At 45.5% G+C, this 121896-nt stretch overlaps 2 protein-coding genes and 1 long non-coding RNA gene across 4 annotated transcripts in view; all 3 read left to right on the forward strand.

Annotated features, from left to right (window-relative positions):
* Positions 1-6382, forward strand: part of LOC127478027 (uncharacterized) — a 15218-nt gene extending 8836 nt beyond the window's left edge. The window contains exons 2-4 of the long non-coding RNA XR_007907106.1: positions 2430-2506; positions 2772-2888; positions 6193-6382. This is a non-coding gene — a long non-coding RNA (uncharacterized LOC127478027). The remainder of the gene's footprint in view (positions 1-2429; positions 2507-2771; positions 2889-6192) is intronic.
* Positions 6383-10553: 4171 nt separating this feature from the next.
* SLCO4A1 (solute carrier organic anion transporter family member 4A1) lies at positions 10554-36963 on the forward strand. Of its 2 annotated transcripts, XM_051803127.1 has the most exons (12): positions 10554-10614; positions 22852-23832; positions 25141-25231; positions 26161-26282; positions 26591-26702; positions 31194-31348; positions 32031-32226; positions 32793-32958; positions 33562-33734; positions 34096-34160; positions 34692-34840; positions 35587-36963. In XM_051803127.1, exons 2-12 carry the CDS (start codon positions 23007-23009, stop codon positions 35734-35736), a joined length of 2205 nt encoding a protein of 734 aa, XP_051659087.1. In that variant the 5' UTR covers positions 10554-10614; positions 22852-23006; the 3' UTR covers positions 35737-36963. The 2 variants fall into 2 exon arrangements, with proteins under 2 accessions (XP_051659087.1, XP_051659086.1); XM_051803126.1 differs by lacking the exon at positions 10554-10614 and having other exon boundaries at positions 22753-23832.
* A 27591-nt stretch (positions 36964-64554) lies between these two features.
* NTSR1 (neurotensin receptor 1) lies at positions 64555-120836 on the forward strand. Its single transcript, XM_051803142.1, has 4 exons — positions 64555-65281; positions 102913-103114; positions 113435-113525; positions 115889-120836. Exons 1-4 carry the CDS (start codon positions 64613-64615, stop codon positions 116136-116138), a joined length of 1212 nt encoding a protein of 403 aa, XP_051659102.1. The 5' UTR covers positions 64555-64612; the 3' UTR covers positions 116139-120836.
* The last annotated feature ends 1060 nt before the right edge of the window (positions 120837-121896 follow it).

Genomic DNA, 121896 nt, shown 5'->3' on the forward strand with positions numbered 1-121896 from the left:
CAGATGATTGTCCTGAAAAAATAGAGTGTGACACCAAGTTGGCAGCAAGTTGAAAAGAAGAAACAATGTGATGCCATTTAGAGAAAGAAGGAATCATTTTCCCCTGTGACTTCTCTGGTGGGAGGCAGAACTTTATCTTCTCTTTGCAGCTCAAATGAAGCATCACAGCAGTAGCATTAACTGTGCTTTCACGCTCCCAGCTTGTCTTTTCATTAACCTTATGAGATTTTTTATTGCTGTAGCAGGGAACACGCTTTCCAGGGAGGGTTTGCAGGGGAGTCACTGGAGTTGCAAGCCTGGGATGTCCCAGGCAGGTCCCCAGGGTGCACATGTGATGTTATTGCAGCCAAGGGGATGAGCTGGTGGTCTGTGCTGCTGTACGTGAGCTTGCAGTGAAGAAGGGAAACCTGACGGGTGTCTACAAGTCTGCTGGAGAGGGGGTTTTGGAGCAGCAGGTCATGGTGAGCCTTGCTCCAGGTGCACTTTTGTCCTGCCAGCTCAGCCGTGTGAATCACATCCTGGGACATCCTCGAGGATGCAGACGGGTCAGTCCTTAGCCCTTGGCAGAACCAGCGGCTTCTTGAGAGAAAGGTGCCTCTCATCTGCACAACCCCTTTTTCCACACTGGGCATTACTTAAATGTTCTCATTTAAGCATTTTCTAAAAGCCGTGTTCCCGCGGTGCTGGGCCGGTTGGGTGCGGATCCTCTCGCCCTCCCGGCCGCATCCGCCTGTGGCGAAGGCTGCCCTCTCCCGACACGCCGAGTATCCGAGGGATGCGGTGCCTGAGCCGGGGCCCAGCACCCTCTGCCAGCACCAGCCCTGTCCCCGCTGCACCGTGCACAGAGCAGCGATGTCCCGTCCCAGTGGGCACAGGTGATCCCCCGAGGTGGCCTGGCCCCATCACCAGCTGCCTCTGATGCTGGATCCAACCTGCATCCCCCTCGGGCAGCAGGAGAGTCCTTCTTGAGGAACCACCCAGAGCACTGCACTCCTGCAGATTTCCATTTTACCAGACCAATCCCTGCCCTTCCAAACCTGCCCAGTACCTTTTTCTTCACGTTTTGTTTTTTATGATCTGGTAGTGTAGGCGCAAGTACCGTACTCCTCTGAGTTGTCTTTTCCCAGCTGAGTCTATTTGTGCTGCAGACTGTGTGGGTGCCACCCTAGGAAAGCCACACTTCGCAGCGTGTTGCTCCAGGAAAGCACTTTTATATGAACAGGGATGTGAGACAACCACTTGCACCTCTGGGCTTGGCAAACAGCTGATCCATGAGAGATTACTTTTTTTTTCCCCCCTTGTGATTTTGACCTTATTTGCTGAAAGTGGAACATCATTCAGCCTTCCAGGAAATACCACAAGTCTTCAATCTGACATGAGAACATAAATCTTCTGTAAGAGTTCATCCATTCTGCATCTCGGGTCTCTGGAACTGGGCTGTGGACATGGGAGTGGGAATCTCAGCATCCTGAATCCAGGGCTGCAGAACCTGAGCCCCTGCACTTCCCCAGCCTAGGGAAAAACATTCCCATAGGGTCAGGCCCTTACTGAGCTGGTTCTACAGCAGTTCCTCATGGAAAAATTGGGATTTTTTTGGCCTGAATCACCTTGACTGTGTTAATTTTTTGTAGGACAGGTGAAACCCTTCCCCTCCAGTTCTGTGGATCTGGCTGAAATAAAACACAGCTTTACAGCTCAGAGTAACCCAGCTCTCCGTGCTTCAGACTCCCCTAATCCCCTCCTAGAAGAGAGCTCAAAGGCTGTAGCATTGCTGAAGTCTCAGGCTCTGCACACCACGCTCAGCAGTGCAGCCCCAGCTCACACCTCTGACAGCACGTTTCCTGAGCACAGTGCCTGCACGTCCCTGACCTTACTGTGCAACCAACTTTTGTGGGTTATGCCTCCCCCTGCTATTTTGGGGGACCACAGAGGCCTTTCCGGGAAGGCTGTAGGGCAGCCGTGGGGCTCCTGTGCAGTTCATTGAAGGTAAGAGGTTATTTGTGGGACAATGTGGCTCTGCATCTTTCCACCTCCCACCCACCACGAGGGGTTTAACAGACATCATTTTGCTCGTGAAGTTCATGCTTTTACATCCACACTGTTCCGCCTGGGGTGTATTCATCAGTGCAAACCTCTTTACTTTGCAGGTCATTCCCAGGGCAGGGCCCCTCAAGCCTCACTGGACCCAGGGAAGGACTCACCCTCCTTTGCACTGTGCTGTGTTTCCCTCGGGATCAGTTCAGTGACATTCCCAATCCCCATTGTACTGGGGATTATGCATTTAACTGAACCCACAAAGACACCTCTTCAAAAGCCCCAGAAAACTTAAATTTCCATTTTTTTCTGCCTGGACCACCTTTCCTTGTTTTACCACTAGATGGGAGAGTGAGACTGAGCTAACCGAGGTGCTCCCATCCTTATCCCGGTAGGAATTCCGAGGGGAGAAGACTACTGAAAGATGCCTGTGGGTCATCCTGCAAATCCTCTGACCTCGGGAAGGGAGCAGGTAGCCCTCAAAATGCCTGGTTGTTTCCTAATCCTAAAAGTGCGTGGTTAGGGGGGACTAATGCTTGCCTGGTGCTTTCACAAAATACCAGGATGCCAGTGGATCCCACTCTGGAAGGGGGATTCACTTACACAAAGACTGGGTATATTCTCGGGATGAAATATTTCATATTTTTTCTCCTATCCACCTGTCCTGGAGCAGAGGGAGATAGGGGAAACACTTGCAATTCATTCCTCTCATCCACACCCCAAATTCTGTTTCCCAGGAATCTGAGTGATCCCAAAAATTGTCTGGGGAGGTAAAGAATCACAGAAACACAGAATCACAAAATGGTTAGTGTTGGAAGGGACCTCTGGAGATCATCTAACCCAACACCCAACAGGTAAATGTAAATAAAGCAGCATTTTCTCCTCCTTTCCTTCTACAGGATTTTCTTTCTCCTATAGGATTGTTGTCTAATGATACTCCCAGTGAGAAAATAAAACTGGTCTATTGCAATGATTGTACTTGCAGGAGGAGAATTCATGCCCTGGTCCAACACCACTCACCTCAGGAGCTGCTTTGGGTGAGGAAGGGGATGGCACCCAGTTCATTAATATCTTAATAAATTTACTTTCACTGCAGCACTTCCCATCCCCTGAGACCTCCCAAGGTTTTGATGAAACTGGGTATATTCAGGAATTATATAGCTGTAGAAGCAGTTTCTCAGCCAAATCCAATTGTCTAGTTTGACTATTTTTACTATTACCAGGTTTGGGACTTTAAAGAGGAACATTTCTACTTGCTTCCTGAGATTTCACAGATTCCGGAAGAAATTTCACAGGAGAAAAATTTTCTGACTGCCTGTGTGACTACATCAGAACATGTCATCCCTGTAGAGTGGAAATAATCTTTTGTGGGGGTTTTGCTTTTTGCCCAAACTTCCTAATTTGCAAACTCTTTAGAGAAGTGACTCAACTGATTTTCCCAATGCCTGGCACAGTTTGGTAATGAGATGAAATAATTCTAATAACTTCCCTAACTGCAGTGCCCTTGTTGCCTCTGTTGTGGTCTCTTGGCTTTGCCTGCACAGAAAATATCTGTCATTATCCTGCTAGACATAAATAACAGCTTCTTTGGAAGACAGAGATTGTATTTTTTACTGGACCTATCTACTCTTATTTTCCATAAGCAACAGCCACCCCACCCTGTGTGTGCAATGAGGCCACTGAGTCACCAGCATGAAGCAGTGTCCAGCTCATACATCTCACCAGGGAGGACCCAAAATCCCCTCCAAAGAAGAGAAGAGACATCTTTCTTCAGATGATAATTAGAGGTGAAAAAATGTAGCCTGGAAGCAATCAAAAAAAAAAAAAAAATAGACATTCCAGACCTGGCAGGTCCAGGGCACATCTCCTTGTGCAAAGGTTTGCATGGGCCACCCAGGGCAGAGGAGTCCCATCCCTGGAGGGATTTAAAAGACATGTGTCACTTGGGGAAATGGTTTAGTGTGGGCTTGGCAGTGCTGGGGGAATGGTTGGACTTGATGATCTTAAGTGGCTTTTCCAGCCTATGGTTCTAAATGATTCTGTGATTCTGCCTCCTCCTGAGGGGCATTTTGAGCTCCCAGCTGAGCTCAGAGTGGGGCAGGTGCTGGTGAAGTACATGGGAAGTGCTCCATGGGGCTGAGACATCTTTGGAGGGGCAAGAGGCAGCTGTGTGATGGTAAGCACAGAGCACAGATTAACAAAAAACTATTACCAGGGTGAACATCAGCCCCAGGACACCAAGGCATCCCCAGACAGAGGGCTCTGCACAGCAGGAGATGTTGACACTCTCCCTGATGGTACCCATGGTGAAATCCAGCCCTGATGAAATCCAGCAGGCCAGCCTCTCCTGTAGACCTTGATCCTGCAAGAGGAACTACAGGGATGGATTTTCAAAGTCAGCCAGAACCAGCTGGATTGAGGCCTTATCTGAGATAGCAATAAAATTAGCCACGTGATTTCTTTTCCATGTTTACAGTGGCAATATTTTTCCAAAGTTCAAAGTCTTCCTCTGCAGGAAGCATGTGATATGCTTTGCAGTCACACCATATTTTGGTGCTATGAACAATTAAAAAAATCAATTTCCGGAGCAATATTTTCTATGTTTGTAATCTCTGAACTAATTACAGGGCTGGAAAATCAATAGCTATCTGGAAATCTTTCCAATACAGCTAACTAAGCATGCTGCATATCATGGTGGAATATATTCTTCACAAACACATGCTGCTCATGACCATCTCCCAGATCACACAGGCAGATGATATCACTGTTAATAAGCCCCTGTGCTTCACTGCACTGCAATGGCAGCATTTACCAAAATCTGCAGGGGGGATTGGGCAGAGCAAATAGCACAGTACATGAGAGCTGGAGCAATGCTTCTGCCAGCATTTTAAGCCAATGACAAAAACAGTTGAAAGACTCATTTAGTTCAACAGGAACCTACAAAAAGATTATGAAATAAAGTCATTAAAAGTTCATGCCTTAGTTATAATGTTGGGGTTTTTTGTCATGCTGTATTAAAATAAGAAGTAAAACCTTTGGTGACTGAAAATAACCTCTTTGTGTAGTTTCCTAGTAAGAGAGAAGTGGTGTTAAATGGGTAGTTTGATGGTGATTATACATCAAAAACACACGTGAAGAGGAAGGGTGTTGCTCTGATGGATGGATCTCCTCTTGCTGTACAAACACACTCTGTTGACCATGGCAGCTCAGTTGGAGCCAAAGCTCAAACCCTTGTGCTGATGCTCTTCACTGCTTCCCACACACACTGCAGGCATTGCTGGGATCTTCTCCAAGATGCTGCCGCCTCCCTCGTGCCCTGCAAGAGCTCAGTGTGCTCTTCCTTGGTATGCTGGATTTTGTGCTGCTGCTAAATGAAGAGGAAATATTCCCATTGGACACGGTGCCAGCAGCACAGCAAGTGGATAAGAAGCACAGACCACAGTACAGGGGATTTTCCCCAGGCTCCCATTTGGACTCCTGCTTGGTACAAGAAAGCAATGAATTCTGAGCTGTCACCAAGCCACAAAATATTTGCTCTGATTTTATATGTTTTTCTCTGATTATTCTTCATAGCTGTTTTCCCCCCAATGAATTGAAATCTCTGCCCTCACTCCCTCCCCAAGTTGGGAGATTCCTGCAGTTCTCCAAGTTGGTGATCCTCATCCTGGAGTGGAACTTTGGGTCTAGCAGCCCATGAGTTAAGGTGCAGCATGTACCTTGTCCCAGCCCTCATCTCAGGAGACAGGCTGTGATGTATAGTCCCTCCTAAATAATTTGGCAGGTTAGTTATACCCAAAGAATTTAAATTTTGGAGCTGGACAGGATGCATGTAGTGATCTGGATTGGAACTATTGTCATTATTAATTTCTGTTTGCATTTCTGTAGCACTCCCATGTGCAGATGAGGATCTCCTGTGCCTGGTGCAGCACACTGGCACAGAGAAAGGAGCCCTTTCTGTCAGCTCCAGGCTGACAGCCTGCCTGGAACAGCAAGCCCAAACCTGAGAGGGGCTGGGGGTGTTGATGGCAACAGCACCCAAAACACACACTCCAGTGGTGTGGCTCTGCTAATCTGGGCTGTTTCCTGCCAAGAAGCAACAACTACGAAAATATTGTGCTTATCATTACCACAGTAAAAGTTTCTCTTTTAACTTCCTAGGCTGAAATGACCCTGATGGTGATGCAGAGCTGTGGGTGCCACGCATTGCTCAGACTCTGCAGGACCAGACCTACAGCTGCTGCACTAAATTTCAATGTCTTCTCTTCAGATGATGATGTCTGTGGACTTTCCTATTTTTCTTGCCAATCTAATGTCATATTTCCTTCAAATAAAACTCGGTGTGTGAGAACTCACTTCTGTTTGTCTCTTAGGAAAGGAAGGCTGCGCTGTCTGTGCATCACCTAACAGGAAAGACCTCAGGACAAAGAGCTCAGACACTCCAGAAATCTTTCAGAGAGAAGCTCCAGCTCTCCCTTATCTCTTTTAAAGTTAACACATCACACTTTGTACATGCTCAGCAACAAAGTTCCTAATGTTGTTTCCCGATAACCCAGAGGCCCGGGACAGCAATGCTGTTGCTGTTTCATAGAGGGCGAGAGCGGGACACTTGCTCCCCAGGCTGCTGACAATCAGCACTTTGGGAACATCCCACACTAGAGGTTTGCACAGAGATTATTGGGTTTCACAGCCACCAAAGCATGTGTCACCCATGAATTTGTATAATTATTCCTCAAATACAGTTACACTTTTGGCTCTGCAATGCCTCCAGTATCAGTTGTTGCTGTTTAATCAGGAGCTGCTTTAAACCTCCTACCTCATCCTTTCATTTACAGGATCCTTTGCTCTAGTAATAATAAAGGTAGCTCAGAGTTGAGCAGAATGGATTCTGATGCTCCAGCTTGCAAAGCCAAAGGGTCTTACAGAGGCAGGATAACACAAAGTCTGGTAAAAACCCAGGGAGGTACTTTCAGAAGTTCATTTCCCACTGCAAGCCAGCAACCAGCCACCACTCTTGAAAAATCCCATCTTTGTTTGTTGTTTACTGCATTTCCTGTGAATGAATTTCTGGCTCAAATTAGAGTTGTAATAAAACTCTAAAAAAACATTATTTTAGAAAAAAAACTTAGATCTGTCCTTCCGTCCTGGGGATTTGTTGCTTGTTCTGCAACAGGAGATGTGAATCATGGAAGTAACTATAACAGCAATATTAGGAAATGACCATTCAGGCACCAGAGATCTGTATCAGACATTATGCCTTTAAATAAATTGTCTGTTACTATGTTAATCTAATCTTGTAAATACATGCACACTTAACTATATTAAAAATGTAAATGCTCCCAGAACTGGACTTCACATGATGAACGTGAACTCCCCTTTTTTCCTTGCCAGCTCTGCAGATCTTGGAAAAACAAGGATTGTTCAATTTGATGGGCATTAATAAGGTTGATGTCTGCACAGATTTAGCCAAAAGATTGTCACGATCATCTCAGGCCCCACGTGGTTTACAGGCCTGAACTTGAAGAAACATCTTTCAACAGCCGCTGGTGACGGAGCGATTCCAGCTCTGGGAGCACCTCCAGCCAACTGACTTCCCTTCTGTGGCACTGAATTTGCATCCATTAAAACCAGAGTTTTAATGAGTCATGGAGATTTATAAAAAATGGCAGCCCAGAGCTGCTGACACTCCCAAAGCTTCTGACAGAAGTACAACACACCATAAACCCTGGTGTGAAATATTGAATGAAAACCAGTGCAGGTATATCTGCAAGTGTTAACATGACTCATAAAATCAGGGATTTAGGGAAACTAAAATTATTGGTGCACTCCAAACTTGAGGAGATAGTAATACATATAATGAGAATAATATAAGAATGTTAGTAATAACACTGCCAATATGATTAGCAGTCTCCTTGTCATTGTTTATTACCATCACTGCCCTGATAATTCTCAGCTCTAAGAATGGACAGAGGCAGAGATTCCCTCACGCTTTCAGAAACAATCTCTGTGCTTTGGGAAACAAATTCCAGCTTCTCTTATTCCTTAGAACAGCTACCAAGATCCTTAGGGTGAGGCCAGTCTGGGAAGACTCTGGTGGAGCCTTCTGCCACTCAAACAGCAAGGCGTGCATTGGCTCACACTGAGTGCCAGGGGCTGTGAAACCTGAGTTTAAAACAAACTTCCCCCTGGGATAGGCTCCTTTTCATTTACAAGTGAATCAGCAGAGATGGCAAGGCTGATTTGCCATGCCACTGCCCAGCATCTTTTAAAGATTTTGTAGGAGACAGCTTGCTTCCAGGCGACCTCTGTGCTGCCTTGCCACACCTTCTTCCTTGGATACCTTATCACAGTTGTTATTAGCTCATGCAAATCCACAGCACGACCTCTTTATCTTTACATCTCTCTCACCCAAGAGGTCACCTATTTAGAGATGCTGTACGAGGAATCACCAATAACTAAGTAAAAAAACTGCTCTGCACCTCTGAGGACAACTTCACCCAAGGCAGGGTGGACCAAAACATATGTGGAGAAGTGAGCTGAGCTGAGGAGCAGGGATGCATCCCCCTACAGCCAGAGCAAATGATGACTGCACCTCTGCACAGCTGAACAGGAAATGTGGGGGGATTCCCCAGCTTGGACACTTTTGATGCATTGTTTCACCTTTCTGCATTTGTTTTCCTTTCCACTCTGTTTATTTAAAATATAAATGGTTTGAAACAGGGCCTTACTCATCAGTGATTATACAGCACCAGCCAAAACAGCGCCCTACCCTTATTGTGGAGGAAATGATCTGTATATAATAAAGCAACATGAGTGTGTGTACATGGAGCAAATGCTTCCTGGTTTTCCTGACCACACCACGCAAACAGCGGACTCTCCTACACTTCATTTTGCAGCTCTCAATTTAACCCAAACAAGCAAGAATCCCATTCACTCTCAGCTCCAAGGGGCACAACAAGGATGGGACAAAAAGGCAGCACCTTTCAGCTCTATCCTGAAGCCACTGCTTCAGAGGAGGAGGAGGAGGCAGTGATGTGAGCAGCATCACCACAGCCCTGGATGAGCCTTGGTGAGCTGCTGAGTCTGCTTCTGCTTCGGCTCCTGCCCCAGCTCTCAGTTCCTTGTGTGTCCCTGAGCTCCAGCAGCAGCTGTGGGAAAGGTACAACACTGCTGCCCCTGCACTGAGCAGAGAGGGGACTGCAGGGCTCAGCACGGTGGCTGGATGTCAGATGTCTGCCCACGCCTTTGCCCTCCTCCAAAGGGCTGGGCTTTTCCATTACCCAGGTTATCCTGCGCACTCCGGGAAATGGAGCACTGATTGCACTTTAAAAGCTAAACATGCAGTGCCTGAATTATTTATCTCTGAACATGCAGAAACGGGCCAAATTCCCAAGTGATGCGGAACAGCTCCTGTAAAAAATGCAAAGGGGGCTGCAAAGGCTTCACGGGTGGGCAATGCAGGAGCTGCACGGTCAAACCTCACACGTGCACGTGTCACATCTGCTGAGATTCTTCCTGACAAGGTGGTTTGTGTGCTGGAGGGGGTGGAGTGCTCAGTTGCAGGTGCTGGTCTGGAGACTCATCTGTGGAACTGTGCAAGGGCCCTCTCTGTACCTCAAACCAACCACTGTGACAGTAGGTCCCCAAAGAGCAAACAAAAAGGCTCAAGCAAACGCGTTAATGCAAATATAAGGGGTTCAGGGTGTCCCACAACGTTCCTGCTCAGCCCCCTCAGCTCTGGAGGGGTTGTGCCTCCTCTGCAATCATTAACTGAGCCATGCCCAGCCTGACAGTGCCTGGCACGATACCGTAACCACACAGATAGCGCCGTGATAGCCGTGTTTGTGCTCCAGGTTCAATAATGCCCCTGCATCTGTCCCTGCACTTTCCCTTCCTTTTACTCTAGCTCAGCTCCAGCAATACCTGGAGGAAAGATGAAAATCCTGCCTTTGCTCTCTGTCACCACAGACACAGATGCAGCTCTTTCAGCACTGTTGCATGGATGCACCCCAGAATTTCTCCATGAGCATCCCGGGGGTGCAGGGAGGCTGGTATAGCACCGGGACGAGGATGGGCAGCCCGAGCCCTGTCCGGGGGCTGCATGTGCCGGGGGAAATCGGGTGGGTTTGATATGATGCAGAAGCCCTTAGCAGGGCTAAGGGTACCTGCTTCTACCCCTGCTCCTACCTTACCCTTACCCCTACCCATAACCCTACCCCTAACCCCAATCCTATCACTGTTCCCTTCTTACCCATCTTCCTCTCGCTCCCCCATCCCTCTCCCCATCCACCTCTTGCTATCCCTCTGCCCCTTTACTCCCCTCCCGCGCAGGACCCTCTCCTTGCCCTTCCTCTCCCATACCCGTCCCTCTCCCCCCATCCCCTCCCGTCCCCCCTCCTCTCTCTCACCCCCTGCCTTATCCCCACTTTCGCTTCGGCCTCAGTTTCCCCACCATTGGCCCGGTCGCCGCCCGCGTCCGTCGCCGATTGGAGAAGGTGCCCGTCCGTCAGGATCGAGGTGCCCGCCCCGGGGATCGCGGGGGCGGCGGAGCGAGAGCGGCGGCGGCGGGAGCGGCAGCGGCAGGTACCGGGCACCGCACCGGGCACCGCACCGGGCACCGCACCGGGCACCGCACCGCGCGGGGGGCGCGGGGAGGGATGAGGGGCGGGGGGCTGCCCGGGAGACCCTCCCCGCCACGGCAGGACCTGCCGGGAGGTGCCACACGCGTCTGCGGGAGCGGCGCGGGGGAGCCCCGAGGAGACGGGGATGGGCGCGGGGCATCCTTGGGGCCGTGAGAAGCCCCGCGGGGGGATGAGAAGCCCCGCGGGGGGATGAGGAGCCCCGCGGTGGGGCAGGGGGGGGCTCGGGGCTGGGATGAGCTGTGCGGGGAGGCAGCTCTTATCCCAGGCGTGCGGGCTTTTGTGTGCGCTCGGTGGGTCGGGGAGCAGAGCTCGGGGTCTGTGCCGGCAACAGCCCGGTTGATGCCATGGAGGGGGGAGAGAGTCACCGAAATGGCCCAACTCATTGAGATTTTCCGCTTGCGATGGTCCCCGAGGATGCTTCAAGCCTGTAACTGAAATTTGTTCGAACTGATTCACTGCGGTTTGGGCTTTTCCTTTTAGCGAAACCGTGTCTTTCTATGGTAAATTAAAAAGATGCCGAGAAAAGGCGGAAAGTAAAGGAAAGGTAGTAAAGTGGCATGGCAAAAGAATCCTTGCAACAAGAAAAAAATGTTATGTTAATGATAAAATAATCCCTGTTTCACAGGGGCAGTAACTGAAGTTAGAGAAGGAAGTACCAAGCAGGATGCTGAGCAGAACTGGAGCACTTTAGTCACTTGCCCTATATTACTTTTATAACCCATTTGTTCAGATGATGATAATCAAAAGCTGTTATAATAAAACCATGGTTTTCAGTTCTGAGAGCTTAAAAGGCGCAAGTGGACCTTAATCACGTGTTTGTTGCATTAACATTTTATTACCATTTTATAGGCTGTTTGGTTTTACTAGGCAACATGCTACAAAACTGAAGTTATCCTAGTCTGGCACCTCTTTTTTTAATATATATATTTCTGGGCTCCTACTTTCTGTAGTGCCACTTGGTTGTAAAAGCACACATTAAAATAGCATTTGAGGCAGAATGAACACAAAGGAGATCTTTAGAAAAGTATGTCAGGGCTCTTGTAAACGTGCGAGAAAGGATGAAACCGCGGGGAGAGAGGGTTAGTCAAATAATGAAAAGGGAAAAAAATAGTAGCTATTTATATGCAAAGAGGTCTGGCCTGCAAGCTGCCAAAAATGATCAGAAACTGAAGCAGCAGCCCTGTGCACTGGGTGGGCTGCGAGGGACAGACCACAGCCACCTGCCTGGACACGACTCTGCTGGAGCTCTGCAGTGTGAGGTGAGCATGGTCAGGTGTGACAAGTGCCACCTGAAGCCCTGGGAAGTAGCCACTCCACTGACATTGCCTTAATTTGTCCTGCACACGGGGGAAACCCACTAAGTGGCAGTGGCAGAAACATAAAATGTGACCGTGGGGTGAGAGGTGAGGCAGGAAGCAGCAAATCCTGTCAGGGTTGGATATTCTTGGCCAGTGAAACCAAGAACTACCTGAGCAAGTACTCGCTAGAAGTCTTTACAGAGATTAGAGATTTGCAGGCAAGGGGGAAGATGGGATCAGCCTCTAACAAAAGAAATACCCAGAGGCTTAGGGAGATCAGCATCCAGCTGCTCAGTGCCTCATGATTTCCAACTCCAAACTCCTCCAGGCAGCTTTAATCTTTTTTTTGTGTGTGTCTTTGCAGCACAGAGTATGCTGGGGAGGATTCCACCCTGTGATTTGGGGCTTTACATCCCGTGGTAGCACAAAAAGTGAATCGTGGCTCTTTTTTACGCTGCTCATTTTGCTCAATCCACCCCAAAAAGCATCACTGAGTGCTTGTTTTACTTTCCTTTATTTTGAGTGTACCAAACCCAGAAACCTGCCTTTGCTGATGAGCTTGGTCACATCTTGCTCGTATGCAAGATTACCATACACTTTGCTTTACCATTTGGGTTTTTTGTCCTCCTCATATGTTTCCTTGAGCTGCTGCCCACAAGTTGATTATTCAGAGCCTGGGACGTTCACACCTTGCAGAATCCCATTAATGCAACAGCGAATGGTGGAAAAGCTCTGCACGACTCTGCACCCATGGCTGGTTGCTGGTGGGTTAGTGAGGTAAGGAGTATGATTTCAGGGGAAAGGTTCCCCCTTTGGATTTTGTGCTTAATGAGTTGAGGTCACTGTATTAAGGAAATGTGTAGGAGTTACTAACCACAGGCTGCTACGGATGCAAGCAGCCCTGAAATGCGTCGGTCTGGATTTCAGTAGCCACCCTGAAGTGCCCTGTGCTTCCCAAGGACTCTTAAAAAACACATCATCTTGGTCTGATGAGGGGCTGATCCTTGTGCAGAGGAGCAGAATTTGGAAGCTGTAGTAGTCCAGAGCACCCCACAGGCAGAACTGGGGGCTTTGACTGTGGGGTTGGTGGCAACATGGCTCTCCCTGCACATGTCCCTTATCAGGTTTCCAGCTATCCCAGCCTCTATAGCTGCGGGATCTCCAGATGCAAGAGCTGTTCCTCTTCTGGAGCCACTCTCCTTTCCCTTTTCAAAACTGATTTATTGCTAGACCTCCCTGTGATATAATTAGTTTTGTTCCATCTTGGCCTTGAGTGACCTCCTGGCGTGCGAGTGGGGATGCTGAGCGGCAGGATTTGAGAACAAAGAGTTTCTGCAAACACGTTCTGGGAAAAATGCTCTGAGAGAGGTCAAGGACTCAACTGGTTTATGAATCCCAGACAAAAGCATCCATCCTACTTCAGTAGCTGGGACGAGTGATTGTAGACAAGCACTCAGAGTGGGCCACTAACTTTAGCAGATTTTGTGTAAGACCTCTCGTTAGTACGGTAGAGAGCATGTGATGAGGCAGCAGTCTTTAATATTAACAGGGTAGAGTTATTCTGACCTTAAATCTCTCCTCAGCCAGAAGTACCTCTAAATCTGGGATTCTACAATGTTGCTACTGCCAAAAATAATGTCATCCCACCTCTGTTTGTAAATGAGCTTGAGCAATGGGAATATGTTAGTGCTGGGAAATACTCTGTTTATTCTGGTTCATCTTGTTCAGCAAAGTGCGGAGCCTTTCCAGCAGTTCTTGAAATTCTTGGAGCAGTGAAGACACTGGTCCCATTTCTTCCCTTGTGCTATTTCACTGACATATGTAAAGTTACACTAAAAGTAAATTTAATTGCTATTGTTAATGGATATAATCTATTGCTGTGTGGCATCTATGATCTTCAGTTGTTTGAATTCCCAGAGCTTGGCTTGATTTCTTCAAGAAAGAAAATGAAATGCTGCCAAGCTTTGTTTAACCGTGGCTGCTGATTTGAAGGAAGTCGTTTTCATGTTGAGAAGGCAAGATCAAACACTTTTTTTTCCTAAGAAATACTTTGACTTTGCAATGTTCTGACTGAAAAAAAAAATCTAAGAAAAAGTACTTTTTGACATTTTTATGGCTTCATATTTGTGGATTCAAGTACTTTGGGTATGATGTGTGATAGAAGTTTATTTTTCTAAATGGAATTAAGAGATAAAAAAATATGTAAAGATTCTATACTTTTGATAAATGGTACCAACCCATGACACAGAAATAAAAAGTCCCCAAAACATCAGAAGGACATGGGCTCTTTTAGATTTTTCTGTTCTCTCAGAGCCTCCCCTTGAAAAACTGCATCAGTCTTTTTAGCCTGCCAGACTCCAAATAAATGAGATTTGAACATTTAATTCAAGATTTCTTTTGCTTTAAAAGCCCCATAGGGAACAGAATCTCAGCCCTTGCTGCAAGCTGGAGCAACAGCAAAGCTGCTGTACCTTGCCTTGGCTGGAAGGGTTTTGCCCAGGCCTTCCCTCCGTGACTGACCTGATCCTGCACTACTTCAGCATAATCAAGACAGGGCAGATGCCATGGGGCTTTGTGTTAGCATAAGAATTCCCAGAAAAAAGGGATTTCCTTGCAGTGCTTTCAAAGTAACTTTAAGGTCTCCTTTGTATTTCTGGAGCAGATTCAGTCTCATGGAGGATTTAAATCTTTGAGCCAGATGTGGGTCTTGGTTACAGCAGAATCAGCCTTTTCTGGAGTCCCCATATAACCCTGACATATAACCTGTGATCCTGTTAGTGTCGCATATTCCCTCTGTTTGGCAAAAAACCTTGGAAAGGATATTTTAACATAGGAGTGAAAAGTAGGTAACCAGGCTGTGATACACTGATTACGTCTCCAATATTTTAAAATGATTTAAAATTTGAAATATTGCCACCACAAACCAGCCAATTTTTATTCCCTTGAATTCCCTTTTACTGTCTTTGAGTGATCTCGAGGACCCTGCTTGGATGCCTTGTGTGAACAAACACCACCATGGGTAAGCAGCAATGGCAGGATCAAACCCATCACTTCTGATTAAAGTCAGTCTTCAGTGACCCCCTTCAAGCTGATGACCAAGGGCAAGGTTGTGTCCATTTCTCTTGGCACTTCAGTAGGGAGTGTAGGTTGGGAGCAGGTCCCTACCAAGGAAAATAAAAAATTCCTGACCCAGAAATGGAAACCTCACTACGTTGCTTCGTGGAAGCAGGAATCCCTTGAAGGCAGTTTCCAGATTTCCAAGTAAATCCATCTTCCAACAGCTGCTTGTCTAAGGCTGTGATTCCTCATGTGTGAGAAAAGGGAGGGTACAAGGTAGGACATGTCTCCACACTGTGCATGGACAGCAAACCCCTCTGAATCCCAGCAGATGTTTTGGGTTGATAATGGGAACATTATATGCCTCTTTATTCCTTTATCTCAGGAAGAAACACCATTTAGCACCAGTTTCTCCCTGGCAGTCTGAAGGAATTAGTGACCTGGTTGAGCATTGTCAGATGAAGGACATGCCAGCCTGCAGGAGGGGAGGCTTGCAGGGCCTGTGGTGCTTGCAGAGAGTGTGCACTCACCTCTGTGCACCTCCTTCTCCATATATTAGATGTGTATTGGTGTATGTGTCTGTGGAATTGCTGTTTCATACTGAGCTGTGGCTCTTAGAGAGGCCTGTTCATGCTGAACCTCTTCTCACCCTTTCTGATCAGGGGTGATTTTTGTTTATTTATTTAGAGGCAGCCAGCCATGGAAGACACCTGCAGCCAAGGACAGCACAGCCAGGGTTTACCTGCCCCTTTGCAACTTGTGCTTTGTGGCCATGCTTGAGGCTTTCAGTGCTTCCTACAGTAGATGTTTGCTGTAGTCACTGTAGGAACTTGCAGCGCAAGGAATCGCCTTTGGAATGTATCTGAGGTTTCTAAGGAAAGCATCATTTCAGGTTGGCTTCTTCTTACCATCCTTGGTGGCAGTGGTCAGCAGCCCTGCACGCTGCCAGCATGCTGATCTCATGCTCTGTCCTACTCCCCTGTGGGTTCCTGCCCTTCATCTCATAGTTGCTGTAGTTTGTGGTTATGGTACTGGTTTGGGATTTTAAATCAGGGAATGAAGAGAGGTCATCCCTTTGAAAGTGGTCATCACTTCCTCTCAATTACACAAGGATCTGCCCTCTTGCAAGAAATCCCCCAATATACCACAGTGTGTCAAGATCTAGGGTACTGCATGATCAAATGAAAATTTCCTGCAAGCTGACACTGTGTTTATTTAAGTGGATGAAATATGATGAGGTATAATACTTGTTTAGCTCATCTTTGCCGGGTGGATGGGGAGTATTTGGTGTCAGGAAACTTAGAGGCTGCAGATGCCGTGTCAGAAGTCATACAGACCTATGAGCCTGTGCACTGATCTGGACCAAATTCCCTGTGCCACGCCAGATTTGTGCTGAAGGGGTTAATTTTGCACCATCTGGCTTTATGCTAGATCAAATATTGTTTGTGTTGTGGTAGCCAACATGAGGCCAGAATAAGCTCAGGGTAATATGCTTGGCTAATCCAACAGAAATATGATTATCTGCCTGTTCCTACTCCAGATCATATCTGCAGTAATGGGTGATTTAGCAACACAAAATAGTGATTGTGGAAACAGGGGAGAGGGCTGAGGGCTGGAGCACCTCTGCTGTGAACACAGGCTGAGAGAGCTGGGGTTGTTCAGCCTAAAGAAAAGAAGGCTCCAGGGGGATCTTGGAGCCCCTTGCAGCACCTAAAGGAAGATGGAGAAGGACTTTTTATGAGGGCATGTAGTGATAGGACAACTGGGAATGGTTTCAAACTGAAAGAGAGTATGTTTAGGTTAGGTATGAGGAAGAAATTCTTCCCTATGAGGGTGGTGAGGCATTGGAACAAATTGCCCAGAGAAGCTGTGGCTGCCCCATCCCTGGAACTGTTCAAGGCCAGGTTGGATGGGCTTTGGGCAACCTGGTCTAGTGGAAGCTGTCCCTGCCCATGGCAGGGGTGTTGAAAGTAGATGGTCTTTAAGTGGTCTTCCAACCCAAACCATTCTGTGATTCTCTGGTGTGAGGGCTGTAGATGTGATGATCTCCTTGCAGCGGGCAACAGAGAGACAATAGGAATGTCTAACTCAGATTAGGTACTTAGCTTTAAACAAGTCATTAAGGGAGAAAAATTGCAGTCCTAGAGCAGAATGACTTCCTAGGGAGTTACCTGAGAGGCAGAAATCGAGGTGATTTAATTTTGCATTTTTCATGCCAGAGTGACTTCCCAGGTGCTAATCTGAGGTTAACCAAAACGGAACAGCTGGAGTTCTACTGTATTTTGAAGTATTGTACATTTCAAGCAGTGAGTTCATTTAAGTGCTGTCTGGGAGGCTCTGCTGTTCCTGTGCTTGGCAGGAATCTCAAGACTAATACCTAAGAGGATTAGAGAGCATCTCTGAATGTTAAACAAGATCCAGGCTAAGCGGTGTGCACCAGTGAGCTTGTGCTCCAGGGGCTGTTTGGGGAAGCTATTACTTGCTGAAATGGAAAAAAAAAAAGTGGACTTGTGTGGGAAATACTCTTCCCTCAGCTGAATCCTTCCTGTAGATTCTGTGTCTCCACGTGCCCATGTCATGGACTCCTGTGCTCACTGCCAGTGTGAGTGTTGCAGGGGATCAGATGATCAGCAAGTTTCTTTTTCTGTGATGCTTTTAGTTCTTCTCATGTGCTCCCTTCAGCTCTGTGTTGTCTGGCTTGAGTGAAGAATGGGTGGGCATCCAGCCCACCAGCATAGGGTTGAGCAGGAGAACTTGTCATAGGAAGCTCAAGATAAAGACTGTCTTTGCCTGGAAGAGCAATATGACTTTGTGGTACATGATTTTCCCTGTAAAGTCCACTTAGTACAAAGGAGGGTTGGAAGGCGATCATGTCTTAGGAAAAAATGAGTTCTAGGTAGTTTCATGGTATCATTTCATCTGGTTTTCCCTTTTTTTTTCTTTTTCTTTACCTTCATACTGATCAAGCCATAAGGATGAACAAGAGTAAGTTTATGTAAACCATGGTAGTTGACAAAATTATTCAAATATATCTATTCTGAACACAGCATCCTTGTGTTGTGTCACACAGGATGTTGCATTTTTTTGCATTTTTATTGCTTCTATCTTTAGAAGCACCGAAGAATCACGTGTCTCACATTCTTCATTTGGGTTTGGCTCATTTTGTTTAATTTCTTGTATCGTAAAGGATTTGCCTGAATCTGCATCTTCTGCATGGAAACAAAGAAGGGACAGGTATAGGAACTCCTGGTAAGAGCTGACTAATTGCTCATGCAGGAACAATATCCTGAATATTGAACATTCTTAAATGGGTTGTAAGAATCTAAATGATGGAAAATAACACCATGCAGTGGGCAGGGCTAGTGGTGGATGTGGAGACACCCAGCTCCATGGACTGTGACGGTGGTGGACAGTGCAGGGCTGTGCCAGCATGAAAACTTTTTCAGCATTGGTCAAACTTATGGGTAGGAAAAAGATATTAAAGCAAGAGTGACATTAGGGAGAGGGAGTTAAGTGTTATAGCATAAAAGACCTTTTTGTCTAGCTAATCTTTGCTATGGCAAAACGTAGTGTCCCAGTTAAATCTCCTTCGTATGTTGGCACTGCAAGTTTTTAAAGATGGTCTGAGGCAGCTGCCTCCAATTGTACTTGCACAGATAAGCTGGAACAAATAAGTAGGCTCAGAAAATCTGGCTAGATTTATCTTCAAAGCATTTTTGAGTGGCTAATTGAAAATTATCCAAGCCACCTTCTTGGTTTCTTATGTATTATTGTATTAATTTGCCAGCGAATGGAAAGCGCTTGGAAACATGCGAAGGATTTGTGAGTGCTAAGCTTTACTATTTGGAATTTATTTAATTATAAATGTATCCTTGGTCATGTGATAATTGAAAGCCAGTTTCAACTGCTCTCTTCCATGCTTCAGACTCCGGCAGGAGTTTTACTCATGTAAAAACACATCTCTGACATGAGGGGTGGGCCAGGGTATTCCTATTGTCCTCTGCCTCTAGGAGCTTTGTCCCCCGTCCTCCAGCTGTCCCTGCAGCACTGATGGTGAGCACAGCATTGGGTATACAGTCAGCTGGCTGCTCTCTAGGTGTGTTTCTCACTCCTGAAACTTTCCCATGTGTGAATGGCCACGCTGTTCCCATAGGAATTGCTTACAAAAGGCTCCAGGCTGGTCCCCATCCTGCTCCCGGCAGTAGCAGCATCCTCTGTATTGCTGAACCAAAGGGATGATTTTTGAAAGCGTGCTAAAAAATGTAAGGTTCACACTTGGTGTGAGCTGGGTAAAGTTCCTCAGCTGCCAGGAAAACAATTCAGTGTTGCATGGGAACAACTCACTCATCTCATGCTTACTTTTATCTCCTTTTAACTGAAGCAGTGCCCTATTCACAGAACTGAGATGTGGATTTATCTCACTTCTGGGAGGCTTCCCCATTCCTAAAGCAGTCAGTGGATTACACTTGATCCATATGGTGTTTATCAGCCATGAGAGAATAACACTGCTAATCCTCTGAGGCCAAACTATCTGAGAAGAATTCAGTGTGTGTTACCAAGAGAAGTTAAATGTACAAACCCAGATGACTTTGTCCCTTTCTGAAGTAACATGAGCTTGGTACTTGGGTGTGGACTTTCCCAAATTCAAAGTACTTGTTCAGTAAGGTCAGTCTCTCTCACAAATTGAGGAAAATAAAGGAAACCCGTGGCAGCCACCGAGCATCACCTGGGGCTGCTCCTACCCAGTTTCCAGTACACTTTCTAATAATTTTTAATTCCCTATACCTGTTTCTTAGGAAATATCTCAATGTATGCCATAGAATTGAAAAAATTATTAAGTCTGCTCATAAACTGTGCTCAGCTATGGAAAGCTGGAGTTATGAATAGATGTTATTTGCCACAATAATACCATATAAAAGTCGAAAACCATAGCGTGAGAGGGAAGATTAACTATTATTGGGCATGTTTCAGCAAATGGGATTATTTTGCATGTCAGTTATGAGTTAATTTGTAACATTAATCTAATAGCAGTCTTTGGCAGAAATGCAAAATGTTTTTAATTGGTCCTGTGACTTTTTAAATGATCACCTGATGAAAAGCTTGTAAATTTTACTATTGATTTAATGCTAAATATTAGGGGGGAGGCTTTACAGATTTCATCAGGAAATACAAATCATATGCTTTCATTGCCTTGCTACTTGTGCTGCGTTGACTCGGCAATGTTGGCACTCTGGAACCAGCTGTACAGTGAGAAAAAAAGAGAGAGTTGAAATCTTGCAGCAAAATGAGGAAATCTATGGCGGGGAGATAATAGCATTGGGACTGATTCAATGTAAGCAAGAAATCACAAGCTGAGTCATTAAAAACAGAAATGAATGGGAGGCAATAAATGGATGGCTTGGATGAATAAGAATGATTAGGAAGTGCGTGGAGTTGCTTGGTTTTTTTTTTCCCTAAAGATTATATTTTGTCCTTTAAAGTGGCATATGGCTCCTGTGAAAGCCAATACCCACAGTGAATGTGTCACAGCCAGTTTATAAATACTTTAAGAGATGACAAGCAGCTCGGCGGACAGCACAGAGCAAGAGTGGGCTCCCTGCCCACAGCACCTGGGCACAAGTCATTAGCCTCAGACCCATAAGGAGGTATCCAGGAGGTGGGTGTTGGGGCTGAGAAGGGTTTTGGGTGGGGGGAAACATCTGCTGCTTGGAAGTGTTTCACCCTGTTTGCTTTTAATTAAGACTAGCAGTGACTGAAGTTGAAAGGGAGGGTGATGTGGTCACCTGGGTCAGGTGGCCCAAACTCCTGCCACCAAGGGAATAAACCTTTACTCTTCCCTGACTCATGAAATATCAAAATACCAACATAAATTCATGAAGTATAAAAGGACATATCCCAGTGCTGGTGAAGAGACGGTAAGAGTGTTTCCTCCAGAAGGAAGGGGGGCCAGTTTGAGAACTCATGGCTCCTGGTTGCATCTGGTAATAACAGAGATGTGCTTTATCTGTCTACCGAAATTGGTGAGAGTACAATCAGTCCCCAGCCAGGAAACCTCCTTTACAAGTGCAGTCAAATGTAACATCAGACATGAGTCTGATACACATTTGATAGGGGCAGTGTGCAGCTGCAGTCAGTGGCTGCTGTGCAGGAGGCACGCTTGATTTACATGAACACAAGCTGTTCCTCCCCTTAGAGCCTGATTCAGCACCTCATAATCACTCCTGACTTTAACAGAGTGCTAAAGCAGTCTTATTTATTGCTTCCAATATTGCATCCAAAGATGAGAAACAGATTTAGAGCTGTAAGAGTCATAAGAACATTGGAGAGGCAAAAAAAAGTGAAAAAATAGAGCCTTGCACCAAGGCATTATCTTTTTGTGCCAACATGTTACAACAATCTGTCTCTGCAGCAGGATTTCAATGCCTGCAGTTAGTTTTTGCATTTAAATGTTGCACATCAAAGTTACCTGCACTGCACTCAGCCAACTAAGGCAGGAGTTACCTGGAGGAGTCCAGCATGGAGCTGCAAAGCCGTGCCTTTCTTTCTGCCAGGCTCACCCGCTCTGCATCAAATTCATGCTGAAATCTGAACCCTGAAACAGTCCATGCACTCTGCTCCTCAGACTGGGTAATTAAGATAAAATTTTGCAAATGAAAGGTGGATCTCATTTGTTTAACTTACCTTAAGGACCAGACCTGTTGTAGCACTACTGACCTGAATGTTTAATATTTGGTAGCACATGTGATCTGCCCTTCTGGGGTGGGAACAGGACCTTGGTACTGTTCTGAGCATCACCTTCTGCCAAATCCTCTTGTTCCAGTGCCTGCAAGACCTACCAGTACAGGAAAGCACATCAATGCTTGTGCACACTATTATCTACTCAGCAAATGCCAGTATTTTTTCCAGCAACCTACAGATAAGTACTAACATCTTCACCAAAGGCTGCAATATTCCCAGGTTACAGCCATCTGAATGTGGGACATTTTGTCAGGGAAACCTTTCCCCCATTCCCTGCTGATGAGGCTGATTACCATCTCAGGGGAAGCGTTTTTATAGGAACATCTCAAACAGATGCTGGCAAAAAATATTGGAAAATACAGGATGCTTTGAAGATGCTCTCTAACAAAACACCTTCCACAGTATTCAAGGGAGAACCTTATTAATTTCATCATTTATAGTTCAGCCAAGGTATTTAAGGAGAAATACTCTTGGTTGCTGGCACAGTCAGGTGCTGCAATGCACAGGAACTGGTTGAAAGAAGGCAGTCTGCATCAGTAATCAGGTTAGAGTCAGCTGCCTCTGCCCTCCAGCTCCCTCTGAAATGGCATGTAGTCTAATTAGTTGTAGAAAGGATTTTACTGAACAGTTGTAAACAGATCTGAGGGCTTGGAATAAAATCAATCTGACTGTGGAAACTTTTCAGGATAATTATAAACTGTTATTGGCAGAGTGTGAGAGAGACCAAAGGACTTTAAGCAGTGGGAAACGTGTAGCTGTGTGGGCTGCTCTCTGCAGGGGGAAGGAGAGGGATGGAGGTTGTGGGGGTCTAACCAGGCCTTTACCAGAGGAGAGATGGGGGGCTTAAGCTGCTGGGGAGACTTCCTCAGAGGTGCTTTTTTTTTAATGTTCCTGAATGTTTTGTTCTTTTCTGTAATGTTAATGACACCTGAGGTACCAACACACCTCATGGTGGAGAGTACACGAGCGGGTGAACTGCACAGGGAAGTGCTTATACTTAATAAAAAAAAAAAAGGAAGAAGAGGAAAAATATTAGGGGTTTAAGCATGGTTTTATATGAAGGTATGTAAAAATTCTCTTTCCAGAGATCAGAATGCTCTTGGCTCTGACCTTCACCATTTCCCTACTGATGTAAGCTCTGAAAATTGCATCTCCTGGACAGGCCAGTCCTCGCTGCCCTGTGAAGTTGCCCTGGCCACCAGCCCACCTTGACCTGCTGCTCAACTCTGTGTTCCTGTTCATGGCAATGCCCCAGAATTCCACCAGAGAAAATGGCTTTTGTTTCACTCAGACTCTTGACTTCTCCCACCCGTCTCCTCGTCCTGGCGATGCCGGCCGGACTTTCAGTGCTGTGAGCGGGCTGGATGCCTGTGACACCCCAGTGAGCAATGGCATCACCTCCCCCGCTGTGCCCAGCCCCTCTGACTCGTGTGCTGAACCCCTCTGCTCCACCACCCCGGGAGAGGAGGAGACCCGGTTCGAGGAAGGGATTAAATACGTGTCGGCTGAAGGGGAGGAACTGGCCTGTGGCTGGGGGGGTTTCACCCCCGGGTGCTTACAGCTCTGCAACACGTCCAAGGGCGTCTTGTTCTTCCTCTGCGTGGCCTCCTTCCTGCAAGGCATGACCGTGAACGGCTTCATCAACACCGTCATCACCTCCATCGAGCGCCGCTTCGACCTCCGCAGCTACCAGAGCGGGCTGATCGCCAGCTCCTACGACATCGCGGCCTGCGTCTGCCTGACCTTCGTCAGCTACTTTGGGGGGAACGGCCACAAACCACGCTGGCTGGGCTGGGGGGTGCTGGTCATGGGCTTGGGCTCCCTGCTCTTCGCCTTGCCCCACTTCACCACGGCGCAGTACGAGGCACACTCGGCGGCCGAGGTGGGTGTCTGCGGGGGCAACCAGAGCCTGCCGTGCTCCCAGGCTGCCTCCAGCCTCTCCGGCTACAGGTTTGTCTTCATGCTGGGGCAGTTCCTGCACGGGATGGGAGCCACGCCGCTCTACACGCTCGGCGTCACCTACTTAGATGAAAACGTCAAGACTAACTACTCCCCTGTGTACATTGGTGAGTGGGGCTGGAGGGGCAGCTCGAACCCGTGGCCGGGGTGGTGGGAGGGAGAGGTGGTTCCTCTGCCTCAGCACCCAACAGCCCACAGTGGGAACACCTCTCCTGGCACTGCTCAGTCTTTTGTTCCTGAAAACGGGCGAGGGACGTGGCAGCTGCTGGGGAGGTTTGGATTATTTACTGTGACGAACTGTAAGCACAGCTGGGTATTTTTCCCCCGCAGCTCATGCCTTGAGGATCAGGAGGTGCCTCCTGCTCCTGGCATGGAGCCAGCTGGGGAGAGTCCTCTGGCCATGCCCTGGTGTGTGCATGGCATTAACATCTCTGGCAGGCAGCCACGAGGCCATACCCCATCTGTACACGGGGACATAGAACCACAGAATAGTTGGGGTTCAAAGGGACCTTTAAAGGTCATCTAGTCCAACCCCCTGCAACAAGCAGGGACACCTTCAACTTGTTCAGGTTGCTCAGAGCCCTGTCCAATCTGACCTTGAATGTTTCCAGGGATGGAGCATCTGCCACCTGTCTGGGCAGCCTGTGCCAGTGTTTTACCACCCTCATTGTAAAAAACTCCTTTCTTATGTCTAATCTAAATCTTTAGATCATCACCCCTTTAGTGACACAGCAGAGCAGGGATGGTCACTGGGCTTTGGTCACTGCTGGTGCAAAGCACAGCCAAGAACAGAGGCTCAGCTCACTCCTCTGTATCGCTGCTCACTTAGCAGCTGCCAGATACCCACAGTCCTGTTTGGTGAAATTGCTAAAAGGGTGATCTTTTGGCAATTCCAAAATTTATCAGTCTGCCCATGTCATTGTATCAGAAGGCTGTGTGGGAAGGAGATCACAAGGAGATCATCAGCAAGTTGATGTTCTTTCCATATGTTGTTGTTTAAACAGCAAACCAAAATAAGTGCCAGTGGTGCCATGTTTAGTGTAGACATTGCGTGTCATCAGTGGGGAGAGAACAGTGCTGCTCATCCTGCCAGCAGCTGGGATGTGGCAGCAGGGTCAGATGCATCCCTGCTAAATAAGCTTTTCCACTGAACCAAATATGCCTGCCCCTTGCTATAAAAATTCCCAGGTTGAATGCAAAAGTTTCCCTGGGACAAAAGCATGAGATGAAAACTTGTTAGAACTATCTGTGTTTGTGTCTCGGTGGTTTAGGGAGAGGGGTGTGATGTGGCCAGGGGCTGAGCATCCTGCATCCAGGAGGGAATTGGTCTGGGGATGCTGGGCACCAGCAGTGCTCTGCAGCATCCCTGGCTGACAGGCTGCTGGTTGTCTAACACAGTTTGTTTTCCCTTTCAGCTGTTTTCTACACTGCTGCAATCCTTGGGCCTGCAGCGGGTTATCTGGTAGGAGGAATGTTTCTAAATATTTATACTGAAATTGGCAGAGAGTAAGTCGTTAAAAAAAAATCTTGTTCCTTTCCCTTTATGCTCTAAGTTTCCTTTGGGGTAAAAAAAATAAAATAACAATGATCTGAAACAATGACCTGATGGCTGGGTGGAGGCGTGCCTGGGGTGTTCAGTGATGTGTCTGCAGGGGGGAGAGGCTGGAAGAGTGGTTTGCATTAGTGCTGCTACTGGAGGGAAATTGCTGACAAACCTGTCAGCTTAAATCCTCCTTCACGCTGCACTGCCTGTGCTAATGAGGCTATGAGCAGCAGGTGAATTTTTTGAATGAGTTCCCTGATGAGCAGTGCTACCAGCAGTGCTGATGGTCCTCCCAGTCATCCCACTAGGATGCTTAGTCCCTCCTTGCTTTGTAGTGTTTGTAATTTATTCTTGTTTCCTTACAGATTCTTTGGCAGATCACAGAATCATAGAATGGTTTGGGTTGGAAGGGACCTTAACGATTATCTAGTTCCAACCCCTCTGCCATAGGCAGGGACACCTTCCACTAGACCAGATGAATGGATTAAAAAGGGGAAATGGGTTTTCAGGGGAAGGAATGGGTTATTTGCACCAGTTTTATTGCAAAGTGTGGTTTTAGGGTGGAGCAAGGATCTTAGCAGCCCCCAAAGCACAAATGAAAAGGGGTGAGGTGAATGTACAAGCCAGAGATGAAATGAGAATTAAATTATACAATTTCCTGGGCTCATTAAGTGGTCAGACAGGCAGGAGGCAGCGTGGCAGGAGGGATGGTGGATGTGACATCCCCATCAGATCACCACAGGGGAGCCAGAGCTCGGTTTCCTTCCCTGTCACCCCCACCCTGTGTTCCCCCAGCCCCTGCCAGCCTCAACAAGAGGCACACCGAGCTGTCCTGCTCTGTTTCCAACCGCTACCTCTCTCCCTTGTGCCCTTTTGGCTTCGCTTCCCACAGGATCGGCATCTCCCCGGAGAACACGCTGTGGGTGGGGGCGTGGTGGATCGGCTTCCTCGGGGCCGGAGCAGCCTCCCTCCTCATCTCCATCCCCATCCTGGGGTACCCCCAGCGCCTCCCAGGTACGTGGCTCCCCCAGGGCTGGAGCTGGGACTGCACTGCTCACACCTGCCTTGGTGCTTGCATCCTCATGCACGTGTGTAGCTGGGGCCACAAGGATAAAGGAAGAACTTCCAGTGCTCAAGTTGTAATTCCCAAAATGATTTCACCGCCTTGACTTTCCATCTGCCTCTTTTACTGCTTCTCCCTTGCAGCTGTTGGTGGAGGGAGGATGTTACGTTGCATTTTCCCTCTGCAAATCCTCTGCTTCAGTAGCATCCACATCCCGTGTCTGACACGCTCCCTGTTCCTGTTTGCCTCTCATTTGCAGGATCTCAGCGATATATTGTTATGAGGGTGTCAGAGGCTCATCAGATAAAGGATGGGAGCCACAAAAAAGCATCGGATCCAGACTTCGGGAAAACAGTTAAAGATCTGCCTCGGTGAGAAAACCACTTCATGCCTGAGGTTTGGGGAGCCCTCTCCAGAGGAGAGAGAGTAATGCCTCAGGTTGAGCTTGCTTTCAGCCCTGCCAGATCGAAGCTTTTGCCCATCTCAAGCGATGACACTTTCTTACAGAGGAGGTGCCAAAATGCCTGGTCCCGTCAGCGTCTGGGGGCTCTCGGTGAAGGGGCTGAACTAGAACTGGTGCTGGGGATCCCATGGGAGAGCAGGGGACAAGGGGCTGGTCCCATCTGGGGTTTTCAGAAGCTCACATCCATGTGTGCAGATCCACCTGCAGTCCTGTGCCACACACTGAGTTTCACTGAGTATTTTGATGCTAAGCTTTAGGTGACGGGAGAGGAGCAGGCGTTGCCAGCTCATTCCCTCTCCCCAGCAGCATTTTTTCTGCCTGTTTGCTTATGGCTGGCCTCACCTGGCCCAATTGTGTGTTTTCCAACGTCTCCTCCTCCCCAGCCCCTTGGGGCTTTTTTCTTTTCCTCTATTTTTACTTATGTTAGATCCCTGTTTGGCCTTTTAATGAGAAACAAGATGAAACAAGGCCCCCTGATTCTCACAGCTCCATTCCAAATCCAGGGAACAAGATATGCCTCACTGTAGCTTTCAGTTCCCTTTCTCTTTTATTCTTAGTTTCCTTTTTTTTCCCCGTTTGCCTTCACATCTTCCAGCCACCTTTCATGTGTTACTACTTCTTATCTCTCCAGCAAGGCAGTGACACAGCAACTTGCTTAATCCCTGAGCTGCTGCTTGGCTGAGTGGTGCAGGCAAGCAGGCTTGGACCCAGCGAGCTCTGGTAGGAGGTGCTTTTAAGGAGTCCTGACTGGGAACAAGCCAGTGGCCAAAATAAAACGTGGTCTTTTAGCCTGGAAACTTCTGTGATAAATCTTTAAAATCTTTTGTGATTTTTGTTTTTTTTCTGTGTTGAGTTGTATTTAAGTGGAGGGCAGGGGGAGAGGTGCTGCTTTATTTACAGCTTGGGGTTAGCTGGCATTCAGGCTCTGGATGTTACAGAGATACCTATATATCGATTCCTTTTGGAGCTTGCAGTCAATAAGGGGCTTTTTCTTTTTTGTGTTTCTCCCAGGACCATTTTTAGGGAGGAGATTGTATCCGTGTGTGACGGCTGCTCTGTGCAAAGGCAAACACTCAGTGTTGCCAAACCCCAGGCCGCTGCCAACAATTATTTCTGAGCTGTAGTTGTGGTGTTGCTGTTGTGCTGGCAGAGGAGGGTGGAAGCAGGTGCTCAGTACCAGAGTTTTCAGCACCAATCGATCTGTGTTGTGTCAACACAGTGACTCACACATCGGTCTGGAATTCTTGGAGACTTCGTAGGAACTTTACCAGGGGTTAAGACAGTTTTATGAAGAATATTACATTGAACAGATTTCAATACTGTTATTAAATGGCATTCTTGACTGGGTGCCATTTTCCAAGGTCATGGCTTATTCTCCGCACGGAAATTAAATTCAGAACCTGCATTTAAATAATGATAAGGTTATGACTAAAACCAACACAAACAGAGAGAGTAGCAGGGAGGGATGAAATTCAGTGGTTGATGCTTTTCTTGCTTCTCTGGAACAAAGTCCCGCTGTTTCTTGGTGAAGGCTGTCTGACAGCAGGAAAGGAGATAGTCCTCCTTCGGGAGCAACTTCTTTCACCCCTCGTTCCTGAAGAACAAATAGCTGAAGGTGGGCAGCCTTTATCAAACAATTTAGATCAGTCCAGACCTTTTCATTTGAAAGCAAAAACCCAACAGACTTTTATGGTCCCTGGTTTTGATTAATAAAAGGGAAGTGCCTTAAAGGCTTGCTATTCTGGAAACTTGCATTAAAAAGATCACATCTGTGCAGGCAGCTCTTGGGGACACGTGGACCAGGCTGGAGAGTGAGGCCAAAGGAACACTCACTGTTCCTTTTGTTTTAGTAAGGGATCATGTGCTACACATTTTCTTACAGCATGGACAGGAACAGTCTCACAAAGATAAGCAGAAATACTGATGAAATAAAATGCTGTTCCATGCCATCAGGTCCTTTCTAAGCGAGGTTAATGAGTTGCTGTACTCACAGTGCTGCCTAAGAGCAGGAGCTTGCAGGAATGTAGCTCATACAGTTTAATCCTCTGCCCTGAAGAGACTTCTATCTTAACTCTTGGGTTGAAAAGCCCTGATGAAATAGCATTTTCCTTTCTCTGGTTCCATATGATTGCTCTCCTGGAATAACCCCTCCTGTCAGAGCAGAGGGACGCAAATAGAAGGCATGTAGAGCTGTGCCAGGAGAGGAGGTGAGGGACGGGGTTTGTGAGGATCACTCACTTGTCTGTCAAGCTCTGATCTTCAACATGAGAAGCTGTGGTCAATATTTCACTCATCACTCTTGGATTAGGTGCAGGATGGGACTTTGTTTTGTCTCATGGCTTTACTGCAGCTTCCCTGCCCTCTGTTCCCTTGGTGGTGGTGAGAGTAGGTGTCATTTTATGCTGGAAATGACCCCATTGATGTGCTATGAATAAATTGCATAAATATCCATCTATTAATGACACATTAGGTTGTGTCTGTACTCTGTTACAGTCTGAGGTGTCCTGGGCATGCCAGGGTTTCTCAGAGGAGCAGGTTCTGGTTATACAGGTGGTGCCAACCTACTCAGGAGAACCATTAAGTGATGAAAGAGTTCCTATCTGTGCCCATATCAGTAAAGATTTGGAGAGTCAGCTTTTATACGTGATGGGATTCTCCTCTGTGAGGTACTGAGCCTCCTGCAGTCCCTGTGGCTGCAAAAACTGAGGACAATCAAGGCTATTCAAGAGTTGTGTGGTTTCTGGGTGTGTTTAAAGTCCTATTGATAGCGATGAAGAGGTCTGTGTTGACTTTAGTAAAGTTTTATGTGCCATAGCTGCTCACAACTACGTCTTTTGTCTTCAAACAGATTAAATTACATCAGTAAATTCTTACTCAAGTGCTGAAAGGAGTTCCTTTGCATTTTTTTACCTGCAAGTCTAACCTGGCAAAGGGCACAAAGTCACACTAGTGCCAGGGAATGACTCTTTTCTGTAAAAAGGGGAAGGCACTGTCCATTTTCTGCATCAGCCACAAGGTCCACAAGTGTTTTTTCACTAAAAGATTAGGCTTTGTGCTTCCAAATTAAGCATAGTTGAAAAGATCTGGAAAATAGTTTAGTAAATTAAACTAATCCCAAGAGCTACACAATGTTTAGTATTCAGCTCCACGTAATCAAAGTGTAGGAATGTGTGGTATTCCTGTGTTTCAGCTTATTTGTTCTTTCGATGTAACGAAATTCCCCGTTTGATGTGAGCAAAGTTGCACAAATCTGAGGCTGAGCCTCAGCACATCTCTCACTCACTTGTTCTGCAGTAGGTTTTCTCTGATCTCACACCTCCTCTGGAGCAGGAGTGGTAAGTGACTGTTCCTTTCTGTGCAGTGAGCATCCCTGTTGCTGCCATTGTTGCAGGATGACCAGGTTTGTGCCCATCCCAGAAACAGGATAACCTGTGGCATTGGTCTGAGCTTGGCTTGGGGGAAGTCATGCAGCAGAATTTCAAGCTCGTTACAAAACGTCCCCTGCAAAGCAGTGTCAGCCCTCTTAGTCCAATATCCGAGATAGAGAGAGATAATTGAGACCATCCCATGTGCCTGAGGGCCTTTCTGTGTCTCAGAGATGGAATTGTTGCTGGATCTGCATATAAATTACACATGGCAATTTTTCAGGCATATCTATGGCATATCTACTAAATCCTGGTGGGTCAAAGTAAAATGTATTTACTCAACTTATACATTAAGCTTCAAGTAAAACTGTGCTTAGATTGTGGAATAAAGATTGCTTTCCACTTTTTAGTGGATATAAGGTGTCTTGGAGGTGTTTCCTCCATATAGAAAGGCTTGCTTGGTATTTCCCCCAAGGTTATAATTCTTATGAGGATGTGGGTACATGAGTAATGTGTGTATGTGAGGATGTAGCACTACTTTGTTCCCTGCTCTTTCTTGAGTCAGGAGTTCCAAGATACCTGCCATCAGGGCCTAATAAAACCTTGAAATGGTTGAGATTTAGTGAGGAGTAATGTCCTTTCACTATTGCCTCGTTTAAGAATAGAAAATACCCACCCTGACCCTAAAAGCTGGAAAATTACTGCTGAAATCATCCTTTTGGAAGTCGTGGGTGCCCTGGGTGTGAATTATATCACACACTGTGACATCTACCCTGTGCAGGTACATAGGGACAGGTGAGGGTACCCTCAGCATCCTTCCTTGGCTGGTAGGACTCAATAAGCATAAGTGGAGAAGATCCCTGCTCTTTCAACCCCCAATTAGCTCCCTTTTTGTATTTTTTCTTTCAAAGAGATGCAGCACGATGGGATGCTGCCTTATCTTACATGTGATCCTTCTGACTTAAAAGATAGGGACAGACCTGAAGTCAAAATGTGCCACAGTGATTCAATTCCAATATATTTGTCCTTCCCAGATCAGTGCTGCTACTTCTGAAGAACCCCACCTTCATCTTCCTCTGCTTAGCAGGAGCAACCGAAGCCACCCTCATTGCTGGGATGTCTACCTTTGGACCCAAATTCCTGGAGTCTCAGTTTAGTTTAAGTGCCTCTGAAGCTGCTACATTTTTTGGTAAGGAAACCACGTTTTTGCAGTGTTTTCCCATTTTGCCAACAAATAGAAGAGCACTTTAGCCCATTTAGAGTGGAGACAGGTGCTTTGCAGTTCATTTACAGAGCTGTTATCCTTTTCAGCTGTTAGATGGGATTATTTTCATCAGCACATCTCCACCAAGTGCATATCCGGAGCTGTATCTACTGACATCAGGAAGAAATGTGGTCACTTCTGTAGCCATCTGTTACCCTCTAGAGGAAGGCAAAATAATTGTAGTGTGTTCCTCCTAGTGCATTACCAGGAAACATTGACTAAACATTTCCTGTAATGAGGGATGTCTGAGCTGGGGGACATATTTTGTCAGCACCCAAAAACTGGGAGGATCCTCATATAGCTGCTGTAACACAGACCAAGGCAGTGGTCTCCAACAATCATCAAGACTCATGATGTGCTCCTGAAAGAGCCAGTTTTAAGATTTCTGGGTAGGAAGAGCTCTTTACCAGGCTCAAGCCACGTTACCTGAGCTGTTAAGGAGGACCACCTACTATAGCAACGTCCACTGAACTCCCACCAAGAAACCACACAGCAACCAAGGGGTCCTTTATATGCAAGACACACTGCAATTAATGTATTCAAACATGAAAACACCTTGCTGACATTTCTAAACTTGCTTGTGGGTTTTTTTCCCCCTTTTTTCCAGGTTATCTGGTCGTGCCAGCTGGAGGGGGAGGCACATTCCTGGGAGGATTCCTTGTGAATAAATTCAAACTCCGCTGTTCAGGAATCATCAAATTGTGTTTACTTTGCACAGTGACAAGTCTGCTGGCGATATTGATTTTTTTTATCCACTGCCCTAACATGCCAATGGCAGGAGTAACCCAGATGTACGACGGAAGGTAACAACAACCATCCCATCTGTCTGTGCAGTGGGGCCCTGGTCAGAATAGAAGGATAACTCCAAACACACAGTGCTGGTGGCAGTCTCATGTGAATGTGTTGGGGATGAAAGTTGCTGTCTAGTCAGTCCTACAGGCAGATGTTGAGGGTGAGACACAGAAAATAGATGTCCTAATTTTTGCAACTGGATGGAGTTTATAGAAGAGACTCCCTAGTTAGTAAGGGAGGGGAGATCAGTAGCACCAGAATGTAAGATACTCCACTGTTCAGTTGCCTTCACAGTGTCCTCCATCTCTAGCCAGTGGGATAAACTGGACCAAAACTGGGAATCTCCTCTCCAAATGGAAGTGTCACCCTAAGAGCTGGTCACTTAAACTCCCTTGGTAGCTGTGGGAAAGAGACAGCTCCAGGGCACAGTTTAAATTGGGTGAGATGAAACCCTTCCCAAGCCTGGCTTTATGCTCCTTGGGTATCCATTGCAACTCCTTCTGTCTCCTCTTTCTCTTCCTCTACTCATCTCCTCCTGGAAAACACTGTTCACTGACTGCTCCTGTGTTTCCCTTAGTGCTTTGCCTGGTGGGCACCTCAACCTGACAGCAGCCTGCAACGCCAAGTGTGGTTGTTTGCAGGACACCTACAGCCCTGTCTGCGGGAGTGATGACATTATGTATTACTCTCCCTGCCACGCCGGGTGCAGAAAAGTGTCTGAAAAACTCAGGAATGGCAAGAAGGTATGTCTGAAAGCACTGTGTATTAACAAGGTGGTGGCACATCTTTGGAGTGATTTGGCTGGCTTTGCAAAACTGTCCACAGGTTTGAGCTTTGCTACAGAATATTGTAAAAGTCTGGGGCAGGATGGATGCTCTCCGGTACAGGAGGTACCCAGAGGTCACCCTGCTTTGCTTCTCTCATTATATCCAGTCATCTTTGCCTCATTCTGGGTCAAACTGTGCTGAAATCCAGGGTAAATCACCCAGGCAGGCAGGGAACTTGATAGGCACCTAATTCCTGTTCTAATGCTTATTTTGGGTCTTCAGTGAACATGATGTACCTCCTCATCCTTCCAGCATGTTGCTCATAGAGCCAGACAGAGGCTTAAGAAGGGTACAGATGATATTCTGCATTCAAAGGCTGCCTGACAGAGTTAATTTCTCTTACTTAATGCTTTGCTTTGAAACAGAAGTGTGTCAAGAATGCAGCTTGATTTCCACTTCCATCCATTCCGGAAGTGAAACCAGCTGTTTTCTGCCCTCCCTAAATTTCATGATTTTTAAAGCTTTGACTATCACAGTGCTCTCCTTGGCAGAACACCCACCAGCCTTTTTTTTCTCCAGGTCTATCGTGAGTGTAGCTGTGTCAACAGAACCCTCCTGCCCGGCCCTGGCGATGCAGAGGCAGGGAAATGCACCTCGTCCTGTGCTAAAAAGCCCTTGCTCCTGTGCTTCATGTTCGTGGTCATCCTCTTCACCTTCCTGAGCAGCATTCCTGCCCTGACTGCCACTCTGCGGTAAGCATGGGATGGCCTCAGCCTCTGCCAGTGCTGCAAGAAGCCTCAGCATCCACCTCTCCTCTTTATCCTGCTGGCTCAAGCCATGGGGAAGGTGTGATGGGAACCACCTCACCTCCAGGCTGGCAGCCTGGAGACATCAGGACTAATCCCTTCCCAGTCTAGCTGGGAAAGCAGATTTTAGCCTTGGAAGCTTTATCCTCTGCCGTGTTTACAGCAGTGGTGGGGGCACATTGCACTGGGCTGATCCTCAGCCTCCAGAGGGGTGGGAGGTCCCAGGTGTGTGGGATGTGGTGTTGTGGGGCAGGGAGGTGCCAGGCAGCCTGGCAGCATTTTTAAACAAACCCCTTGTGTTCCCCAGGTGTGTTTCCGACAGGCAAAGGTCCTTTGCACTTGGGATCCAGTGGATTGTGGTGCGGACACTAGGTATGGAGCAGAGTGAATCTGAGCACTGGTATGGTCTGCTGGTTTTGTGGAGTGTGTACCAAGCTGTCATCTGAGAATAAAACACGTCGGGTTGGAAAAGAAGGGAGTAGGACATGTACTGATGAAAGGAGGATACTTTCTTTTGTTTACTGTAATTCAGAAATACCTAATTCCCTTTGCATGTGATTTGCAAACTGAATGGAGGGTTCTGTGACACATCACAGGTGGAAGAGGAGCAATGTCCTGGCAACGTGTCCTTATTTTAAGAAAAGGAGCAGATGTACTGAAGCTCCCGTGTGTGTCTTTTGGCTCTTGTGCAACATGTAGGTCAGGATGGTCAAAAGACCTGCTGGACTCTCAGATCTGGAAATCCAGTGTATTTTTGATACCTTGTGGCTCTGGGTGCTGCAGGATGAGTTTTTCTAATCATGGTAGCAACAGAGCCTGATGCTTTTCTGCAAACACCTTGTGAGTTGCAGGACTGGTGTGTAGGTGCTGCCCAGACTGAAGCTCCACTCTCTCTTCCCACAGGAGGCATCCCTGGCCCCATTGCCTTTGGATCCATGATTGATAAATCCTGCCTGCTCTGGCAGGACCAGTGTGGTGAGCAGGGCTCTTGCTACGTTTACCAGAACTCAGCCATGAGCAGATACACCCTCATCGCTGGACTGGTCTATAAGGTGATAAAACAAGCAGGTCTTTAGGAGACAACGTTTTTCTCTGGGAGAGAATTCCACAAAATTGGGTTGCCCTGATCTGGCCTCCCCCAGACGAAATTAAATTTTTACATGAGAAATGTTCTCAGGGAAGTCAAAAGCCCCGTTTCCTTCTCACCAGGTAATGGTGCTCCAGACACCATCATTCTCTTAAATTCCCATTATTTTCTAGTTTTACAGCTTATTTTGCACCATATGAAATATGTCCTGCAAACAGTAACCAAAGTGATTTTTGCTAGAAATGGAGTAAAAGACATAACTGCAGTGTGTTAGTGAGAGTGAGGGATGGCTTTTTGGGCAGGTTGTAAATAACCATTCCCCGACCACTGCTAGAAAATAAGAGCTTATGTGGGTTTTATTTATTAGCAGAAAACCATCATTTTAACTGCTCCCAAACAAGCAGTTGCCCTAGATAGTAGTGTTTAGCAGTTGCTGTGATAAAGAGGCTCTCAAAAGCCTTGCAGCAAATGCCTCGTGCAGCACTGTGCTCCAGATGTCTGTGTGGGATAAATTCTCATTGTCCCATTGCTATGGGGCTGGCTAATTTCAGATTTTTACCCCCTCTGGCTCTGTGTGCTGCTCTGCTGCCCAGGCTGGCCCCCAGCATCACCTCCTCCCCAAAGCTTGGTCAGCAAATCTCATGCCAGGTGTGGGATAGGCACCACGTTTTGTGGGGAGCAGAGAGTAACGGGGTGTCTTTGTGGCTGCAGGTGCTTGGGACAACCTTCTTTATAGTCGCCTGTTTACTCTACAAACCCCCGCCACCGGAGTCGGCTCCAGGCAGCTCGGATGCATCCGAAAATGGCAACGGTGACCTCCAGGAGCACAAGCCTTCACTGCCAGCTGAAGAGGATATATAGTGCTGTACTCGTGCAAGTGACTTTCTCAGCCTCAAAAATACAATGAGAAGATGTTATGCGGTCCCCAGGGGTTTTTAAATTAACAGTAATATTATAACTTTTTTTTTTTTTTAGTCGAAGATAAATAATTTAATTAGCCACTGGTGTGCTTTGCTGTTTCCTCGATGGCAGAAGCACATTGAAAATCGTGCGCTGGTGCCATATGCAGTTATTTAATTTTATTTAAAGAAAGGGCTACCATAGCTTTATTCTGTGTCTGTGACAAGCGAGGACCGTGTTCTCCACTCGTGGAAATAAGCACCAGTAACTCCAATGGAGCATGTGGGGTTTAAACCACCAGAGGATCTGGGCCCTAATATCTCAATTGTAAAGCCAACTGTAGCAAAACTTCTGTTGGGACTTCCCAAGCCTGGAAAGAGCACTGCTGTCCTGCAGTCTGCATTGCAGCCAGGACAACTGGCCCTTAAACTGCTGTATGCAAAGCAGACGGCCCTGGCAGTGTCCTCCTCCTTCCTGTGACACACAGCATTCTCTGTTTGTCCAGGAGCAGGTTCTCTTATTATGCAAGTTCCTATTACCATGTGATAGGAGATAGGTTTGAGAGGAGATTTGATTAGCAAATCCATCAGGACACTACGGGCAGCCTTCCCCAGAGCTGCCGAGCACTGTACACTCACTGCCTCACTCATTGCAGGGTTTACACCGTGGTGACACTTCATTTTCTTTCTTGTGTTGTTTCAAAGTGATGCCTTTTGTAATGTACTGTGCAAAACTTGAACTTCTTGTTGTTTGCTGGGTGTGGGAAGACATGAGATACAGATCTATGCAATGCTTCTCTTTGGTTGTTCTGAAAAGACATTGGGGTTGGGTAAATGGAAAAGTTAGAGTGAATTTAGTTTGCCTCTAGACCACTACCTTAAGGGATAGGACTGCCTCGTGGGAAGGGGATGTTGACTTGTAACTGGCCTACTTGCAAGTAGAGAGGGCAGCGTTCCCAAAGTGACCTTTGAATGTGCACTTGCAATAGTGACCAGGAGCTTTCTGTGGGGCAAAAGTAGAATTTGGGCATCTTTACGTCTGGCTTCCCAAGGTTAGTGCTTGGTCTGCCTGTATTTGCACAGCCACATGATCTGGGTACATCTCCAGGGGAGGCTGTGGCCAGGTTCACAGGAGACCAGACCTACATTACCGAGCTGCAAAACTGGTGCTTTTTTTTTTTTTTTTTAATTTGTGCCAGCTCCTACTTAGAATTACTTTGTAGATGTTTTTGTATATTTTGTGTATTTATGCTTTCATAAACAGACACAGGATGGGCATTTTCTTCCTTTGTTAGCAAAGGACTGGCTCTCAGAGCAGCAGTGAAGCTGTTCCTGTTGCAGACAGGGATGGCAGCTCTGGGAGTGTGGTCCATCTTCAGGTCGATGGTGGTCAAGAAAATAGCTTCTTCCATTCCAAGATTCCCTTCCACCCAAGCCAGGTAGTGACATTCCCACTTCCAAACCATCCCTTGAGCATCCCTGCCCCATCCTTGTAAGTGCTCAAGGCCGGGTTAAACAGCGCTTGGAACAACCTGGTCTAGTGGAAGGTGTCCCTGCCTCCAGCAGGGTGTTGGAACAAGATCTTTAAGGTCCCTTCCAACCCAAACCATTCTGTGATTCCATGATGTTATCATCTCCAGTAACTGCTGGAAAAACTGAAAGTGCTAAGGGCGAGATGGAAGGTGGCTTTTGGCAGCTGGTGCAGCTTTGATGGGGCACAGTGTGCAGGGGAGCCCTGTTTTACCAGGGAGGCAGGATTAGACCCACTGATGCAGGAGTTAACCCCAACACCACCCAAACACCACAGGCTTCTTCACAACCTCCACCCGGGTTTGGAGCCACCTGCAAACAGGAGCCTCTCTCCAGGCCTTGCCCTTTCCACCTTAGACACTTTGGGTACAAGCAGGGACCTTAGATGGGGGAAATGCATGAATGTATTTTGGGAACATATTTTGTGTATGATGTATTTATGAAAGGTAGAAGGTTTTCTTAATATATATGTACGGATATTGCAATGCAATTTTAGTGTTTATAAAATGAGCTTTATCTGAGTGTGTTGTTTCCAGAGCAAAACAAAAGCTTGTGGGATTCTGGGCATTTATTATGTTGCTGTGGGACTAGTAAGTCATGAATTTTAGTAAGCAGCAACAAGGCAGCAACCATAAACAGGTTGTTTAGGTGCACAGGTAACTTAAAAAATTTGGAAGTATGTTTCCCAGTTCATTTGAAGTATTATGTTGCTATAAAAGCATAGAAATACAATCAGTATTTCACAGGTATTTGTGTGTGTGTGTGTTTTTCATCAGCTGTCATCCTTTCCTAGCTGCTGTTCATGGCAGGGATGTATCTATGGTGCCAGGCTTTGCTGCAGGTCATCACAGTGCCTGCAAGGAGAAGAGTTTGAACTCAGGTTTGTGTTTAAATCATAGTGTTAATAAAACCCCTCATGGATGCAGAAGCTGCAGGCACCAGGTGACACTGAGACCCTGTGGGTTGGTGTCTGTCTCTGACTTACCCTCTTCTCCTGAGAACAGAAGATAATTGCTTTGGAGGGCAAAAGGAATTTTGTGGTTGTGGGGGAAGAAGAACCTTCATTTCCCTCCTTCATCCACAGATCGACCCCATTAAAGCCGTGGAGTTTCTACCAGACCTGCACTGGGTAAATGAGGTCAAAGTTCTGTGTCACCTGTGGTTTGCTGAGGGCAATTCACACGGTTAAAGAACACAAACAAACAGTGGTTGGTGTTGAGGAGACCCTGCGGGGAAGTAAAACAAATGAGTGCCCAGAGGGAGGGAAAACAGGAGCAACTGATCATTATTTATTGTAGACTAAATCTCAGGCAGTCAATGAGCCGGTCTTCCCTGGTGAGGAGTTTGTTTGGAAGCTTCCTGGAGGTTTTAAAATGCCAGCAAATTAAAGCTTTGAATTATATGTAGATGGTTCTGCAGAGCTTCCTACCCTTCTCTTGCTGCCGTGGTCTGTCCTACGCCCGGGTGTGGAGAGGAGCCTCAATGCCCCCTGTCCCATCAGCTGCACCCTTCAGCCTCCCTTACCCCCAGCCCTGCAGACAGGAATGGGAGCAAATACTGATAATTCACATTTTTTAGTTAGTTTAATATAATACAAGAAGCAAAAACAAACAAAAAAACACCAAACAAAACCTGATTGGCACAGTTTGATTTCATTGAAAGAACGAACCTTTTTTCCAGGGGCCCAGACCCTGTTCCTGACCACAGCCCATGGCTGTGGGTCAGGGCTTTGTGCAGGGCCAGGTGGGACTGGGGATGGTGCCACTAGATGGCAATGGAGACAGCAGCACGATGGCATGTCCAGAACCTCAGAGTGCTGCTGAGAGCAAGTCCTTGGTGCTTTATAGAAAGGACAAAAATGTCAAATCACTGCACTGGATTCCAGGTTTGCGACAGCAAAGCCACAAATATGTTTTATAAGATCCAAATAAGGTCCAAACTAAACTTTTAGTATCGTTTTTCTAGGGAAAATAGGCACCATTTGTGATCACAAAGCTATGCAACAGGTGAGGGTTAAACAGAGCAGCTGCATTATTTCTACAAAAGCTGATAATTTGATGCATTCCCTTCCCAAGCAGGGGTGGAGGACTCTGAGCTGTCACGCAAAAGGCAGTTTTTCTTACCCAGATGGGATAATTTGGGTTGCTATTAGCCTGATCCTTTCACCTCAATCTGAGAAAAGCCTACCTGTGTTCTCCTTAAGTTATGAAGGATGCTTGCTTTGGGGCACAGGAATAACCCCAGGTGCTCTGGCCCAGCTGAACTCAGTGGAAAACCTTATACTGAGCCCAATGGGCTCTGAGTCAGGCTCATAATTAATAACTTCCCTGGCTTGCTTTAAAATCAAATAGCAAAAATAGAAGAGTGGCAGGTTAAGGGAAAGGGGTGTGTTTTACCAACCTGAGCAGCCTCACCTCAGTGAACTTGGGGGTCAGAAGGTGTGTGTGGAGTGGCTGTGGCTCTGCTGCAGGGGAAGAACTGGATTTCTATCAAACAGTTCTAGGGGATTTGAGGGATCAGAATGTGATGGCATTTTCTGTGGCCAAAATAATTTCCTCTGGAACAGAATAAATGCTAAAATTTTCTTGTCTTCCCTCAAGTGTTCATATTGACCTGCAAGCAGCAATTTTAGAAGATGAAAATGAGACCATTCTGCCCCTTCTAATGAGGTTCTGCATGTCTACTCCAGCCAGGGACCTGCTGTCCAATTTCCTAGAGACACACAGAAGAACAAATCTCACACTAAATTAAAATTTTCAGTTGTATTACATCTCTCCTGCTTCATTACCTGGTAACACTGTGTCAGTTAAGAGAGTCCTGAGAAAGCTCTTAAAAGTACATACAACAGGATGAACTCACCAAAAATTCCCTTTACAAACCTCCCTTTCTAGTAAGGGGAAAGCAGAGCTGCTATAAAATGAATATTGCAGTAGTTCAGTGAAACATTGATGCATTAGTAACTATAGAAACTGTAGCTCTAGACATGAGTGTTCAACATACTAATGTGTCCTGGTTCAAACTAATAAGAAAAATGTGATCTCTTACTATTCTAGCTATCTGGTTCAAAAATATAAAATCTGTTCCAAGTGGAGCAATGCTCTGAAAGTTGATGAAATGACAGATAAAGCCTTCCACCTCAGCAGGGGTAAGAATTAAAAATTATGAGCTATCCGAGCCTCTATGGCATTACAGATAAAATCTGCCCAGTAGTTCATAGAATGGAACCATGGAATGGTTTGTGTTTGAAGGAACCTTAAAGATCACCCAGTTCCAATCCCCCTTCCATAGGCATGGACACCTTCCACTATCCCAGGTTGCTCCAAGCCTCGTCCAACCTGGCCTTGAACACTTCCAGGGATGGGGCAGCCACAGCTTGTCTGGGCAACCTGTGACAGTTGCAACTGCTTAGTTATCCCCTAAGCAGCAGCTATGAAAAATATTTTTAATAGAAAAAGTGCCCATCATCTTTGCATGTCTTCATTCCCAAGGATGGGTTGGCAGTGGATTTTTTGTTGGGACATGCAGACATTGCTTTTTGTTTTATTCTGGGAGAAAAAAAAATAAAAATGCAATAGGGTGTAGCTTGATGCACCAAAAAAAAGATGGATTTCTGCTTTTTAACATCGGACAGGATCAATTGGGGGTTGTCCATCTAACTTACTTCTTAAACACTTTCTGCTCCCTGTGCTTCTTCTGAGAAACAGCCCAAGCTGCTAAAGAAGCTCAGTCTGGGGCCTTCTGAGGTATGGTTCATCTTCCTTTAACAATATGTTAAAACTTTATTTCCCCCCCTTTTTTTTTTTTCACATGATAATTCCAATTCCCCACCAGCAAGGTGGGAAGATCATTTAGTTTCACACAATCCTTTTAACACTTCATTTGGATCTGCTTTAAGAATATTCCCTCATTAATACATTTCAGTGCCTGTCTTTCATTTTCTCTATGCTGGGAGCTGAGCAGTGTGTTACCTGCATTTGCATAAATCGGATAACCAGGAGGAAAATTGATGAACACTCAGGTCAGTTTATCAGTGTTTTTCAGGGATCTCACACTTTGCAGGTCAGGGGACCTGTGAGTGTTTCTGTCATCTTATCTTCTTCTTGTCTTGCTCTAAATCTTATGATGCTCTTCTCTCAGAGATAAGGCTCATCTCATTTTTCCATAGCTCTCTTATTTTGTTATCATGGAGATCCCGGTAGCTCCACGTGGGAGGGCTCACGGGAATGCCCAGTTGGGTTTTAGATTCTCTGTGAGTCCTGTGAACACAGGAGAGCATCTGGTCCTCCCTGAGCTCCACTGAACAACGTGCTCCAGCTCTGTGTGTTCTGGGGCTCGGGGACTTGGGGGTTCCCTGCTGCAGCCCAGAGCAGACGGACGAGCTGCTAAACCTCTGCCTTCAGCTTCAAAAAATATAAAAGCTGTAGGGAGAACTAGAAATCTTCCAATATCATTCCCACGATGCTCTCCTGCTCGTCCCCGGGGTGAGAACGGGGAGCTGTGGGCATAGGCAGGGCTCAGCTGCTCCCTTTTCCTGCGGTGCCTGGGGAAATACCTCCCTCCAGAGCATCCCGGAGCCAGATGGGTGGTGCTCCTTGGGAGCACAAGTCGGAGAGCTGGAAGGGAAAAAACGAAGTGGCTGTACTCGTGTTTTGCTAATCTAATTAGGCAAAAGAACATCATTAATACTCTGTGTGTCTGATTGATTAACATTCCCGCTAAGAACAAGGTTGTTCCCATTAGCAGAGGTTCAGAACCCGAATGCCTCTTCGCCTAAAGTTGCAAATATGTTGTGTTATCTCGAAGGCACATCTCCTTTCTCTCTTTGTGCAATACTTTGCATATTTACAGGACTATTAGTGATGAGGGGAGAGGCAGGAGATAGGGGAAAAGCGCCAAGTGCAGAATAGCAAAGGGTCTTGCACAGTGAAGGTTTGTTATTTTTTGTGCCTCATTAACAGTGAAAGGGAGAAAGATATTTTTTTTCCAATCTCATAACAGTAACATTCTTTTTTTTCATATCCCATAACATAACAACAGGATTTTACATTCTGCATAGGAAAAAAAATATTAATTGGGGCCCCAGTCAGCTGAAAAATTGGAACTGCACAACTCATTTTCATCCAAATGAATTAGATGTCTAAATTTTCATTTTGCATTCCTTTCTTTTTTTTTTTCCTTTGGCCTCATAAATATTTAAATGATTTTTTTTTTTTTTGCTTATATCAGGAATGTACAGTTCTTAAAAGGACAAATGTGAGATGATTTATGTGAAATAACCCCAGTCATTTCACAAGTGCCTTTTCTACCTTGGAATGGAGAGCAGTGATGTTATTCTATCCCATCCTGATCCATCCCATCCCAAGTGCCAGCAGACAGCAGAAGCAGCAGCCACGTCCATCCCTGTTTGCCCATCTCCTTGTCCTCAGGCACAGCTGAGCCCCTCTGGACAGGCAGGCTGTTAATAGCAGATTAATCAGACTGATGGCCTTGCTATCTGCTAATAACAACAGTTTTTCTTCCTTGATGTCTTTTACACCATCATTTTCATGGATGCCAAGTGCACAATCAATGAGAATTTGCAGCAAGTTTCCTCAGTGCTCTGCCAGCTTGTTCCAGGGTTGTGTTATCCCATAAAACCTTTTCCTCAGCCCAGATGCCCCTCCAAGGGCCAGACTCAAACTGACCAGAGTGATTTCCCAGGCTCCAGCAGCTGATCTTGGTGTAGGAATAGACAAAACTTTATGTCATCAAATTATTCCTTTTGCAAGCAACAAAATGCAAATTCCAGTCTTATTTTCCCTTTTCCTTGTCCTACCAGAAGGATAAAAGATGTTATAAAAGTATTAAGAGCTCAAGACCTTTTTAGTGAACTTACCTATAAATAAGTGTAATACAGGATGGGTCTGAACTTGTGGGTGGGCAGCGTGGGAGGCTGTTTTTTAGGACCACTTTGCCCTGTTTCCCAGGGGGAAAACTGTTTCCCAGCTGTTTTTCTGAGCTGTATTTACCTGGCCCAATTTCCCCAGCAGCAGAAAACAGTCTGCAAGTTACACATGGTCCATCTGAGCCCTGTCAGGGCAAACAAAAGCCCAGAGCGAGGCCAGTGATACAAAACCTCAATAAACATGGATCAGCCATTGCCTCCCCTGGTTGTGTTTGGTCTCATTCCCCAGAGTGATGACAAATCCCGTGTGAATCTGGGTCACATCAGGACAGTGACAAAGGAGCAGCACAGACTGTGTGTGCTGCAGCTTCTGCTCGTAGCCTGCCCATCTCCAGTTGGGAAAAATGCATTTATTCTTCAGGAATGTACATTAAAAAAATTGTAAAGCAGATTAATGCAATCGAGTTTCATGCTCACTTCCTATAGAATCGTCGTGGAATTTTTTTTTTATGTTTATTTCAGAGGGGAAAAAAAGTACTTCCAAGAAGCATTGGCAAATAATTGTATTTACAGAATTATTTTTGTGCTCACAGACTCTCGGAGGAAGCAGTGGGAAAGGCATCAGAGCTGTGCACGTTGTGATCTGACTCACAGATAAACTGCTCAATGGATCCACTTTCCAGACTGCTGCTATTTTAGTTTGGCATTTGTTTGTTTTTCCTTTCCTTTTGCTCATTTCCTCTCCAACACCCGCCCAGCATCGCCCACACCTCCCATTTCAGCAGGGCAAAGCATCTGAAAGCTCCACAGGTTAAGGAAACACCCTATCAGAAATGCTGCCCTCTGTCAGGAGGTAGCTGCAGGTTATTAAAGTTTATTCTTGTATTTTTCTGGCTTCTCATTTCCAAAGTGACAGAGCTCACTGCAGTGAGCCCAGAGCTGGGAAAACAGTTTTCCTACCTGGATAAGGAGTTCTGTTAGTGCACCAGGAGATGGGGACAGGTGGGCAGCAGCTTTGGGAGGTGCTTTATCAATCCTTGTCCTCTGAACAGCTGCCCTGGGGGGTCTCTCCCATCCATGTTCCCTCCTGCTACCTCTCCATAGCCACAAGGGTCAGCCTGCCAGGGAGCTTTCCCAAATTTATTAAAACAAGCAAATTCCTTTTTTGTCTCAGCAACTTGGGAAAAAGTACCCGTCCTATATCTGGAGTCCTAGGTCTTTTAAAACATATCTTTGAGTGTTTTCAGCCTATAATAGAGCTTCTGTGGATCTGGGGGCTCCTGCCTGCTTCTATGACACACTAGATTGTTAAAGAAATACCATCTTAGCTTATCCCACCCAGGATCACAGCAAATCCTCTACCTCTTGAGAGCTTTAGTTACCAGCTTTCACGGAATTCTTATACAAATCCTGTTGGTTGATTAAAAGCAGGTCTGAGCAGCTTATACACCCCCCCAGGGCTGCAGGGCCAGTGCCCCTGGTTCCTCTTGTTAGCCCAAGGTAGCTCCAGGCATCTGCCCCCTCAACTGCAAAGGAGGCTGATGGCTCTCACCCTCACCTTCCTGAAACCCCTGAAAGAATTAAGTCAGACAGGAGGTTTTCATCATTCCCCAGGGTTTCCTCAACATCAGGAGTAATTGCTGTGACACTGATTTTTTCTCTGCTCTATTAAGTCAGCCTTGGGGAGCACAGTCCCCACAAGGACATGGTGTCCCAAAGGTTTGCCGTCACATCTTCCAGCCCTTCTGGGGAAGCCTCATGTACCATGGGGGGTTCCAAAGCAGCACAGGCTGCATGTTCAAGCACCTGAATCCTTCCTCAAATGCCAACCTCCTTTGGAAATTTCACACTGCAAAAATTCCCCTCAGTTTCCCTCTGGCATTAGGTTTTTGCTTTATATTGTGTATTGCAAGAGCCGTGAACAGGAATATGCACACACAGGGGCAGAGGAAGAAAGAAACACTTTAAACAAAAGACCAACTTATGAATTAAAGATAAAGGAAATGTGCTACTGTAGAAACCAACTGAGAGTAGATAAATGCTGAGGTGGGTTAAGGAGGAAGTGCTCAATGAGCATTGCCACATTTGCTTCCGTAATATCCTCTTTTTAAAGATAAATCCAAGAACAATAAGTAGTTTGAAAAGAGCAACATTTAACCTCCCACATGCCAAGTGTTTTGATTTAGGCTTCTCTAGATGTGCCAGTTGTAATTAAAACTCCTAAACAGCTGTAGAAATAGTGGAAATACATCCTTTTCTACCTGCAGCAAATTGAAGGTTGTCGTTGGAAGGGGGTGGTTAATAGGACACCAGAGAGAGATCATTCACCTTAACCTTTTCTCTGATGACTGTAATGCTGGGGCTTCCCTGCCTCTGCTCTGCAGCATTTCCCATCTCACTGCCTGAAGCCTTTTCCCTTTGCACACACACAGGCATGGAGTGAGGCCGTGCACCCGTGGGTGTCTGTGGGGAAATTCATCCTGTGCAGCCTCCTGTCAGCAGAGCCACTGACAACATACAGAGCCCAAAACTGCATCCTCTTGCTGTCCTGCTGGCTAATTAGGTTTTACATACCTGGGTAATGACATTAAATGGGCCCAGACTGGAAAGTACCTTGAAAAAGATTTTAAAAAGCTAAATTTTGACTCAATATAACATGAAGACTATGTAAATTAACTTAAAAGTCTGTACCAGACCCAAACAGTGCCAGCCAGGTTCAGTTTTCAATTCAGATAAGATAATGCAAACATTGGTACAAATACTTAATTTTAGGAGCTTTAGGTCTGAATCAAAACCCAAGGAGGGGTAGATCTTACATCTCATTGCTCAGCTGAGTTCCATCCCTGTGGGATCTTGGTCTTGGTCCTCAGCTCCATCTCTGACCCCCTCCTAATCTGCAGTCTCTGCACAAATCTCCAGGAAACTAAGAAATTTTACTTGACTTTTTAAAAATTCTCACGAGAGAGACAGAGTTAAAACAAATCATGCCTCCCAGCCAACAGCACATATTTGGAAAACAGGCTTCATTTCACTAACTTTGTTTTTTTAAGCACTATCCCTACTGAAGAAGGTTCCAGATACCCAAAAAAACATGGTAAAACCAGTAGCTGACAGAGAAGTGCTCTTATCTCATTCTTACTCATTTATACCCTTAGGTTCATATTGATCCGATGTCCATCAGCTACTTTTCTCCTAATTAATCCCCTTTGGTGGGTAAATCTTCCTTCCACTGCCTTCCCCACACAAGTGCTCTGAATTCTAAACTGCAATTAGATTGTGATCCACAAAGACTAAATAAACAAAGAAAAGCCTATCTGAGGAACCTTGTAGCTTCAGAGAACAAAGGGAATTCCCCAAACCCTGTGTGTTTTCTCCTCCTGGCTGAGACAGCACCTTCCCAGGCCTCAGTGTCACTTGTCTCACTGCCATCACACCTAATCCTGAAATGGTTTCTGTGTGTTTCCCTGTGAGCTGTGTTCTCAGCTGCTAATTTGGATAATAGCATCACTGTAATTAGGAGGGGAATCAAAAACCAGGGAAAGAAAAGAAGTCCTGGGGTGTGTAGGGAAAACAAGGAGGCTTCTTTGTGATTCCTTATTGCTTTCCTGATCTGATCAGTGGTTGCAGTAAATAAACACACACGTACATAAATTTGCATAGTCTGGCTTTTTCCAAAGCTTACTCTCCACAGACAGAAGATAAAAACCATCATCATTTGATACTATAAGTGGCATAAAACTACTAGACATTTTTCATTGTGAATATCAAGATTGTTTTCCTGCCACTGCAAATCCCTGCGGATGCATTATGCCTGGTTATCTCAGTTCAACACGTTTCACAGGGGGACATGTTAGAAGAGAGGCAAGATTGACAAAAATAAAAATTCACTTGAGTGTAGAAGGCAAATCTATTTCTTGTTTGGCAGGCTCTGGCAACTGGTACTTAAACAGCTCTTCATGCATATCAGATGCACACACAGCACTTCAGCTGAGAAATCACTGCCTCCCAGTCTGGAGGAGAGACAGGCACTTTGCATTACCTGTCTGATCGTGGAGCATCAGAGCTGAAGCTGCACAAAAGCTGCTTAAGTGCATTTCAGTCTGAGGAATTCGGAGCTGCCTTTGTGAACCGGCTACTTGGTTTGTATTGAAGAAAATTGGTTTAAACATCACCCCTGCCTGGGGTGTGAGCAGAGCAAGGGTTGCTGGAGTTCCTGCTGCCCCAACAAAGTAAAGCCAATGGACATTTTTGAACCATTTTGAGGCAGAGTTGCTGCCATGGGGGCTGTGAAAGCTAAAACCTGCTGTAGGACTCAAAATATTTCAAATTGTTTTGCCCAGCACTTCATTCTGGTGGAGACTTGCCTTCAGCAAAAAACAAAAATCTAACAGGAGTTAGATAAGAAGAAATAGCTGGTGGGACAGGCTGAATGCCTCCAGGCTGACCAGTGGGATTTTGGTTTTGTATTCTCTCTGGGTATTTCACTGGTCACCTGAACTCCTGAGCTGGTCATGAAGCCCAGAGATGTGGGAGCAAAGGTTGGGGTCCCAACCCACAGCCCGAGCCAGCTGTGGATGGCACTGGAGTGGCAGCCACAGACACTCACTGACTGGTATCCAGATTTATTGAAAATAGGCAGACCTGGCTGACTCCCCTGGGTCTGGTGAGCAATAATTCCACTGCTTTGCACTGAGTGAAACTCAGGAACAGAGTGTGCTTCATTAGAAGAGCACCTCATAAGTTATTCATTATTATTTAGACTCAATACCAGGCAGCAAAATTTAATCAGCCAACATTGTGAAATAGCAGTGAGGGAAAACTAGTGAGCAGCTACACATTTCCAGAGGCATTAGGAAATGGTCCCTGTGGCTTTAGCTACTCATTTTGCCATATGTGTTAGCACTCCTGCTCTTCCTGTTTTGTTCCTGCTAAGGAGAGGCCTTAGGCATTGCTCCTCTCCATCATTCCCCCACTGCAGCCAGAAAGGGTCCTTGCTGACCTGCTGTGCCTCCGGACAGGACCTGGTGGATGAGACCTTGTGGCTGGTGGCTCATGGGCAGGAGAAGAGTGATGGAGACCTTTTGATGAAGGATGTATGGACTACACCGAGTTCACATTCAAAGCCAGCTCACCTGGTCCTTGAACACTTAAAAAGAGAGTGACTTGCAAAGTAACCTGCTCAAAACCACCATTACACGAGTTATAATGTGAGAATGAATTATAATGCAAGAATATTCACAGTCCTTCTTTCTTTTCATTATGCCAGCTCAAACTGGCAGCAGAACCTGACTGCCATGAAGAAGATGTATCTTTCCTCTTTTTCCATCTTCTGTGTCTCAAGTCTGTTAGCCTGTTCTCAAGGCTTCATTGACTTGACAATAGCTTTGCATTAAGATCACCATCCGCAGTTCTTTAGGTTTTTCCTTTTTTCCCTCTTCAGCTGCCATGGGTGAACAGAGAGTCCTTTAAAGTGAAATGGTGATTAATTACCACCGTGACTGAGAGGTGCTGAATTTCCAAGTTGTGACTTGATGACTAATTTGGTTTGCGAGAACAGCAGGAAGGACCACTGGGCTGCTCTCAGTTGCTTTTGGAAGGCGACCTTTTAATTAAAGTTAAAGGCACCAAAGAGGATTACCCTGTCTGCAATGCCAGCTCTGAAGGGTGAGCACAGCAGATGAATGGGCAGGGGGATAAGCAGAAGCTCTCTGTTAAGCTGGGGGCAGAGAACACTGAGGGGTCTGCAGGCAGGGAAACAACCCAACCTGCCCAAAAAGGGGCTTTGCAGCCAGACCTTTCCTACTGCAATCCTTGCTCAAGCAAATCTAGGAGAAATCATGGAATAAACTCAGCTTCTGGATTTCCCCTGGAGCTCACAGGGGTTGGAATTGCTTGGGAAAAGCTTGTCTTGTGTTCAGCAAAAGGGAGGCCCTGAGAACTGTGTTCAAACTTCCAGTGCTATTAATGCCAATGGAAGAGGTCACCAGTGCTGCCAGGACTCACCTGAATCCACACCAAGAAGGGAAGGAAAAGGTTCTAGTAATTGCCATCACTGGCTTGTGGCTATTCCCAGCACCCTGAGAGGTAGCATGCCCTGTCAGAACACTTTGTGATCCTTTATCCAAGTCCCCTTCAGTTAAAGTTGGAGACATTCCTTTTATCATTTGCCTGATGTTCTGGGCAGACAGCAAAGCCATATACTTTTTAATACCTGTTGGTAATCTTGATAACAGAATTTCCAAGTCCCCCAGGATTCTGTTATTTTCAAGTATTTTTTTAAAATGTAGGGACATGGTAACTAATTCCAGGACTCAGGAAAAGCTACTTGCACAATCTCAGAGTTGGTTCTCAATATCCACATCATGTTGCATCTCTGTGAAACAAGGAAAAGGAGGGTAGTAAAACCTCCCAGGCCTCATAGACTGATGCATTAGCCTATTGCCTCTCCTACCCTCACTAATGCCATAATCTGATGGAATTAGGAGAGATGATCCAAAAACCAGGAGAGTGGAATTATTCCCTCCAAAGCCATAGGTGTCTGTGAACTGCTACAGCACATCTCCGTCTTTGCTGAGCATCTTGTGTGAGAACTGATGCTGCCGTGTTGGAGCAGATGTGGAGGAGCAGAGCCATATGTTTTGATGGCTTATGGCTCCCGGGGGGGATTGCTGCAGTCACTGTCCTGTGGACAGCAGCCTTTGTTCAGAAGGATAACATCGAGGCTGAGGCAAAGCATGTGTCCTGACAGGAGATGGTTTCACAGATGTAAGCAAGGAGTGTTTAAGGGCTCTGTGAGTGCCTGGAAGAGGTGCCAGGGTTTTCTCACCGGCTTGGCCCATCTTCCTTTCTCCTATCAGCACTTGGAGGGGCTCCATCCCGCAGCTTCATCTGCTTGGCTTCCTTCAGCGAGAGCTCCGCTGCTTGTTCACAGCCAGCCTTCTGCTCTGCTTGCTGCTAATGAAGTAATACAGCGTCTCTGCCAGCCACCTGGTGCCTTTGTTAAAAGGGGAGTAAACGTCAAACTGTTCTCATTCCATTTCTAAGGGTACAAACTGACAACTTTTCTCGTGTGTAGAGTCATAAATATGTAGGAAAATCACAGGCCACATCAAATGCCCGATCCTAACTTAAAGGTGACCCTCAAAGAAAAACATGTCTGCTCAGAAATCGTTTGTCCTGGACCTTAACTATTATGCAGTCCCTTCCCTCTCCCCTGATCTTTACTGTGTTCTGACTTGAGTTCTCACCAAATGAATGAATTCATACCTGTTAGTGCAAACTGGGTAAGGAACCCTATACCAAATGGAAGAAAGATTTTGTGAATATTTAGGGATATATTTTGTGAATATTCAAATGGAAAAACAATGAAAAGTCACAAAACATACACTGTTTCAAGGTGATGAAAAGCAGGTGTGAGAGGCTCTGCTGCTGGCTGGACTTGAGTTGGTACAAAGGATTCCATGGTGGGCCGTCCGTGATGCAACAGTCTGGGGGGAAAGAAGTGGTGGAGAAAAGCTGGACCACTCCATCCATCAGGATGCAGAAGCAGTTCTATGTACCATGAGTCTCATGCGTGCTCATGTGTCTTCCCACACATCTTGTGTTATTCATGGCTTGAAGCTACAGATATTTGGCAGTAACACTCTGCAGACAATGGTGTTACTCTATTGTCTTCACATGAGTAAGAGGTATCTGAATGTGGGCACTGTGTTTTGCATATCTGTGCTTTGTGATTCGTTGGCTTTGGGGGAAAATGTTATACCTAAAAACCTGCAGGACCTCTTGAACCACAAGGACCTTCATTAAAACATGAAGGGATTCCAGCTTCAGGAGCTTCTTCAAAGTCTAAGATTATGTTTGTAGATCTACTTGGAATTTAGTACCTAATAAATAAAGGCAAAGAAACCAAAAAGAAATGAGTTATTAATTGCATTACATACCCAGGCTAGCCTCTTTTGCTAGACATATGGAGAAATCGGGTGGGTACAGATTAATTACACTTGATCTTCTGGTTGCCAGAGAAATATAAATTTGCCATGCCAAGTTATAATTTTGTTGCCACTCTTTCTTTTTTTTCCCTTAGTTTTTATTTTCATTTGCCTTTAACAGAGTTTTAAATACTGATTCCAAATGTAATATGCTTCCAAAGCAGCATTAGTGCTGAGTCTAAACCAAACATTATCTGATTAAATCTTGACCCAGATGAGTTTGTCTACTTTCTGTGCTTCTAAATACATATTTACCATATGTTGTCTCATATGCTGCTTTTCTTTTTTACTGATACTTTGGTCCAAATGTTGTAGTGATCATATGTTCCTTTTAGTCATGAGTCAAACGAAGTTTCAAGTTTGTAACCACTTTTGCAAGTCTGAAAATTAAATAGTATCACCAACCATGGTCAACCAACATCCTGTTCAATTCTGATGTTGTCACATCTTCCCATCTCTAGAATCAGTGGACAAACCCTCAGTGGACATTAGAGAATGTCCCTGTGCTGAGTCTTCCCAAGTACCCAGCACCTCACAGCCACCCCAGGACCCCTTTTATGCTGCAAAATCCTGTATGGGTTAAATTCATCTAATTTTTAAATGAGAAGCAGCCCATGGGGTCCAAGCAGTCCTTGCTGCCCTGCGCTGGGTTTAGCTGATCTGCACACCCTCTGCACAGGACAAGTGTTCAGGAAAGACCAGGTCTCCAGGCTGGGTGACAGCACTGCCACCACAGCCCAGGGCAGACTTGAGCCACTGAAATCAGAGCACAAACCATGGAATCACAGAATATCCGTGGGGGTCATTGAGTCCAACTCCTGGCCTTGCACAGGACAGCCCCAAGACTCCACCTTTTAGGCTGGACACAAGGTTTACTAAGCTGTATATGTATACATAGTATTCAGACTTCACCCACTTCAACCAGATTTGGCAGTGCCTACAAAACCCTTGAGTATCTAGAAAATCTAAATCTTTTTTAATGTATTTAAGTATTTGTACTGTTGAAGTGAAAGTGAACATAAATGCTAGTTTAATATTTATCCCAATTTGTTGGTGGATTTATTTTCAGGGTTCTCCTTTCTGCCACAGTAACATAAATGTAAGTTATTGGTGGCACATATTCACACTTAATTCCTCTTTCCCAAACCTCTTTATACTCATGCTAGTTGTTCTTGCTTGAGCTCTTCCTTTTTTTAACCTGTTTCCTAGCAAATTATAGTTAAAGCTGAAGCACTTTCTTGTTCAAGTCAGCTTCTAAAATTATTCGAGCATTTAATTTAAAAAGAAGCAGGTAATTATAGCAAAGTACTTCAGAAAATTTTAATCCCTAACTAAGAAGCTGCCCTGGAGTTTCTGGGTGTTGATACAAGTCACCTCACCACAGGCTGAACTGAGATCCCACAACAAAACCCACAAGCCAACACACTCCAACTTCATCCCCGTGGTCATGTCGTAGCAGCCTCAGCGTTGATTTTGGCTGCTACAAAGCTGGTCCCATTAAAAACACCCACGAAAAAGCATCTCAAGGGAGTGGGTTTCTGTCTGAATAGCAGAAGTTGCCGTGTTTAATTTAAACATTTAACATCCTCTCACCCCACGCTTAGAATTTATTATAAACGTAGGGATTTATGTCTTCTTTCTGTGAAAGAAGATCTTCAGCAGGCAAAAATGGGGAAGGGAAGGGAAGGAAAGTCTACTGCTGTGCTCATGGAGCCAAATTCACATATGCTGGCCAAACCATGTTATGTATAGTATCTACATATATTATGAATCTCATCCATCATGTTATGCCTTATTGCACTGCAGGTGCTGAGCCTGACACTCCGAGCAGTAATAGCAGGTTTCCTGCAGGTTTATTGCAACCTCTGCCACTAGATCTTTCCTTGCTTTATTCCAAAGCAAGAGTATTTCTCTGCATATCATCACACAAATTTAATTTCGCTCATCTGTGCCACGGTAGAAATTACACTCTAAAATGGGAGTTGCTGTTGGAGCCATGGAAAAGCCATCATAAAATCAGTGGTGTCATTTAAGCCATACAGGAACAAATCTCACTGCCACGATGCCCTGGGCTGCAGGAACCAGACAATTTCAAGGGAGGTTTGTTTGAGGTGTTTGCTCAACATCAAAACCAAGCATGAGGATTGGCTGCTATTTTATAGGTTGGCAAAAAGTCCCACATAAACACAAGCTGTAATAATTAGCTTAAGATGGTAAGATACAAGTACACTGACTTAGAGGAAGGGAATGGATTTTGGCCCTGCTATTTCTCCACTTATTTTGATTTAGGTGGTGGCATAGAAACATTAAGGTTGGAAAAGGCCTCCAAGATCATCAAATCCAATCTTAATGGAAAGATTAAAACACGGTGGTGGTGATATCTAAACCCAGTCTGTTGGTTAGCTCCCAGGCAGCTGGGATGTGGCAAAAATCAGAAATTCCTGATTTCTGGAGTGGGTCTGGGCAGTCAGGAAGGCAGGAGGGAATCAAATATGGAGCCCTGCCACTGATCCCAGATACAGGGAAGACAAGGAGCTCAATGAGGCTGTGTCTTCATCCTCTCTCTGACAACATTCAAATTTAATTTGCCTTGTAATGAGTTCCATCTAATATTTTTCAGAAACAACAGCAAAGCTTGTGATTTCATGAAGAGAAAATCAAAGATTCCTACAGGGGGTTCCTGTTATTATCAGCACATTTTGGGCTCTATCTGTGTGATCAAATAAAGCAACAAGAATGATGATGATTATTGTTGTAGTTTGAAGCTCCTCTCGAGCACAATCTGACCATGATCAATACCAGTGTTTCTGTACAACAGTGCTCCTGCTGAGCTCAGGCCAGCCCATCCCCTGGGACAGCAGGACAAGGTGTTGCAGCAGGTCTGGATCTGCTCCAGCTTCCTCCTGCTGGTGAGACAACATGGGTGAGACATTGCAGGTTGCTGTGCTTTGATTTTGCATTGTTGTGCATTGATTTGGGCAGAGGACAGAGGACAGGAGTGCTTTATTCACCAGACACTGGTGGGAAGTCCTTATTTTCGGGGGAATGCCCCCCTGATCCAGCTGGAGATGATTAAGACAAGGGCACTTCTGCTTGTGGGGAAAAATTCATAGCCCAGAACCACCACTTCAGATCCCCCTGCATGTCTTGGACAGTTGATTCCCAGGAATTTGTGGGTACATTTATTTGTATACAGCTTTATCGGCTCCTATGGCTCTCTGGCAGTTGAAGCCCCACATGAGGATACCCTGTCTGGAAGGGTCATCTCCAGCAGCAGCTGCTGTTTGCCATGAAGCTGAGCAGAGCAGCTCCCTACCAGGTAGGAGAGGAAGAAAATAATTGTCTCCATGAAATAAATGGTTCCTGGAGGAGTTATAATAGTAGGCTATCACATGGTGAGGCAGGTGGGAAGGTGGGCAGAGCCCTGTCAGTGAAGAGTGATTCACTGGATAACTGTTTTACAGGAGAACTTGCAGCACTAATCACAACTTCTCAGTTGCTAATGGCTGAGAAGAATTAAATGAAGAGTAAAAATAGCTTCACATCTTCTGAGTCCTCTGTGGGCACCGCTCTTGTGAGGAAGTCTGCAATTAGGCAAACTAAGAATCTATAGAGAAATATTCCTTCAACTTCTCTTGCTGACTTTTGGCACTATAAGAAGAAACTCAACCTGTCAGGAAATGAACATGAGACTATTGCACCTCTCCTGGATTAGGAGCATCGCTTTCTCCCAGATCCTTTGTGATTAAATTCAGAAGCCAAACAGGATTAGGATTCATCCCTTGAGCAAAAGTACTCGCTTGAGCTCCCTATCATCAGATCTTTTCTTCTTCCATTCTTTGAGGCTGGAGCCAGCTGAGCTAGAGCTGTGAGCTGTCATTGCTGAAGCAGAGTTATGAGCTGAATGCCCTGGGTCAGTTCTCATCCTGGGCTGCAGGAGGGAAGGGGTCAGCTGTGACTACCCTGTGGTTGGATTGGGTTGGTTGGTTGGTGAGGGTGGGATTTGCATATTTGCTGTCTCTATCTGCCGCCAAAATCTGTTCTAAACCAATTTTGCTTGAATTTACAAAATTGCTCCTTAGCACAATTCCTTTTACATCTCTAAGTAAGCTTGCATTTGATCAAAATGTTTCTTTTTATACTACTCAGAGCTCAGCCTTGTGACATGTCACGCAGCTAACTCAATACCTACACATGCCCTTTTATTCCAATAAAAGATGAACAGATAATGTGATCTCCTCATATTGTAACAGGAGATGTATTTTATTTCTCACAAGTCTGCCCTTTTCCAAGCAGACCTCTTTATACAGAAAATTATTGATTTGTTTTTCTATCTGGTGTATAAGATTGGTAATAAAACGTGTTTGCATTCTTATCAAGGAAAGCAGAGACTCTTGTAGGGGGCAGGGGCATATTTCTAAGCTCCTTGGAGGGGCTTCTGGAAAGTGAAGATCTCCATTAAGATACAGATACAAGCAGGTGGGAACTACAAATCTTCCTAATGCATCCTCACAAAGATAAATTTAGAACTTGCTGCTTGCTCATCTCATTTGCCAGTGGTTTCAGAGGCTCATCAATGCTGTTAGTTTGTTATTCTCCCCGCTATGATCCACCACTGAGGTATCTCAAGTTCCTCTGTTCCTCTAGTGAGACACCCAATTGGGACACCCCTCAAGCTATTTGGATACAAAAGATGAAGAACTTCTAAGAGTATTTAAAAATACTTCTTGATATTTGTGGTCAAACCCGCCCATTTTGGGATATGCCACATATTATTGTATGCCCCAACTACTAGAAAAACAGTTCCAAGTGTTTGCCTTGCTATGCAAATTAAACTGTAGAGGTGACAGAAAATTAACGTTAGACTTCTATCCTCTACAAGTATTACTCGTGAAAAAAAAAATGGGGGTAGATCTGCCACCCTGACTTCAGCTTGACTTTTGGCTTTTAATTCTTGAATTCCATAGGTCTGTTTCTCCTTGTGCCTCCCTGGCAGAGGAACATTTATCCTTGCACTGAGGTCAACCTGTTCATCTTGTTCAGCATAGCTCCAGGAAAGGAAAAGGCTTTAAGCCTCTCTCTGCACCTCCACCTTACACAATATCTGTGCCAAGCTGACCTGTGGCTGAAAAATTTGCTGAGGGATCAGAGCAAATTCTGGAGAATCAAGTCACTTAAAGAAATCTTTTGTTAATTGACCTCTGTTCAGCTGTCTGCCAGTTCATCTCACAGCTACTTTTGTGGCAGTTACTGTCATTATTACCTCTGCTTGCCATGTGGTGAAGTATGATTTTCTTGATGGCACGATTGTTACTGAGGAAGAAGGACTCCATCTAATTTTTCTAACCTATTTCACATCCTTGTCACCAGTGTGGCTTTGCTGATGTTTAGCAATTTCTTGTATGAATGCACCCTTCTACCCAAATCATTCTCTAGACAGTTTTTCCTCCAGCATTCAGACGTGGATTCAAGGCTGGGTGGGCAGCTTTTTCTGTTTTGCTGTAAGATCATGTACTGCACTAAAAGTGAACTTGTTTTGGTTTCAAAGTATGTACATGGGCTTTGTAAACAAAAGAGAAAAACTGCAGCCTGAGCCTGGAAAAGAGAAGGCTTTGGGGTGACCTAATTGTGTCCTTCCAATACTTGAAGGGAGATGACAAGAAAAAAAAGACAGGGAGACTGTCACGTGTAGTGACAGAACAAGGGGGAATGGCTTCAAACTGAAAGAGGGTAGGTTTAGGTGAAATATTAGGAAAAAATTCTTTACTGTGAGGGTGGTGAGGTACTGGCACAGGTTGCCCAGAGAAGCTGTGAATGTGTTCAAGGCCAGGTGGGATGGAGCTCTGAGCAACCTGGGATAGTGCAAAGTGTCCCTGCCCATGGCAGGGGACTGGTACCAGATGATCTCTAAGATCCCTTCCAGCCCAACCTATTCTATGATTCTTGCATAGATACATGAGCTGGAATATACCTCGTGTACACATCTGTTGGGTGTCTCATTGTAACACCCACTCGACATTCACTCAGTTATAACCCTACCTGCTATGCTGCCCTTTAAAATCTCTCCCAGCGTGTGTGAAATCTCCATATTTCCATGTGTTTGGAGAAATACAAACACAGTAATTAATTGCTGATAAGGGAGTATATTTTAGGATGAAATACATTTATGTATTTCCCTTCCTCCCAAGAAAGCCTGTGCACTGCATTGAGCCAAATCCACCCCCCCCCCCCGGTGGCTTTTCAGTGGTATTAGACTGTGCAAGACCACAGGTTGGAGAAGGCTCCTTGTGAAAACTTTTTAGATACTGCAAAGTCTGAGCTGGAAGCCAGCTGGTAGTTTAAATGGTCTTTGCACCATTGAAAGACTCTTTATTTCAAGACGAGGGTTGGACTGTCTTCTTTAGCAGGTATTCTAGAAGAACCTGAAAAAAAGCTTGTACAATATTTTCTTTGCCCGCCCCCCCCCCCCGGAACAGCCTTCCCTCATCTCACAGCTAGAGCAGCAAATTATCAATTCCAGCAAAGATACCACAGGATCACCCCCTTGCTTTGACATTAGGTTTTGGTAAGATACAGTTTAGACAGGACAAGAAGCAGAAGGGGAAGTCTCTAGAAGCAAAAAGGAAAGGGTGCTGCAAGAGCAGACATTTTTCTGCAAGATGCAAAAAAATCACTTATTTTTTAATAACAAAACAGTTGGAAATATTTGTCTTTGGAGTCAGAACAGTTTATGATTTATGAGAATGTTTCCACTAAATGAACCAAAGATTTATTTCACACAAGCTGAGCTTATTTTTCCCCCCACATTTCTTCAGTACCTGCAGTTATCCAAACAGCTCTGATAAGACTTCCAAGAAAAATTCTCAGGTACTGAATGCAGCTACAATCAAGCCTCAGTATCACACTGACAGGCACTGAATGAGCTCTTTCTCTAATGTAGGTTGAAATGAATGAAACTCCCTGGCCATTTTTTTGTAGTTTTTTTCTTTATTTCCTGTTTCCTTTCTTTGTTTTCTTACAGTTTAACTTTGAGCAGTCCCAGGGCTGCTCTACATTATAGAGCCCCTGGGGCTGGGCTCTTACCTGAGCGAGGGAGCTCTTCCCTTTGGGTTGGCTGTAACAACCACTGAGCCACAAATCATTATGGAAGGAAAAGAAAGTGAAGAAGGAAAGAAAAATCCCTCTCCAGGGACTCTCTGACCACTCTAAGAGGGTTCAAGCTATTTTTGTCATCTCTGGGCCAAGATGCTCTAGCTGAGAAACCACCCAGGTAAGTCTGGCCAAGATGAGGAAGGCAAAGCCTGAGGTGTGAGATCTGGCTGGGGAATGTTAGGGTAGGCACAGGGCTGTGAGCTGGTGCCTCTGCAGATCTGCTGGGGTCAGTGGGACAGCTCAGCAAGTGCCTCCAGGTGAGCCCACAGACAAGTGATCCTGAAAGTTTCCTGGCCACAGGAGTGTGAATAAACCCTTCCTCTGAGTCTCACATTCACCATCAGAGCAGCAGGTCCTGCAGCAGCATTAGTGAGGAAGCAGCGGGACAGAAACTGGACTTCTCTGAGCTGAGGTCAGGCTGTGGCCAGGTGGCTGCAGGGCAGGGATGGAGCTCAGGAGCCTCAGCAGCCTTTTGCTCTTCCTCCTGGTGATAATCAGGAGAGACCTTCTCATTACTCTCAGAAGCCGCAGAACAGCATTAGCATCGCGCAGGGAGAGGGATTCCAGCATGGACTCAGGAACAGTCCAGGCTCAAGTAAATTCAGGGTGTCAGTGCTGCTAAAAATGGGAGGATATGGGCTCTTAAAGGGAAGAACAGGAAGAACGAGCCAGATTGCAGAGCACAAATAATATGCAGCAGGTCACAGTGTGCTTTGGAAGACATGAAGTGCCAAGTTTTTGAGTATGTTGAAGTGGCACAGAGTGACTCGGAGCCAGTGTAGGATGTCCCAGGAAAATTTCCACTGGGAACATTTCTAGTGCTGTCCCTGCTGCATCCTGCAGGCCTGGTCTCCCTGGAAAAGGAAAGGGACTTTCTGGGTGTAAGGGACCAAGGGAAAAGGGTGTCTGAACAAATGTTGTGTTTTCAGTGACACAGCCAAGGAGAAAGCCCTACCAGCCCATGGCATTTCCAGCATTTAATAAAAAGACTTGCACCAGGAAAGAGAACAAAGCATGCTCAGTTCTTTGTCTGTTTCCTGAAATCCAAGGCATTTAATAAGGATTTGGGAGCATTTCAAACCTATGGGAAGGTTACTGGTAAAAGACAGTAAAGAGCATTTGGCTGCCAGGGATTTTTGCTATGCTGCTTTTCCATTTGCATTTTACAATTTCCAGGCACATTGAACATTTGGAAAGTGGTGTAAATTACCGGGAGGAGGGGTGACAAAATGAAGTTAACGTGTGACTCCTGAGATTTCCTGAAAAATGTTGGTGTGGTGTATGAGGAGAAGGGATGGAGCTGAGCTGGAGCTGGAGTATTCCTGGCAGCGAGGGCTGTGCTCTGAGCCGGCACCGCTGCGCGGAGCTGTTGGAAGCACAGCTGACAGAGCTGCTGCCAGGGCTGCAAAAGCAGATTAAATCCCATAGAATAGAGTAACAGCCCATCTGCATGTGCTGTGCTTGGGGCTAGGAGGGAAGGTCCCAGCCACAGCAAGCACAAACTCTCCCTTTGGACTCCTCTGTCCCTTCTCTTTATATTTGTTCCTGGAATAAAACAGAGGATTTCCAAAGGAAAATCCTACCTACAGTGTGTGAGCATGAATGTCAGTGTGTTGAGCACTTATACTGCATATATGAAGATAAAATGCATTTATTGCCACGAGGAATCAGATTTGGGCTTGTTGCAGCAACAACTCGAGGGACCCAAAACTCCTTTATCTCTAAGATAAAGCTGTTGATATCTCCTGTGTGTGTCCAGTTAATGCACCAGTCTTTGATGTCTGAGACAATATTACAGGGTATGTCAGCCAGTACATCTATCATCTTTTAAGGAGTTTTGTCAAAGGACTGAATTTGTTCCTGCAGCACACAGAAGACATGACCTGTAGAAGGTGCCTGGACACCTCATTTCCCAGTTGTCCCTTCCCAGAGACTTCAGGGTAATTCTCTTACCAATAGCACCACACACATCCTGGTGTGTTCTGGTTTTTGGGTTGTCTTTTTTTTTTTTTTTAAGTTGCCCAGGGACACACGTGCTGGGGTGTGTGATCATTGCCTTGCTCGGGGTCTGTCCCACACGCCAACATGCTCACACTGCGGAGTCTCAGCAGGTACCTTTGCTTTGAAAATGAGAGGTAATAAATATCCCATGTATCAACAGTTTTGATTTAAAATACTCTCCTGAAATCAGCTCAGCCAAAGGCAGTAACTATCTTTTATTGCTCAGCCAAACTAATAACACTTTATTTTGCAATAAGTTGAGGGTAGGAAGGGATGCATTCCCATGCCTGTAATTAATAATACAGTCAATATTGTCATCAACAAGGCTGATCGATGCCCCTTTTTCTGTCACTCCTTTCTCCCTTACTTCCCTGCTGTTCAAGCACAGCATGATTCAAAAAAGCCCTACACACCCCAGGATTTTACCTTCCTAACCCATCTTAGATGCTCCTGACTTTTAGGGAGACCCTGACTGCAGTGAGTCCACTGGGAGCTGATTTTAAAGGCTTGAATCAATCCAGCATTACCTGACCCAGGAATCTGCTCTAACAGGTATTTGGGGCAGGGTGCTAGATGGGAAAAAGGTTGGTGCTGTCTCTTAGCAGCAACCTCTTGCAGAGCTTTCTCTCTGCTGCTTTCCTTGCCCTTCAGAAAAATCCCACCCAATGAAATCAGACAGGAAAAAGATTAACATGAAAAATTCCTAGTGACTCCCAACTGCACCTGGAAAAAGCAAAGATGAAAAACACTTAGGTCAACATAAAAGGGAGTGAGGCATCCTGTGGGCCTTGCATCTCAGGCACTGTGGGACCCTCAGCTCAAAGTCCAGGCAGTTTTAATAGATGAGGTCTTTGGGTGACATTTTCCTGCAAGATTTTAAGTAAATGCCTTGCTGTAACATTTGAGATCAGGCATCTCTCGGTTTCCATGATTCTTTTCCTTTTTAAGCCACAGGCACACACACACAAAATATATTAAAACGAGCCCAGATTAGTTAAAGGTCGGCGAGTTCCGAAACAAACAGCAGGGATTTATGGTGGAGGCTTTGGGGCACAAGAGGAGAGTGGTTCAACTCCAGCTCTGCTTTGGCTGGAAGGGGAATATGGATTAAAACCTTGCAGGGAGCAGAAGTGAAGGCGAGAAGAGATACTTTTGCCGTTCTTTTTGTTATCCCACACGTGGAAAGAGACTTCACAGATTCCCCAGGCCAAGCACTAGCAGTGGGGAGGGAGAAGAGGTGCTACATGGAGAGGCAGGAAGGGGGTGGATGTCTAGGGTGCCTTCCTTTGGCAGGCTAAGCCTCTGCCTCCTTGGAGACCAGGGTTGGCAGGAGCTCAGGCATGGGCCAGCTGTAGGTGTCCAGGTCTGTAAAAGTGATGTGAGGACAGAAGGTAGAACCTGCCTGGAAAAAAAACTTTCTGAAAAGGTGGAGAGGTTGATCCCTGCATGGGGAATGCAAGGCTGAATCCCAGGAGATGAGGTCTTTGCTCAACACCCTGTCTGTGAGAAACAGAACAGAGCTGTCTGCCTGTGAGAGTGTGAATTCTTCACATGTGGCTGAGACAGATTTGCCAAGGAATTAACGGAATTTATTAAATTTATTAATTAGCTCAGAGAAATACACTGCTGAGACCTTTTTTGAGGTAGTCTCGCCCAATTTTTGAGGTGGTACCCAACCATTTTTGGGGTAGTACCCAACCATTTTTGGGGTAGTACCCAACCATTTTTGGGGTAGTACCCTACCAATGCACTTTTAGGAAAAGAGAGATTTGGCTGGTACAAACTGCACCAGCCTGTTGAAATGTTGATTGTAAATCAACACCACATTATTTCCGGGTACCTGCTATTTCAGTGTGTAATTAGAATTATTTTTAAACTATGTCTCTTGATATTCCCTGCCAGTACTTGGCATGGAGGGAAGGTGGAGGAGGCAGCACGTGGAGCACTCAGGAACAGCTGCTGGGGCAGAACAGAGAGTCAATGCTCTCCTTGTTAGCAGCCGTGCCTGTACATCGCCTGTGTGCAGAAACATGAGGCAACAAAATCCAAACCAGAGCATTCTGCAGACAGTTATTGATATAAACGTGCACATACACACTGCAAAATTAGACCAGCAGATGGGTATCTTGTTTGTGGGGATAGCAATTGCTTTTCACAAGGCCAAAATGAAGTTACAGCACCAGAAGGGACAATATATCTTGGTTACAGACAAAGATCCCAAAGGAACTCACTGGCTGTGTCTGTGAGAGAGGTGCTTAGTCCAGAAGTGTGGGTTTGTGCTTGGATCATGGGGCTATAAGCTCCCCCCAAACCGGGAGTTGAGGGATAGGGGCAGTGGGCAGCCAGGAGAAGGCTTGTATCCCAGCTGCAGCTCCCTTCACACATCAGTACACCCCACCAACTTCATGTTCCACTTTTCTTCTTCAGGATAAGTACTCTTGATCCATCCCAAGAACTTGTCCAAGGGCCAGGAACAATGGGTGAGAGGAGCTGGGAAAACCAACTCTGACAAACTCCTCTAGACTAATAGAAATTTCATAACAGAAGAGCTCAAATGAAAGGAACATTGGTGTTAAGAGCTTATTAGTCATTTTCTAAACTAGTGTGGGATGAGAGCTGGAAAATATTTCTCTCCAAATTTGTATGAATAAGATGACTAAATAAATCTGATTTTGGTTATTCTTCCATGGTGATCCTATTGGATGAATGTAAGAGGAGCAAAGCTGGGGGTAATATTGGCTCTTGGTGGATGGCTGTGGAAAGTTTGGTATTCGTATAAAAGAGATGATTTGATTGACTGAAGGATTAGGCACCTTTTTGCATCAGCTAGGTAAGGAGTCTGGGTGAACACAGAGCCCACTGGCTGTTGGAAACTCAGTGATGAATGGGACACGTTATGGCTGTCTTTGGATAAACCAGTGATGCCCTGAATGAGATTTTCCTTGATACTCTGCATTTGTGAAAATTTTATCATAAAGACAACTGAGTGGACAAACAGCTCACCGGAGTTTTACAGAGTGGCTGAAAGGGTAACCCCAGCACAGACTGTTCAGCCTTGGGGGGCCCTTCCCTGTGGGGGATCCCCCTGTCACCTTCAGCATCACCGTGACACCCCCACAGCCTCTGCCCCTGCAACAAGGCAGCTCAGAGAGGACTCCACATCCCCAGACCTGAGGATATGGGATAAAGTGAAAAGTCACTGGTAGGGACCAAAGCAAAGCTGTCACTGCTGTGCCATGGCACTGAAGGTGTCCTGGGCAGGTCAGGGCACAGGTAGGTATTTTTAGGTGGGCTTTCCCTTTTAAATGCATTTCTCCTAGCAGCAGCAGCAGGCGAGTGGGTATTTGGGGACCAGTGGGACATATGGATGTACAAGTGTGTTGGAGCACCCCTGGTGCCTCTCCTCTCCCTGTGGGAGAGGAACAGGGAAGTTGGACCCACTACCAGCCCCTTACCAGCCCTCAGCTTTCAGCCGTGCCTCTGTGACTGACTTTGTGAGGGATGGATAAGAGGGGGGGGGTCCCAGTGATGAGGAGCTCTGCAGCCCAGCCCGGGACCTGCTCCCTCCCTCCTTCTCTCCCTCCCTCCCTCCACGGGCCACATTTTGGGGACGCAGCTGAGGTTGCAAAGCCCCCGGGTCCGGGGGAGGCAGCGGCGGGGCGGGCAGGGGGTGCGCGGTCACCGGTGGGGCGGCGGCTGCCGGCGCGGCTGTGCGGGGCGGGCGGGCGGGTGTGCGGGTGTGCGTGTGTGTGTGTGCGGGTCTGTGTTGGTGTGCGTGTGTGTGTGCGGGTCTTTGTTGGTGTGCGGGTGTGTGTGCGGGTCTGTGTTGGTGTGTGTGTGTGCGGGTCTGTGTTGGTGTGCGTGTGTGTGTGTGCGGGTCTGTGTTGGTGTGCGGGTGTGTGTGCGGGTCTTTGTTGGTGTGCGGGTGTGTGTGCGGGTCTGTGTTGGTGTGTGTGTGTGCGGGTCTGTGTTGGTGTGCGGGTGTGTGTGTGCGGGTCTGTGTTGGTGTGCGCGTGTGTGCGGGTCTGTGTTGGTGTGCGTGTGTGCGGGGCGGCTCCCGCGCTGCCAGGGCACATCTGGACGCCGTGGGAGCGGCGGGGAGGAGGGAACCGGGGCTGTGGGCGGCTCGCAGGGCGGGGGACGCGTCTCGCACACGCACACGCGCGGCAGCCCCGGGACCGGCGGCTCCTCCCGCCGCATTAAAACGAGCCAAGTTCCCCGCCGGGGGCAGCGGCGGGTCCGGGCGGTGCGGCCGGTCCGGGCGGTGCTGCCCGGCCCCGGGGATGCACCCGAACGCCACGGCCCCGGCCGTGCCCGCCGGGCCCCTGCACCCGCACCCCAGCGGCTATGCCAACGCCTCCAACCGCTCCGACCTGCTCCCCAAAGTGCCCGACGAGGAGGATCTGGACGTCAACACCGACATCTACTCCAAAGTGATGGTGACCGTCATCTACTTGGCTCTTTTCTTGGTGGGCACCGTGGGCAACTCCATCACGGCGTACACGCTGGTGCGCAAGAAGTCGCTGCAGAACCTGCAGAGCACCGTGCACTACCACCTGGCCAGCCTCGCCTTCTCCGACCTCCTCATCTTCCTGCTCTGCATGCCCATCGAGCTCTACAACTTCATCTGGGTCCATCACCCCTGGGCTTTCGGGGGAGCCGTTTGCAAGGGCTACTACTTCCTCCGGGACGCCTGCACCTATGCCACGGCGCTCAACATCGCCAGCCTCAGCATGGAGCGCTACATGGCCATCTGCCACCCCTTCAAAGCTAAGAGCATCATGTCCCGCAGCCGCACCAAGAAGTTCATTAGCTGCATCTGGATCGCCTCCTTCCTCCTCGCCATCCCCATGATCTTCACCATGGGGCAGATCTACGCCAAGGACCGGGATCCCGACTCCCTCATCTGCACCACCATCGTGGACACCTCCACGCTGAAGACGGTCATCCAGGTGAGGGGCCGGCAGGGTCCGGGCAGCCGCCTCCTCCTTCCCGGGTTGGCCAAACTTTGCGGAGACGGGCGGGGCAGGAGGGGGAGGCTGGAGCGGGGGACTGGCTCAGGAATGGGGATGTTCCGGGCAGCCCTGACGGGACGGACCGGCCCAGGGTGCGGGCAGGAGGGATTTGGGGACGTCTGGGCTCCTCCTGTTGCGCCCCACCCCGCACCCCCTCCTGCCCCACCGCGCCGGGTTGAGACCTTGCGCCGACATAAATCCTGCTCCGCGATTAATCCTGCCCGGGGCCGGTGCAACCCTCCCGTGCCCCCCTGAGCCCGGGGCGTCCGGCTCCGCTCCGCCGTGCCGCCCCAGGGACGTTCACCCAAAGGTGGCAGTTCATCGCCAGAAAAACCCAAATCTCCATCCTTTCTTTGCATCTTCTGCGTCTCCTTCCCTTCTGCTGGAAAGAGACCAGAAAGATCAGGGGAATAAAACCATCTCTCCCCCAGTTCCTTGTGTTGATCCAGAGCCAGTTTCCTCAGTGTAGTGACAGCTCCTAATTTCAGAAAGTTTTGGACACAGGGTGTAGCACAGGCATCTGAAAAGGAACTGCATCGTCAAAGCCCGAGGCTGCTATTTTTGCTGTTTTGGGGAAATCCATAGCTGGTTTAACTAGCAGCCCCTCCTGACTTCAGCAAGGCTTTGCTGGTCTCCACACACTGCTAAATCCAACACGCCCATGCGTGGAACGGATTTCAGCATCAACACTTGCTGTGCTCCAGTGCTTTGACAGGTTGAGGCATTTGTTTACTGAAGCATTGGGCTTGAAAAATGTAAGAGACACGGAAGGAGGGACAGAGAGAGCAAGACACCAATCTCCATAGTCCCTTTGCTGCCAGGCTCGCATGTGATAGCTGCTCAATCTTTTATTTGGAACATGAATTTCAGGTGGGGTTAATCAGCGGGCAGCTGGAATTTAAAGCTGCATGTGTCCTGGAGTGGTTGAGATGTTCCTAGAGTCAGAGGGAACTTAAAGGGAAAGGAATCAGAACGTTTTCTCCCACTAAAAGCAGGCGAGGGTACATGCATTTAGATTTAAGCCCAGAGCCAGTGAATGTTTAGACATGTCTCTCCCAGTTTCCCTCTGTACTATTCCAGGAAACCAGAATCTATCCCCCACAGAAGCCCTGGATTCCTTCTGCATTTTGTCGTGGTCCCTAACTTTCATCTGAGGTGGTGGGGCTGCATTTCTCCTGTAAATGCTTTGAAGGTTTTGTCAGCAGCAGCCCAGTGTACTTAACCCAAATTCTCCACTCTCTGAGGAGATATGAGCCATCTGATTTGAGAACAATGGGACTGAAATGCATTATTTCCACTCATCTTCCTCTTAGGATTAAACTGATGCTCATTGTTACCATGGTAGGGCTAAAACCAGCGGATTACTTCCTATCCATATCTTTGGAGATTACAGTTTAAACAATTCTCAATGTATTTGACAGTCTTGCAATTCAGGCTATACCTTATCCCATTAGCCAAGTAAGGAGTAGGCAGACATGAATGCACAGTATGTGAAGTTCACCTGTGGGCTTTTCCTCAGATATATATATATATGTTTATTTAACTAGTGAATTAATTTAAAAGTAAAGAGGCAGCTGCTGGGGAGCGAGAAGGAGCAAAACCCCAGGCCGTGCAAACCTGTTCTTCCTTGGGGGATCTGGCTGCAAAAGTAGATTTGCCGAGATAGGAAGATTGTTTAATGGTTTCACTCCATTCCCCCAAGCACAGGGAAGCAGCACACAATGTGATGCAGGGCCCTGGACCGGCGAAGGCTCCAGAGTGAATAAGCAAAGCAGCTGCAAGTCAGGTTTGAAGTGCGTTAATGGAAACCATCGCACAGCGTGTGAGCCGGCATTCTCACGTCGTAAGCTGTGCAGAGGTATAAAAAAAGACAAATGATGGAAGATCTGTGACTGAAAGGGCAGTGGTGATGTGGAGAGTGACGTGCAGATGTCTTGCTGGTTGGCAGTCTGGAGCCCTGGTCTTTCGTGGTGGGTTCATGCTGCTTTACAGCATCTCTTTGCATTCGTTTTCCGAATGATGCACTTGCTTGAGCTGGCAAATCATTTGTAATAAATCACTCTACAGTTTTCACTCCTCTTCCTGTTTGGCAAACTGTCTGAAGTAAATTGGGAATTTTTTTTTTTTGGAAGCCATTAGTTCTCCAAGTGGTTTTATTTGTTGACTGATTGAAAGTCAGTCCCAGAATAGGGCCACTGTAACCATTTATATCCTCAGAGCCCACTGTGAGCTTTGGTTCTACTGGGATCATTGTAGGAGAATGCTTCTCCCTGGACTGGAACAAGCTTCCCACAATGAATATTTCACAGAATCACAGAATATTCTGAGTTGGAAGGGCCTATTTTTTTGTAGCAATTTAACATTTCTGATTTTCAAAAAGTTCCTCTGTATTTGCTTTGAGTATTTAAGTTTTAATGGGCATTCCTGAGTGAAAATAGACTGAGTGAACAACCAGGTTTCCTTGTAATAAGAAAAAAAAAATTATTATTCGAACAACACTCGGCATATTTGATTCTTGCACATATTAACTTGCACCACTTAAGCTCCATAACAACTGTAAGAAGTAATTACTGATATTCCTCTACCAATTACAAATTGTTCAGGGCAGCACACACTGCTAATCAGGAAAAACAGTAAGTGAGATGATCTGCAGGGTGACACTGTGTGTCACCATGCTCTGTACTCTGAGCACATCTCTCCTCATGCCATCAAGACTCTCTGTGTGGCCCCGACACGGAATTCTTTAGAAGAGTACTATTGCCCAGTTTTGTTTGTCACTGTCCCTGTTGCTGCTTAAATCAGCCTGTGGATCTGGTTTATATATTCTTCATTGCCAAGCTTGCCTGTTGCTTCTGTCAGTCAGGGATGTCTGGTTTGGATATTGGCATCCACATGAGATCTGGTAACAGCAGTAAGTCCATTATAGCCACATTATTCCGGTCTAGTCAATGCTTTAGCTGGCAGACATCCTCTGAAACACACTGCAGCCAATTTTAGGTTCTTTTTCCACATAAATTAAACACCTCTTAAAGCCATATGAGTAAATTCATGCTTTCATGGTTGCACTTAAAACCTCCTCCATTTCAGCTGGAGAGGTTTTAAAAGCTCCTCGTTGTGGTAGCAACAGATAAGAGAGTTCTGAGGCAGGATGAGATGCTTCCCCTGTTCACTTGTGGGTCAGTACCTGTGGGTTTGGTTCTGGGACCAGCTCCCTTGAAACAGGAGCCCGCTGAGTGTCCTGTCCCACCATGTGCAGCCCTGTGTGCCACTGACATTGTACACTCTCAACCCTGATTTTCATCAAGGTCTGAATTTTAATGGCCAGATGCTGTGCAATTTGATTTTCCTTTTTCACTTCTTACTTTCTTACCTTCGTGCCTGTTTTCTGGAGGAAAAATAGTCGACCTGGGAAAAGAGGGGAAGGTGAAAGAAATACCTACAGTCTTAGTGCACCATCAGTCCCAACACACGGAGTCTGCAGCCCCTCAGCCTAAAAGCCTGGAATTTTATCTGAGCCAGGACTGGGAGCACATGTGAGGGGAGCCTGGGTGTGGGCAGCTCTCTGGCACGCCATAATTCACAGGGGAGAGAGGGAGGTGTTTTCCCACTGTCATGGCACAGCCTGCACTTGAGTGGCTCTGCTGAAAAATGTCCCCTAAGTTACAGCAAGTGCCTGGGTAGAGTGTCTGACACATGCTAATGTTTTATTTGCACGGACAGCTGGTGTGAACCCATTTATTAAAACACATGGCAGCAGGCCCTGCGCCTCCAGAAACTGCCACAGCTCCAGCAGCTCCACGTTGCTCATTTGCTAGGGCAGCACATGGGGAACTGCTCTGGACCTCCTCAGCCATTTGGAAAGGCTGCTGTTCCACTGAGGTCCTGCTCTGCATCATCCCACCCTGCGTGGCTGCAGCTCATCCATCCCTCCAGTTCCCTTGTTTATTATGTTTTATGAAGCCTGCTCATAGTTTGGATGATTTGTACAATAAATAACTCTGCACATGAAACAACCGCTTGCCCAAGGGGCTCCTCTGCTTTATTCCTGCCTACATTTCTTCTTGTAATGCCTTCGAAGGAAGATGCAAAAGAGCCTCAGGTCTGAAGGGAATGGGAAAGAAGAACCAGGTGTTGGAGCTGGGAGACACAAGGTGCAGCCTGTCCTCTTGACATCCATCACCATGCTCTCTACACACTTTTCCAAGGTCATCTATTGAATTCCCATTAGTCTGGGAGGCTTACAAAGTTATTAATTCCGTTCATGTTGCTGTAGACACTCCCTTACACCTTCCTCTGGTGAGGAGCATCTTGGTGGGGTGGTGTGATGTGCTCACTGTTCTGGTGCTGTGGATGGCAGGGCTCTGCCCACCGTCAGATCTGTGGTGCCAGGTAAATAAATATGACAAACATCTCTCCATAGTACACAAAAATAGCAACCCATAAAACCAAATGGATGAATTCACTCCAGGTTTGCTGGCAAATCCTATCCAGGATTAGTCAGTGGCTTCTGTTCAGGAATCCTGTGTTTATACTGGTATTGACTAGAGGAATTGATTTCTTTTCCTTAAGTCACAGCCAAATTCCTACTATGGATTTTAATAACAGTGCTGTTCTAAATCACTCTCTACACCAGAGAAATCCAGGCTTGGGTGCACTCATCCCTCTGACAGCACCACAAACCAGCACCTTTGTGGCAGGACTGCACCCCATCAGGTCATGGTGCTGCCACACCCTCAGGTAGACAAGAAAATGAAAATATTAGTGTGTAAATGTGTCTGGATCCATCCCCACAGTGATGGTGAGAGACCAACCCTTGCCCCAGCATCAATGCCCATCTATGGTGGCAGGAGAATCCCTAAAAAGCTGCCTTTTTTCATGGACTATTCAGGGAACTCAGGGCTTTAACTCAGCATATGCACGACAGCCCAGCCTGCCTAATCCCAGCCCGTTTACACTCTGGTCTGTCTCGCAGCTAGATCTAATTTAAATAAGCTCTTGTGTTCATTGCTTTACATAACCACTTGGCCTGCTGTGTTTTGCCAGTTCTTACATAATTTCTTCTCTTTTTTTCCCCCAATTGATTTTAATTCACTTGATTTCCTTTTCCCTCCCCCTTCCCGAGTTGTCAGCTGGAGGGATAATAAAAGAACCGGGGAAATGCGGCTGATCAATTTAGCTCTTAGGTTTTCCTCTGAACAGCAGTTTGCAAAGGCAGAAGAGGTGAAGGTAATCTCGTAGTTGCTTTTCCCAGAAAAAAAGAAAAAGCCCAAACCTGCAGCTGCCTTTAATCTTCTTCCAGATCATTTAAAATAGCTATTTAATTGTCATCTCCCTACTTCCCCCCTCCTTTCCCTTATAGGCTTTCACCAGGCTTTCGTCTCTGTGCAGCATCTGCTCAACACTCACAGATGGCACTTTCTCTTCCTGACGTTTAGAAACGCTTCTGTATCCTGCCCGAGGTGTGGACAGTGGCCAGCATCCCTCTGTGGGACATGGGGGTGCCTGGGTGGGGGACAGAGGGGAATTTAGGCTTCTGTGGTGTCCCCATTGCCTTTTCCCTGCTGTGGAATTGCCCCGTTCTGAGTGGCACAGGACGGTGGGTGAACAAAGGTGTCTGGAGGGGCTGAGGAGCGTGAGGGGGTCCTGGGCTGGTGAGGGGGGAAATCTGAACATTGTGACCATCTACCCCTAAAGCAGAGAGCTTAGATGCCAAACCCATCAGCCCCAGCACTGACATCCCTCCTTTCCCTTGCATTAAGCAGATGAAGCTGGGTTATTACATTCCCAATCTGTCTGGTTGCTCTTTGCCCTTCAGTACAAGCCACTCGGGCCATGTGAAGCTGGAGACGCTTCCAATGCCCAGCTAACTTGTTGTGCTCCAATAACATCACCCCTGTGTCTTGCTTCCCATGGATACCATCTCTTCTATCCAATTTCGAAGTCTCTTAGGTGTGGGATTAAAACAAAAAAAAGTTTATGATAAATCAGTTGAGCTGATGAGTTATTGAGGAAACAAGTAGTAACTCTAACAGGGTAGCAAATTTCTGAGCTGACGGGTCTTTCCCAGTATTTTCCTGCATTCAGACTACCAGTTGTTAAGTTTTGCATGGGTAGGAGGGAAATAGTAGTGAGACAAATTTGTATCCCTATGCTCAAGGGCCATCCTGATACGTCTGTGTGTGGAGGTCCATCCTCCTTCCCCCTCCCTGGGGTACCAGAAGCCTGTCACCACCTCTGCTCCTACCAGGACAGAGGATGCTGTGGGACAGGGCTGTACCTTGACAGAGAGTGAAATTCTCATCTTTGACCTTTAAAGAAGATGAACCTGGAGGGCTGAAGGAGCTGGTCAACTGCAGGTGGTTTTCAGCATGTGAGATTTGCTCCTCATCTCCTGTGGCTTTTTCACTTCAATAATTCTCAAAGCAGATTGCACTGCTGGGCACAGTTCCATGGGGGCTTTTCCTGTCCCAGGAAAAAAAAAACAGTAGAATGAACAAGGTCTTTTTTGCTGAACTTTTTCTTCTGAGAAAAAGTTCAGTAATGTTTCTTTGAAGCTTTTGAGTTCTCAGGAACTAAAGACAAGTGACAGTTGCAGACAGAAATCAAAGAGAAGAGACTCTCCTAATAGAAATGGAAAAAAATAGCAAGGAAAAACTGTAAACTTTCACAAAGTCTTTAGCATCTGAAAGGGAAGAAAAAGCATCTCTCATGCAAAATGCTAGTGAAAAAGCTGGGAATACCTTTGAACTGGGAAGCCATGCACAGAGCTAAAAGCATATTCAGTATCAATAAATCAGGGAGGCATTGGAGGGGCAGCTAAGCTGGAGGACGTGCCCTGGGTTGAGTGGTGTTGCTTGTGGCCATGTTGTCAGCCCCAGTGGAGCAGCCCCTCACTGTCCTGTACTCAGGTTTCTGCCTGCAATGGATATACCTGTTGCCTTCTCATCCTGGGCAGCTCAGCCCCGCTGATGGGTCCTCTCCTGCCCCTGCAGGCTCAGCCTGATGGATGCTCACCACTGCCCTGGCTTCGTGAGGTGTCTAGCAGATGAAGGAGCAATCTCATCCATTAATCATTTCTTTTTCTTCCTCCTTTAACCTTGAAAAAAGTGGTCTACCAACCTACCAGCTTCACCCAGACCTGCAGAGCAGATCAGCTGAGAACACTTTGATGTAGGGTGGCATTTGGCTCAGCAGACCCCTGTTTTTGATCAGGACTCCAAGGAGCTAATTAATATAGTCGTTGCAATGCCACATCCTATTAATTTTAACTTAATCAAGAACAAAGCAGGTCTTTAGTGCTGAATTGAGTAAATGTGGTATTAATATGTGGTAGGACTGTCGTACCACCTTGTTCCCTTGGAGAATTTGTTTAATAAGTATGTTCAACAAGAAATAGACCCACTTTTCCCATCTATTCTATGATTTTTGCAAAACCATCTTATAAAAATGCAACTCAGCTGCTGGGAACATTTAGTTCATTGCTCACATCACTATTGATTACTCCTGTAAAGACTTGACATTTTATCCTCACGGGGATAATTTATACTTTTCATTCAAAAAAGAAACTCAAAGGATTGAGTTCCCCTCACCGAAGTCCATGTTTCATTTTTATATCACTGTCAGTCATGGGCTTGTGACACTGTCATACTTGTTCCTGAGATTCAAGTGTGTCAAGTTTCATAGAGCACCGGCAGAAAGAGAAATATAGGTTCAGACTAATAAATAGATATTTGACCTCAAGATACAATGATGGGGAGTTTTGTATGTCCCAAACACTTAATGGACTGCAGGAGCAAACTCTACCCCAGCCTTTTGGCAGCTCACAGGTGTTTCCTGGCCAGCACAGGAGAGATGTGAAATGGAAAATCCCTTGAAAGGGCAAAAAAACCCAGCAGGACTTTGGTCAGAAAGCATATCAGAGTGCAGCAGTCCAGAGGAGCAGGGCACATGGCCAGCCTGGTAGTCTGAGGCTTGCCTGGAGAACAAGTCATGCTGGGGAAAAAAACCTGTTATACCTGAGACTCCATGACGCCGAGAGGAGCTGCAGCAGAGAAAAACACTGAGGAAAAGCATCAATAAAGTAACCAAGAAGTTCACTGCCCCTTTGGGTTAAGCCTTTTCTTTTTCCTTTGAAAGTCTGATTGAATTTTCTTTGCTCCCATCCTCAACACACAAGAGGAGGCTCAGTCACAGCCTCCTGCCTGCACTGTTTTTGCGGGGAAAATCCATAAGTGGAACGTGGGGAAGGGGAGAGAAAAGAAAAAGTGTCCATAAAACAACCAGCACTCCTAGACCTTGGGCTGGCACCACAAAACTCATTAAAAAGATGCTAATTTTCCCCCAAAATGAGTTTCTCAGGGCACCAAGGGTGGAACATGCCACTACCAGCGAGTCAGGCAGATGAACAGACCTGTGCAGTCCACTGTTAACAGCTCTCATGCTTGGGTCTGCACTCAACAGGGGGATGGTGTTTGACTTAAATACCCCCTTTAATTTATGTATAACTGCATATACTGCACTCAGTATCATGTCTAATACAAATAACATTCAAGTGAAATCCCTACTGAGAGGCACATTATGAAGATTAACGGCCTGGATTTTCTATTACTCTGCTTTACACAGTGTTGATTTGTGCCCTGTGCTTTATAGGCAAGTGTTAACAATATTTGAATCCAGAAATCTATATCCAAGCTTGCTGTTTTGCAAAAATCAGTGCCTGAGAGCCTGCTTGTGACTCCACAGCCAAATGAAAGGGCTGGAGGCATAAAAACCTCTGGGAAATGCTGACATCCAGGTAGGTGAGAATCTCAAAAGGCAGTATCTGCTGGTCACGCAATGGGCCACCTGAGAGGGGTCTATTTCTTTTAATTATATAACCCACTTTTCTTTTAAACAAGCTGTCAGGAAAATTAATCTCGCCAAATTTAAGATCATACTGAATATATTTATGCCCTGCAATTATCTGGAGCTGTTTAATTCCTTGGTATCTTCGTGTGGCAGATTTGTGAGATGTAATGCCAGGGGCTCAGCACCTCGTTGTGGAATTTATTAATAGGTTTGTGTAGGTTTCTGTCTGTTTTGGTTCTTCTCCATCTCTCCCACTCTACAGAGAACAAAACACCCTGCTCAGGTCACTGTTCACCTTTCAGGGAGGAGAAATGCAACCAACATCACACTGTGGAATGTAGCCAAAGTCATTAGTTGCCCTGGTCCCTGTACACTTGGTCTTGCACAAACAGCATTAAAGGGTGGTGCAAGGAGGTATTTAAAAGATGTGAAGATGTGGCACCTGGGGACATGGTTTGTTGTGAGATTAACAGTGCTGGGGGAGCAGTGGGACTTGATGATCTCTAAAGGTCTTTTCCAACCTAAATGACTCTTTGATTCTGTGTGCCAAAGAGCTCACAGAGCAATGCCACTCATTCCCTGTGCCATTGTACAGATACTGTCTCTGTTCCTGGTGTACTTGTTGCTTGCTAAGAGCTTGTCTCTTGTGGCAATGGAGAAGGGAAACCTCTCCCCCTGTTTCTCCAGGAGGGAGTCAGGCAATGATGATACTCCCAAGGGAGCTATTGCTTGAGGGAAGCATTGGGGTATCAGAAGGGAATAACCAGCCCAACTTTAACTAGAGATGGGTCAATGCAATGGCAGCATGGCTAAAAGCACTGCCTGATCTGCTGGTTCTTTTCCAAGGGCATCCTGGAACCAAGCAAATACGATTTATTCTTTAGTATCTAGTAAGAAAGGGGATTTGTGTGAAGGTAGAGCACTTGCAGCTACAATAGCCATTTTTCTGAGTCAAAGGAAATGGCAGAAGCCTATTAGACCTTCTGTCTCAGTGCTGAATACACTCTGCTCGGGAGCAGCAAAAAGCTCAGAGAGTTTCCAACTGAGCTCCATTATGGATGCATTTTCCCTCAGTTGGTCACAAGCCAGAGCACGAGGGTCCCACTGACAGCGACTCCCAGGGCAGTGCTGCCAGTGAAAACAAACCCACCATCACCACAGAAATGGACTTCTAAAAGGGGCCAGGGTAGAGAGGGGGTAATAACAGCAAAACACAAAGAGACTGTGGCACCCACTGTCCAGCTGCCCAAGTTCAGCTCCCAGCCACAAATCCTTCCTGCTCCTCCCAGATCCCATTGATTCCCGTTGGTGCTTCCCACAGTCTAGTTCTGTTTCAATAAGGTTTCAGCTTGGTGCAAACCTGCTCTTTAAATTCCCCCTCTCTAGGGTGGCTCCCACTGCATTAGGGGCAGGCTGGGAACTGTAGGAGAGCTTGGAAGCAAGAGGAGTGTTTCAGGTTACAAACATGGATATAGGGCTTTAGGGTAGTGTAGCTGAGCTGTGCCCAAGGCAGCTGCTCTGCTCCTTTACAAGAAAGACCAGCACCTTGTTCACTAATGATATTAATGTTAGGGGTCCTCTAGGAAAAAAAGAAAGAAGATGAAGCATGGCAGGAGCTATTTCTTTTGAGAATGAGATGCCAGGTGCATTATTGCTTTCCAGCTCTTGTGTCTTCCACCAAATGAGTATCCTACTCACTCCTGTCACTCCCTGCCTAGCCCGAGTACCTCTAAAAAGGGCTAAAGATGTGATCTGCAGAGAATGGCTTTGTCAGAGGGAGATGAGACAGAAGGTTTTCTGCTTTCATGAATGTTTTTTTTCCCTCTTTCTCCCATTATCAATGGAGATATTTCATGAAAGATGTTACAGCCAGAAATGAAGCTGGCTGGTGTTTTCATTCCTTTGAAACAAATGTGTTTGGGAAAGGGAAAATTGCTGGGCATACTCCAGAGGTTTTCTCATATCCTGCGCTAAACACTATCCCTTAAATATTGCCCAAGCAAAAGCTGCTTTTCAGGTCCCTCAAGAGGTGCTCCCCTCATTGCAAGGTTATGTCTCTGTGCTCTTGAATTAACCAAGTTTAAATAATGTTTTCTATTTTCTGTTCTGAAGGTTGCTGTTTTCTTCCTTGTTAAATAATGGAAAACTTTGTTAAACCCATAAGCTGTTTAGGGAAAAATGCAATTTACTCAGTTTCAATTAAAACAAAAATCTAAAAGCAATAAAAAACCTACTGGCAGCCTGTAAGAAGTAGAAGCAAAGAGACAAGGGCAGAAACAGGACAAGAAATGACAGTTTTATAAACCTCCTGCTGGGTAGGGATAGAAGAAGCCTTTGTGCCTGCAAAACAAAACTGTTTTTTTGTAAAGCAACTATTGACTGGAGCTCTACAACTACAGCTGGAGTTCTGCACAGAAGGCACTTGCCTGCGAACAGACTGATTTCCTCACATCTGCTCACCCTGTGCCCCTGCCTCCCAGCTGAATTCAGAAAAGACAGGGAATGCTTTCCCTTGGTGCTGTAAATCAGACCTGTACCTTCTAACTCAGCAAAACAAACAAACAAACATTCCAGGTGATTTTGTTCAGGAGAAGGAGTTGGTTCAGGTGATTTGCAAGACTTTTCCTATTTTCCTGTTCTACAGAGCTGCACCAGTGTGGCTCTGCCAGGTGGCTTTTGCTGGGGCTGTGTCTGTCAGGATGCAATCCCTGATTACCCATGTGGATTTGCACTAACACCTTTGCTGAGACAGCCTCCTGACAGAAGAGAGAAGCTTTGTTAAAAGGCCATGTGTATCGATCCAGCTGTAGAGATTATTTTGACTTGTGATCTGTGGGTACAGTTGATACAAGATTGAAATGCAGCTGAAAATCTTCTGGGCATTAATTCCTTTTCAGCAATGGGCTTGTCTCCTCTTTGTGAGGCTGGTCTGCACCCCTATTCCTTATGCTTTTGGGGGTCTGACTCTTCCCACAGGCAACTAGTGATAGGACAAGGGGAAACAGCCTCAAATTGCACCAGGGGAAGTTCAAGTTGGATATCAGGAAGAATTTCTGCACCAAAACAGTGGCCAAACATTGATGATTCTGTGAAAACCTTAATAGATAGCAGATTTCTCTCTATTTCTGTCCTACAATTTTCACATGAGCACACTTGCAAAACCTGCTCGTGCCGCCCTGGATCCTCCTCTTCAGACCCAGCATCCCTTTAGGAGCAGTGCTGCTCTCCTGCCAAGACCTAGCCTGTGACTGGGTCCTTTCAGGTCAGCATCTCGGCAGTGGGAAAGCACTCAGGTGGAGAAAGAGGGTTTCTGCCTGGCTGCCTCCACTTACAAACACACACGGGCCCCAAACACAGGGTTGGTGTTGCAGCGGGGCGAGGTTGGTCTCCTTCCTCAGAGCCTGGTGATCCCAGTGCTTCCACCATCAACCCTGTGTCACCTTGTCAAGCTGCTTTTAGTGTGCACCTGTGTCACACCAAGATTTTCATAAATCATGGGCACATGGTGAACTGATAGGGATATTCTCGGGAATCAACCAGGAATGTGTTTGGCAGTCAAAGACCTCGAGTGGGGAATCATAGAATCACAGAATTGTTTGGGGTTGGAAGGGACCTTAAAGACCATCTGATTCCACACCCTTCCATGGGTAGGGACACCTTCCACTAGACCAGGCTGATCCAGGTCCAGGCCAACTTGGCCTTGAACACTGGCTGTGCCCAGTGTCCCAAGAGGCTGACGGGGAAAAAAATCTCCCAACCCTTTCTGGCAATGAACTTCATGAAAATTATTACCAGCAAATATCAAGAAAGAAGACTTGAAAAATTACTTTTCAGGCTGTGACAGTGATTGTTTTGACAGAATTGTGATGCCTTCATTCAATATTACATTGAAGCTTTGCTGGAGAAAAGTGATCTCGTAGAAAACAGAGTTTTTGTGTCTGGTCACAAAGAATGAATTGCAAAGACCGCTGCAGGAAGTAGAATAGTTATCCAAGGAGACAAGAAATTCAGCTGAAAATAATAATGTTTTTTTCATTTATAATTCTAGCTGCAACGTGTCAGAAATGTGTCTCCACCCAAGCTGATTGGGCTGGAAAGGGGGCAAATCAGTGATGAAATGTGCACTGGTCACCCCTAAGAAAACAGCTGTGCCAAGACTTACTCCAAAAACGCTTCCAGCTTCTCCTTCTGCTCACAATGTGGCATGCAACAAAAAATAGGATATTTTTTAGGAGCACATGGTTATGGTGGTAATATAGATGTGAAATAGAGCTGCTGCCCTGCCAGCCTCTCCCAACTGCTGGATAAAGTTTTATGTTTAAATTGTTTTAAGGTGAACGATTCAAACTTGCCTGGAGCACAAGCATCAATCCCAGCAAAGCCGGACTGATTAAATAAACAGAGATTTCCCTGTTATTAGTGCTGTTTAGATAACTTTGAAATGCTTATTTTTCAAAGTAAATGGATTACATAACCTTTTTCCCTATTTTTGGTTCAAGAAGGAGTCAGTGAGTTTTCTGTTTCAGAGCAGAACATTTGTGCCTCTCACCACGACTCAGGGAAGAGTTTTGTACTCTGAAACTGGTGTGCAGATGATTCACAGTGACACATTTTGTGTTGGCAACAGGCCTCATCTCAAAAGCCTCAATACACCGTGTAGTCTGGCTGTGCCTCTCCAAACTTTGAGCTTTTAGTTCCAGTGACTCTGGGGGAACCAAGTTTATCCCTGACACCAGAGTGCAAGCTGGCATCAGAGCTGTCTGTGGCAGTCTTACTTCTTAGAGTCATTCTTGTGAAAAGTTTCATGGGTCGTGCTATTACCAGTTTTTCCTTTCTTCTCTTCTATTTTTTAATTTATTCCTTTTTTTAACCCCTTCCTCATACATACAGTAACTCCATTGCTTAGCCCTGGACAGTGATGGGTGTGACCACCTCCCAGCATGACCCAGCTCCTCTTTTCATCACCGTGGCTCTGTGTCAGACCATGACTCGATGATCTCAGAGGTCTTTTCCAACCTAAACAATTCTATGAATCTATGTTCCTGCACACATAGATTTCCATCATAGTTTACATGTTGTCTCCCATTTTTAATGCTTTCTGGCCATCCTTTGCTTTGGAGCTGTGGGGCTTTTTTGCTTCTTTTTTGAAGCAAGACAGGTAACTTGGCAGGCAGGGATGGAGTGAGGGCTGGGTCTGCTCCCCAGAAGGCTGTCCTTGCTGCACTGGAAGGAATATCATTTCCCACCCTAGCTGTCCCTGGCTTCTATCACTGTAAGTGAGAAGAGACAGAATGGTGCAAAAAGTGTTGTGGAAACTGTGCTGTTTAACTCTCCCTTTGGTGTGTTATCTATCAAAGTAGTTACACATGGCTCAGGAACCTCATACTGCTGCAACAATATCATTCTCCTGTAGCTTTTCTATTTCCATCTAATTAAAATGTTATTGTTTCATTCATGTTAGTTTGCATTTTAAATAAGGAGATAGGGACAGAGTGGCTGATTGGTAACATTCTCTGTGTGGGTAAAGGCAAGCATTAATCACCCTGTTATACTTGTGCTTTCCTTTTCCTTATGTATCTCAGATATCAAATTGCAAATAAAAGGGGTCTTGATGACACCTGATCAGCTTCCTCTGTTGGGTCTCAGGGAGGGCCATGCCCTTACCCGCTGCCTGCTTCGAAATTTAGTGGGCTTCCACCTCCTGTTGCCTTTAATTTTTGTTTTGTTTTATCACCTTCCTCTTCACTGTCTCAAGGGAGGGCAGGGAGGAGAGCAAGATTGGGCATGTACACAAACCTCCCTATTAGAAACAGAACTTGAAATAATCTTCACCATCAATGACGTGGCGCAGCTCAGCAGCCCCTCAGAGCCTGGATTTGCTCCCGAAGCAGCCAGCAGGCAGCAGGCACTGTCCTCACCACCCTTGGGAGGCTCAGCAGCTCAGGCTCCACCAGCCTTTCCCACTCCCCGGACACAAAGCCCGTCAGCCACGACGGAGATTTGGGCACATGAGGTGGGAGCAGAGTTGTGATACCCAGCACAGCTGGGGTTTGGGGTGGGCAGCTGGAATCTGAGCATTTAAAACCTCCCCTGCTCCAAGTGTTTCTGCAGCCCTGGAGCACGTGTGCTTTTGTAGGGTATTTTTAGCAAACTTCAGTTTACTGAGGGTCACAGAGAAGTAGAGCATCAGCATCTGGAAGAGCTGTCATTCCGCTTCCAGTCTTGCAGGAGTAACACATTGACTTATTTATGAGAGCAGTCAGCTCCCTTCTCGCTGTGTGTAACAATCTGCTTTACCTCTCCCAGCACAGAGAAATAATTTTATTGCCAACCACTCTGTGCCCTTAATAAAACCTTAAAACAAGTTAAGGAAGATTTGAGGGAAATGGAAATGTTCCCAGATTTTATTTTATTTTTTTGTTCTTTCCAAAAGAACCCATTCTTTCACTGTCTAAACCAGCAAACAGTAATCACTGTTCTGACCAAAAGGTGGGGGAGGAAATTGCTTATTTTGCAAGACAACATCCAAATACTTTGCACCCAGTAGGAGAAGCTGAATCTGTTAGCTGGAAAATGCCCGTGTCAAGAATGACTAATCTAAGACCAAACAACACCTGGAAAACAAAGATATTCAATGCTCCCTGCAAAGATCCATCAAAATGACAAGACAGACTGTTTCCTCCTCATTTGTTTCAGTCCAGATGAACTTCCTTTCTTCCAATACTAGATTTCTATTTGTTTTGTTTGGGTTGGTTTGCTTTGGTTTTTGTTTTTTTTTTTTTTTGTTGAGGAGGGAGGAAAAATATTCTGAAGGCACTGTTGATTTACACTTGAAAACAAGTTAGCCTTCTTGTCATAACTTCTGCCCCCAAATGCTGAGCCTCACAAAAGCACTGGTGCTTTGGGAGAAATCTTGACCTTCTGTGTGATGTTAGGAGCCTGGAGAGATGTTGGATAAGCAGGGTCCACATGAGATCAGAGCATGTTTCACAGAAAGGAGGCACAAAAACCTGGAGAGGAGTTAATGTACAGGGCCAGGAAGACCTGTGAGATTCATCTGCGATGTCCAAGGAAGTTCTGAAATCTGATGGTGGGTTTTCTGCCTGTATTTGTGTTCACAGGGATTCTGGCTTGATTTCATTGACAGGACTTTGATGGTGCATCAAACGATGCTTGCCATGAGTGTGGATGGTCCAGAGCTGGCCATTCAGGGTCCAGTGGTTTGGACTGTCAACCATTAAGATGGGCTTGGCTGAAAAACCAGAGACTCTAAGCTAAAATGTCCTTGTGCATCATCAATATAATTATTTTCATGAAAAATTCCAGTTGTTATTAACCCATTGCCTGCCATGAGTGTCTCTAAAGCTGTCACTACTGAGAGGTCCTCTGTCATTTGCACAGATGTGATACTGGAGATTTTTCTGCCTAATTCTATTGAAATTGCCCAGCAGAGCTACAGAATACAGAGAGTGCTGGCGCTCAGAGAAGGGTGACAATCTCTGCCCTGGCTTTCTCCAGATGCTGGTGTGGTCTCTCCAGGCTGCAGCAGCAGGAGAATTTGGTCCTCCCTATTGCACTTATTCATTCATGAGTGCTTGTCGCAGGAAAACTGGGATCCAAGACTGTGGAGATGCAAGATGCAAATTCTTGCCCAAGCAAGAGCTGCATTCCTGCTTCCAGTGCTCATGGGCTGGAGCCAATATTTCTCCTTCATCCTTCCTTTCCACTGGAGATGCTCCTTTTGCACTTGGGAGAATGATGGGGTTTGTGGTTTCACGGTGAAATAATTCATTTTCAAAGGAAAAAAAAAATGTTTGAGTCAAGCCAAGAAGAATGAGATAAACAAAGCAGTTAATTTGGGGTTGACCTACAGCACTTTGTGTGCAAATAAAACTTCTAGTTCGAGCTGAGGTGGGTCACTTTGCTTCATTTTGGGCTTATAACACATCCTTTTCTTCTGTATTTTTTAGCTTAGGACAGTTCTGAAATAAAGCATATTTTCTTATTTAATATTTTGAAATGAAATGTGTTAGTGTTTCCAGGGAGAAAACAAGTGTTTATTTGAAAACACTGAAATAGTTCAACATTTCCCTCTTTTTTGTCAATACTGTATATTGAATTATGACAAGCAGCTTTTGGTTTCCTTCCAAAAATTCTTTTTTCATGAAATTCACCATTCTCATAAGATTATTTGTCTATAACTGCTGCATACCTAAGCAATGTGTATATATATATATATATATATATGTCTGTCCTGTACCACCCACCCTTCTGCATCAGCCTTCACCTTGTGTGGGCTGCTGAAGCTTGAACGAGGGACCTCCAAAAGTACCAGCACAGCATGTTATCACTCACTTTAGAGGCTTCATTCTGCAGAAGGGGTCTGAAAAGACACAGCTTTTGCTGTGAGGGCGTGCATAGCAGCTACTCACAGGTCACAACACAGGTACAAGACGCTTCAAGGAGCACAACATCTGCTCTTTCATTTTTTCATGGCAAATAGAACTGCTTCAACCATTAGAAACTCCTTACAGGACAAAGACATTTTCCAGTTGTTTTCATTCCCTTACAACAGTGTGGAATATATCCCTAAATGCAAAAAGCTTTTTAATTCTCCGAACAGATCTTGCTGGTAATATTTTTGTGGAGCTTTCTCTGTCTCACTGTGATGAGTCAAAGCAAATCTGATTTGGCTTCATCACACCCTGAGCCAAGTTCCATTTCTTTTAAACATTTTAATTAATGCATAATAAATAAGGAAACTGATACACAAATTGTCCCCTAGAAGTTAGGTACAATCTTCTAGGCATTCTCTCGTGATTCATTTTGTGTAAAGTGCCTGTCTTCCAGTGTGTCTTTTGGGTTTTTTTATTATGTTCTTTCTTCTTCACTGCTAAAGATCAAATGTTTTTCCTTGTCTGTGCCAGGTATGTTCCAGGGAGATCCTGGAGAAAGAGTGTTTAATAAGATCTCTAACTGGCTCTAAATAAATTAATCCAAATAGCACTCAAATGGCTGGTGCCTCTCCCTCTTTCTGTTTGGTTCAGGCTCTTTATTTTTGTTCTCAAGTTGTGAGACTGGTTGTATCATTAAAGATCAGACAAATCCCTTTTTTTATCTCTATGATGCCTGCTTTACCAAGAGTTGTGCCACAAAGCAGAACTTCTGAATGCCTTTGAAACAACAGGCAGGTCTTCACCTGTAAAACATTTTGGCACACTTGAATTAGGTTTGAACTCTACCTTTAGAATTAAAGCTGGTCCTGCTATCACGTGCATGTATTTATACAAAGAGCCATTCTTCATGCAAAATGGTTTTACAATTCCACTGAAGGGGCTTTTGCAGAGCCAAAAGCATCAGCTGCTTGTAAGAACTGCAGCTGCAGAGACCTGGATGTACCTGGATGCCTATGGGTTTGGGGTGAGTGAGGAGTGACCTGCACTTCTCAGGTCCCTTTATAAGCTGTGAATCTGTTGTGGTTAAAGTTGGCATCAACCTGTCATTGTAGCTATGAAGTACCAGGAAATAGAAGGTAAAATGAATAAGAGTTGTAAGTAATGGAGAAGAGAGATATTTTCAAAAACCAGCTGGGTACCCTCAGAGGGGGGATTGCAGCGTGATTGGAGCCGGGGATGGAAGTTGCTGTATGAGCAAATTAGAAACAGAATATCAAATAGAGATGGATCTGAAGAGAGAGAAATGAAGGTAACCAACCCAAAACCTGAAAGGTTCAGATGGTCAAGGAAGATGATGAGAGAAGGCAGGAGAAAGGCACCTTGGTGTGGAGATGTCTGGATCTGGGCAAGGCAGTCATGGTGCCTTGTCTGTGTCAGCAAGGAGAACCAGTGTGTTTAAACCATCCCCAAAGGAAAACATCAATAGAAGTGATAAAGGGATGCTCAGCAATCCTCTGGGCTGGCTGACACCTGGCTTTGGCCGTGGTCCTCTATCCTATCACTCACATGTTGATTATAAACAACAGCTCAGTAGGGAGTTGAGTTTTGGCAACATTTAATTTCTACCTTAAATAAGATCAAGTGATGCCTCTGAGCTGGTAATTCAATACAATCTAAATGGAGGGAATGACTCACTTTGTGAGGCCCTGGCACAGGTTGCCCAGCCCCATCCCTGGAAGTGTTTAAGGTCAGGTTGGGCAGGGCTTGGAGCAACCTGGGACAGGGGAAGGTGTCCCTGCCTATGGCAGAGGGGTTGAAATGAGACACTGTTTAAGGTCCCATCCAGCCCAAACCAATCTGTGATTCTGTGATTCAAACTTTACCTGCAATGCTTTACCTTTACCAGCTCCATTTAACTGCAGTAGACACGAAGGAAGCAGCGTTTGCATCCTTGTGTACACCTATTTTTGAAACCACTTAAAAGACAATCAGAAGGAAATTGTGCCACCACTCTTCTTGCTTTGCCCACGCTGCCACCTCTGCTGAGCCTGGCTTGCCTGAGACACTATGACCCATTGCCACACAAGAGAGCTCAGAGTTCAGGGCAAAATAAGCACTTCTGCTCTTGCACGCTCTGCTTTAGTATCCCTCTTCCTTCTTCAGCACTTTCAGTACCGGTGGAATAATTGAGAACATGGATGTTTTAATTTCCATGACTCAATTTCTGAGTTGGCAACACACAGCAAGTAGAGGAATCACTTCTCCAAGGCACCACAAATTCCTTTAAACAACCATGACCAGGCTAAATTATCTCTGCATCAGTGAAAAGGCAGGTTTTGTCCTGAAATCTAAATGTTGCTTTATTCATTTATAATATTCATGCACTCAGTCTGCCAGCCTGGCTTTTCAGGTCCCCTGTGGATGTTTTTATTGCCTTTAGTCAAGGCAATATTACACAGGAGTTAGATTGAGGTATGGAAAATCAGACTCCCCAGGGTCACTTGAAGGCTTAATTTAAAAATAAACCTTGATAGAAAACAGAGAAAGTCACTGTGAAAATGCTTGGTATGAAGAGGTTTAGGCTAGATCTTGTCATTTGCTGCTTCCATTTATTTACCTGAGAAACAGGAATAATAAAAACTTTCTTGGACCCAGAAGGGAATGGATGGTTTTGCTTAATGAATCACTTAATGTCTTTGTCCATAAAATGATGGATAAATGCATCATACTTCCACCATTTCAGTGCTGTGTATCCTATTCTCTCTCCATGAAAATTCATCGCTGTACCTGAATGCTGAGGGCTAATGAGAATTCTCTGCAGTTAAAGGGTTGAAATTAAAATCTCTTAATTATCAAACTATCTTCCATTAGATGGAATTATTTACGAGAAGATGTCTTTTAGAAGACTCTCAGTTTTTACAGAAGTGGGTGTCTATGCTTAAAATTCATTCCTTGGTTTAAGGGTAGCAAGGGTCACTGTCTTGATTTTTTTATTAGCCTTTTGCAAGTAGAAATGACTTTGAGACAGGAATAGTGATAGTGCTGGTTCTCCATCCCTTATTGTTGAAGGGAGAAAAAAGACTGGAGATATTAATTACATTTGAAAGATATCAGATATAAAAAAAAATTGAAGAAGTCATCAGTCACTGAAATGAGGAGAATATTTCATTTTGAAGCCAATATGCCCTTTATTGAGACTGACGTGTGCAGGTGCTTGCCTGCTGTATTGCTCAGCCTTTGGCTGTGAGGCTCTGAGCCCTCTGCTTGACATATGGACTGATTCTGTCCCTCTTCCCATCCCACACTGACCCACATTCTCACAGTATCTTGGAGAAAAATAGAGTGTCTTTAAAACATTTTGAGGCAGAAATCAGCCACCAGAGAGACTCACATCAGAAATGGCAGGGGCTGGGGCATCTCACCTCTTCTGCTTCTCACCTGGATTCCTGCCAGCAGGTGACCCTCTGCACAGGGAAGGTGAAGGAAGTTTGACACATCACTCCTGGGAGGCTGCCAGAGTCCTGGTGAAGGAACTCAGCTTTCTCCTTGGTCAGGGAAATTGTGTCAAAGACTGGATGAATGGCGGAGCTGGAGAAGAGCAGCAAGGGGACACTTTGCCATCACTGCCAGAGGGGACAAGGATCCTCCTGGAGCCAGGAGCCTCCTGGCTTTAACTGGGGTAGTTGTGAGCAACATGCTTAGGCTGACATGCTGTCAGGGAAGGGTCAGTGAGCTCACAGGGCGAAAGCCAGGAAGCACCAAAAAGGCTCTTTTCCCCCAGTCCCTGGGCATCCTTTCAGCAGGCATCTCGCCCGTGCCAAGCTGGGGTTTGTGCCCACAAGGGACAGCTTTCAGGGCAAGCCAAGCATGTTCTGTTTGTGTAACTGTGAAAGCTGAAATGCTCTGCCTGCCCGAGAAGAGAGACCAGGCACAGCAATGCCAACTTCACGGCACGTGGCAGTGGATTGTGCCGGCAGCTGCCGCCCGCCCGCGGAGCTGCCTCTGCGGCTTGGAGTGCCCTGCCCTGGTTTCCTGCAGAGATGGACGTGGCACATGCCAAAACAAGGGCGGTGCTGCGCGACAGCTTCCACATTAAAGTAGCTTTTTGCCAACAGATGTAGGGAAAAGGATCAAAGGATGATTTCGCTGTCAAATTTTGTTCAGCAGCGTCAAACAGAAGTGTGGTGTGTCGGTTCACTGTTATGCAGCAAAGCCAGATGCTCCCAGTGCTTCGAATGAAAGGTGCTTCGTTTCACTCCTTCAACTTGTTCCGAAACCAGTTTTTAGTAATGAATTAAAAATTTAAAAAAAAAAATATAGACTTAATACTCAATTCTTGGTTATGAATATTTATGGCAATATTGGACTTGCAAATCAAAGGTAATTTAAATGTCAAAACTGGTGTAAAGTCTTTCCTTTGGAGGATAAGTCGGAAAATTAAACTTGATTACAAGCCATAACATTGGGAAATTAGCATCGTAGGGTATCAGTGATAAACACTTCTGTACATCCCCTTTTTAAGTCATATATTTTAAAAAGATGAGAATTAATTTTAATTTAAAAAAAATCCCCTTAATTAACGGTGAGGTAATTAACAGGGGAATCCTGGTTGCATTCATGACACTGCGATTACTTCATCTTGCTAAATCACTTCCTCTTCTGCAAGGAATCTGCCTTCACAACTATTTGGAAAGGAGTGGTTTTAACCTGAGACAGTCTCGTGTCTGGGCAGCCTGCCCCAGGGATAAAAGCAGCATTTTTTTCACTGAAATTCTTGTGCTTCAAAAAGGAAATTATTTCAGTTAACACATGGCAAAGGCCAGTGTAAGTAAGTGCCAGCAACAGCAGCTGCAACTTCTCTGTGAGCAGAGGGTGATGTTACCAGCAGCCAGGCTCAAATCCTTCAACAGGACCATGAGGTGCCTGCAGAGATTTAGCTCCTGATCCCCTGCATTGCAGAAGTCAGGACACTGGATACCTGCTCCAGGTCAGCATTCTCAGCCATCCCTCCATGGATCTTTGTGGTTTTGAGAAAGGCAAATCTGAAAACCAATGCTACTGTTGAGAGCCTGCAAATTGCGCTCCAGGAGTTTGAACTGCCATGGGGAAATGGTTAGAGATTCTTCTAAACCTGCAATCAGAATTTTGATTTCAGGAATAGCAATTCATATCTTTGCAGGCAGCTACAGCTCCCTACAGAATCCAAGGAGTTACTTAATCCTCAAACTTCCCTTATCCATCCCGGTTTTAGCCAATCTGAGATGCTGCCTACAAACAGATGTGTACCCCTACTGTTTGGGGTAAGGTCCAAAGAAATTTATAACAGGAAAGAAACCATTCCACAGGCAAAACATCTTCCTCATGCCAGTCATCTGCTGGCTGGATTATGCCTTAGAGCAAAGCAGGTTACATAAAGTCTGCATTCAGTAATGACTCCTCAGTAGAAACAAATCTGACATTTGGCCTATTAGCCTCATTTGCAGTCTGATCCGATAGCATTTGGTCTCACATGTTCATTTTGCACTTTAATTTGAAAAAAAGAAAATCAATTTTGAGAAATGGGAAAGCATTGAGGAGTTGTCCGTGCCGTGGTTTACAGTAGAGGGCCATGACCTTCTCTGTCTGTTCTACCTTGAGTTCATTTTCTGAGAGACCATGTGGATTTGGGGTTATTGTGCCTTCCAGCTGTCCAGTTAGGCTTTGGACCTGCAGCTTATTAGGACCTGACCTGTTCAATGCAGTGGGGTTTAATTAGCGCACAGAGACACTGTCACCCAGGATGGATGGCTCATATCTGCTTTCCTCTCTGTCTATGCTGGATTTAGGATTTCTCTCTCTGCTGGTCAGTTGAGCCAACATATACTTCCATAATGTCCCCATTATATGTGTATTTATCTGCTGATTTACCTTCCTGTCTCTGTGAGGTGGCAGGTCAGCAGCCTGAAACCAGTAGATCCTCTGAGCTCCTTGGAGATGTCAGATCTCTCTGCAGTCCCTCTGTCTCATCTCCCTGGCAAAATTGCTTTTCTCCAAAAATATGTTCCCCCCCCAAGATGACACCTGTAATTCTACAGTAAGAGCAGCAGAGTGCACAGTATTACTGTAAAAATATTAAATAGGCCCTCTTAAGTAGTCTGAAAGCTTGTGCATGAATTATCCTCCTGGTTTCTCCTCGGGAGTTCATGGCTTTCCATACAATAATGTTTCAAGACCCCAGGTGATGTCTCCACAGCAGCCCTGAGTGCCCATGGTAGCCCTGAGAGTACAGGTAGATCCATGTGGAAGGTGGTATTGGCTGTGGATGGAGATGTCCAGGTGACTTGTGTCTTCCTGGGAACCTCTCACAGCAGCTGCTGTTTTCCCTGGAAGCCCAATTGTAGTGCCAAACTCTCCAGACCAATGTCCACACTCACGTCCCACTGCAGCTCCAGTTCCTGGCTGATTCATCTCTTGTGTCCATCTTGAACAGAGAATGAGCTGTCCCAAAGCTTCAGGCAGGGAAATTGCTCCCTCAAATATAAATGCACAGTTTCATCCAGTTCTTAAGCCTCCTTTGAAAAAAATGACTCTGAGCATCTCTGGCTATCAAGCTTTCATTTGCATCCCTTTCCACATTCATTTGAGCCATTTGTATTTTTTTCTTACAACACAGGAAAAAAAAAAAGGGGGGGAAAAAAGTGACAGACACATCGACTGAGAGTGAATGGGATTTTTTTTCCACCCTCTGGATCAATAGTCTCTACTTTCCTCCTCCAGCTCTTCACATCCTCAGTTCTCCATCTCTCTCTTGCTGTAAATACCCTTTACAACGGATGGACTCAGAAAATGTGCTGAGGAACACGCAGAGCCGTGGATAAACCAACAGACACACTCAGATCACATTGGCTGGGCTAAGAAAGCATCTAAAAATGATGCAGATTATTAAAGGTCCTTCCCAGAATGATAAGCTGTTCAGGATGGAGGCTGTTTCACAGCCAAGAGCTGCTGAGGATGCTGGGGATGCTGGAGCCAGAAGCAGGACCAAGCAGCAGCTACCATCTTGAGTATGAGCCCTGGGATGTCAAGGGGACACCGTTTCCTTCTGACCTCCCTGCCTCCCCCCAAGGACCAGTCTCTGGATTTGAGTGACTGCGATGTGCACAAATTTTCTGCTGGTCTGTTTTTTCAATAACAGCCATGACAAGTACCCTGCAAGTAAAGGACCTCATTTCAGCTGCTCCCAAAGTCAGCAGGAACAGACCTGAAAAAAATACAATGGCATCTCTGGTGATTTAAGTGGAATGAAAAAAGCAAAAGTACCAACACACTCGCATTCGACTGGGAGCACGAGAGGACCAAGTTGCTCTCATTTCACATTGTATTTCTATTTTTTTCCCACTGGCACTCAGTTTAAAATCTGGGGGTTGCAATGTAATTAGTGGGTGACACACAGCTAGTGTGGGATAAAGACAAATCTGCTTTTGTGTTCAATTTATATCTTGCCCAATGCAAGAGTGGGAAAAACACAAGAGGATTCGGCCAGCATAAAGGAGGTGCTCCACGAAATACAAATGTGCTTTCTGAATTCAAAGGTAGAAAAATGCAGGGAAGTGAGTGAGATTTCTCGAGTTTAGTAAGATCACAAAGAACCTGAGACCTTCATGAATAGTCCCTTAATCAGTAAAGTCCCTAAATCATGAATAGTCCCTAAATGAGTAAAAGAAGTCTATAAACAAAATGCACTTCTTGATTTGCCTTGGTCACGAGTGCAACAAAGGGAGATAATTTTAGTCCTTTCTCAAGACACTACCTACATGTTTTCTTGGGAGCTCATCCAATCATCCTGATTAAGAGGTGCATAGTTGGGTCTCTCAGAGCTGTAGGGGAGAGAATCAGGAGAGATGAGCCCATACTCAGCGCTACTTGACATCGCCTGTGTTCGAGAGGTCAGCTACATTTCCAAAGCAGAACATCTTGAAGGAGAGATGCAGATCTCTCCAGCCCACTTCAAAGCCTGATGAGGAGAGGGACAGGTACTGCCTCCTGGGACAGACTGCTATGGAAATAGGGATGTCAAGAGGGTCCTACAGCATTAATTTAATCGAGAGAAAGCTAAAACCTCACACTGCTAAATGTCACCACTGTGCCAAAGCCTTTGTGTCGCTCGGCTGTGAGAGTAGGAGAGGTGCTGGTTGCTGCCTTGGCTGTGGGGCACTATTTTAGACTTCAATTAATTTGTATAAACTGGAAAGAAAAAAAAAAACAACAACCCAGAAGAAAGGAAAAAGACAGAAAATCCACACTGCAACAGCTTAATAAAGCAAACTGGGGAGGAACTGTAGCATTTTCTCTGTAAACTGAGGAATGTTCCACACTTCAGCTTTAAAGTTCAGACCCCCAGAGAGATTGTTAGATTTTAATTGGTACCTTAATCAACATTTATTAGTGCTAACCAAAGCTCCTCATGGATTTAAAATTCAACCCAATTGTCAACTACTAATTACTTTAAGTAGACAAGCTGTTATTTTACCAGCTATATTAATGATACTTTTCAGCATATGCGAAATATTACAAAAAGCTTCAGAAAATTTGATACTGAAATGTATTTCAACAGATTTTATTTTTTTTTTTGTCATGATGTTACTTGTCTTTCAGACATCTATTACCCTCTTCTACCTCCACCTCACCTGGCAGAAATGCAAAACCAGAATTGGGGCCAGTGTATTTTTCAATAGGAGAATGATTTGTTCTTTCCATTTGTTTGGGGTTTTTTTTTAAATTAACTCTCCTTTGAATCCTTGTGCAGTGTGTACCTCATGCATCAGGCTGAAGGCTGCAGTTGCTGGCTGGTTTATAACAAAGTCTCTGTCTTAAATCTTCAGTATCATCCTGGAGATGGAGCTGGTTTATTAATTACCCTGAGCTCTCGCTCTGAGGAGTGTGTGCTCGCCTGTCACCCAGCTGCTGGTTGCACCCTCATTTTTTTCCCCACAAAAAGCCAGAGGGTGGGGGCACTGCAGCTTTGCCCACCCACCCTCTGGCCCCAGGATGGGACCTGGCTCAGACACCAGCAGCAAAAGGGGAGCTCAGAACCCAACTCCTCCATGCTGGTGCTCAGACACTGTGTTGCCACAGTCCATGTGGAAAACCGGAGTCTGACAGGCACCACCTGAGCCAAACAGACCCACATTTTCCTCTGTCATGATCCACCTACCAAGAGAGTGTGGGAAGGAAGAACGCAAGCACCGCTTGATTTAACTGTTTACTGCTCTTCACAGTCATAAATCTTTGCTTATTTTACTCCCATGCTTGTGTCTTTGGCTTTATTTTACTCATGAAACAGACTGTTTTAATTAGGCTCCTGAAAGTGACTGATTTCATATCTATGTAGGCAAAAACCTTCCATTTTGATTACCAGGGGCAAAATGACTCAGTATTGCCAGAACAAGAAAAGCTGGGGGATAACTGACAGTCACCATGGTTTGATTTTTTTTTTTTAATGTTGTCTGTGAGGGAATCCACATATAACAGTCTCATTCATGACAACAACTATCCCCAGCAGGAACCAAAGAATTCTGGATCAAAAAGGACATGTTAGAGAACCAAGGATCTGGGTATTACCTCACAAAATCAGCTGCTGTGATTTGTTTACATGGTGATACAGCCCTCAGACACATGCAGTTCTATGCTCTCCTTAAGGCTGTGGGGGCTGCCCCTCCCACACCCACCCCGGGCTGCAAAACCCACACAGCAGGAGCAGCAGCATCAGATGTGCTGAGCACTTGCAGTTGTGCCCAACAGCACAGCAAAGAGGATGATTTTCTGGGTGGACAAGGACATCATTAGCTACACTCAACAGAAAGCATCAGCCTGCACCATGGGAAGCCCTGAGCCATGGAGACATTTTCTTTGGATGAATGTCCACCACGTGAGCTCCCATGGCTTGTGCAACTCTTGGTGGGAAAGGAGAAACAGAAGAGGACAGATAGAAAATAACTGCAAAATCTGGATCAGGATTACTCAGATGTCAGGACCATTAGGCACTGTATGAACATTTATTAAATTATTTAGAGGGCTGACAAGCAGCAGAACTGGAGAACCCCAAATATATTGTGATAGGAGATGGGCAATATCCCTTTGGCGAAAACAAGTAGGAACCAAAATACCAGCAGATAGTGAGAACTGAAGTCCAACTGCACTGGTAAATTATGTAAAGCTTATTTCCAACCTGTCATTTGAAGCTGAAGTATTATTTCCCCTCCAGTAGAATATAGCTGCTGGGGAGGGTGAGAGGGAAATGGTGACAAAGATCTGCGTGTTCAAAGGGAAAGTCAAGAACATTATTCACTGAGTTTTTGTTCAACCAAAAATATTGCCCTAAATAGTGCAATGGATAACTAGATCTGAGGAGAAAGGCAGAGGCCAGCAAACTGACAGCATACAAATTGACTTTATTCTTTTTTGCAAACAAAATTGGGTAAATTGAATTAATTTACCTTGTAGCTCACTGTACCAATCACAGGAAATGAAGAAGGAAGATTTCCTGAAGGAGGAAAGGGGGAAGATTTGCAGCTTTCAGATTAATGATGACAAGATGGAGGGTCATCACTGCTGCTCTGTCACTTTTTCTATCGCCCTTCACCAGGTACAGGAAGGTGGGAACCAATCTGTGCCAAAATCCTTCAGTTGTATATTCCACTTATCCTTCTTAAATCAGTGGCAGGAGGCCCTAGGTCAGCTGAAGAGAGATGTACAAGTCCCAAAATCATCATCTTCATCAAACATAATCCTAGAGAGAATTTGCATTGTTTTGGTTTTTTTTTTTTTTGTTTGGGATTGGGTTCTTTTGGTTACTGGTTTACTCTTTCATTTTTCTAAATAAACATTTATCCTTCAGTTTTATCAAGTGAAACAGCTGAATATCCATGATATACATGGCATTTCCAGTGCACAGAGGTAAATCTTAAAACTTTCTCATTTGCCCATTCTTCAGCCTGTTTTTTCCAGAATTCCTGAATTTCACAGCTTTTCTTTCTCTTTGGGGTCTGGAATCAGCAGAACCATTCAGGTTTGAGATTGTTGGCCAAATATCAGGAAAGCAGGAATTTTCCTCTTAAGAATAGTTACAATGAAGTAGTTTCTCTGGCATTTAGGGAGGTAATGAGGAGGTCTGAGGTCCCTGGGGATTTCGATACTTAGGTATTACCCTTGTGTACAGTTGGGAACAATAAGCTTTATATAAATCACTTATGGATGAATCATACCTTTTGCTATTACTTGTGATAAATCTGAAAATACTTTAGGCCACAGGATTGTAACTATGAATAGAGTTGAGCTTAAATGATCCTTCAGGTATCCAGTCAAACTCAGGAATGACACCATTATTCAGTGCTCTGACATCTTTGCCAACCCATCATGAGCAAGACGCCCATTTGAGTTGTTCTGCATCAGATGTTGTTTTTTATGTACAAATGTTTTCTCCAAAGAGGGAAGTTTATGAATGGGAAAGCTGGTGGAATGTTTTTGCCATAGATATGATGGATTTTTTTTTGTCTGTGTGCAATTTATTTCCATCTGTTCTGTATCTGACTAACTCCTGTGGAGTATGTGATTAACTCAACTTCTCGAGATCATTAGCTGCTCTGCATTTCCATTGTAGCTCATCAGCGTGGGACCACACACAGGCTTGAAAATGTTACACGTTGGTTACTCTCAATAGCCTAATCCACACTGCCTGGTTATTCTCTGTGTGGTGACCGTGGATCTAAAGAGAGAAGCCAGGAATGCAGCAGGCACAAAATGCTAATGAAAACAGACTTTAAGCAGATCCTCATTCTGATCTCAATGCTGGAGCTAAATTAAGCCCTTTGGAAGAGTTCATGGCTGGTGTTATCCAGTTGGAGACAGATCCAGAGGCATCCAGCCAGCACAGAGAGAGGAGAGGACCACTGCACTGCCCATTGCCACTTTGTACTGAGTGAGTCCTGCTTTCTACCAGGTTGCAGGTACTTGCACCTTGCAGATCTCCGAGTACAGCACAGACTGCAAACAGTGCATGCTGTCACCCTGAGCCTTGTAGTAACATGCATTTTCTTCTGATATAAATATCTACCAATACAAAACCAGAAACACCTTCAGAGCATCAAGCAGCCAGAGCTCAAGTACAAGTCTTTTGCATTATCCTCTGTGTTGTCTTTTAAGGGGTTTTCCCATAGTAAGTAAGGCCAGCAAATGGATGTGTCAGTAACAGATGCTCACATGTCCTTGCCATGCAATTAATTGAGCTCCAGTCTCATTGACATTAATGGTTGCAGGGCAGCAGCATCATGGGGACAGGAACTAGACCAGTGACTTGGGATCATCCATCAGCTCCATCTGATAATTTATCTTCACGCTTGTCTGCTCTCTTTCTTCACCTAAGCAATGGTACCTGCAGTCCCTCATTCCCAGACCCCATCCAAAGTCAGAATAAAAATGGGACTCCTGCAGAGGTCTGAAATACAGAGATTTGGCTGATTCCAGCTCCTGTGGCTGAGGTCAGGAAAACCCACTGAGTTATTTAATCAGTGATGGATTGGGCAGGATGCACCTGTATTCCAGGCTTTTCTTGGTTTTTTTTTCCCCCCAAATGACACCCATTTGGTGTCCTGCTTGTGCTGATGTTTGGATCAGGCTCACACACACATCACTGCCCCAGCTCCCTGAGGTTGAGCTGCTTGTGACTGCCATCCATCCCCCTGCCCCCACACAGCTTTGCCTGTGGGTGCCCTGGCTTCAAGCTTTGCCTCCGTGACTCATAGCTGATCACACACTTCGGCTGTGTGACCTCTGTGACTGACAACAACATCTCACATCATCGTAACCTTTCTTTGAAATGTTTGGGTTTGATATTCAACGCTTTTGAAAAGGTCTCCCTGAGGCAGAGGGAAGGTGCTCCTCAGTCTCTCTGAGCACCCACAGCTCCTGGAGTTGAACAGGGGAGGTATTTGGGATGAGATTAGAGTAATTCACACAACCTCATTCTGTTCCCTTGGAGAAGATGTACAGAATGTGTACTCACCTCTAGCTGGATAGAAGAGGTACAGGGTATACCGTGAGACAACATTCAGGGGGGTTTGCAGCCGTTTCTCAGGGTGCTTTAAAGAGAAAAATATTTGTTGGGTTTTGGTATCCTGTCTTTGATTATCCACTGAGCTAATAACGGGATATAATATCCTATCACCTGGATCTACACAGATATTTGCATACTGCCCCTGATTACGAGGCAATGGGAAGGTCACTTCACCCAGCTGATGACAGTCCTTCTGTGTGTCAGGGCAGTGGGGTTTGTGTCACACTGTCTGGTGCTGTGAGGGCATCCTGCTGGATTGTAGGATTCAACCACACCTCATGCAACTGCCAAGTGAGGGCATCTAGTGCCACCCATCCACGTCACCAGCCTCTCTCCAAGGGTGACAGCTGTGTCACACCGTATCACACTGTCAGGGCTGTTGGAGATTGCAGCCACCAGAAATAAAACGTGACAGGCAAACCTGCCTGAGTTAAAACTGGCAACGAGGAAAGGTCAAGCTCCTGTTCAAACACACTGTTAGAGCTCCAGATCCACACACAGGCTTTGGCACTTGGCCCTGTTCCTATTTATCCAGGATCTGTGCTCCCATACAAGGATGCACTTAATCAAGCTAAAGATTGGCACTGATACCCTGCAGTACAGGTCCCCTCAAAAATTTCCAGAAGAGCTGAATTCCCTTGTGGGCTGCAGTTTTCCAGCTTCCACATTTTTCCCTGTAACAGTTACTGGCTCCAAAATCAATGGTTATTTTCTTCCATCACTCACAAACCTCTCCTGCCCCATTGGATCTAAGGAATGGTATTTACCTGATAACCACGAGATACTTGACACAGAAATCTGGAGAGCTGTGCAAAAATAGGGTTTAATTAGATGGTAATTTATGTAGTGGGGGGGGGAAAAAGCCTTTGGATTTTTCATCAGACACACCCTGTGGACGTCAAACGCGAGTGCCTTTGCCAAATGCCCCCTTTGCCATCCCAACATGATGCACCTTCCCCTTTCCTGCTTTGTCTTCTGCAGATTGCTGTATCCTGGAATGCAGTACTGTGCTTATTAACAATTGAAATTATCCACTGGGTGGTTAAAAAAATGCTAATTCTGGCTACTGAGTGCGATAACCAGTAATTTTGTAAAGTACATTTAGTCAAATAAGATTTTTTGGCAGCCAAATGTTGTTGTAGCAGAATGTGCTTTCCTGATTGACATATGCTAACAATACTGCCTCCCCATTTGGGGGGGGGGGATAATTTACTTTCCATTTCCATTGGAAATGAGGTGAAACAGAATGTGGTAGATTGTTAAAATGCAGCTCTGTGGTTTAATAGATTTGCTCAAAACCACGAATCAAACATTGCGCTGCACCCTCAGTCATCTCCGTCATCACTTCCAGGAAACCAGCAAGGACACACCTCCTCCTGAGATAGTTTTCTGCTCCTTTGGGGCATTTCTCCAAGAGCATCTGCACTGAGAATCCTCCCCAGCAGAACATGGAAAGGCTGCAACCATCTCACAACATTCCCCAGGTGTGTCACAGGGAAATGAAGTATGAGAGAAGCTTAGTCAGACCAGGTGAGGTTTTACCAGCTCTCCATCATCCACACTTTTCTCCATTTTAATTGCCCTTCCTACAACTCTGAAGAGGAAGGGAGAAAAAATTGCTCTGAGCATCCCAGCTCACTACTAGAAGGGGCCTTGTCTCCAGAGAGGTTGCAGTGACAGAGACCAAGGAGTCGGCTCTGCTGTCACCTCATTTATCAGGCAACAAGGGAACAACTCTCATCTCTGCCACAAAACCTAGGGTTAAAATTATCCCTAAATCTTAGCTGCCCCTGATGTCCACTCCAGAGGCCTTGCTCCTGCTGGCAGGGCATCCAGGCTGCTGCTCCATGGGAACTGTGCTGCTGCTGTGACTGGGTCTAGGGGATTTTTTTTACCTATTTAGAAAAAAGGCACGAGGGAAAACACAAGACACATTTTCAAAAATCTTTTATGAATCTCGATAATGGAACATTTTCTCATCAAATTTTTTTCAATTAAATTATCATGAGTAGTTCTCTTTCTTGGCTGTTTTTATCACAAATACTTCCAGTGTTGAATTTGCTACTCTGTCTCCAGAAGAGCCTTTAGCCTAACTTTTTACTTTTAACCACTTAAGTGCTTCAAGGCCTCACTCATCAGCCTCTCCAAAACCATGTGCTGATGGACCATGGGAACAGTCAGCTGTAGGTGGCTCAGGTGATGGAGTTTTGCTGGGAGCAAAGGTTGTCCATAAATGCCTGTAACAGGTGTAATATTTGTAAATTTTCCCCTCCTCCTCTTCAGATACATCTAAGACAAAAGTCTGGGCTTGTAGGAGGGATGGAAAAACCTCTTCTTCCAAAGTGGTCTTCGAGTCTGTGTTTCTCCAAAAGTCAGCTTGGAGCACAAAAGAATAAATCTCCACTAAATTTCTGATTTACTGGACTTGTTTAAGCCCTCTGGGGAGTCCCTGTGAGAAGTTCTGTGCTCACTGTCTCCATCACGGTTGGAGTGAGCTGATGGCTACTTTCAGTGGTAACCCAGGGAAACCACACAGTCAAATAATTTGAGGGACAGCTTGACTAAAGTGAATCACGTCAGCATGAAGCTTGGCAGAGCCAGGGGAGCAGTTTTCTGTACATAAGATTTAGGAAGACTCGCAAACCTGAGAACTGAGTTCTGCTTTTGGGTCCCTTGGTTTTTCTGGTCCCTTCCCCCGTGTCTCTCCTACGTTCCTGTTTGAATGGAAGATGAAAACTCACATCTTGCTGAATTCTCTAGTCTCGTGCAATGTCTGATTTTTTTGAGTTGACTATGAGGCTGATAGCTGCAAGTTTTCCCTTCCAGGAGTTTGACTTAATTTCCATAAATTTCCATTTCCCATGAGCTTATGAAGCCCCATACCCAGCTCTGCTCTGTCTCCTGTGTCCTGAAAAACCCTGCATAATTTTAATGATTCATATTTCATTTTAAAATCACCTTTGGCAATAGAGGGCTAAGAGAAAGCTGGTACTAATAGTGCATCATTAGAGAGCCAGGAAGGCTCCGTGCCTGGGTAGGGCAGGACCCCCACGGCCACTAAGATAGGGCAGCTGGAGAAAAATTATTCAGGTCTCTGACTGTCACTGCTCAGGCAGTGCTGGAAGGGAAGGTTGCTGTTCTGTATGAGATAAAACACAATTTGGTCCTGAGGACTAATCCCATCCCACAGATGCTGCCAGACTGGTGCTTGAACGGTATTTAGGATTGCACTGATTACAGGAGTGATAGCAGCATGGAAGTGGGTTAGTGTTTCATTCTGTCCTGCCAGTGGCAAACATTGTAGTATTGGATTTTCTTCTTTATTTTTTTTAATGAGGATTTAGCACTCAGTCATGGGGTTTGCAGTGTTGGGGTTTTTTTTTTTAGACTAGAGAGCAGCCAGTGCTAAGCCTTCACATGCACAGCTTTGGGCTTCTGCACTGAGCTCATTCTGCACAGCCATGCCCATCATGGTGCTGGGCAGAGACCATGGGACTGGTGGGTTCACACTGATGCAAACACATCAGTTTGGAGGGGGAGCAGAATCAGACTGAACTGTGCTTGGATAGGGCAAAGACGAGGCCAGACCCCTCTCTACCTGTGCATCCAAACAACCCTGAACACAGAATTAGTGTAGATCCAGCATCACACAGACTGTCCTTTCCATGGCGAGCCAACCTAAAGCCTGAGACTTTCAGGTCAAACATGAGCCTGCACACTGCCTAAATCCTCCTTCCTGGGGCCAAAGTGATCTGTAATCATCCGTAAGGACCCAAAGGCTCCCATGGGTGTTCACTGACAGCTGTGGCCACCTTAGTCCACTGATGTTAGGAGACACTGTAAAAAATCCCATTAAACACCTCCACAAGTCTTCCTGCTCCCGAGCTTTTGCAAATGTAGTCCTGAGATCCCAGACCAGCTTCTCTTGAGCAAGTGGGAAATTTTCCCCTGACTTTGAAGAGTTGTTTGAGGTACCAGCTCCAGCAGTGTGCAAAGTCACCTAAAATGAAGTGTTGCTGCATTGATGTGCACAGTGTGCTGGGGTCTGGGCTCATGCAGCCCAGCAAGCAGCTCAGCAGAAAAACATGAAATACAAGGGGTTTGCAGGAGCAGAATTGGCTTTTCTAGTCTTTATGGCCCTCAGGAGTTTGTGTTTGTAAATAATTCTTTCAACAAATTAAAGCATTCTGCTACTGGGGAAAATATTGATTTTTTTTTTTTTTAACTATATGAGAGTTTTGGTACAAATCAAGACAGGGTAAAAATCTTTAAATATAGTCTTTGATAGAAAGTATGCAATATTCACACTTTTACTGTAACAATTCATAAGAGGGAAAGTCAATGCTATTCTAGACAACTTCCCAAGCTCCTTAAAGATTTCTCAGTGCAATTATGGAATGAATCAAGGCTTTCAAGAAAGCTCAGGAAAGACTTTCTGAGTTCTGCAAAATTATATTAAGCAAGACTAATTTATAGCTAGGGTAAAGTTTTTTGAATGAAAACCAATAAACTCTGAGTCTTGTGTAACAAAGCAAAGCATTTACAGAGTTAAGTGCTGCATTTTGCTGATGTGCAAACATTGCTCAGCAGTGAGAAAGAAAGGCATTTGGCAGCTGAAGCCACAGAAATAAGAATGAGAACTGCAGGGCTCATTTCTTAGTCTGACCTGGTAAGTCTGAGCAAGTTATTTTACCCCTGTGTGCACCAGCTCATCCCAGCTGCATCATGAAGGTTAAGTTAACCAAGAAGGTTCTTCACAAACACAAATTACTCTCTTATTTTGTACCAGCTGAGAAGTTGGTCCTTACTGCTTAATGATCTGTCTTAGCCTGTGGACAGGACTCCAGAAGATAACTCTTCATTATAGGAAGGAGGCTGTGAGATCTTTTGGAAGCTTAGAAAACTGCTTTATATTTAACAAAAGAGGTCATTAACAGCTTGTAATAGTGGGGTGTATCTGGGAATTCACTCAGTCCAGAGGAGCTCTATTGTTAGAGGAGAGAAGATGTTCTCACCATGTGGGTTGCCAGAGACAAAACCCAGCTGGTACTTTTGCTTAACACATCGAGATCCAAAGCACAAAGCTGTAGGGACACTTCATCCGTCTAAAGAAAACTTTGGCAACAACAACACAGCCTGTCTCCACCTAAAGAGGAGTGGCACCTTCAAATTTATGGACAGAGAAACTGAAATGCTTCTGATTGCCAGTGCACCTGCTCCCATATGCTTATGTGCTTCTTCTTTCTTTCACAGATCCCCTGTAGCATCTTGGGGCTGTGGGTGGATTGTTTCTGTTCACCTCTGGCATTTCTGAATCCCTCCAGAGCAAAGAGAGCACAAATCTGCACTAGACACTGGGTATACAGCAAATCTTGTCCACTCTGGAGATGGGCCAGCAGGGGTGGGTGGGTGGAGAGGGGTTGTCTCCATCCGAGCAGATGGAGCACTAGTCTGTAGATGAGGTTTTGCAGTCTGAGGAGGGTTCATGGTGTTGGCTTGCAGTGCAGGGTTGCTTCTGTGGTTTAGATCACTGAGGTGCAAGATAAGTGGCTTGGGGAAGAAGTCAGAATGCTCTGGAACCCTACCACCAGGCAAATTCCCTCTTGAGTTTGGTAGTTTTATCTTTCTGTCATTTTATCACTTTTAATACAATTGCTTTGACAGCAATTTGCAGCACAGTTTTATTCTCGCCAATATTTTGAAATTTCAAATATTTAAAGGGCTTTTGATTTGTCCCACACTCATCTGAGTGATGTGTTAAGTCTCCTTCTGAGCTGTACAGCAGAGAGGATGAGCCCCTGGGATCAGCAGAGCAGCTCACCATCCCACCATGGCAGCTTTGCCACAGATGTGTAGGCAAATCCTACACATGCCTGTATTTCCCTGGGCTGCCATTTGTCAAGGCCAGTTCCACTGAGGTTTCTAGACAGCCCAAAAGGCCCTCACAAAGCTTTCCTGCATTTGACATGAACAGTGACTTCTACTTGATTCAATCACTGTTTAATTTGATCCTCCATTTAATTTTATCAAAACCGTAGTAATCAAATAATTTGTACTAAAACCATTACAACTTCCACTTGTTTATTCTGATCAATTTTAATCCTCTAAGGAACAAGGTTTATTGGATAACTTAGTTACGAGATAACAAAATGCTGTCATTAAATCTACAAGGAAAGGACAGAACACAAAAAAAATGAAAGTTAAGAAGATCACAAGGAGTGCTCATAATGCAGCAAAAAAGACAATAACACACTGTTATTTAGAAGTCATGCTACACATGATGAAAGCTAAGCAGCATCCTGCTGTTTGTGAGATGGGAAGATCAATGGCATGTTTCAGTTGAGACATTTCAGGCAATGAACTGTGCTGAAAAGGGAAAAGAATGTAATTGTATGTGAATGAATTTGCCTTTTTTGAGTGTTGACCCACATGAAAGAACATGCGTCAGTGATGTTTGAGTTTTCCCTCTGCACAATAAACCCTCAAAAGCCAAAACCAGCTGAGTAAGAGGAAGGGAAAGATTTCCACTGCAGGCTGTTCCTCCATTGCTTTGAGAAATTAAAACACTAGAACCATAGAATCACAGAATCAGCTGGGTTGGAAAAGACCTCTGAGATCATCAAGTCCAACCCTTGATCCAACCCCGCTGTGGTTCCCAGACCATGGCACTGATGCCACATCCAGTCTTACTTGAAACACCTCCAGGGCTGGTGAATTCACCACCTCCCTGAGCAGCCCATTCCAATGTCTGATTACTCTCTTTGTAAATAATTTCTTCCTGATATCCAACCTAAACTTGCCCTGTCAGAGCTTAAGATCGTGCCCTCTTGTTCTACTGCTGGTTCCTGGGAGAAGAGGCTGACCCTCACCTGGCTACACCCTCCTGCCAGGGAGTTGTAGAGAGTGATGAGGTCTCCCCTGAGCCTCCTCTTCTCCAGGCTAAACAACCCCAGCTCCCTCAGCCTCTCCTCATAGGACTTGTACTCGAGTCCTTTCACCAGCCTTGTTGCTCTTCTCTGGACCTGCTCCAGCCCCTCAATGTCCTTCCTGAACTGAGGGCCCCAGAACTGGACATGGCACTCAAGGTGTGGCCTCACCTGCACTGAGTACAGGGGAAGAATCACTTCCCTGGTCCCGCTGGCCACACTGTTCCTGATCCAGGCCAGGAACTGATACCACCTCCTGTCCCGCTGATCCTTCTCATCCCCTGACAGTGCCGCGTCTCTCCCCTGCAGGTCAACACCTTCATCTCCTTCGTGTTCCCCATGGTCGTCATCTCCGTGCTCAACACCGTCATCGCCAACCAGCTCATTGTCATGTTCAAGCAGGCGGCCCAGGAGAACCAGGTGTGCACCATCGGCGGGCAGCAGACGATGCTCAGCATGTCCATGGAGCCCAGCCGCGTGCAGGCCTTGAAACACGGCGTGAGGGTCCTGCGTAAGTACGGGCTCCTTTGGGCGAGGGGCTGGGCCAGGGGGGTCTGAGCGAGTGTGATTCGGACAGGAACAAGCTGAAATCGGTGAATGCTTTCCCTCAAAACGTCCCTTTCTTTTTGCCTTCGCTTCTTGATAAGCAAAGGCAAAGAACAGACCTGTTCGCGTGCAGAGACTCTCTGAAAAAGCAAACCCAGCATTTTAATGATCTGGTCAATAGCAACTTAAGCCTTGCATGTAATCACTTCACTCCTGTTGTTTTTCTGCAGAGCTTTGGTTCAGGCAGAGCTTAAATAAAAGATTCTGCACTCAGGAATTGAGCTGTTTTGCAAAATACTAGACAGCTCAACTAAATAAGCTGAGGAAAAGACCAAAGAATCTGGTAGCTTAAACTTATAGATGATAAAGCAAAAGCTGTTCTAAAGTAGTACCCAAAATAGCTAACAAAGTATGTCTGTACTGGTTTTAAATATTATATGGTGAGAGTTTGTTAGCAGAAAGCTTTCTGGCTGGTGTTTAGAATGGTTTGGTTTGGAAGGGATCATAAAAATCACTTAGTTCCAAACCACCTGCCATGGGCAGGGACACCTTCCACTTAGACCAGATTGCTCAGAGCCCCATCTAACCTGGCCTTGAACACTTCCAGGGGTGGGGCATCTTGGTAGCTGAAGTGCTTTGCCCAGGGCCATATTTCCTACAAGGAGAGAAATCCCTAGAGAAGGCAACAAGAACCTTCATGAGATTTTTCCAGCAGTTTTTCACAAGGGATGCAGCCCATACAGCGCTTTATGCCCATACCATAGATGAGCCACCACATGCATCCCAGCTTCAAACACTGCACTGGGAAACACCTACTGAGAAAAGGGATCATTAAATTCCCCATAATTATCTTGTTGGACCGTGTTTATTTACTGTCTCTGCACCTCAGTGAACTGTTATCCACAGGGGGTTGAGGAGGGAGCCTTGCTTTGGCTCAGAGCCTGCAAGAACTCAACTCCATGCTATCCTTTTCTGTTTCTTAACACTTCTGCCTGCTGCCATTAAGTGAGAAGCTGCCTTTTCTCACTTTGCTACAACACCTCACACCTCTCTCTCCTTTTAGCATTGTATACTCTTTGATCATCAAGAAGAGAGAGCTCTTCATGAATAATAAGAGAGAAGCCTAAACTTACACCTGGCATTGCTTGGCAGTGGTGGAAGTGCATCCCTTGCCCACAGGTCCACGTCTCCTCCAAGGCACTGAAAAACAGCTCTTCTCTTTCTGATCAATGAGTGTAATTTTCTTTTTCCTCTTCTTCTTCTTCAGACAAATTTTTGCTTTTGTTGTGTACTGCAAAAGCTGAGAACAGGTGGCAAAAGTGAGAAACCTGAAATGGTGCAAAAGGTTGTACCATGGGGCCCCCAGGCAGTGATGCCCAGATATTCCATGCATCTTTGCATCTCTGCAGGGCCAGCCTGGCAGCAGGATTGAGCTCCCCTCCCTGCTAGGAAGACAATGAGAGGGTGCTGCTTGTTGCTTTTCTGTGCTGAGGAAGATCCAGCAGATGAAAAAACCCTTGCTCAGTTTTGTCTGTGATTCATTCCACTCTGCAGAAAGGCTTTTTTTATCCAAATGTGAGTGAAATCCTGCTGCATCTCATTCTTCAGATGCACTTGATTACTGGAGGTGCTTGATTCACATTTACTTTTGTCATCCCTTCCTCATGACTTTTTTTTTTTTAATAACCCAGGCTTGTGAGCTGTCAGAAAAGTAGCAAAAAATACACAAGGATGCTCATGATTTATCCAGGCATCCATGGCAGCCAAAGCCATGTACAGGATCTAGGCTGATTTATGGAAGAGGATGGGAAAAGAAAAATGACGCTTGTCCCCACTATTAAAACTGTTGGCACGAAATCAGAGCTTCACGGGGGTCAAAGTATTTTCCATTTCCAAAAGTGAACTTTGGCTTGAAGAACAAAGAGGCTGACTTTGGGTTAATGTGAAATGTTTCCGAATTTGTAAAACTAGTGCTTAAAAAAGAAATTTTTGCAGCTCATGGTGTGCAGAGCTGTTGGATGAGATCAGAGCAGAAAAAAACTTCCTTGCTCCAAACATACTGAGAGTAGGTATTTGTTTACACTGAAACAGGACCTGAAGGTGATCAGGCTAACAGCTTCATTCGAAACATCCACAACATCATTGTCCTCCTCTTTGGTAGCATTTCTGTATTTTCTTGGCTCTTTCTGACTTTAATCATCTATAAAATAATGAGGGTGATCGGGATCAGGGTGAGGATGAGAGTGGTCATGTGTCAGCCCTGTTGCCTGGAAGCCACCTCATTAATTCAGTAAGTATGTGATTCCTGATTGTAATTCCCTCTCTGCTGTCAGTGTTCATCAGGTGTGAGGATCCAAATTCAGTGAGTTGCAGGCACTGGCAGCTTCCCAGCTCTTTTATGGAGATAACAGGGCAGCCAGTTCTGCTGTTAAAAATACCTCACACCAAGAGATTTCACACTTTCCTTCCTCCATCCAATTCCTTCCATTTCTCCAGCTATAAACCACCTCCAATTTGTATTATTATTCCTTGGCTATATTACAGTCCTGGGATGCTGAGTGTCTCAGAGCTGTGTGATGCTTCACAGAAAGTTGAATATTCTCTGTTTGCGTAGCCTGATATGCCAATAATTTGATAAAATTCTAAATAATTCTTAAACACTCACAGGCACACACCCACAACAGAGCAATCATAGAATCACAGAATGGTTTGGGTTGGAAGGGACCTTAAAGACCATCTTATTACAATACCCTGCTACGGGCAGGGACGCCTTCCATTAGACCAAGTTGCTCAGGGCCCCATCCAATCTGGCTTTGAACACTTCCAAGGATGGGGCATCCACAGCTTCTCCAGGCAACCTGTGCCAGGGCCTCACCACCCTCACAGGGAAGAATTTCTTCTGGTCTAACCCTTTCCTCTTCCAGTTTGAAGCCATTCCCCCTTGTCCTGTCACTCCATGCCCTTGTCCAAAATTCTTCTCCAGCCTTCTCAGAGCCCCTTCAGGTACTGGAAGGCTACAAAAAGGTCTTCCTGAAGCCTTCTCTTCTCCAGGCAGAACAACCCCTATTTTCTTAGCTGTTCCTTACAGTAGAGGAATTCCATCCAACAAGCAGCCTTTAGTGGATAAAACCTCATTTACTCTCTCAGGCCATTGCATTCCACATGAAGACATAGAAAGCCATATAAACCTTCTGCACCTTATCACATTCCAAACAGCTGCTCAAAAATCAAGGTGTATTTGAGGTTGGCTCAGGATGGAAGTGCTGTTCAGCCAAAGTATCTTCTTGAAAGGGGTCAGTTTTATGACATGGATTTATATCCCCACCAACACACCTGCCTGGAGCCCGTTCTCCTCCCAGCAGCCCTCAGCACCTCCCAGGTGCCTGTCAGATCAGTTCCCACATGGATGGAGGGAAGGAGTTATTGAATGGCACAGCTGAGCTCTGATAACGACGTTGAGACAAATTGATGGACATGAAGGGGAGGCTTTACATGTCCCTGGATGGACACTGGCTAAGCCTATTAAAATGTAATCAGTTCCAGGTAACATTTGCTCTGTTACAGAAGCTGCTTAGTGAAAGCAATTATAAAGCACTTAGAGGTTTAACCAATTAAAAGAATATCCTTCAGTCTCCCACAGCTGGCTGGGTGATGCCTCAGTAAAATGCTTTTCAGCAGATGAAGTCAAACCACGTTTTTTTACTGAACATCTATGAATTTTTAAATGATGATTTTGGGGTCTCTGCATCTCTTCAAGTAATACAAGACAAAGGCCAAGAATTAATGATGTATCCATGTATTTCATTAATTTGTGCATTAATAATTCCCCTTCTGAGCAAATACTTTGAAGAATTCATTCCTTTCTCCTCACTGATGCTGCAAGTCTGAGTTATCCATTTCAGAAGAATATTACCATGAGATTTAGTATAAGCATCCTACAAACAGGAATAGTAAATAGCTCATACTTTGCAGCCACAATACACAGAACACCACCAGTCTAAAAATCCTCAAATAGATGTGTTTCATAATTCCTATATTCTAAGGGAAACAAATTTATTTGTTCATGAATAATATCTTTTGCAAGAAAGGAACAAAATTCACGGTAGTTTGTATCTCTAATAAAAGATCTGAGCAACTCCAAGTGGAGTTCAGCAAAACCCCCGTGGCATTAAGCATGAGTGGAAGCTGAGTTTTACAGCTGAAGCGTCACACTAAAATTTGGGAGGATAAATTACCTATTTAACAGTTGTATATATTTCCCGGAGATGTTTATACTTGTAGGTTTACTTTACAGCCTGCCAAGTGACATAAGAAGAAGAACTGGAGCGCTCTATAAACACCATCCAAGGAGCAAAAAAAGGGGGGGCAGGGAGACTCTTTTTTTCCCCTCTCCCTTTGCTGGCACCACAGCTTGGGCTGTCACAGCTTTCCTGCTGTGATGCAGGCTTTTGTGGCTCCATCTCTGCAGACATTTCCAAGACCAGTCATGCCCTGCAAGCAGATTTTCCAGGTGTTAAACCTTGACAATGTATGTGAGTGTTTGAAAAGTTAACTAATGTGTTTTTAAACATAAGGTCTGGCCAGGACTGTTAGCCAGTGTAGAAGCACACACTGAACACAGCTCCAGGGACCCTTTGGGAGGAATGAAGGAGATATGAAACTTAAAACTGGCAGGGAAAGAAGAAAGGGGCTGCAGAGGAAGTCAGTTGGGGTTATACCTGATCTTACCAAAAAAGAAAGGGCCTTGAACCTGGTGAGGAGAAGACAGGAGCCCTTACCTATCTTCCAAAGGGGAAATTTTCTTCCTTCCTTCTTCCTTCTCCTCCAAACATCCAGACATTCCCAGGGGGAATGGCATGAATGAAGTTTAAATTAAATCAGGAAACTTCTTCTTTAATTTTCAAAAAAGTAATTGTCTTAGAAGGAAACTTGGGAAGAGACCCCAGTTTGCACTGGGACAGCAGATGTGCTGCTTTCCGGAGCCTGTTCTTGGGCCAGTTCTAACCAGTATTTTCTGCCTTGCTCCTGATGGATGAAAGTGGTGCCAGGGCACGATTTAACCAGCAGCATGAGCTGGGGCAGGGATTCACATCTGTTTTCAAATCTGTCATCTGAAACCATTGAAAATCAGGACTGGAGAATATAGTCTGAGTAAAATGTGTTGATTTTGCACGCCAAAAGTTTTTTCCATTAAGTGTGCTGTCTCACTTTCACTAGTAAAGAAGTACTTAGGGGAACATGGCTCCTTTCAAGCAAGATAGCATCGTCTACCCATCAATCCAAAAAAGAGACAATCCACCAACAGAAGAAAAAAAAGTAGGAAATATGCTGGAAATGGAAATTAAAGAATCAAATCTAATGTTTACACTTATCAATAATATATTCCAAAGCGCTGGGGGATTGTATCCAACAAATGATGTGTGTTTTCAGTGGTGTCTAAAGGAGCTGAGGGTTCCCCAGGCTCATTGCTATTTCCAGATTCTTTTTCTTTGCTCTCCTGAGCACTCATGGTGCATTCTGGTGATTCCCAATCTCTGCCAATAATATCAACTTTTATGGAAATCCTTTATTTCAGAGCCTGATGACCCAAATACCAACATAATTGGTTTTAATTTTACTGGGCTCATACCTACCCTTGCAGCCTCTGCAGTCCCCGCTTTGGGGCCCTGATATAAATATTGCCTACAGCCTGTCAGGTAGAAGAACATCATGTTAACATAAACAGTGCCTTGAGGTTTAACTTGGCAGTGCCAGCTGTGTCTACACGTGACCCAGTTTTAACCATCTCTCAAATCAAACAGCACTTTGAGGGAGGTTCTCTTGTAATGGCATTGACTAAATAAGTATAAAAAAACTGGGAGCTTGGAGTATAAAAGGATTGTTTCTCCAAAAATCAGGATTACCCTGACATGAGCCTCCATAACCTGTCATACACCTTATTAGTACCAGCTGGTGTGTGTGTGTCCCTTGGGCAGTGTTGGAGGCACATGGCCCTGATGAGCTGAAAGACAGAAAAGGCTGAGAGCTGTTGTTCAGCTGGGTCAGTACATCCCAAAACAGCTCCTGCCCTTGCCCAGGAATTCCACGGTGCTGTTCCCCATCCCTGTGTGTCTCAGCTCCCTGTGAAATGCAGAGAAAAATAAGTAAATTGGCCGAAATAATCTAAACAAAACCATCAAAGAAAGATGGATCTGAACTTCTCTCGAGGCCTTAGGAACAGCAGAGCTGGTTGTAAGAAGGAGCAACAACTGTTTTCTGCCTCTCCTGGAGAGACAGGAGAAGGGGACAGAGGGATACCCTCACTGAGGGCCACCGTGGAGGCACAGGACTGTGACTCAGCACAACCCAGAGGGGATAGAAGAGATGAAGTGAGGAGGAAAACACCAGCCAAGTGCTTTTTTGTACTGCAGCAGATCCCTGGGGTCCCGTGTGAGTCAGCAGGAGCGGCACCGTACCCACCAGTGTCCCAGTGCTCTGAGTCACTCCGAGCCTCAGATGGCCCCAGAGAAGGGACAGGGGGATGAAAATCCCTCCTGAGCATCACTCCTGTGCTCAGACAAACCATCCACCAAGCACTTGCTGTGGTTTTCTTACACATGATAAATTGCCCCCTGCTCATGCTGACCCAGCGTGGGTGTTCTGAGACATTGGTCCTGGAGAAGGGCTGTCTCCCAGGATACACACAGGGTAAAATAAAATACTCAGTGTGAACTAATACAATTTAACTTCCAGGATTACTTCCACATCCAGTTTAGTCTGAAAATCAAAACTGGCACAGTTTAAATTTTCTTTTGCTCAATGAAGAAGATGTCACTCATAATTGATGGTTCCTTCTGCAGGACTTCCTGCAGGATAAACAAGCCAGAGCTTGCCCCTTGCTGCTCCTCCTTCCTCTCCCCTTCTTCCTTGGGATGCAGTTCAAACAGGCAGAGAATTATAAGGCAAAATAGAAAGTCACAGGATGCAATAATCCAGGGTTTAATACACATTTAAATTGGTAGTTTGATTTAAAAGGGAAATGAAAATATATTGGTGGAAGGATCATTCCCTGGCACCCACAGCACACTAGAGTCACCTTCCTGGGGCCCTCTCTCCACTCCCCAGCTCTGAGGTTTGGCACCTCATTTGCTCAAATATGGGAAGTATCAGAAGTTCATGGAGCAGCTCTGCTCCTATTAAAACCTCATTGAATTAACTAGCAGTGAGGGATGGGTCTTGGTTTTTTTTTAGTTCAAAAAATAAAGGCAGGAGATCTCCGACCTCACAAACACCATCCTAGACAGTCACCTCATCACACACGGGGTTGAATTCTCCCCCTGCAGTGCTCAGTTCCAGCAGGCTGACCTGATCCATTTTACTCCACCAAAAAAACCCTGTGTCAAGCTTTTGATGATAGAGAACACATCCAAGGGGCTGATAACAATAATAAAAATTAATTTTGGCAGCCACTTTGCCCAGCATTTGTCTTACAGCTCTTCCATATTGATAGGTATGTGCTCAGGGAGGAACAAAACAGCAGCAAAAGGCCCCAGGTATGTGGGAGAAAAGGACACTTTTATTCTGTATTAGATTAAAGCTAACACATTCCCACATTTCACACTCCTCCCTGGGGAGGGAACCCAAGGGGGCAGGATTGCCACCCTAATTCTGCTTGATCCCTTGTATGATAATATGGAAACATAAAGATTAAGGGCAACAAATACAGGTCAGGTTCTCCTAATCTGCGTGGCACAAAACTGCAAGTGTGTTACCCAGCTGGGAACTTCCAAATCAGACCTTAAGTGTCTCCAGTGCACTTTGCTACATGTTTAATAGAATTTTAATTGCAGAGTGATTGGATGTGATATTACAGAATTACCACAGATTACTTAATTGCTGAGGTTAAGCAGATAGTTCTCTCAATATGTGTTTTTGCTGCTATAGATCCCTGCCTTCGTATTATTTGGCACAGCATTGCCTGAGCAACAGAAGCAGAGATCGTTAACCAGGACAAAACCACTTTCATTTAACGTGTTGGTAAATTTAAGAGGCAGATGTGTGAGATTCTTAAAACTGGCTGTAGAAAGAATCCGTATCCTGCCGTTCTTAAAGAGCTGCACGCAGGGGTGAGCAGCTGAGAGTGCCAGTGCATGGAGATTTTTGCAAAAATTATGATGTGCCTGAATGAACTTGTGTTTGGAGCCATTTGGGAAGCTGCTTTCACAGCCTGAAAATGCAGCTAATCCTGTGCAGGGAAACCAGATGGGCTGGAGCTGTGATGTTGGCTCGTTCCTGTTGTCCCGAGGCTGATGGTGGAGGAGGAGAGGCTGGAGAGTGTTGCTTCTCCTGTGGCCTCTGGAAGGGACCTCCTGGAGAATCATGGTGGGACTGCTCCATCCAGGGCAAAACAAAGGTCTATCCAATAGAGAAATTAATTTCTGGAGGTGGTCAAAAGCAGGTGCTCAGAAGTGTGAAAGAGCAAGGCAAGCATCCACGCTCCCATTGAGCTTCCCAGTGGATCTTCTCACCTCTCCTGTGCCACACATCATGTAGGGCCTCTCCCAGTCAGTTCCATCAAAGCTCCTCAGGGAAGGATCAGACACAGATCAAATTCATTCACTTGATGCCATCTGAGGGGCTGCAGGCTGTCTGATGATGAATTACATCTGTGATCACTATGGCCATAGAGCAGCCAAAAATACTCAGTTTGAAAAAACACATTCACTTGGACAAGAGAATAAAACCAGACCCTTCTTTCCAAAACATGTCCCTTCAGTTGCCTAAATCTTTATTGAATAAATGGCTTTTGCAGCATGCTTGGAAGATGCTGTCATGCATCATGCAGGCTGGTGCTAAAGGAATAGAACCCTCTCCTTTGTAAGTTATGTGTTTAATAAGAGAGGGAGCACATGGCATTGAAGTAGGGCTGTGATTATGGAGCTGGGCACCAGGAATTATTTAATTTCTGTACAAATTAGGCAGTGACTCGACTAATGATGACACCCACAAAAATAGGGCACAGACTCTTCCCTCCCCACTCCGCTACTAAAGCCTCCCCTTTGTCTCTTGGCTGATGGGGAGATGTGACCACAGCCTGACTTGTTCCTCCTGGACTGCACTCTTTGAGGGAAGCACACCTTCTGTACACCTTCTCCATGAGCTACAGCACAGTCCCTGAGGGATGACAGAGTCTGGGTTGCTGACATATCCACATAAATATTTTGAATCCCAAGGCAGAAGGAAAAGCAGCCTTTGGCTCCACGTGCCAAATCCACATTGCACTCGTGGTACCTCACTCTGCAGGAGAGCTTTGCTGCTTCCCAGGCCATTACAGGTCACAAAGAGGACAAGAGTTATGCAGCCCTTGTTGTCCGTAGAGCAAATTTGGGATAAAAAATTACCTTAATTATTATATTTTCTTCTTGCCTTTTATTGTGTTATGTTTTAACTGAAATTTCTTTATTTCCTGCTAGGATTCAGCCAGGATCCTGTTGTTCCATACAGAGGTTGAAGTGTATATTAAAAAAGGAAACAAATCTTTCTCTTGATTGTATGATATGTCTCCTTTTTAATCCAGACTGACAAAAACACTCTATCAACAGCACTTTTACCCTTCAGATTTGTTGCATTTTGTTTGCATTCTTTGACATCCCTCAGCTAGAATCTGGAAAGGAAAAAAACCAGTGTCTTTCTCTGCTTACCCTTTAATGAATCATTTTTATTATGGCAAAATCCAGACCCAAAACATGTTGTAATCTCAGGTATTGCACAAACATAGAACAAAAGGACGAGCCCTGCCACCAGAAAGAGCTCCTGAGGCTGTTTAATGATCCTCAGCACCGTGGGGACTGCAGCCAGTGGCTCCATGTAACAAGCTAATGGGATTATCATGTCCCTGGCTCTCTGTCTACCTGGATGAAAAACACACACTAACTGTCTCTATGAGTACTTTGGACAAGATAGCCAGTGCTACAAGGGCATGAAACACAGGGGACAGACGTGAATAGGGTTTCATTTAAGCTGGTGCCTGAGCCAGGCATCTGAACCAGTCCTTCATCTGCACCTTCCGTCGTTTACCACACCGCTGCCCCAGTGCTTTTGCTATTTTCTATTACTCCTGTTATGCTTGATTTTGCAGGCTGATTGTCCCTCGGGGTTATGAAATTCTTTGCACAGCGGCAACAGGAGAACAACTGGGGCTTTAGGAAAACAGTTTACAGCAATAAAACCCACGCGGACAGGGCCCTTTTTCACCCTGATGATAAATTGCTCACAAAGCAATGGGCTTTTTTTCCATACCTTGCAGGTGCTGTGGTGATCGCCTTCGTGGTCTGCTGGCTCCCTTACCACATACGGCGCCTCATGTTCTGCTACGTCCCCTCCAGCCACTGGACAGAGTGAGTCACAACGTGGGGGACAAGGTCCCCCCATGCCAGGACGGGGTTGGGAGGGTCAGGCTGGAGCTGGAGCTGCTGGGGCACCCACAGATGTGGAGGTGGAGGAGGGGATCTGGGAGCAAAGGCGTTCTCCATGCCAGGGGTTAAAGCCTCAAACCCCTCATTGCTGTTTTGGTTTTTTTTTCTTTTGGATTTCTCAGTGTTTACCAGCCAGATTAAGACTCTTAGTTTTACCACATCAATCCCCCAGACACGGCTGAAGGAATCATTAGCTTGAACCAAAATTCATCATCAGCCCCTCCTCCTCCTGTGGGCTGCAACCACAGGCTCACCCCTGCTGGACACAGCCGGGGGTGTTCACCTCTGACAGCCCTTGATGAAGTGACATTTGGACAGGGAGTTTTATACATCCCAAGTGGATTTCTGTCTCTGTGCCGGAGATATCGATCCCCAGCCCTAAGATGGATCACCTCCCATCAACACATGATTTAGCTCCACGAGGCCACATTTCCTCAGTGACAGGAGAGATCACACAGGTGGAGGAATAACTGTGCTGCTTGCTGAGGCTGGGGCAGGTTATTTACTGTGTTTTGCAGGGAGTGGATCAGAATTAAATACCAGCAGATGCTGCTGATTAGAAAATGCCCAGATTGTCAGAGAATTCTGGGATATGTGCACACCTGTGCTGAACACACGTGTGCTGTTCACAGATGTGCAAGGACACTCCAGAAGCTCCCTTTCTGCAGCACCAGGCCAGGTTCCTCAGCAAACCAACAACCAAACTGGTTATTCTTTCTAAATATGCACTTTAACACTAATGCTGTCTGGGGAGCCTGAGATGCCATGGGATGCACTTGTGTGTCTTCTGCCATGGTGTTACATCCCTGTTCTCCCTGGGATCGGGTCTGTTTCCTGCAGTGAACAGGAAAAGGAAAAATACTCTGTAATACTAAAAAGCAGAGCAACTATGAGACATCAAAATTTCACAAACTCCCAAAACAAAAAATAGGTATTTAGGATATAGCAGTCTACTGAATGGAACTGTACATCCATCCATAGTAAAATCCAAAATCTATCTTCAGTGATGAAAACAGAGCTCTAAGCCCATACTGGGACAAACTGTTGTCTCTCCTTTGCTTTCCTATATGAAAAGCACTTAAAGCAATGTTCAATTATGTAATGACTGCATTTGCTTTGAGCAAGAGGGGTAGAGAAGTCTGTCTGCAGTTAGTGTGAATTTATGCATCCTGGTTGCATTCCCATCTTATTTTTTTCTCTTTTTAAAAGCCAAGGGCAATTTTAGGAAAACGTTGAATTTGCAGGCATGTTATGAACGGTGCACTATCAGTCTGGTGGTTAACTGAGAGTTTGCAGCAGCTTGACATATTCATTTAAAAATGAATGTGCCTTGCCCCTGAAGAACAGAAATTTTTCCTATATTAATTCTTCACAACTACATGGAGAAACTCTGCTTGTAAGAGCTGGATGGCAGTCCAGCAGTGCCAAGGGGATGTGGAGGGATGGGTGATGAAGTCCAGTATATGTCTATTTATCTTCTGTTAGACACTGCTCAGGCTAGCACAGAGGTCTGCAATTTCCACCAAGACAAATGATTCTGAGCAACATCTTCCTGAAAATGAGACCCACTCTGTTTGTAAATGCTTTACCAGCTCAGGGCTGTTGATCTCAGTTGTCCCAAGGAAAGATATTTTCAAAAGTAAAAAAAGGAAATTAAGCATTTTCAATCCGTTCTGGTTGAAAACATTATATTGTGGTGGTCAGGATGTGTTTCAAAAACATGCTATCATCAACTTGCCCCCAGAACAGGGATTGCTATCCCAGGTTACAGAAAAATCCCAATACAGGGACCCACCAGATGAGCTGATGTTGCTTTCACTGCTGGGGGGGGGGGGGGGGAGGACAGAGCTGCATCTGTCATGGGGGTTTGGCTTTTCTAAAAGCTCTGTAGACCAGAACTGCAGCCAAAAAAGTCAGGCTAATGTATATGTGTGACACAGAAACAAATTTCCATCCGGCTGCTCAGTTTCCAGAATGTCTATTTTCAAAGACAAATTGAACACATGAGGAAAATATCATCTCTGCCCCCAGGGCAGTAAGTTTTTAACTAGTAGTGATTGGGGTAATATCTTCATAGCCACATTTGATCTATGCTTGACCAGTTCCAGTTCAAGATATAGATGCTTTTTGGTGGCTTATACACCACTGGTAAGCTCATGTGCCCAGCCTAGAAAGGTTGGCTGAAAAGCAGCTCATGTTTTTCTCGCGTGTGCACATTTTACCTTGTGCCTTTGAATTTTTTCAGCTCTCCACACTCAGAATTTATCTTTCATCTGTTCTTCCAGTTTCCTTTACAACTTCTACCATTACTTCTACATGCTGACAAACGTCCTCTTCTACGTCAGCTCAGCAATCAACCCCATCCTCTACAACCTGGTGTCGGCAAACTTCCGTCAGATCTTCCTCTCTACACTCACACTCGTGTGCCTGCCATGGAGGAAGAAGAAGAAACGACTGGCCTTCACCAGGAAATCCAACAGTATCTCCAGCAACCACACATTTTCCAGCCAGGTCACAAGGGAGACCACATACTGAAGCCAAAGGAGGAAGGGAAATGCAATTCATCGTGGAGTCAAAACTTGAGAGAGGCCTCTGTGACTCTCGTGCATGGTCTCCAAATTCATGTAACACAAGTGTGTTTAGCAAAGTCATTTTTGTTGGAAAAATAGGCTTTGTTCCGCCAGTAACTTTGAGGTTATTTTAAAGCATTGGCCTTGCCTCTTGTGAGTAATGTCTACACATATCGTAACTTCAGTCTGGCATAAATCCAGATGTGGTGTTAACTGGGAAGCCAAAATATGTTAAACTTAGGCAAAACCGTACTGCATTTCATCCTTTTCTCAGTGCAGAGTTGCCGTGTTCACATCCAAGGGTTTGAGATCACATCTCTTGGTGGCACTGAGCAGAGAACCCAATGAGGAGAAAGCAGTCTTGAACAGAGAGGGATGTTTTTGGAGAATGGACATGCTCATCTATGGGATGTTCAATGGACAAGGAGTGAAAGCTCAGGGAGCCAGGTGGTTACTTTAGAAATATATTTACGCTTTGAGTAATATGACCAAGGTGCTCAAGAGAGCCACTCTGGCTCCTTGAAATCAAATAAGAACAGATGATGCCTTACCTGGGGTGGCTGTGGCCTGGGGGAATGGGGGGCACCTTTGGCTTTAGGGCATCCATAGTGCCTGGCACAGCAAACGCCCTCTCTTGCTGGTTTTGGTGTCACAACACCAATAAATAGCAGAGTCTCTGGCAAAGTCAAGAATGCAGAGGCTGTGCCCAGCTGGAGTGCTGAAAATGAACAGAAATGGAAAATCTTATTCTTTCCATACAGTCAAATCCTATTTTTTATGGTGGAGAACAGTTTGCTGACCTGCATTAAGAGATGAGAAAACTTCAAGGTCATGAGTGCTCCAGGCTGCTGAGGTAAGAGCAATCTGCTCCAATTCTGTGAGACCTTCAGATTTTTCCCATTCTTATTCCAGTTTTACCCGTTTCCTCACCATTTTCACAAAGCTGATGTCTCATAGGTTATAGCAGCTGTAGGCAGCAAGGCTTCTTGTTTTATCTTTTATTTTATTTCTTTTCACTGCCAGACCTGTTGGCACACTGATCTGTACCCAGAATCTTCAGGTAATGCAAATGGAGAACACAAGAAGGTCTAACCTGAGGAGTCTTAACTCTAAAACAACTTTTTTAACAAGCTGGAGAAACAAGAAATTTCTCAGTTCAGGATAGGTGGCATGAGCTTTTCTCCCATGTGGTTCCACCTCTAATAGCCCTTTAACTATGTGATACAGCATGTTGCTCCAGAGTCTTTAGTACCAGAAATCACAGGGCTCTGGGACAAGTTGAAGGGCTTTCCCTGCTGTCACATCACCAGATGTGCACAAACCTGGAACCAACCTATCATCCTGTGCAACCTTTGCTGTTGATGACCTTGTGGCCCCTTTCACACCACAGTTCATTAGGAGAGCAGGACTTGTCTCTTTATGATGACAAAGTAGAAGAGTCACTTGGCTCGATTCTGCTTTCTGGGCTTTGCCCATCCCATGTCACTCTTCAACTAACGATCACCCCTGGTACCTAACAGAAATCTCAGTGCTGGAGGTGTGGAACTGGCCCCAGTGAACTGTCACAAAATGATGGAGACCAGTTACTGAATCACTGGGTGCTGGTGACTTCTCCTACAGATGTTGTATCATAGAATCATAGAACATGTCAAGTGGGAAGGGATGCACAAGGATCATTGAGCCCAACTCCCTGGAGTTGTGATTTAGGCCCTGTTGGGCTCAGGACATAGAGAAAACACCCATGGGGCATTTCCTGTGAGTTGTTGGTGATGACTGACTACTTCTGAGGCATTTTATAGCCTGGCAGTTGTACAGAGCTACCATGGTAGACCATGAACAGACTCCAGCCACACCAGCCAGGGATGGGAGATGATTTTAATGCCTGGTACAGAACCACTCCAAAAGAAAGGGCTCAAAATAGAAATCAGTGGGGCTTTAGTTTCTTCTGATTCAACCAAACTGCAAGCTCTGTTCTGTCATACCTTCTTTTGATTTCTTGTCCTGGTTGTACCAAACAGAGGGCAGAGATTATATTTGATAAAGCACTTTTGTTCCTTATGGACTATTGACTCCTCTTTGACAAGGAAAACAGGTAGTGGGACACAAATAAATAAATTAAAAAAAAAAAAAAAGGCAAAAAAGAGACATCTCTTTGAAAGGAAATCTGGGATAAACCAGCAAATGTTATCTGTGTCTTTGTTAGAAATTGTTTGGACAGGTTGGAAAAGGAATCTTTAGGTCTGTTCATACTGCCTTGTGGGAAAGTCCTGGTACAGTGAACAGGAGAGGGGAAGATTCTTCCTTGAGAGGATGAGAAGCCAGTGTCACAAAATGTTGGCCTTCCAGGCAAGACACTTCAAATATTTCTGGACAGAACCCAGATTTTTTAACTTCACCTCTAAACAGAGTCAACATCTGGGAGGTGGTTTCTGAAACTTCCCACAGAAGCTGGAACTGTGTGTTGCTTTGACTTTCATTACAATTTAACACCCTGCATGTCTCAGTTGCTTTTGATATATTAAACTCTATTACTAGACTTGTTCAACACCAACCTGCTGAAATGTGCTTGATTATCTTAGAAAACACTGAACAAAAGTTGTTGTTTCACATATGATGCTTGGCTTTGATTTTCATTACCAAGATACACTGGCAGCTTACAGAATACTTGATCACAGCTCAGAGAAACTGGTAGGTTTATTTTTGGTTTGACATGACAATGGGAAAAAGCTGGATTAAAAATGTACTTATCATAAGACCTTAAACTCTCACTATTGTTGGGCCACTCAAGTGTTGAAGACCTGGGGGAATTTAGGGGATTTATCCAAGTGGTTTGCTGACTTCTACAGCTTTGGTCCCTCAGTTTAACAGGAAAGCAGAGCTGGGTCCAAGGCCTTAATCTGAGATTGCAGCTCAAAGCTACCTCTTCCATTGGCCAAATCTGACCACCTTGAGCTGAGCAATGTAAGTCACAGCTGATTTTATTCTCTCTCCCCTCCTCACCTAGTTTTGGTATCTCTGACCTAGAGATGTGGTTCCCTTGAGCTCAAAGAAGTGAGGATAACTCACTGCAAACCCCCATGGTTTTCACAGAATCACAGAGTGGTTTGGGTTAGAAGGGACCTTAAAGACCATCCAGATCCACCCCCCTGCCTTGGGTAGGAACACTAGACCAGATTGCTCAGAGCCCCATCCATTTCTTTGTAAAGGAAAGCACAGTACTGTAGAGAAGAAAAAGGTACAAACTGCCCCATGTGTACCAGAAAAATGGTTCTTTACATGCCTTTTAACAGTGATTAAACTACTAACCCAACAAGGTTTAGCTTTAAACCTAATGGGGTGTGAGTGGCTTTTGCCATTAGACAGAACACAAACTCCCATCCACTGTGTTCTTGTCTGAGTTGAAATCTTCACCAAGGCAGAGAGGAGAGCATTGGGGTGGCACACTGTTCATCTATGCAAATTTCCTATTGAGGTTTTGAACTGCTTGTTTTGACTAAAAAAAGAATAAAATCTGTTGAACCCACAGATGTGAAGTGCTGCCAGATGGGTCTTGAGAAATTCCCCTCTGAAGAGAGTCTATCAAGTGACCTCTTCAAATGTTATTTTGAGGTTTTGTTTCTTTTCACAGTGGTCTTGCCAAGGCCATCCATTTGGCAGAGTGTGAAATCAGGTTTATAAAGTCATTTTTCTATTCAGAAATTTCCCCCAGACAGGACTTTCTCTCCACAGGCCCAGTACATCAGTGTTGGAATGCTCTGCTGAGCTTGTCTTTTTTGCAAAATGTATGAGACCTCACTTCAGCGAGAGTTTCAGGAGAAAACTGAGTGGAAAATGGGTGAGGAGGGTTAGCAGGACACGTGCTGCAAACATGACAATAGCAGGACCTTTGAATTCATAGCATCCAGCATTCAGTGAAATAAGCCCCAGGGTGTGCTGCTGCTGCAGACAGCTTGTGTGGCAGGTTTGAACCCATCATCTGTGCAGCTGCATCGCTCCTGCCCTCGGGGAGCACAGACGTCCACAGGGCATGGGAGCACTGGTGCTTCCCTGTGCAATGCCATGAGTGTCAGTCTGGTGTCCTCCTGGCTGTGTTGCTTGGTAGCTGTTTAACCAAAGCTGTATCTGCTAGAGCTCTGTCCAGTTCTTCACATTCCAGCTCAACCAGTTCTCCTGTTCTCAGTCTGGATTTGTTTAGTATGAAAACAGAAATTGCTGATCCAAAATTTCATGATGCTGTGTCCTGGTTTTGTGACCCAGAGTCCTTCCCCAGCTGTGCCACCTGATAGTCCTGCACATATTGTATTTATGGCAAATATTTTTTAAAGTGCACCTTTTTTTTTTCTTCTGAGATACAAAATGTTGATATGCTTTATTTTCTGTGGCCTGTTGCTCAATGGGGAAAAAATGAATGTTAAAGTGTGTCAGTGTCTCTTTTGTAATATTTTCTGTGACAAAGGGAAGGAAGAGGGTGAGAAATCCTTTTGTGTAGCAATGGGAAACACTCAGTGTAACATGCTATTATTGATACTGTATGTACTGATCAAAGTGTAATGAAATTGTTAATTCCTGATATAGCCTTTGTACTGTATGGTATTTTATTTTATTTTGTTATTCATTGATCCTATGAAATAAATATCCAGATTTAAGGCTTGGACTGCTTGTACTTGAAGTGGCAGGTGTGCCTTTATCATACATCCTGCTTGCCACTAGAGGCACCCTGGTTGGGGTTTAAACTGGTGAAATCCCAGTGGCCTTGAACTGGACTTTGCATCTCCACTGCAGCAAGGCCCTGAGTGGTCCTATCCCTGCACACACTCACCATCCAGCACAAACAGCATCCAAACATCAGCTGCTGCTTGTGTCTGCAGGCTGGCAAACAAATGGAGGAAAAGACTAGCTAGGTTTGAAGGAGACTCCCATCAGTGATGTTTGCCCCAAAAAAATCCTTCCTGAGACCTGGAAAAAACAAAGGATCTGTGCTCTCCTGCTCAGCTGATGGGCACAGCCACAAGAAATAGGTTTATTCTGTCTTAACAGTAAGATTTCCCTTCCTACCTTCCCATCTTTTGCATGATCTGCTTCCTCCCTGGCACTCATTTTTCTGACACAGAGGTAATTTTGTCAGAACAGAATACTTGGTTATTGCCCACGATATTAAAGTCTCCTCACACTAAATGAGGAAAAAATCAGTCACCTCCATCCTCCCTGCAGCTCCTGGTTAATGTTCTGCTGAGAAGTAGCTCAGCTGAGCTGTAAAATCATCACAGTTTTTAGCCATTCAACCCTTTTTTTTTTTATTTCTGGTAGAGGCAAAGTTTGCTTGGAAAGCAGCAACAAAATAAAATTTAAATATTTGGAATCATTCATGCCTGGAAAAATTCATCTTCTAAAACCTAGCTTGAATGCACTGCCTCTCTGAAGGCTTTTTGGTGCTGCATCCAGATGAGAAGAACAGAAGCCTCCATTGCCCCCACATAATAAAGTACTAAAAAAACAAATCATTTATTTTATGGATCCTTTCATGTGGTCTGCTGTGCTAAAAGGTTTGTTTTTCAGTTAGCTGCCTAAGGAGCTGCAGCTCATGTCTTCAGCAATGAAAATCCCCAGCACGTGGCAGAGTCCTTGTTTTCTGGCTGCAGGAGGTTTCTGTGCTGGGCATGGTGCTCCCAGCGGAGCCTCCATGGCTTATGCAGAAATCCAGACCTTGTTCAAGCCCTCTGCTC

The sequence above is a fragment of the Manacus candei genome, unplaced genomic scaffold, assembly GCF_025592945.1.
Source record: "Manacus candei isolate 608988 ecotype Guabito, Panama unplaced genomic scaffold, ASM2559294v1 h1tg000057l, whole genome shotgun sequence".
In the NCBI taxonomy this organism is placed as follows: domain Eukaryota; kingdom Metazoa; phylum Chordata; class Aves; order Passeriformes; family Pipridae; genus Manacus; species Manacus candei.

What these genes read in the sequence shown, in the direction of transcription:
- NTSR1 (XM_051803142.1), top strand. Translation starts at nt 64,613, where the DNA reads ATGCACCCGAACGCCACGGCCCCGGCCGTGCCCGCCGGGCCCCTGCAC. An exon ending in CGCTGAAGACGGTCATCCAG is followed by an intron (nt 65,282 to 102,912) that starts GTGAGGGGCCGG and finishes TCTCCCCTGCAG; the next exon opens with GTCAACACCTTCATCTCCTT. An exon ending in ACACGGCGTGAGGGTCCTGC is followed by an intron (nt 103,115 to 113,434) that starts GTAAGTACGGGC and finishes CATACCTTGCAG; the next exon opens with GTGCTGTGGTGATCGCCTTC.
- SLCO4A1 (XM_051803127.1), top strand. Translation starts at nt 23,007, where the DNA reads ATGGCAATGCCCCAGAATTCCACCAGAGAAAATGGCTTTTGTTTCACT. An exon ending in CTACTCCCCTGTGTACATTG is followed by an intron (nt 23,833 to 25,140) that starts GTGAGTGGGGCT and finishes TTTCCCTTTCAG; the next exon opens with CTGTTTTCTACACTGCTGCA. An exon ending in GTACCCCCAGCGCCTCCCAG is followed by an intron (nt 26,283 to 26,590) that starts GTACGTGGCTCC and finishes TCTCATTTGCAG; the next exon opens with GATCTCAGCGATATATTGTT.